Source organism: Coregonus lavaretus, assembly GCF_964263955.1.
Source record: "Coregonus lavaretus genome assembly, chromosome: 17".
In the NCBI taxonomy this organism is placed as follows: domain Eukaryota; kingdom Metazoa; phylum Chordata; class Actinopteri; order Salmoniformes; family Salmonidae; genus Coregonus; species Coregonus lavaretus.
The window spans coordinates 39,607,415-39,743,459 of record NC_140004.1 but is presented as its reverse complement, the minus strand read 5'-3'; the positions used below and the strand labels follow the sequence as shown (position 1 = coordinate 39,743,459).

The following is a 136,045-nucleotide window of genomic DNA, read 5'->3' as shown; positions in this document are numbered from 1 at the left end:
TCTCTATATGCTCTCCCCTCTCTCTCTCTGCTCTCTCCTCCCTCTCTCTCTGTCCTCCCTCTCCCCTCTCTCTCTGTCCGCCATCTCCCCTCTCTCTCTCCTTCCCCTCCCTCTCCCCCCTCTCTCTCTGCTCTCTCCTCCCTCTCCCCCCTTACAGATAGAGCGTGATAAGGGTTCCAACCTGGCCTTCATGTTCCGCCTGCCGTTCGCTGCAGGCAGAGTGTTCAGTATTAGTATGCTGGATACGCTGCTCTACCAGGTGGGTGTATCACCTTGTCTCAGCCAGCAGAGTGTACATGGACTGTTTGATCAGCTTAGTCTCTCCCTTAGACACACATCTATGATCAGCTTAGTCTCTCCCTTAGGTACACATCTATTGTCAGCTTAGTCTCTCCCTTAGGCACCGATCTATGATCAGCTTACCTTCTCTAAATCTGAACTATTAGGTGGAGAACCTCAAAACTGATCTTAGATCAGTGTCTCGAGGCAATACTCTATTCAGAGAGAGCGAGAGAGGGAGAGAGAGCGAGAGAGAACTACCGTATGTTTAAGAGCTATGTGATCATTCAGTAGTTTTTTACTACTACTCTATAATGTTTTCTCTGGGACTAGATTTGAGTGTATTTCTAGTCTATGGTTCCTCCTGTTTGTTAATACATTCTCTTGTTTTTACAGTCATTTGTGAAGGACTATATGATTCCCATAGCAAGACTTCTACTAGGCCTGGACACAACGCCTGGGTCGGGTTACCTGTGTGCAGTAAGTATGGATATAGTATGTTAGGATGTGTGTACTGCCTGTGTGTGTATGTGTGTGTGTGTGTGTGTGTGTGTGTGTGTGTGTGTGTGTGTGTGTGTGTCTGTGTGTCTGTATGTACTGAATGTGTCTACCTCCCTGCTCCTCCCCAGATGAAGGTGACAGAGGAGGACCTGTGGATCAGGACGTATGGCAGGTTGTTCCAGAAGCTGTGTTCCTCCAGCGCTGAGATTCCCATAGGCATCTACCGTACAGAGTCTCACATGTTCTCCTCCTCTGAGGTAAGACAGAATGGACACAGACCCTGTTCAAATACTTTAAAGATGTATCCTTCCTTCTCTCCCTTCTTCCTTCCTCTTTTTGCCTTAGAGCGATACTTCAGGATTTATTCTTACTTGACACAGAGACATAAAAATGGTATCCACAAGTTCATCTGACTCCTGGGAAGTAGATAAAGGGCCTCATTGCCAAAATCCCCAAGTATCCCTTATTGTTTTTCCTTCCTTGTTGAGGTAAGTGAAAGCAGTAGGGATAGTGACCTTGCTTTCGCTTGTAAATTGCATAGTGATCAGTGATTTGCTCATTGGTGGGAAAAAAAGGATGCATTCTAAAAAAAGTATTTGAACAAAGCCCGCCTCTGAGTCATCCATAGATGATGGTCTATATATTTGAGCTATGGTTGTGCTGCTATTCATTGTAATGATGCTTCAATATGCGTCATTGAGCTATTTGTTGCTGCAATTCACGCATGCAAACATTCATGGTCAAGTAAATTATATTTACTATTGTCAATGCTACTCTGTGCATTATTTTATTTTTTTCATCCATGGTGTGTTTTTCTTTGTTTGGTCTGTCAATGTGTCCTCCTCTCATTCCTAATTAAAGGATGGGTACCCACAGGTAAGATGGCGTTCTTGTCACATAACTGTCATTATCTGCTGAAATGTGCAGTGCAACAAAAAATAATAGCATACATGTAGCTATTCTGTTTTGTTCGACATCAAACACGTTGGTAACGTTGTCACCCAAGCGCTGATTCATAATGGATTATAAATGATTACAGTTTACAGAACTTCTATCGCTGATGGAAAGTGACAACAAAACTTCCTATTGGATCCGCATACTGTCCACACAGTTGATGTGGTATTAACCCTTCACCCTCCCCTAGTCTCATCACAGTTGATGTGGTATTAACCCTTCACCCTCCCCCTAGTCTCATCACAGTTGATGTGGTATTAACCCTTCACCCTCCCTCTAGTCTCATCACAGTTGATGTGGTATTAACCCTTCACCCTCCCCCTAGTCTCATCACAGTTGATGTGGTATTAACCCTTCACCCCCCCCCCCCTAGTCTCATTACAGTTGATGTGGTATTAACCCTTCACCCCCCCCTAGTCTCATCACAGTTGATGTGGTATTAACCCTTCACCCCCCCCCCCCCTAGTCTCATTACAGTTGATGTGGTATTAACCCTTCACCCTCCCCTAGTCTCATCACAGTTGATGTGGTATTAACCCTTCACCCTCCCCCTAGTCTCATCACAGTTGATGTGGTATTAACCCTTCACCCTCCCTTTAGTCTCATCATAGTTGATGTGGTATTAACCCTTCACCCTCCCTTTAGTCTCATCATAGTTGATGTGGTATTAACCCTTCACCCTCCCTTTAGTCTCATCATAGTTGATGTGGTATTAACCATTCACCCTCCCCCTAGTCTCATCACAGTTGGTATTAACCCTTCACCCTCCCCTAGTCTCATCACAGTTGATGTGGTATTAACCCTTCACCCTCCCCTAGTCTCATCACAGTTGGTATTAACCCTTCACCCTCCCCCCAGTCTCATCACAGTTGGTATCTACATTTACATTTACATTTACGTCATTTAGCAGACGCTCTTATCCAGAGCGACTTACAGTTAGTATTAACCCTTCACCCTCCCCCTAGTCTCATCACAGTTGGTATTAACCCTTCACCCTCCCCTAGTCTCATCACAGTTGATGTGGTATTAACCCTTCACCCTCCCTCTAGTCTCATCACAGTTGGTATTAACCCTTCACCCTCCCTCTAGTCTCATCACAGTTGATGTGGTATTAACCCTTCACCCCCCCCCCTAGTCTCATCACAGTTGATGTAGTATTAACCCTTCACCCTCCCCTAGTCTCATCACAGTTGATGTGGTATTAACCCTTCACCCTCCCCTAGTCTCATCACAGTTGATGTGGTATTAACCCTTCACCCTCCCTCTAGTCTCATCACAGTTGGTATTAACCCTTCACCCCCCCCTAGTCTCATTACAGTTGATGTGGTATTAACCCTTCACCCTCCCCTAGTCTCATCACAGTTGATGTGGTATTAACCCTTCACCCTCCCCTAGTCTCATCACAGTTGATGTGGTATTAACCCTTCACCCTCCCTTTAGTCTCATCATAGTTGATGTGGTATTAACCATTCACCCTCCCCTAGTCTCATCACAGTTGGTATTAACCCTTCACCCTCCCCTAGTCTCATCACAGTTGATGTGGTATTAACCCTTCACCCTCCCCTAGTCTCATCACAGTTGGTATTAACCCTTCACCCTCCCCCCAGTCTCATCACAGTTGGTATCTACATTTACATTTACATTTACGTCATTTAGCAGACGCTCTTATCCAGAGCGACTTACAGTTAGTATTAACCCTTCACCCTCCCCTAGTCTCATCACAGTTGATGTGGTATTAACCCTTCACCCTCCCCCTAGTCTCATCACAGTTGATGTGGTATTAACCCTTCACCCTCCCCCTAGTCTCATCACAGTTGGTATTAACCCTTCACCCTCCCCTAGTCTCATCACAGTTGATGTGGTATTAACCATTCACCCCCCCCCCCCCCCCCCCCCCTCTAGTCTCATTACAGTTGATGTGGTATTAACCCTTCACCCTCCCCTAGTCTCATCACAGTTGATGTGGTATTAACCCTTCACCCTCCCCTAGTCTCATCACAGTTGATGTGGTATTAACCCTTCACCCTCCCCTAGTCTCATCACAGTTGATGTGGTATTAACCCTTCACCCTCCCTCTAGTCTCATCACAGTTGGTATTAACCCTTCACCCCCCCCCTAGTCTCATTACAGTTGATGTGGTATTAACCCTTCACCCTCCCCTAGTCTCATCACAGTTGATGTGGTATTAACCCTTCACCCCCCCCTAGTCTCATCACAGTTGATGTGGTATTAACCCTTCACCCTCCCTCTAGTCTCATCACAGTTGGTATTAACCCTTCACCCTCCCCTAGTCTCATCACAGTTGATGTGGTATTAACCCTTCACCCTCCCTCTAGTCTCATCACAGTTGGTATTAACCCTCCCCTAGTCTCATCACAGTTGATATGGTATTAACCCTTCACCCTCCCCTAGTCTCATCACAGTTGATGTGGTATTAACCCTTCACCCTCCCTCTAGTCTCATCACAGTTGGTATTAACCCTCCCCTAGTCTCATCACAGTTGATATGGTATTAACCCTTCACCCTCCCCCTAGTCTCATCACAGTTGATGTGGTATTAACCCTTCACCCTCCCTCTAGTCTCATCACAGTTGGTATTAACCCTCCCCTAGTCTCATCACAGTTGATATGGTATTAACCCTTCACCCTCCCCTAGTCTCATCACAGTTGATGTGGTATTAACCCTTCACCCTCCCTCTAGTCTCATCACAGTTGGTATTAACCCTTCACCCTCCGTCTCATCACAGTTGGTATTAACCCTTCACTCTCCCCTAGTCTCAAGTCTCCATCAATGTAGAGGACACGGGCGGTGACGATCAGAGGGACAACAGATGCAAGTCATGGAAGGAGAAGACCGGAACCCACCGGATGTCCACCACCAGCGAATCAGAACACCCGTTACTGAGGAAGAAGAGCCTCCAGTGGGCGCGTCGTCTCAGCCGTAAAAACACCAAACCTCAGAGCCGCGCCGAGCGGATCTCACAGCAGCGCCTCAACCTGTACCGGCGCTCAGAGAGACAGGAGCTGTCTGAGCTGGTTAAGAACCGCATGAAGCACCTGGGACTGCCCACTGTCGGATACGGTGAGCAGAATGTAACAGGGCACCCTGGTAGTACTGAGGGGCAGTACAGGGTGCTGTGTCATATTTAGTAACTGAGAGGCAGTACAGGGTGCTGTGTCATATTTAGTAACTGAGAGGCAGTACAGGGTGCTGTGTCATATTTAGTAACTGAGAGGCAGTACAGGCTGCTGTGTCATTTAGTAACTGTGGGGCAGTACAGGGTGCTGTGTTATATTTAGTAACTGTGGGGCAGTACAGGGTGCTGTGTTATATTTAGTAACTGTGGGGCAGTACAGGGTGCTGTGTCATATTTAGTAACTGTGGGGCAGTACAGGGTGCTGTGTCATATTTAGTAACTGTGGGGCAGTACAGGGTGCTGTGTTATATTTAGTAACTGTGGGGCAGTACAGGGTGCTGTGTCATATTTAGTAACTGTGGGGCAGTACAGGGTGCTGTGTCATATTTAGTAACTGTGGGGCAGTACAGGGTGCTGTGTCATATTTAGTAACTGTGGGGCAGTACAGGGTGCTGTGTCATATTTAGTAACTGTGGGGCAGTACAGGGTGCTGTGTCATATTTAGTAACTGTGGGGCAGTACAGGGTGCTGTGTCATATTTAGTAACTGTGGGGCAGTACAGGGTGCTGTGTCATATTTAGTAACTGAGAGGCAGTACAGTATACAGTATGTCATCTGTCATAGTTTGGCTATTGGTGCAGTATGGAATGAGAATGATGAGGGATTAGTTGGAGAATTTAGGACAGACATTATTGTTGGAGATGTTTGGGGTATATTTTGCTGTATGTTAGATATGATTGTTTGTCAATTACTAATTACTAATCTAAGCAGATGAAAATACTATCGTAGTAATGTTATTGAGTTGTGTTGGTTTTGCATTGCTTCTGACTGTTGTGTTCACCATGCAATCTTCCCATCCATTCACCTAACTTCATTGAACACCATTTCAAGGGGTGTACAGAAGTGTCATAATGCCTCATAACATCTATAACCATATAAATGACTAAAATGTAAATAAACATCCCACAAAGCCTTACATTAACATTGAGGAGTATCCCACGCTCATTCCCCATTATTCAAAGTACTTTACATGACAGTATGACAATGAACCTGCATAACCTGTTATGGATGTGCTTACCCTCTCTATGAATGTGCATAACCCTTCATGTTACTTGTAGCCTATGGATGAAAGGACGACTGAGGCATATGAAGCATTTGATCTCGGACTGCATTTTGCCTGCATCTCCTCCCCTCTCAATTATTTTCCTCTCTCCTCAGCTTCCTTCACCCTCTTTTGCGAAAGAAAAAATAATTTCTCTATATAATTTTCCATATAATTCCTCATGCCAAAACATGATGATGAAAATGCTTAATACGTAATGCAGCCAGAAAGGCATAAAATAAAAGGGAAAAATGTAAAACTTAACAAATGATTATCGTTACTTTGAAATTGGATGCTCGAGCCAGAAATAGATATTTACATAATAAATAATCAAATAATTATACAGTTATTCAGAAATAAATACTTAAAAGCCTCCGTTTTAACATGGGAAGATTATTTTTTCTTTATTTGCATATTAGTTCGTTTTTACTTCCTCATTTGAAAACTGCAATTTGCATATTTACTTCTTGCCTTATCTTTTGTTTCTCCTCTCCTCTTTGTCTTTCCCGTCTGGCTTGTAGAGGATGTTGCTAATCTTACCGCCAGTGATGTCATGAACCGAGTAAACCTAGGATATTTACAAGGTAATCCCACATACAGTAGTGGTCACATACAGTGTGCAACACATTTAATGTAGTCATCACTCCCGTCTCTTAAACGTGTCAAGTTTCTGAAAGCATTTTAATTACATCCTATATGTTGGAGTGTAGTGCTATTCTGCAAACTATGCTCAGGTAAGAACGTTGTTAGGGGAATGTTTTCTTCTAATATCTCTAATAATTCTATTTTGTAAGAAAGATAAGTTGTGAATATAGGCCTACCACCATCCCTCTAAAAGGGGAGGCAGGTTGAGGATTGAACCAGTAGTAGTTTAGGATGTGTTTTTCACATCTATGTGGGTAAGAATGCTGTGGAATGCTGTGTTATTGAATGACAGTACTACAGTCACTGGCGTAACACAGTTTCTCTGGACCCCCGGAAGGTCGGAGTTGCTCCCCCCCCCCCCCCTAAAATAAAATAGAAGTATAGACTACCGATCACTGTTCATGGTGTTGAAATTGTGACACGTCTATGCGGATGCCTACCGAATCGATGATAGGCTTTCTGTGGTGCCAGGGTATGTAGCCTATAGCTTTGCTTTAGCTAATGGATAACTGTTTATTGGTAGGCCTATTTGGTCGTAATTTTCTCATGCTAAGCATTTACATTTTACATTTACGTCATTTAGCAGACGCTCTTATCCAGAGCGACTTACAAATTGGTGCATTCACCTTCTAAGCCTAACATTTCACGAAGCTATACATGGTGTCGCAGGGCGTTCATTTAGACTGCTGGCTGGCTGCAATAATGTAATTACTTGTTCAGTAACTAAAGTTGGAAATTCAAACATTGCAGATTGTAAAATAAATGTTTGATGCAACAGTATACTAATCAGCTACCAATAGATTATTTTTAAATATACAACTGTCCTGTATAGCCTACCTGAGCCTGCATGACATGAGCCGTCCTCACGCTCTCTCCCAGCTTGGATAGAAAGTCTATTAATGCCAAATAATACAGTCAGTCCACCATCAAAACACTAGCTTACTAGAGATTGTTCCATTATGCATTGTAGCCTAATACCTATAGCTATATACAGTATTTAGCTGCTATTTACTATAAACTTTTAATAAAAATGACACATCAAATATTCTAACAATGAGGGAAAAAGTAATCAGCTGGAAGATACATTTAGCCACTATTAATGGTTGAACTTTTTTTCTGGCTAATAGCCTACACAAATGGGCTGCAATATTCAAGGTGAATTAAATTCAAACCAATTTGAGAGACTCCCCTGGTCTCCTGAAGTCCTTTTTTGTGTGCAAATGTTTTCACCACGGCCTGTAGGTCCAGGTTGCGGGCCAGACTGTTTTCTATAGGCCTCTACTTCCAGCTTATACTTACTATCTACATTTTATGGACACAGTCAATTTTACAATAATTCTATTTTGTTAGTTTTTTCTCCTGAACTTCTTCTACTCTCAACCTCTCCGATCATTTTCATTTTCATGATGTCCATCCGGCCTGCCTCCACAATTTAAACGTAGTATTGAGTGATGCATGCCAAGATATACCAGAGATAAGGGACTGTTGATATTGCAACCACACAACTTAAACGCTGGATCACCGGTATGAACAATATCACAAACAGCTTTTTTGGTTTGAGCCCTCAAGAACTGTTGTCTGCTAAAGATGATAATATGTTTGCATCTGTCAAGTTATTGTCTGTCCAGTATCCAGACAACATGTCCCAGAGCTTTCTATACAGTTAATCTCTTTCCGTAATGTGTTGAGGCCGGCAATTAAGGAGAATGAGAGACTCAATTAAAGATGTTGCAGAACTGTTGTATTTGAAGCACCACTCCCTTCTGGCCAGTTTCCCTGATGTTGCTACGACAATCAAGCTGTTTTTAACCATCCCTGTAAGTGTTGCTTTTTTAAAAACCTAAACTCATAAAGAACTACCTAAGAAGCATTAGGCTCTCGGTCTGATATGCACTTTTGAACACCTGAGTAAGCTCCACTCATTGCACTGGTGCCGTCGTAGCCTTGACCACAACATTTGTTCACCAATATCCCCTTACTTTCAATCAGTTCAATCATTTATTTTTCAAGGCCTGAGGCACTTTGATCAGTCACATTCCTGAAGCCCAAGAAACAAACACTTAGCTTCCTTGTACATATGGAAATTAAAAAGGTTTATGAATGACGTTTTGGAGGGTTAATGTCAACAACAACTAAATATATATATAAATATATAAAGAGTGAGAGAGAGAGACCTCAATGACAGGTGCATGGGCCCCCAGAGCTCTTGGGCCCCCCTGCCTTGCGTGGGCTGTGGGGGTGTCTGGTACGCCAGTGACTACAGTAGCATGTCAGTAACAGAGTAAGAATGTTGTTTTATTGAACAAGACTACAGTACCCTTTGAGTTAACAGTGTTGCCCATCGTAGAGTTGCAGGGCATGTCAGAACATCCGTTAGGAGAGGAGACCAGAACAGGTTAGATGGAGAATCATAATCAAACATCACTATTGCATGACTCTGTGTGATGATGATGATGATGATGATGGCAGTGGCAGACACACAGTCTTTCTTTCTCTCTGTCCTCTGCATTGTGTGGACTGAAGTGGGAGAGGCCTAGTTCACACTTAGGTTGAACAACTGATGTACACAACTGTAGTCAAATATTGTTATAGGCTACATCAGTTTTACCTGTGTTAACTAAGCCTTGTTGAATGGCGATGGAAGGTGAGAGATGGCCAGACAGAGTACCAAGTTACTGCAGGGCAGGAGAGTGTGGTTAGATACATTACAGGGTGGTGGGATGGCACAAGACAGAGCGGAGCAGAAACCATTACTTGTAAGACTTGAAAGTCTTGTTCAGAATTCAACAGTTCCTAGCTATCAACACACCAAAGCACACTGGGAATCGTGTAGAAATATAGCCTTGGTTGTTAACAGAGAAACCCATTTAGCGTTTGATTAGCCTAAATACCAAATCATTTGTAACATCCATCACAGTTTAGTCCCTCTGAATGACATTACAAGATGATCCTAGATTGATGCTATATTTTGACCCCTTCTAATCCCACACTCCCAATGTATTTTGCTTCACTCTTCGATTGGTTGAGCCTCACTTCGATTGGCTGAGCCTCACTTCGATTGGTTGAGCCTGTCCCGCCGGATGCCAGAGCATGTCCTATTTGTGTTTGTGGGTCTGTCAACATTTCTATATGGGGGAGGGGGGGGGGGGGGCTGAGTGTCATTGGCATGGCAGCCATGGTGACGTGTTGCCGTGAGTGATCAGGCAGATTGTGCAGAAAGTGAATGGATGCAGTCGGACCCATGCTGTCTGCATGTCTTTCCTATACCGTGTATGGAGGGATGCGCTTGCCTTGTGGCAGCATGGGCCTACCCTGTACCAGCCATGCCCTGTCAGTAACGGTTAGACCTTCTCTCTCTCCTGCCCACCCCGCCTGGCATTATAAGGGGCAAACACAGGTGGGTTTGGAGAAGCAGAAGCACTTTACCCCCCAACCCCCAAGCTTGAGTCCCATTCTGTCCCAGGTACACAGCTTCTCACTCTTACACACAAACAGGTAAAACACACACAGCACTTCTCACTCACAGACACTCACTGTGGATAGACATGGTCCCCTATACAAAGGTCTGGGATAAGGGGAAAACTGACCTTAGATCAGTCACTAGGGGCAACTTGATCCTACATTAAGACAAGCACAGGACATCAGGGGATGCCATATCAAGGGGTACACAGTTACACAATATTGATTATATTTAAATAGACATTGAGAAAATGAACACGACTTATAACATACAAGATATATAAACTTCCTTTATATGCATATTAATTGTTATAACAGTCTACACCCTTACTAAAGATCAGGGAGTCAGGGAATCCTATACTTTCAGTTGCTAAACAGAGCATTAGTGGGCTGATGTTGACTAGTACAGCCAGACCAGCTGTGAAGACCTGTCCCTGTTCTGTTCCAGATGAGATGAACGACCACCAGAACACTCTGTCCTACGTTCTCATCAACCCCCCTCCAGACACCATGCTGGAGCTCAATGACATTGTGTAAGTACCGGCAGGAGAGGTGGGATCAGAGGCCTCTTTATCTCTTTTCAGTATCTGTAATGTACCAAGCTGTGTCGACTGTACACTAGCCTGGGTATGATATACAATATGGCTGCTGATTGGGCACAGCAGTCTATTTTGGACAGTATAGTTCTCTAGTAGTGTGTTCTAGAAAGATCTGGATGTGACCCAATAGAGTTGGTTTTGCCCTCGTCTCTCTCCAGGTACATCATCCGGTCCGACCCGCTGGCGGGCCCTAACGTGCCAGAGGATCCGGCTCAAGGGCAGAGCAGCGGCGGTGGCCGGATGAGGCAGGACTTTGGCACTGAGACCAGGGACGAGACCCACCTCTGAAACCCCCTCGCCTCACCGCACTCTGGTCGCCAACCCCCCCAGGCACGATACAGAGACCCCCCCCACCCCCAAGCCCTCGCCCACCATTCAACCTTACCTTACTACCCCTACCTTCTCAGACTTACAGAGAGACACGTTTCACTGAGCTGCTATGGAAGGATGCATGAAGAGTGCCTCATCATTAACTAACTACTTCACCCCTTAGAAAGCATCAGACAGACACCACCCTCTTTGCAAAAGATAAAACAGAAACAATGCACCAGTCACTGGAGGGAGAGAGAGACAGACTGGAAGCAAGACTCCTTCTGGACAAGTAACCAACCAGAAGAGAGGATGATGTCAGTGGTCCTGTGACACGCTTTATTTTGAGCTCGTCGGCACGCTTGGTGGGTGGAGCTCGCACTTTAGGACCAATGGAAGGGTGTCACAAGAGCAAACTCTGCCCATATGGTATGCTGGCGAGCTAGACCAAGCACACCTGGTGTGTGTGTGTGTGGACTGTGTGGTTATCAGTTACAATAGCAAGTCATGTACGGAGTTTGGGACAGAAATGGTTATTCCTTGTCAAGATGTTATGGCAGTATCCTTACACATCAATCATGAAAGTACATGAGCACTTGTTAAATTACATTGACTTTCGTTTTTGATTTTATTATTTTCCCTAGCAAAAATGTAGAAAACAACGCATCTTTTACTGCTACTTCTGGATGTTTCCCCATTTTGTTGTATATCATGCCGTTTCTTATATAAAAAGTCTAGAATCGTCAAATGGATTGAAGAACCGATATAAATTCTGCCATGCCCCTATGTCGCTCTATTTGTGCCATATCATATCTGGATATTTATTTTATACCTGTCAGTGTTCTACTTAAGTCAATGTTCAATCATTCCAGATTTCTGACAGTATTTAATCAGTTACAGTACATTACAGTAAAATGATCCTGAGTTTCAAAGCGGTTTACAGTGGAACACCTATGTTAATACTTGTTATGAGTACTTGTTTTGCACAATAAGAGACAGGCACAGTTAAAGTGATAGTTCACTACAAAATTAAAGTTTGTTATATGTTTTCAGATGTCAAAAGTAATCTAATGTAAAGATGAGTTGGAGTTAACTATCACTTGAAGTCTGTTATTATGGCCAGTACATGGGCTTGGAGTATAGTGTTGCAAGCTGGATTCCAAAATGTCCTTTCACTTATACAGGAATCACTTGTACAGTAAACGTAGTATTGTCTGTGCTTTAGATATTTAATCATTATTTAAGATGTATTTCCTTTTTTATACTATTGGACTAATATGTGTGGTTTTATCATTATAAATACTCAGACTTTTAATCTTCATTGTTTGGTTAAAAAAAAGAAAAGAATGTGGGCCGTTATTACAGAAATTAAAAAAAGAAGGACTTGAAATAGTTTTGCACTAAGCTCTGTGGTTGTTAAGAGCGTTATAGCATGACCCTTTATACCGAAACTTAAACTATACAATAAAACAGACTACAGTATTCACAGCACAGTATGAGGCAGTCTCCATACAGTCAGAGAGAGAGGTGTTATAAACACAATATCAACTTTGTTAAGTAAGTTTGCAGAGTTTAAGGATCATTGTCATTGTAAACGATACAATATACTTTGTCCATTTAGATGGGAAATAATTTGTGAAGCTAGCATACTGAAACAGCCTCTCCATAACAGTACGCCATAATACATTCAATATGGAAAACACTGAAAATATATTTTGATATGTGCCATTACCGTTCGTTTGTTATAAAAATGTAACAGGTAGTTCTAAAGGAACATGCATTTCCTGACTGCATGAATACGATTAGGTTGTTGGGAAAGTTAGTTAAGATGGAGGATAAAGTCAAGCTTTGACATTCTGGCCTGAGCAACATTGATACTTTGATATCAGGACTGAAGTTCTTTAAGGTGTATTTCTGGCTGTGTTTGAGATGTATAGTATTACAACATTTTCCATTGAATTACTGTAAGTGTAGATAGATTATGTCCGATTCTAGCCAGGCCCCCAGAAGGGCAGTTTACATATCTGGAGGACTAAAGAAGGGTACAGTTGATCACCATGGAAACAATGAGCATGTACAATCCCATCAGCACCATAGAATTAGAATCCATAGAAAATCTGTTTGTGGTTTTTGAAGTTAATACTGTAGTATAGAAAGGGGCATGCAAACACAAAAAGCATGTTTTGAAATAAAGCTTGCCAAACGAGATATTTTTTCCTACAGTTAGATTGCCGACCTGTGTTAAGTATCACAACTAGAAAATGTATCTGATGATAATATTCCCCGCTTGTTATTTGTAAGCATATCATTTGATATCTTTATATGGGACCATGCATGTCCTCCAGACTTATCAAAAACCTCTGTTTACTTTATCATGTTTTTAATTAATTGTGAAAAGGTTTGATCCATTTTGTACTATTTCCTATTATGAAGTCTGTGTACTTCTCTACCATGATGTAAAATATGAAACAATAAATGCTACATGCAGCTGGGAACATTGAAATGGATAAACACTCCTGTCGTTTGTTTAATCACACAGAGAAATGATCACTCAGAAATAGCATTGAGATAGCATTGCTGTTAATCATTATTTAGAGGATGGTGGGGTTGGTCACCCTCTGTCAGGGTAACACATGTACAGTGCTGTTTTTACTTCTCCTATTGGTTTATGTTTCATAACAGACAATACCCTGTGTACATTGTCAACATTAACTGAAAATTAAGAGTGAATCAAAGATCACAATCCTATCATATAAAAAATACAACATAGTGCTATAAAATCCTTAAATCCACGGCCTGTCCCTTCCTCTGTTTGCTGAGGTGTGTCTATTTCCACCTGTCTCTGGTCCATTGTCCCTGGTTCTGAACCACCTCCTGCAGCAAGTCAATAAAGGTGTATTCATTATCCAGCAGCAGGTTGTTGTCACTGGGAGAGCCACCACTAGGGGGAGAGCCACCACTAGGGGGAGAGCCACCACTAGGGGGAGAGCCACCACTAGGGGGAGAGCCACCACTAGGGGGAGAGCCACCACTAGGGGGAGAGCCACCACTAGGGGGAGAGCCACCACTAGGGGGAGAGCCACCACTAGGGGGAGAGCCACTACACTCTCTTCTCTCCCTGCTGCGACTCTTTGGCACCCCCTTTGGGTTGGATTTGCCTCTACTCTGTCTGGGAGCTCTGTCTCAAGTGGGGTTTCTTGAGGTTTGTTCTCCAATTCTTCAGGCTTTTCTGGAGCAGGACAGATCGGGGTCTGGGTAATGACCTCACTGGAAAGGGACTGGGTAACATTGACCAAGCTTGACAAGTTTGACAGGGACACAATTGGCTCAGTTGGGGGTTCAGCATTGTCCAGTTGGACTACGTTATGATCTGGAGAGGCTGTTTCAGAGCCCAGTCTACTCTTGATCTCCTCAACAGTGTTACCCCTTCCCTCTTCTGGGGGTGAAGATTCCAGAACAATGTGTGAAGATGAAGATTCTAGAACACTGACAGGCGTGTCGCCCCCCCAGAGAAACATCAGCTGAAATAGTATCCATTTCACCTTCGACCTCTCAGTCAGGATCAGGTGATTGGTTGTCTGCTTCGACTCCGATCTCTTGGTCAGGGTCGGGGTCGTCTGATTGGTTTTCTGTTTAACCTTCAACCTCTTGGACAGGGTCACGGTCAGGTGAGAGATTCCCTGTTTCATTTTCATCCTCTGATTGGTTCGCTCTTTCATCTTTGACCTCTTGGACAGGGTCAAGGTTAGGGTCAGGGAAGAGACTGAGCCCCCACTGTGTGATGTTGTGGGCCTGCCACTGAACCGAGGTGGGGAGCCATGTGGAGACCCTCACCATGGCCTTCTGTGACCTTTGACCTTTGTGGTGGTCTGGGTTACATTTGGCCGAGTCAGCGCCAATGGTCAGATAAGGTATGGTCTCTGTATCCTCAGAGGCTTGGGTTTTATTTATTCTGCCGTTTTGTAGATTCTCAGTCCTTTCAGCATCTCTCATGTTCCTGACTCGCTACGTCGGTAAGATAATATTTTCCTGTCAGGTTTCTATTCCCCACCTGGGACTCATTACATCCTGGCTCTTTGTTCCCTACCTCTGACGTCTTCATATCTTCATACAGGTTTTCTCCATCAGCCCCCACCCTGTGTAGTTCTCCACCCTGTGAAGATCTCCATCAGTCTCTACCACCATTGTGTAGTTCTCCATCAGTCTCCACCCTGTGTAGTTCTCCATCAGTCTCCACCACCACTCTGTGTAGTTCTCCATCAGTCTCCACCCTGTGTAGTTCTCCATCAGTCTCCACACTGTGTAGTTCTCCATCAGTCACCACTCTGTGAAGTTCTCCATCAGTCTCCACCCTGTGCAGTTCTCCATCAGTCTCCACTCTGTGTAGTCCTCCATCAGTCTCCACCACTACTCAGTGTAGTTCTCCATCCGTCTTCAACACCACTCTGTGTAGTTCTCCAGTCTCCACCCCCCTGTGTAATTCTCCATCAGTCACCACTGTGTAGTTCTCCATCAGTCACATCTCTGTGTAGTTCTCCGTCAGTCTCCACCCTGTGTAGTTCTTCATCAGTCTCCACCCTGTGTAGTTCTCCATCAGTCTCCACCCTGTGTAGTTCTCCGTCAGTCTCCACCCTGTGTAGTTCTCCATCAGTCTCCACCCTGTGTAGTTCTCCATCAGTCTCCACCCTGTGTAGTCCTCCATCAGTCTCCACCACTACTCTGTGTAGTCCTCCATCAGTCTCCACCACTACTCTGTGTAGTCCTCCATCAGTCTCCACCACTACTCTGTGTAGTCCTCCATCAGTCTCCACCACTACTCAGTGTAGTTCTCCATCAGTCTTCAACACCACTCTGTGTAGTTCTCCATTCTCCACCCCCCTGTGTAATTCTCCATCAGTCACATCTCTGTGTAGTTCTCCATCAGTCACCACTCTGTGTAGTTCTCCATCAGTCTCCACCCTGTGTAGTTCTCCATCAGTCTCCATCACCACTCTGTGTACTTCCCTCCCTGCTCTACAGAAGTGGGTAGTGGAGAGGACAGCATCAGCAGACTTGGCTCTGTTTCCAGATCAGTGAGTCTTCGTAGCAAGCTCCGGGTCCCAGTTAGACATGACAGAATCCACCTCTCTGTGGAGGGTGATGGTTGATCTGTCAGTCTGCTCTGTGGATCCCTGTCCCTCTTCTTCTACTCCCTCCCGACTGGCCTTCACCTGTTTGGCCTCCCGTTTCGTCCTCCAGACTACAGCCAGGGTACACACTACACACTAGAAGAGAAGCCAAGCCTCTAGAGTTAGTGTGGAGGATGATGTACTACATACTACAATTCTATTACAATAGTGTTGTGTGTATAGCCCTATAGTACAGACTGAGACACATCCTTTTTCTGATGGGATTCATATACCGTACCATAGAGATTTATATAATACTATTGTATTCTATTTTATGTACAACATTGCTCCAGAACTTTTTTTTTAATCTTATTTTTTTTGTAGGGGGTAGATCATCTTTAATATTGTAGATAGATTCTATCTTCCATCAATGTAATTGTCTGAATCACTTCCAATCCCCCATACGTTTTTTTGTGCAAATATATATATATATATATATATATATATATATATATATATATATATATATATATATATATATATACACACACACATATACATACATATACACATACATACGTACAAATCCATACATACACATCATAAAAATAAAAATAAATATTTTCCTTTATTACTTTCCAACCCCACCACCCCTCCCCTAATTGGAGTAAACTAGTGAACAACAACGCTTAGGCCTCTACTTCCAGCTTATACATACTATAAACATTTTACGGACACAGTCAAATTTACAATAATTCCATTTTTTTTGTTTTTACTCCTGAACTTCCTCTACCCTCAACCTCTCCGATCATTTTCCTGATGTCCATCCGGTTTGCTTCTATATGCCATATCCCCCAAACTGTGCTCTTTCACAAAAGTTCTCAACCTATATACTTATTATGGACACAGTATGTTTTACATTAGTTATTTTGTTGTTATTAGTTATTATTAGTCCCAACCTTCAGCTCCATTCAATCCCTCCCATCTATCTCTTAACACCATCCATATTGGATTTCTACTTGCCATATATTTCTCAACAGTACTGTGATGTTTCACAAAAGTTCTGAACCCTTCTATTCTCATTGTTTCTACAGATGGTAAATTGAAAATAAACATTTTTGCTAAAATTATTATTATATTATTGATTGACTATGACTTTTCAGATCACCCAGTAGAGCTATCTGCAGGGTTAGCTCCAGGTAAATATTGCAATCCTTCAGCCATTCCTGGACCTGTGACCAAAAACAAGCTACAAATGGACAGTACCAAAACAAATGATCTAATGATTCTGTCTCTTCGCAGCAAAATCTGCAGAGCTGGGAAGATTGTATCCCCCATATAAATAACATTCTATTGGTTGCAAGAATTTTGTATAATCATTTAAATTGAACAATTCTATGTTTTGAATCCGGCGTCATTTCGCGTATCAGTTCATTAATCATTTGCCAGGGAATCGGTCCGTCAAAAATCTCTTCCCAACTATTATGCAATCTATACGGGACAGCTGTCTATCTTTTGGTCCTTAAATGAAACTGGTATACTTTTTTATTTATCACAATTTTCTTTAACCAATTATGTTCTTTAATGCAGGGCCGACAGACATGTTCCTTACTTTTCCCCCCTTCCACTTTCCTCTTCCATTTTTGCGGTAATGCTGCAATTATTTGGTTGTAATTTTGGGTACATAACTCCACCAGTCCTACCGATGATATCATTTACCAAGATTATACCTTTTTTAAACATGTTTTCTAAAAATAATAATACCCATCACTGCTATGAGCGTGGGGACAGTGATGGACACTGCTGGGGACTGTGTGTGTGGTGGCTGTGGCATTGGGCTCACACACTCAGAAACGTTCCACACAGGCTCGGTCTCCAGCAGAGGAATTCTACAGACCTGAACACACACAATAGAGACATCTTGAACATCTGTGTGGGTAGTGAGGGGTAGTCATTTTGTGGGTGACTCAAGCCAGATTGGTTAGTTTCCCTGATTACAATTTACATAGCATCTGTTGAGATTGTTTTCTTAATTTTAAAGTAGAATTGAAAATGATATTAAACTGAATAAAAGCTCATTTTTGCAAAAGCAATACACTCAATATGATCACAGTACAACACTTACTCCCCACCCCAACCCTAACCCCAACCCACAAATGACTAGAAAAAACAACCTCTGACAGGAGCAGTCCCAGGGGTTCCCATCCATTCTGATCCGTGTGGAGGAGAGGGAGAGTGGGAGGAGGACCTGGGGGCAAACCCTGGTCAGCTTGTTACCAGAGAGGTCCAAGCAGGCCAAACGGGCCAGAGCTAAAACTATCAGGACAGATGGTCTGGTTCATATTACTGGCCAGGTTCAGTCTAGTTAGACCTGTAAATCTGCGAAACGTGCCCTCCTCCACAACCTCTATGGGGTTCTGAATGAGGGTGAGGTTTTGGAGGGTGGCTGGTTGGCTGAACCAGGCTGGGCTGAGCTGGGAGAGGGAGTTGAGGTCCAGTCTGAAGGTGTTGAGGTTGTGGAAGGAACGGAGAGCTCCGGATGGGATGCCAGTGATGCCAGCGTTGTTGATGGTGAGGTGGGTCACAGAGCCCAGGTTGTAGCTGTGGAACACAGTGGCGTTGATCTCTCCCACGTTACTCACAAAGAGCACCAGGGAGGACAGGCCAGCAGGGTAACCTGAGATAAGAGACAGTGTGTGGTGGTGTGACATATTTATAACTATATTCTATAGACTTAACATAAGTAGTGAATTAATCAAGTTTGAACAGACTAACAAAATATACATTACTATATACAGCAGTAAGAAAGACAGACAGCTTTGGATGTTCTGGTTTGTGTATGAAATCCATGCTTTTATAAAAAATAAAATAAAAACTCTTACTTTGTGGAATCTCTTGACAGATATAAATCTGTACATCGTGAGTACAGGTGTTGGAATGCACCAAGCCCAGGACCTCACACAGCTAGCCAGCAGCAGCAGACACTGGGGAGATACAGTGCATTCAGAAAGTATTCAGACCGTTTAAAATTTATACACATTGTTACGTTACAGCCTTATTCTAAAATTGAATAAATAATCCCCCCCCCCCCTCACCAATCTACACACAATACCCCATAATGACAAAGTAAAAACAGGTTTTTAGAAATATTACATTTATATAAGTATTCAGACCCTTTACTCAGTACTTTGTTGAAGGACCTTTGGCAGCGATTACAGCCTCGAGTCTTCTTGGGTATGACGCTACAAGCTTGGCACACCTGTATTTGTCTCTGCAGATCCTCTCAAGCTCTGTCAGGTTGGATGGGGAGTGTCGCTGCACAGCTATTTTCAGGTCTCTCCAGAGATTTCCGATTGGGTTCAAGCCAAGGCTCTAGCTGGGCCACTGAAGGACACTCAGAGACTTGTCCTAAAGCCACTCCTGCATTGTCTTGGCTGTGTGCTTAGGGTTGTTGTCCTGTTGGAAGGTGAACCTTCACCCCAGTCTGAGGTCCTGAGCGCTCTGGAGCAGGTTTTCAAGGATCTCTCTGTACTTTGCTCAGTTCATCTTTCCCTCGATCCTGACTAGTCTCCCAGTCCTTGCCGCTGAAAAACATCCCCACAGCATGATGCTGCCACCACCATGCATCTCCGTAGGGATGGTGCCAGGTTTCCTCCAGACGTGACGCTTCGCATTCAGGCCAAAGAGTTCAATCTTGGTTTTATCAGACCAGAGAATCTTGTTTCTGTATCTGGCCGATTGCGGCCAGCTCGAGGAAGAGTCTTGGTGGTTCCAAACATCTTCCATTTAAGAATGATGGAGGCCACTGTGTTCTTGGGGACCTTCAATGCTGCAGACACTTTTTGGTACCCTTCCCCAGATCTGTGCCTCTACACAATCCTGTCTCTGAATCTGCAGACAATTCCTTTGACCTCCTGGCTTGGTTCTTGCTCTGACATGCACTGTCAACTGTGGGACCTTATATAGACAGGTGTGTGCCTTTCCAAATCATGTCAAATCAATTGAATTTACCACAGGTGGACTCCAATCAAGTTGGAGAAACATCAAGGATGATCAACGGAAACAGGATGCATCTGAGCTCAATTTCGAGTCTCATAGCAAAGGGTCTGAATGCTTACGTAAATAAGGTATTTCTTTCCTTTTTTTGCAAAAAATTCTAAAAACCTGTTTCGCTTTGTCATTATGGGGTATTGTGTGTAGATTAAGAGGGAAAACAATAATTGCATCAATTTTAGAATAAGGCTATGACTTAACAAAATGTGGAAAAAGGGAAGGGGTCTGAATACTTTCCGAATGCACTGTTTGAAAGAGTAAGTTGGTGACATAGCACACTTTCAATTCAAATACATGGCTGACAACCATCCAAACATGGAACAGGTAGAATACTCACCATTCACGATGATCTACCTCAGAATGTAGCCTTGTATGCCAGACTCCTATGTCCTACTAAAATATGTAGTATTTAGACACAGAACTGATGAGTAATTCTACCACAGATGGGTCCAGAAAGCTGAGAATTTGACAGCATCTGCTGTTGTGTGAATACCTGACACTCAGAGAGCCAACTGAAGAGAATAAATTGCCTGTTGCCATGGTAGGTGTATGCATGTCTGCAGCAGTTTACCATGGTTATGAGTGCTGGGTGCACACCGCTGTTACAGTTGAGTGGTGGAAGGAGAGACAGTTAACACCAGGGAGGCCTGGAGGATAGCAGCACATCCACCAACTCCCTTGTAGTGACGTGATCTGGGTTGAACTTCAATTATATTCGGTATTTTTGGCCCAGCACCGGTGGAACAAGTTTGGAACACCTAAATGATTTAAGTGAAACATGCCTTCAATAATCCCTAGGTAACTGGTGTCGGGTGAAAACAAGGCATGCAAAACTATACTGTGAATATGCAAGTGTCTCTGAATAGTCGAGAACATACACATGTATGCTAAACTAACAAACAGTTGGTGATGTAGGCAGAAACACAGAAAGTAAAACGTGACCAGACAAATGAGAACAAAAAAGATTAAAATGTGTTTTAATAACTTGAAAAATTTATTCGGTTTCAGTGCTTCCATTTAAAAAATAAATAGATGGTATGATCTCAAAGAAATACTAAAATGAACAGGGATGGGAAGTACACACAGTAACATTAATAGTGATTAATGACAATATAATATTTTAGTAGACATAAAAACACACTAACATACAAAAGATCTATAAAAAAATAAATCAAATGCAGAAAATTATAATAAAGTACTCTATATATTTTTGGAGACTGCAGTATTAGTGAAGGAAGGACGTCATTTTAGTTGACTGGTCACACAGTCTTAAATCTTTGTGTTTGGTTTTAGTTCAGGAAAGGTAGCGTTTCTCAGTTTGGAGTGCACAGGAGTTCAGTTATGAAAAATATACCATCTTCCTTCTGCCATACATTTCGAATACCCTTTTAAAGTTGAATTCCACTTTTTGTAATCAGTGAGTAAAGTGCACGTGCAACACTTACAGTTGTTCTTGAGGCCAACATACGGTATCTAATAATAAGCACTTGGACAGAGAGAGAAAATAAAAATGGTGGCAGTGTTTGTCGACACCTTTCAGGAATGTTCTTTAATGTCGGTCGGTAGGTAAATAAATAGACCGCAGTCCCACAGAGTGACCCATTATGAATATATTAAATACTGTCATTCAAACCGGTTACAGCAGAACACACTCTTCAGAACAAGAGCATGCAGCTCTCTGGGGAGGGGAAAAGCTGGCTTAGCAGGGTTGGGGTCAATTCAGTCAATTCAGGAAGTAAAAGAAAATACAATTTCATTTTACTTCCTGAATTGACTGAATTGAAATGGAATTGACCCCACCCCTGGTGGGTAGCCGATCACTCATGGGGTAGGGAGGGGGGTACATTGCATGATAAAAGCCTTTGAAACGTGATCATGAGTGGAGTGCATCTTTATACAGGACATAATGCCCAGTGGAGAGAAACACGACTAGCTCTAACTAGCTCACGTACATCATACCGATTCATGTAATTTTATGATGAAAAACACATCAGCGCCGGTTACTGTATAACCAACCACACTGCTCCATTTAAAAAAGAACACAAAAACAAAACAAAAAAATAAGCATCATGACATTTTCGTAGAGTACCAAAGCCTATTATTCATTGTCCGTCTTCACCCCCCCGTTTTCAAAAGGGCTAAAGGAGCGTTGAAGAGTAGTTTAAAACGATCATCACTATTCTATACACCAGATAGACAGTGCTACGACGGGCTGCGCTGCGTAAGTTTAGAAGCGTTTGAATAAATAGACAGTTGATAGTAGCACTATGATGCATGAGGAAGGCCAGCGGATGGTCTGGGAGGAGCCCAGTAACAAACAGGAGACAGTTCAGAGCAGCACATTGGACAGAGAGAGAACTGGAGAGGCAAAGTTGGCGATGCTTGTCTATTAGCTAGTTATACTGGAGATTGTTTTGTTGCAGAACACCGGTCCTAGAAGTCCTAAAAGAATGTAAGCTGGTTACCTCAGGCCAGATTTTGAAGTGGAGAGATTGAGAACCACCCACCCCCTCCAACAACAGAGAAGAGGAGGAGGGGGGGGGGGGGGGGGGGGGGGGGGTCAATGGGTCATAGTATGAGAGAACCACCCACCCCCTTCAACAAGAGAGAGGCGGTGGGGATAAATGGATCATAGTGTGAGAGAACCACCCACCCCCTCCAACAAGAGAGAGGCGGTGGGGATCAATGGATCATAGTGTGAGAGAACCACCCACCCCCTCCAACAAGAGAGAGGCGGTGGGGATCAATGGATCATAGTGTGAGAGAACCACCCACCCCCTTCAACAAGAGAGAGGCGGTGGGGATCAATGGATCATAGTGTGAGAGAACCACCCACCCCCTCCAACAAGAGCGAGGCGGTGGGGATCAATGGGTCATAGTGTGAGAGAACCACCCACCCCCTCAAATGGACTCCAACAACAGAGGGAGGCCGTAGTGTATGTTGCTGCAGCAGAGCTCAACCATTTCAGTGCCAAACCAATAAATACTTCAAGTAAAAAGAAATCCATCACATGAAAAAAATGACACATGCTTCTCTTAAAAGTCTTTAGAAAAACAGAACCGAATGAATCCATCGATGAACACCCTGAACAGAACACATTGAGATCCCGACAGATGACAATGTCACTGGCAGGCCACCAGTACATGTCTCCATGCATACATGCCCCCACATTAGTGTGAACTGAAGGAGCCACGTGTCTGGCCATCCCTGATAGAGGGAGTTTATTGGCTGTGGACATCAATGCAGTCTATCCAGCAGAGCAGAGCAGAGCAGAGTGGAATGGAACCTAGGATGGGTCCCCCAGGGTGAGTTCCAGGTGCCTCCACTGATTATTTCCCGCTCTTCTTTGGCACAGTGGTTCTCTTGGCCTGCCACAGATGGTTGTGGATGGTGATGGCATCTATGCTGACAGACACAGTCTTGGCGGGGATGACAGTGAACTGCTTGCGGTCCGAGCTGTACTTGTAAAGCTTGTCGATCATCTTCTTGCTAATGCTCTTGGGGCCCGTGCCGGTCAGCTTGAGGATCTCCTCAGTGTCTGGGAAGTAGGAGTAGACCCCCCGGAACTGGCAGCCCCCATCCCTGAAAAGGATCATCAGGTGGTGGGCATCTACCCTCTCCAGCTCCTGGGATCAGATAGAGGGGGTTGGAGGGAGGGATCAGATAGAGGGGGTTGGAGGGAGGGATCAGATAGAGGGGGTTGGAGGGAGGGATCAGATAGAGGGGGAGGAGGAGGAGGGATCAGATAGAGGGGGAGGGAGGGATCAGATAGAGGGGGAGGAGGAGGAGGGATCAGATAGAGGGGGAGGGAGGGATCAGATAGAGGGGGTTGGAGGGAGGGATCAGATAGAGGGGGTTGGAGGGAGGAATCAGATAGAGGGGGTTGAAGGGCGGGATCAGATAGAGGGGGAGGAGGAGGAGGGATCAGATAGAGGGGGAGGAGGGATCAGATAGAGGGGGAGGGAGGAATCAGATAGAGGGGGGGGGGGGGGGATCAGATAGAGGGGGAGGGAGGGAGGGATCAGATAGAGGGGGTTGGCGGGAGGGATCAGATAGAGGGGGTTGGCGGGAGGGATCAGATAGAGGGGGAGGGAGGGAGGGATCAGATAGAGGGGGAGGGAGGAATCAGATAGAGGGGGGGGGGGGAGGGATCAGATAGAGGGGGAGGGAGGTAGGGATCAGATAGAGGGGGTTGGAGGGATCAGATAGAGGGGGGGGGGGAGGGATCAGATAGAGGGGGAGGGAGGGAGGGATCAGATAGAGGGGGAGGGAGGGATCAGATGGGGAGGGGGTTAGTATGGCTGACAAATATCTTGAGAAGCAGTCTCACGTTCTAGGCAATTTGATCATCACAGGTACAGTGATGTCCAGATGTCATGTGTAAGGCCTGGAGTTTTCCCTTCCTAGCCACCTGACTTGACCCGCTAAGACTCTAGACTTATAGCCTAAAACTAAGGTTTCAGTCAGGGAAAACTGTGTGTTTAGGACCAGAACTTGCTGTGCTACAGCTGGATACTATTGAGCTGAGCAGTTCATTCTGACCCACTAATGTGTCCTACATGTTACTGTGCTCATTTACACAGCACAGAGTTAAAAATGACTGAACTAGAACAAAAGGACTACGCTCTCTGGAGTTTGGACTTTAGGAGGTGTGTGGTGTTACCACTGGTTCTGGAGTGCTTGTTGATAGAATTTAACAGTACAACTTGTGGAATAGGCTGGAATGCGGTTTTAACCAATCAGCATTCAGGATTAGAACCACCCCGTTGCATAATTAAGCAATAAGGCCCGAGGGGGTGTGGTATATGGCCAATATACCACGGCTAAGGGCTGTTCTTATGCACGACGCAACACAGAGTGCCTGGATACAGCCCTTAGCCGTGGTATATTGGCCATATACCACAAACCTCCAAGGTGCCTTATTGCTATTATAAACTGGTTACAAATGTAATTAGAGCAGTAAAAATAAATGTTTTGTCATACCCATGGTATACAGTCTGATACACCACGGCTGTCAGCCAACCAGCATTCAGGGCTCGAACCACCCAGTTTATAATAGCATTTAACAGTAAGATGATACTTCACCTCTAGAAGGGTGTTCTTCTGGGGTTCGTTGACTTTGCCGGCGAGGCAGCAGTGAGAAATGGCGTTGAAGATGATTGGCTTGTTGGACTTGGAACTGGGCTCCTTGAACAGCTTGGGACCTGAGGACAGTGGAACGACAGGTCTTAACATTAGATGCTAACATACATGAGGAGGAAGTGAGCAGAGCAATGTTTAATGGGAACATTATAGGGGCGTGTAATAGCTTGATATGGTAAAGGTTGTGACTTGTACTGACCAGTGTATTCTGCCATGGAAGTGATGGAAGACGCAGTGGATCCGTTGTCCCAGTCTCTCTCAGTGTTCCGACTGGCGTTCCGACTCAGGCCTGGGAACGACTCCACAAACTCACCCCTGGCAACGGATAGCAGGGAAAACAAAAAGATGGTTTCAAAATGTCAGAGATAGAAAACACACACTGACATACATTACACACAAACCGAAACTCACAACCACCCACATATCCGGGTTACTTACCGTTGGGAGCATGGCCCTCCACAGTTGAAGCTGTCTGCCTCGGTTGTGGCAGCAGAGGCCAGGGACAGACTAGAGCCTGACTGGACACTGCTCAGGTTGTCAGCTACAGAGAACCAAAACAGAGACGCTATCTTAGTATAGGTAACTCTTCCCATTACCCTCCTATCGTCACACACAGAAATGCGTGACTGCAGTATCTGCAATATTGTCTCAATGAGAAGTGGGATGAATAAATCTGGCCTAGATCAAGGAGGAGGACCAGTGTCAGCAGGCTTTTTTTCCCTCCAGCCCAGCTGGATCAGATGTGTTAGTGCAGGAGTGGAGTAAAAGCCTGCAGAACCGCAGCCCTCTGAGACAGGAGTTAGAAACCCCTGGACTAGAAAGATAAGACAACATGCTGGTGTTTCTTACGGGTTGAAGATGAGCACTTGGAGGAGAAGGTGTCGCTGGAGATCTCCTCTCTGCTGAACACAGACTTGGGTCTGAGAGTCTGGTGACTGGGTTTCTTGGGCTTGGTCTTTGGGGTCTTGGGCTTGGCCGGGCTGCCGAGACCCTGCTCCTCCATCAGCTCCTGCTGTTTCCTCCTCAGGTACTGCTCCTTTATCAGCTCCCTACGGGCCTTCTCTTCCTCCTTCCTCATCCTGTCCTCCTCCGCCTTCCGCCTGTGGGGAGAGACAGACCACAGGCTCAACAACTGCTGCATTTGAATAGACAGAGTCACAATGTATTTAAAATGCATCTCAAGTCTCAACACACTTTACAGAGAAAATCGTAACACAGGACCTTATAACGCAGGACAGAAGAGGAATGCCGTTGCTCTTTTCTGCGTTTTTCGATTAGTCAATATTCAAGGCAAGTAGAACAAATACACAAACATTCTAAACTTGTGACTATTGTGGGAGGGGTTGTGGTGGTGTTGTTATGCTAGTGCTTGGACATGGTCTTATCCTACCTGAGCAGTATGTCTTGTCTAACAGACACAGTTTTGATTTGGTTGTAGAGACAATGTTCGTTACCTGGCCTCGTCCCGTTTCTGTTCCGTCTCAGCCTCCAGCTGCAGTTTGCGTAGCCGGGCCTCCTCAGCCTTCTTCTGCTGCCTTATTAGAAACGCTTCTCTCTTCTTAGCTAGTTCATCCTCTGCCTTCTGTTCATCCTGCAGCACAAAAAGTAACACTTGATCAATACTGGTATCAATTTCCTCAATTCAATTGAACACAACTTTATTTATACCAAACGATTGCCTGCTGTGTCTCCTCCCCCCCGTCTCTTGCCCCTTTTCTACATTAGTAGCTAGTAAGAGGTACTTTCAGTAATGGAGAATTTCATACTATTCCTTCCAAGACAGTTTTGTACAACTATAAAAATGTCATTTCTTCCCCTTTCCTGTTTGCTATGTCATTGAATTTTGTGCTTTTCATGTTATAATCAATAGACCTTCACCCACACATAAAATGACTGTCAAGTAGAACACATCTTGTCTATATATCCATAATGTAATAAGACTACATTTCAGATGTACCTTGAAGAAGAATCCCAGGCCAGACTTCTGTTCCCTGTCTTCCCCATCCATGGTGCTTTCCTGCCCCCTGTCTCCCTCCATCTCCTCTGGGTCTTTCAGGTCTGACAGGTCCACCTCGATCAGGGGGGCTTTGCTCCTCGACACTTCCTCCGAGGGGATGTTCTCCGTCCCCGAGCCGTCAGAGGAGTTCAGCTCCCCCTCCCTCAGAGTACTGGACAGGCACGGGTCAAAGGACATTTCTGGGGTGACGACCACTGGGTCGATACGGGCCGCCGTGCGCAGGTTAGCCTCGTCGTGGAGCCTGAAGGTGGCGCTATGTCCAGGCTTGTCCTGCCCACTGATTGTCTCTCCACCTGCAGAGGGGGTTCTGGGACTGGCGTCGGGGTGGTCCGTCCTGGGGGACCTGCCCCCAGGAAACTGCCTCAGGTGAGGCAGGGTCTCCAGACTGTGGGACGGGGTGATAGCCCTGTTTGAGGCCAGGACCGGCCTGCCTTGCTCCTTGGCCAGCTTCAGCTCTGAGGGCTTGGTCCTGGGGCCCCGGGCCGAACTCAGCTTGGGGGGTTTCCTGGATGGAGCGGTGCCGGTGGTTGGTGCGCAGCTGCCCAAATCCACAAAGTGGACGGCAGGTTGGGCCTTGGGTTCAGATGCGCTGGTCTTCTCGTTGGCTGAGCAGGGAGACAGGACCCTGGGAGGGGACTGTACATTCTGTTTCATCAGCAAGTCCTGCTGGAGGGACAGCTGCATCATCTGCTGCTGGATACTGCCGATAGCGTCATTCAGCATCTCGATGGATTGGTTACACTCGTTCAGGTCCAGCTCTTCATCCAGCAGCAGACCAGGACTACAGCTGCCCTTCCTGTCCACCATCTCTAAGGCACCTGGGACTGGCGAGGTGGCAGACTCAGGCTCTTTGGCCCCTCTCAGTGCATCCACGCAAGAGTCGTCTTTTGAACTTCCCCCTTTGTCCCCATTGAGCTCTTCTTTGCAGTAGTAGTCTGGTTTGAGCGGGTTGGGCAGGGTGTCGCTCTTGCCCTTCTTGACGATGTGCAGAAAGGCAGCTTTGCCCAGCTTCTGTCTCTGCCTGGCTGACAGCATCTCCATCTTCTTCTTCTGGTGCTCAATGGCTTTCCTCTTCTCCTCCAGCTGCATGTGGAGCTGAACCAGCTCAGAAGCCAGCACTATGGTACCTCCGTTTCCCCGTCCCCCCTGGGGCGAGGAGGGGCTCTGGTCCCTATTCAGCCTCCGGGAGGTGGGCAGGGACAGGGGCCCACTGCACTCCGAGCCGTCCGGGGTGGTCCTTTGGGAGCTGGAGGCGCTGGTTCGCAGGTCTTGGTTGCTGCCAAAGCGCTGCTGGGCCTTCCGCTCAGCGAAGCTGGTCATGCGTACGCTGCCGCTGGCTAGGCTGCTGGCCTGGGAGTGGGTGCTGAGACAGGGGCTGGAGCGACCACTACCACCATCATCCCCTTTCTTCTTGTTCCTATTTTCCTTCACCTTCAGGTCCTCCTGCAGCTTGGCTGACTCTTCCTCCTCGTCAAAGGTCTTCCTGGGCCTGGTTGGGTCCTTGGTGGTGAGGGCTTCATCCAGGTCCTCCTCATCAGCCTCGCCCAGGTCTGGCTCCTGGTCCTGCCAAGGCTTCTGGTCGTCGCTGTCAGAGTGGAGGTAGAAGCCACCTGCTGGCTCTCTGGAGGAGGGGTCCACACTGCTGGTAACCATGGGATTGATGGCCCCCTGTCCCTGGAGTGGCCCAGCCAGTGAGGTCTCAGTAGACAAGTCAAACTCCCCACTAGAGGCGGGAGTGTAGGTCCGGTTTAGGCTGGTGGGGGTTTTCCTCCTGGCCGACGCCACAAGTTCAGGTCCCCCCTCTACTCTCCGGATAGACCCCCCTCCCCGAGATCGACCAACCTCCCCGCTCTCCTCCTCCTTGTTCAGGCATACAGACTTCTCTTTCGCCGATTTTAACACAGCAGGCATCAGCGGTTCTAAATAAGAACTATCCTTGGGCTCGGCCCCAGCAGTTGGCTGCGTCACCTCTCCCTGACTGGGGAGAGAGGCTGACGCGTCAGTCCTCATCACTGCCACAAGCTCCTCCTCCATGTTGACGTTTCCCAGAAGGCCGTGGCCATTGACTCGGCGGGGGGCGGGGCTGACTGGGGCGCGGCCTACCTGGGCGTGTCCGATCAGGGTGTGGCCCTGGGGGGTGAGACCCTGGTGTTTGGGGGTGAGGTTGACTACGCTAGAGGCCAGACTGTCTTTACTGATGGAGCGGCCCAGACTCACACTGTCACCAGAGGCAATGTCAGCGTCGCTGTCAGTTGCTGAGATGCCAAATGTGTACGGGTTGAGCGTCGACGTCGGCCTAGAGAGAAAGAGAGAAGGAGAAATGAAGACATTAGGCATGCGAGATGCACAACATTGGAAATCAAGGAGAAAAAGGCTACGGTCTGTTTTAACACATCTCTGAAACATACATTGATTGTATAACAGTTCATAAAGTAAAAATGGAATACAGTGTTATTCTCATACTACACCTCTGTCTCCTATCAGACCAGGCCTGCACTGAGCCTCGTGGCGGTTTGTTCTCCAAGGAGTTGGAGCGGTTTCTGATACCTAGACACACAGACACAACAATGATCATACAGCTACCTACAATACACAACAGAGAAGCCATCTCTGATATTGAGATGTGAGCTGTAATAATATTCCCCTATAATAAAAACCACACAACCATCAGAAATGGCTAAATGTAACTTGTGTAAGCTATGGATAGTTTTGAGAAGTCTTCTATAGTAAATGGTAACTGTGGTGTACATTTGACATTTTAGTCATTTAGCAGACGCTCTTATCCAGAGCGACTTACAGTTAGTGAGTGCATACATACTGCTGTTGTTCTGAGATAGACAGTAATATAACAGTGTTCTATGTAATACTGCTGTTGTTCTGAGACAGACAGTAATATAACAGTGTTCTAGGTAATACTGCTGTTGTTCTGAGACAGACAGTAATATAACAGTGTTCTAGGTAATACTGCTGTTGTTCTGAGACAGACAGTAATATAACAGTGTTCTATGTAATACTGCTGTTGTTCTGAGACAGACAGTAATATAACAGTGTTCTAGGTAATACTGCTGTTGTTCTGAGACAGACAGTAATATAACAGTGTTCTAGGTAATACTGCTGTTGTTCTGAGACAGACAGTAATATAACAGTGTTCTAGGTAATACTGCTGTTGTTCTGAGACAGACAGTAATATAACAGTGTTCTAGGTAATACTGCTGTTGTTCTGAGACAGACAGTAATATAACAGTGTTCTAGGTAATACTGCTGTTGTTCTGAGACAGACAGTAATATAACAGTGTTCTAGGTAATACTGCTGTTGTTCTGAGACAGACAGTAATATAACAGTGTTCTAGGTAATACTGCTGTTGTTCTGAGACAGACAGTAATATAACAGTGTTCTAGGTAATACTGCTGTTGTTCTGAGACAGACAGTAATATAACAGTGTTCTAGGTAATACTGCTGTTGTTCTGAGACAGACAGTAATATAACCGTGTTCTAGGTAATACTGCTGTTGTTCTGAGACAGACAGTAATATAACAGTGTTCTAGGTAATACTGCTGTTGTTCTGAGACAGACAGTAATATAACAGTGTTCTAGGTAATACTGCTGTTGTTCTGAGATAGACAGTAATATAACAGTGTTCTAGGTAATACTGCTGTTGTTCTGAGATAGACAGTAATATAACAGTATTCTAGGTAATACTGCTGTTGTTCTGAGATAGACAGTAATATAACAGTGTTCTAGGTAATATTGCTGTTGTTCTGAGACAGACAGTAATATAACAGTGTTCTAGGTAATACTGCTGTTGTTCTGAGACAGACAGTAATATAACAGTGCTCTAGGTAATACTGCTGTTGTTCTGAGACAGACAGTAATATAACAGTGTTCTAGGTAATACTGCTGTTGTTCTGAGACAGACAGTAATATAACAGTGTTCTAGGTAATACTGCTGTTGTTCTGAGACAGACAGTAATATAACAGTGTTCTAGGTAATACTGCTGTTGTTCTGAGACAGACAGTAATATAACAGTGTTCTAGGTAATACTGCTGTTGTTCTGAGACAGACAGTAATATAACAGTGTTCTAGGTAATACTGCTGTTGTTCTGAGACAGACAGTAATATAACAGTGTTCTAGGTAATACTGCTGTTGTTCTGAGACAGACAGTAATATAACAGTGCTCTAGGTAATACTGCTGTTGTTCTGAGACAGACAGTAATATAACAGTGTTCTAGGTAATACTGCTGTTGTTCTGAGACAGACAGTAATATAACAGTGTTCTAGGTAATACTGCTGTTGTTCTGAGACAGACAGTAATATAACAGTGTTCTAGGTAATACTGCTGTTGTTCTGAGACAGACAGTAATATAACAGTGTTCTAGGTAATACTGCTGTTGTTCTGAGACAGACAGTAATATAACAGTGTTCTAGGTAATACTGCTGTTGTTCTGAGACAGACAGTAATATAACAGTGTTCTAGGTAATACTGTTGTTGTTCTGAGACAGACAGTAATATAACCGTGTTCTATGTAATAAAGCTGTTGTTGGTGTAGTGTGGTGCCCTCACCTGATCCATCATCTCCCTGCTGTTGTTCTGAGACAGACAGTAATATAACAGTGTTCTATGTAATAAAGCTGTTGTTGGTGTAGTGTGGTGCCCTCACCTGATCCATCATCTCCCTGCTGTTGTTCTGAGACAGACAGTAATATAACCGTGTTCTATGTAATAAAGCTGTTGGTGTAGTGTGGTGCCCTCACCTGATCCATCATCTCCCTGCTGTTGTTCTGAGACAGACAGTAATATAACCGTGTTCTATGTAATAAAGCTGTTGTTGGTGTAGTGTGGTGCCCTCACCTGATCCATCATCTCCCTGCTGTTGTTCTGAGACAGACAGTAATATAACAGTGTTCTATGTAATAAAGCTGTTGTTGGTGTAGTGTGGTGCCCTCACCTGATCCATCATCTCCCTGCTGTTGTTCTGAGACAGACAGTAATATAACCGTGTTCTATGTAATAAAGCTGTTGTTGGTGTAGTGTGGTTCCCTCACCTGATCCATCATCTCCCTGCTGTTGTTCTGAGACAGACAGTAATATAACAGTGTTCTAGGTAATACTGCTGTTGTTCTGAGACAGACAGTAATATAACAGTGTTCTAGGTAATACTGCTGTTGTTCTGAGACAGACAGTAATATAACCGTGTTCTATGTAATAAAGCTGTTGTTGGTGTAGTGTGGTGCCCTCACCTGATCCATCATCTCCCTGCTGTTGTTCTGAGACAGACAGTAATATAACCGTGTTCTATGTAATAAAGCTGTTGTTGGTGTAGTGTGGTGCCCTCACCTGATCCATCATCTCCCTGCTGTTGTTCTGAGACAGACAGTAATATAACAGTGTTCTATGTAATAAAGCTGTTGTTGGTGTAGTGTGGTGCCCTCACCTGATCCATCATCTCCCTGCTGTTGTTCTGAGACAGACAGTAATATAACAGTGTTCTATGTAATAAAGCTGTTGGTGTAGTGTGGTGCCCTCACCTGATCCATCATCTCCCTGCTGTTGTTCTGAGACAGACAGTAATATAACAGTGTTCTATGTAATAAAGCTGTTGTTGGTGTAGTGTGGTGCCCTCACCTGATCCATCATCTCCCTGCTGTTGTTCTGAGACAGACAGTAATATAACCGTGTTCTATGTAATAAAGCTGTTGTTGGTGTAGTGTGGTGCCCTCACCTGATCCATCATCTCCCTGCTGTTGTTCTGAGACAGACAGTAATATAACCGTGTTCTATGTAATAAAGCTGTTGTTGGTGTAGTGTGGTGCCCTCACCTGATCCATCATCTCCCTGCTGTTGTTCTGAGACAGACAGTAATATAACCGTGTTCTATGTAATAAAGCTGTTGTTGGTGTAGTGTGGTGCCCTCACCTGATCCATCATCTCCCTGCTGTTGTTCTGAGACAGACAGTAATATAACCGTGTTCTATGTAATAAAGCTGTTGTTGGTGTAGTGTGGTGCCCTCACCTGATCCATCATCTCCCTGCTGTTGTTCTGAGACAGACAGTAATATAACCGTGTTCTATGTAATAAAGCTGTTGTTGGTGTAGTGTGGTGCCCTCACCTGATCCATCATCTCCCTGCTGTTGTTCTGAGACAGACAGTAATATAACCGTGTTCTATGTAATAAAGCTGTTGTTGGTGTAGTGTGGTGCCCTCACCTGATCCATCATCTCCCTGCTGTTGCTTCTGCTGTCTCTGCCTTAGGGGGAGGAGTGGGTGGGAGGGGCTGAAGGCTTCCCCAGGACCTCCCTTATTACTGAAAATAACCAAAACGGCACAAACCACTTAGATTACCTACCAAGTCCACAACAATCTTCTAGCAGTACCGTAGCAGTCAACATTCACAATCCATCTTTGCAGGATATATCTAAGCAGCAGATCAAATTCCAATTCAATATATTTTATCCAGGCTGTGTGAATCCATTCAGTAGTTCTTAATATATAATTTCTTGGCAAATGTAAATTAATTCAGAAGGTCTTAAGTACCAACACAGTTTTAGGGATAAGCCCCTCTTACACCTTTAGTAAAGCAGATTGACCCACATTTTCTAGAACATTATCGGTCTAGTCTTCTCACATAGGGAATCATGATTTTAAGAATCATAAGAAGTGCGAACTAAGCCACAGACATCCAGTCTTTTCTCCATAACCACCGACCCTACAGGTAAACAACCAGTCAGTTGACATTATGGCCTTTGCCCATCTGACCTACTGTCCCTTTAATCCAATCAGCTAATCTTTGACTGTCCCGCTGACCAACCAGCACACGATAAGCAATGGTCACTGAAATGGTGGTGATATTACAAAGCTATGAATTTATACGTTTTCTTCAAGGCTTTATGTATTGTGAAACATCAATGAATTGATATAAACACAGTGTAGGACAAAACAAAGGTATAAAAGAGGTGGGCTGGAAGCCAAGTGGGGAGAGATAACGGAGTATCAACAAAACTAGTATTTTTTGACAGATCTCTTCATCCCTGTCAAGCTAACTAGGAGAGAAACAAACTGGTTGATGAAATGAGAAGGGTGGGTGGAGAAAGGAAGGAAGGAGAAACTTACAGAGGGTCAGAGTCTTCAGCAGGGTACAGGACGTACCTGCCATCAGGGCTGCTCTGGGCAGAAACAGACAGCGAGGCCTCTGGGACGCCAGGGGTAACCTGGAAGCTGCGCTTGGTGGCGTTGGAGATGGGCACTGAGGGGCGGGCACTCTTCGGCTGAGCCATGGCTCGGGCTGTTGTGAGAGAAGAGGAGAGGTGTCAATCAAAACAGAGGTGGGTGGGTGGAGAATCTGAGAATAATGTAACTAGTGTACTTGTAATTTCTAGTGAAGTTCAGACAAAATAAATGATAATCAGCTAAATCTAAACATCTCCATATATTAGCAATGTTTCCCAGCTCCAGTCCTCCAGTACCCCCTACAGAACACATTTTTGTAGCCCCAGACAAACTCCCCTGATTCAACTCATTGAGGGCTTGATGATTAGTTGACAAGTTGAATCAGGTGTGCTTGTCCGGGCTACAATAAAAATGTGTACTGTTGTGGGTACTTGAGGACCGGAGTTGGGAACCACTACAGTCGTGGTCAAATGTTTTGAGAATGTGAAGACCTTCAAAGTTGGCTGCTTCAGTGTTATGAGATATTTTTGTCAGATGTTACTATGGTATACTGAAGTATAATTACAAGCATTCCATGAGTGTCAAAGGCTTTATTGACAATTACATTACGTTTATGCAAAGAGTCAATATTTGCAGTGTTGACCCTTCTTTTTCAAGACCTCTGCAATCCGCCCTGGCATGCTGTCAATTTACTTCTGGGCCACATCCTGACTGATGGCAGCCCATTCTTGCATAATCAATGCTTGGAGTTTGTCAGAATTTGTGGGTTTTTGTTTGTCCACCCGCCTCTTGAGGATCGACCACAAGTTCTCAATGGGATTAAGGTCTGGGGAGTTTCCTGGCCATCGACTCAAAATGTCGATGTTTTATTCCCCGAGCCACTTAGTTATCACTTTTGCCTTACGGCAAGGTGCGCCATCATGCTGGAAAAGGCATTGGTCGTCACCAAACTGTTCTTGGATGGTTGGGAGAAGTTGCTCTCGGAGGATGTCTTGGTACCATTCTTTATTTATGGCTGTGTTCTTAGGCAAAATTGTGAGTGAGACCACTCCCTTGGCTGAGAAGCAACCCCACACATGAATGTCTCAGGATGCTTTACTGTTGGCATGACACAGGACTGATGGTAGCGCTCACCTTGTCTTCTCCGGACAAGGTGTTTTCCGGATACCCCAAACAATCGGAAAGGGGATTCAGAGAAAATTACTTTACCCCAGTCCTCAGCAGTCCAATCCCTGTACCTTTTGCAGAATATCAGTCTGTCCCTGATGTTTTTCCTGGAGAGAAGTGGCTTCTTTGCTGCCCTTCTTGACACCAGGCCATCCTCCAAAAGTGTTCGCCTCACTGTGCGTGCAAATGCACTCAAACCTGCCTGCTGCCATTCCTGAGCAAACTCTGCACTGGTGGTGCCCCGATCCCGCAGCTGATTCAACTTTAGGAGACGGTCCTGGCACTTGCTGGACTTTCTTGGGCGCCCTGACGCCTTCTTCACAACAATTGAACCTCTCTCCTTGAAGTTCTTGTTGATCCGATAAATGGTTGATTTAGGTGCAATATCCTTTCCTGTGAAGCCCTTTTTGTGCAAAGCAATGATGATGGTACGTGTTTCCTTGCAGGTAACCATGGTTAACAGAGGAAGAACAATGATTTCAAGCACCACCCTCCTTTTAAAGCTTCCAGTCTGTTATTCTAACTCAATCAGCATGACAGAGTGATCTCCAGCCTTGTCCTCGTCAACACTCTCACCTGTGTTAACAAGAGAATCACTGACATGATGGCAGCTGGTCATTTTGTGGCAGGGCTGAAATGCAGTGGAAATGTTTTTGGGGGATTAAGTTCATTTTAATGGCAAAGAGGGACTTTGCAATTAATTGCAATTCATCTGATCACTCTTCATGACATTCTTGAGTATATGCAAATTGCCATCATAAAAACTGAGGCAGCAGACTTTATGAAAATTAGTATTTGTGTCATTCTCAAAACTTTTGACCACAATTGTATATTAGAGTACTGTTGAAATTGCATGGGGATCATTTACAAATTTGCATTGAAATGTCTCTCGGCTCCAGCCCTAGGAGAACAGTCCTCTGAGAAGGAAGGAAAATAAAAAAGACAGTTGAACCTCTTCGTGTCCTATAAGGAAGAAGTCATAATGTACTCCTTTTCCCTGTCCTGCAGGTTCAACAGATTTGTTGATCCATCCAGAAGGCTGCAAACCTCTCTGCTCATCCAAAAAAAAAAAAAAAACATACTGAACATCCCATTCAGACCACAACACACCCATAGAGATGATCCTCACCATCTTTGAAGTCCTCCGTCCTGGGTTGGACAAACTCTGGCTTGACGGTCTCAAACCACCAGAAGAGCTCAGCGATGAACACCATCACATTGTGCTGAGTAGGGAAAACAAGAACCACATTAGAGAAACCCTGAACTACAACGACATACAACTATAGCATGCAACATGTTACCAAAACAATAAATTAAAATATCATCAATGAAGTGCTTCCGTAGAAACACAGAAAAATAACTATATCCTCAAAAGAACAATGACATGGAAAACCAGCTACAGTGACAGGGAAAACCAGCTACAGTGACAGGGAAAACCAGCTACAGTGACAGGGAAAACCAGCTACAGTGACAGGGAAAACCACCTACAGTGTAAAAACATACCAATAGGACTTATTTACCTTGAGCACCAGTGGAGAGTAGAGCATGTCTTCCATGGTTAGGTAGAAGCTCTTGTTGAGATATTCATTTGAGAACTGCTTGAGCAGCTGGATGTTGTACAGACTGTCAGCTATGGAGGTCACCTCCTTCAGACAGATATCTGATAGAGACACAGAGGTCAAAGGTCAGGATGGTGCTCAATGACCTGACATTTAGAAATGTCACATAGGAATGAGCACGTGAGAGTGCAACCCTCCTTGGCACTGTCAGGGCACAACGCACAGATATAATGTCCACAACATAGAACTTCTGGAGTAAGGCTAATGGGCCATTTCAATTACAAAACAGGTGAAATATATGATATTCCTGATGGTTTGAGGTCAGACAAATCTGGGATTCCTGACTAATCAGGGAGAAAAACAAAACAAATCTCTCTCAATAGGATAGATTCAATATCTAATGATTAACCCCCAGTTTGTTGATGACAGATGGTGTCCCATGTCGTACCGTGGAGCTTCATGAGGTCGGGGCAGTAATAGTGGACCACGATGAGGAGGGCGGCTCCGTCACACACGTCCCTCATCAGATCCTCCAGCAGGGGGAAGAAGGGCAGCTGGCGGCACAAGGCGTTCTCCCTGCGGTACCTCACCTGACCACCAGGGGGAGGGAGAGAGTCAGAGAGGAATACAAAGAGATAGGGCTGGTTTATTAGGCTCCATCCAGGGGGGAACGACTGCCCCCTCTCACTTAACCCACGAAGTTCAAGGCCGACCATGGTACTGTAGACACTGTTTGCAGAAAACATGATCCCCAATTATAAATGAAAGGGAAAACGGTAATCTTCGTGGACAATCTTCATGTAAATAAAAACAAATTTCAAAGACAATCATGGAACCAATAATGACTTCTATTACACCAGATGTATGTCCTTGAACCGATTATAAAAAACAGAAGAAGTTAAGGATAATTTAGTTGCTAATGACAGCCTGCAGTACCCCGGTCAGACTTCAACTTGAGATACTCAATGACAGGGGGAAGCACTGAGCTAGCCAGCAACGTCACTTCCTGGGGTAGCTCAAACTGCGCACGCATGTTATTTCTACATAAATCCTCCATATGATACGCCATCTTAACAGACTTCCTTGGCTCCGAATGCGCTATCAAGTCTTCAATTAGGAATTAAATGTGTCATGTGATCCATGGCTTTGTCCAGTCATATACAGTTGAAGTCGGAAGTTTACATACACTTAGGTTGGAGTCATTAAAACTAGTTTTTCAACCACTCCACAAATTTCTTGTTAACAAACTAGTTTTGGCAAGTCAGTTAGGACATCTACTTTGTGCATGACACAAGTAATTTTTCTAACAATTGTTTACAGACAGATTATTTCACTTATAATTCACTGTATCACAATTCCAGTGGGTCACTAAGTTGACTGTGCCTTTAAACAGCTTGGAAAATTCCAGAAAATGATGTCATGGCTTTAGAAGCTTCTGATAGGCTAATTGACATCATTTGAGTCAATTGGAGGTGTACCTGTGGATTTATTTCAAGGCCTACCTTCAAACTCAGTGCCTCTTTGCTTGACATCATGGGAAAATCAAAAGAAATCAACCAAGACCTCAGAAAAAGAATTGTAGACCTCCACAAGTCTGGTTCATCCTTGGGAGCAATTACCAAACACCTGAAGGTACCGCGTTCATCTGTACAAACAATAGTACGCAAGTGTGGACACCATGGGACCACGCAGCCGTCATACCGCTTTGGTGCGAAAAGTGCAAATCAATCCCAGAAAAACAACAAAGGACCTTGTGAAGATGCTGGAGGAAACAGGTACAAAAGTATCTATATCCACAGTAAAACGAGTCCTATATCGACATAACCTGAAAGGCCGCTCAGCAAGGAAGAAGCCACTGCTCCAAAACCGCCATAAAAAAGTCAGACTACGGTTTGCAACTGCACATGGGGACAAATATCGTACTTTTTGGAGAAATGTCCTCTGGTCTGATGAAACAAAAATAGAACTGTTTGGCCATAATGACCATCGTTATATTTGGAGGAAAAAGGGGAAAGCTTGCAAGCCGAAGAACACCATCCCAACCGTGAAGCACAGGGGGTGGCAGCATCATGCTGTGGGGGTGCTTTGCTGCAGGAGGGACTGGTGCACTTCACAAAATAGATGGCATCATGAGGAAGGAAAATTATGTGGATATATTGAAGCAACATCTCAAGACATCAGTCAGGAAGTTAAAGCTTGGTCGTAAATGGGTCTTCCAAATGGACAATGACCCCAAGCATACTTGTTGTGGCAAAATGGCTTAAGGACAACAAAGTCAAGGTATTGGAGTGGCCATCACAAAGCCCTGACCTCAATCCTATAGAAAATGTGTGGGAAGAACTGAAAAAGCATTTGCGAGCAAGGAGGCCTACAAACCTGACTCAGTTACACCAGCTCTGTCAGGAGGAATGGGCCAAAATTCACCCAACATATTGTGGGAAGCTTGTGGAAGGCTACCCTAAACGTTTGACCCAAGTTAAACAATTTAAAGGCAATGCTACCAAATACCAATTGAGTGTATGTAAACTTCTGACCCACTGGGAATGTGATGAAAGAAATAAAAGCTGAAAGAAATCATTCTCTCTACTATTATTCTGACATTTCACATTCTTAAAATAAAGTGGTGATCCTAACTGACCTAAGAGAGGGAATTTTTACTAGGATTAAATGTCAGGAATTGTGAAAAACTAAGTTTAAAATGTATTTTGCTAAGGGGTATGTAAACTTCCGACTTCAACTGTACACAGTCATTGCCTACATCGTACAGCCTAGTGTTTATACAGTGGAAGGCAACGTTTAGGATGAAAATGGCATGACTAGAGCAGACATGACGCCCTGGTGAACAACACAGAGAATCATTTCAGGTCTAGATAATGAATTTATATCTGAATTAATTCAGTGGCATTCCCTGAATAAGCCCCAGTCTGTGTTTGGGTGGATCGAGATGGGTGGAGTGGGGTGGGGTGGTCCTTTATAGCAGGGATTCCCAAACCTTTTGGGGGCCAGAGAACCCATTTGTGATAGCAAATTCATTAGGGACCCCCTCCTAATCAGAACACAACTGGAGTGAGATAAATATAGCATACAAGAGTCTACTATGTCTCGGCCCTGGGAAGGAACAATTTAAATCTCTTGGCATCAGAGAGAAAATGTTGCAGTTTTCAAGCCAATATCCTGTAAGTTTGCCATGAGGCAGTTTTAAAGCTTAAATTACAGTGCATTTGTTTTATAAAAATAATTTTTGGGGAATACAAGTATTGAGTTGAAAAATGTATAATTGGTGGAGTTCTGTGGATACCAATATCCCTGTGAGCCTCCCAGGACCATGTTGCCCAAGGTTAAGAACATAAATTGTATATGAATAATATTACAATTGTATTGTATAACACCTGCTAAACTTATTCCACAGATCACTTGAACAAAATGTGTTTAATCTGTTAGTAATATTAATAAACACATTTTGTTGTTGTTGTTGATCTGGCCACGGACCCCCTGCAGACCCCACTTTGAGAAACCCTGCTTTATAGAGCGGTGATATGGAGCCATGGTTGGCCTGACAGCCACCCACCCTCACACACCTCTCTGGGAATGCTGTGTCACTGTCAGCACAGTCAAACCAGGCCACTGGCACAGAGGGAGGGACACATGGGAATCACTGGCCCACTTCTGCTGGCTAACGGTGTTGTGGAAAACCCCCCGAGTCAGCCTATTGAGTTGACACTGCTGTAGTCTACTGGCCAGGCAAGTACAATTCTTATGGCTCTAGCTGAACCATACTGAACATTTACTGCAACAACTAACCATGGTACAACACACACTGTCTGCAATCTGACTACACATCTTTAGGGCATAATAAGGATAATTCTACAAGGGTAACTACCATAATACAACACACCTCGAATACTATTCTGACACCATTATGCTAATTCTACAAGGGTAACTACCGTCACAGGTGAAATAATCTGGAGAACAACTAGACAACCACAGGACTAAAGGTTTCACATCCATCCTACAGCAGCCCTAGAAGAAGGGAGAGGTACTGCTGGAACCGTACCACTATGGAGCGCTCCAGCTCCTCTGGCTCCAGCATGCATTGGGCTAAGGCGGGCATTAAATCAGACTGAGACACACACACACAGACAGCAGAGTGTAAGAAGGAAACCTTGGGCAAGTAGAGACACCGTGAGAGGCCAGGGAGAGAGCACATGGGCATAGCAGACAGAGACAGCATAGGAGGGGTGGGCATGGCAGAGTTTGTGGGCACAGGTGGCAATGGCGCCAACATCTCAGCACGAGCCAATAAGGAAAGCAGGGGCTGAGCAATGGATTCATGGCTCTCTCGCTCTCACCCAGACACCACTTCACACACTGTCACTCTCTCAGACACAAACACACCATCTATCATGATTGTACATAGTCTGCAGGGGCTTGAAATGAAAGGGCGAAAACGTAGTTCACCAAAATAAAGTTCACCATCCAATAAAAAAAGTTCACCAAATTACCAAAACCACCGGACAACAACAGTGTGACATTCTTAACTCAAAGAAAAACACAAAGATACCAGCCTTCTCCCACTGGCTGGCTGACTCACTAGCTACAAGCAGCACAGAATGGGCTTGGATGAGCCACGATGGTCACGTGTGGTGTGGTGTGGTGTGGTGTGGTGTGGTGTGCAAATCGACACATAACTATGCGTGCAAGAGGGAGGAGGGGGGATTACTAGCAGCCAACTTACAGGTACAAGTTTCCAATACCATTTGGAGGGAGACTATCCAAGTAGCAGGGAAGGGAGGGGGACAGACAGAAAGAAAGAATAGGAGCAAAAAGGTCAATAGGTCAGAGGTCACAGACAGGATTGGATCTGCTTCCGGGTTAAGGGTTAGGAGAAAAGGGTCAATCAGGGTTCAACCCCAAATGGCAGGAGATAAAGAACTCTTGACTTGGACCACGTCTCTCCTGAAAAACAGATGTAATCTCCATGAGACTAATCTAACTAATAAATACAAATCGGTTTTAAAACGGCAATTATTCTTGCAATGTGTCCTGGAGGCATGGACTGCAGTCCAGAGACTGTTGATGCATCGAGAGCAGCAATCGCCCGTAAGGATGCATCAAAATAGCTCCATGGGAGCCATTTTGGCTCTAGCGCTTCAGTTTCCTGGTTCTCTCTCTGTGGGAGTGCCATGAGAGACGTGCGGCTCCAGCCTTACCTTCTGATGACTGGGAGACTCCAGCGGGTGCTGCTTGGCTTTCAGCTCTCTCTCTGTGATCTCCCTCATCTTCAGGTTAACCTGCAACAAAAGCCAAAGCAACATTCATCCAGCTCTTTAGAGCTCTATTTTCTCAATGTCGCAGGCTCATTGCTGCTGATAGAAAGTCTCAAAGAAAGAGAGAATGTGTGTGTTCCCCACCATACCTTGTTGATCCAGAAGACCATGGCGTCCTCCAGGTCAAAGGGCAGCTCCTTGGAGGCGCTGAAGGTGGAGAAGCGTTTGACACTGGCCACAACTTTCTCTATGCTGATCATCTCCACAGTGTAGGCCATCATCAGGGCATCGATCATGGGCATGTGGGCACTCTGGAGGAGGGATGAGAGGGCCCAGATTAGGTCAGAAAACAAAGACACACAAACGCTGTAAAGGTAGGTCATCGTGGGGGCATACAGTAGGTCTAGTTCAGGGTAGAAAACACCATGGTATTGATCAATCATGGGATAGGTCTAGTTCAGAAAACACCAATTGATCAATCATGGGTATGTTGTTCCTGTGTGGTGGCAGGTCTAGCCAGAACAACAATCACGTTATGCCAAAATCAGGGCATCGACTATGGGCACAGGACACTGTGTGAGGGGAGAGAGCAGGTCACAAAACAATCCCAATCTACAGTTGAACATCAGGGCATCGATCATGGGCATGTGGGCATTCGGGATGGGTGGGTAGAGGGGGCAGAGGCACAGCTGGGGTATGTAGGCACGAGGACATGATGCCCACAGAACAGTCTAAGGGATGATTGGACTGGACAATCCTCAGGGTATTAAAACAATAACCTGCCATGTCGGCGTTGCCTCTTCGTCTCCTGATCCAGCCAGCACACTGACAAGTCACTCTGATGTACTACAGATTATCCTTATCCAATAGAAAGACAGAGGGAGGAATCCCCCTCACCATAACATTGGAGCTCTGTCCAAGCAATCAGCCTTAATACCTCACCCAGGGGGACAGAGATGACATACATTAGGGCCTACAACACAGAATGATCTCAATCACAGTTTGGAAAAAAGACTGAGGGTGTAGTGGTGTAGGATAGGCTAGAAGCTTATCAGATACGTTTCTTGGCCTTTTATAAACAAATTTCATGCAATTCTACTACACTTTATATGACTGGAGACATTAGCAGAATCTTTTTTAATACGACAAAAATGACAGGGTAGCCTACTCTGGTGACACTGACAAACAGAGCGTTAAAAACGACGTTGTCTGATCCATATAATAGGTCTACTAGAAGGGGAGACAGCTAGCCTACAATATGACATCCATCTAACCATGAGGAAGAAATTATTGTCCAAAAACTAACTTTCAAGTGGCACGGACCCAACAATGATAGAGTGAACACTCACCGGGGATATGGCCAATGCTCTCCGCTGATGCCAATAAGAACTTCATTGATTGAACAGTATAGCCTGAGAATTTTTATAACTATAAAAGACAGATTAGAGTCTTTTCATCGTCTTCTCTTTAAAGCAATAGCCATTTTGCTTTCCTAACTATTATGAAATATAACTCAATCATCGATGCTGTATTTGTCACGTGCGCTGTGCAAATTGCAGTCCCTTCCTACTATAGGCAATGTGATTTAAAACAATCCACTGGTATTTACTTATTTTATTACCCCTTTTTTCTCCCCAATTTCATGATATCCAATTGGTAGTTACAGTCTTGTCCCATCGCTGCAACTCCCGTACGGACTCGGGAGAGCTGAAGGTCGAGAGCCACGCGTCCTCTGAAACACGACCCGCCAAGCCGCACTGCTTATTGACACACTGCTCGCTTAACCCAGGAGCCAGCCGCACCAATGTCTTAACCCAGGAGCCAGCCGCACCAATGTCTTAACCCGGAAGCCAGCCGCACCAATGTCTTAACCCGGAAGCCAGCCGCACCAATGTCTCGGAGGAAACGCCGTACAGCTGGTGACCTGAAGTCAGCATGCATGCGCCAGGCTGCCACAAGGAGTCGCTAGAGAGCGATGGGGCAAGGACATACCAAACCCTCCCCTAACGCTGGGCCAAATTCCAACCCGGATCTGTAGTGACGCCTCTAGCACTGCGATGCAATGCCTTAGACCGCTGAGCCACTCGGGAGGCCCAGCTTCTTCTTTTTTTTAAGAAGCTAATGAACCTCTGTGGCCAAACCACGCTTTCTATTTTGAATGATTGTATTTACCGTATTTTCCGCACTATAAGGCGCACCGGAGTATAAGCCGCAGCAGCTAAATTGAATGATATTGAATGATGTGTACATATATAAGCCGCACTGGACTATAAGCCGCAGGTGTTTTAATGTTTAATTACCATATGTAAGGGTTCGTGCACAGAGGGGATTGTCGGGAAAGAGATGGCTGCTTGAGGAAGCTCCCATTTATTAACATTTCAACAAACAAGTTGCATATTTGCATAACGTATTCAAGTGTTACCATTTAGTGCAATAGTAGCTACAGAACCATGGTGTAGCATCCGCTACAAGACCATGGTGCTTGCCTATGGAGCAGTGAGGGGAACGGCACCTCTGTACCTTCAGGCTCTGATCAGTCCCTACACCCAAACGAGGGCATTGCGTTCATCCACCTCTGGCCTGCTGGCTCCCCTTCCTCTGCGGAAGCATAGCTCCCGCTCAGCCCAGTCAAAACTGTTCGCTGCTCTGGCACCCCAATGGTGGAACAAGCTCCCTCACGACGCCAGGACAGCGGAGTCACTCACCACCTTCCGGAGACATTTGAAACCCCACCTCTTTAAGGAATACCTGGGATAGGATAAAGTATTCCTTCTAACCCCCCCCCCCCCCCAAATTGTAAAGTGGTTATCCCACTGGCTATAGGGTGAACGCACCAATTTGTGAGTCGCTCTGGCTAAGAGCGTCTGCTAAATGACGTTAATGTGCCCTTGAGCAAGGCACTTAACCCTAATTGCTCCTGTAAGTCGCTCTGGATAAGAGCGTCTGCTAAATGACTAAAATGTAAATGTAAATGTAGAACATATACTGTGCTGTGTAAACTGTACTGTATCACATAGCGTTTCAGACACAAACTTTTCAACTTTCAAACTTAAACGGTGCGCTCCCAGCGCACATACCGGCAGTGATCTACAGCAGTGGTTTTCAACCTGTGGTCCTTGAGGGAGTGCTAGGGGTTCCCCAGCAAAATTAGTTAATAGCGTCACAATCATTTAACCACTTAACTTTGATTATTTTTGAAAAACCTTGAAAAAGTGTGCACATCTTTGAATATTTATCTACATTATAGCCTACAGTAGTACCATAACAAAAAACAAAGCTTACAGCGCTTGACGAGGCAATATCAATGGCTAAATTAAATGTGTTTTTTTTAAAGTGCAAAATAAAGTGCCTGTAACACGACAGTAAGCGCGTAAGCCTAAAGTTGCAGCAACACGGCTGCTTAAAATATACGGTAATCAGCCTACCAGAAAAGTCATTAATCCTCGTCTTCATCTTTTAGGCTAAGGTGCAGTACACGGCTGTAACCAGAAAAGTCAAGTCATTAATCCTCATCTCCGTCTTCTTCCTGCGTACTAAAACCACCAAAGTCCTCATCTTCAGTGTCGGAAACGAACAGGCTCAGGGTGGCTTCGTCAGCCACTCTCCTCTCTCCTTCGTTGTCGCTCTCAAAACCAACGAACTCCTCTTCGTCACTGTCGGAATCGAACAGCCTCTGAAGGGCCTCAGCTGTGGCGGCGTCCTCCTCTTCATCACGCAGCAGTCCAGCCTTTCGGAACCCGTTAATGATCGTGGATGTTTTGACAGCCAGATTGACTGCCTTTAACTTAAAAGCTGCATCATATGCATTTCTACGTTTGTTTTCCATAATGAGGGTTTGTGTATGAAAACTTCCTTTGCACAAACTGTCTCGCTCTCGTAATGTCTGTCTGTCTTGCTCTCGTACCACTCTCGGTTCCACTTTTACTTTTGCGCGCAACCTGTCTCACTCTTTTCCGGCCTCCAGCTTTTCTTGCTGGAGCCCGCCGCTTAAAGGTGGGGGGCGCGGACCGGTCATAGAGCCCATAGAGTTAAAGTTGGTGGACTGTATCCTGTAAAATCCATAGATTTAGGAGGTCTTCTAGTGGCCGTTAGCTGTAAAAATCCATAGATTAGCCGCACCGTTATATAAGCCGCAGGGTCGAAAAATTGGAAAAAAGGAGCGGCTTATAGTCCGAAAATTACGGTATTTCTGTATAGACAGGAGTAGGTTAATTAGGCTATATCATTTTGGCAATTTAATTAAATGTACTATGTCTGTAGCGCACTTGTGATGGAGTTTTCAAAACAAATGGCCACTGGATTGACTCAAATAATAATGATTTTGCCAGGTAGGCTTAGGGTACTTTCTACGTACCTTTTAATTGCCTTTCCATCTACCCAAAGAAGGTTATGCTATTATTAGACATACAGGCCCTAAGCGCACTGCAGACAGGACAGACCGGGGCATTCCCATGCCGTTGTTTCCTCTTCAGAATGGTTTATCTTTGGTTAATTACACATTACTGTTTGAATAAATCATGATATTTATTTTTTTAAAGCAAATTGTGAACCAAAAACAAACATGGACTAGGTAAAAAAAGAAAATCACTGGCACTCTTTTAGCAGTGAATACTGGTACTCAATAAGGCCCAGTTTTGAGGCCCAGTCATATCTATCGCTCTGTGTAGAGCTCAACTTAAAGCGTAATGCCTTGAAGCAGGAGCAGAGAGGAAGAGGTAAAGAGAGAGGCCTAACTCCAGAAGAAAATCTGTATCCCTAAAGCAGGTGGCGGTTTTTTTCACCCACCAAGCAAGGAGTTTTGTATGGAGGTCAATGAGTGTCAAATTTGGTCAACAGAAAAATGAAAAGCTTATTTGCTACGTGAGGTTTATTTGATCTAATAGAAGTTTTGTAATGCTTAGGTTATTAACTGAGAAAAAAACCTATATTGGAGTTGTCTGGAGATGGCTATGCGCATTTATGGCAAGGAGGCTAGTAGCATAGCATCTCTCCATTGAATACATGCGGTTGACGTCAACAATCCTCATAGAACATTCAAAAAGTATTAAAATAATGAGATATATTCACCAATCCAAAGAAAGGATAGGGGGAGGCTAGACAGCCTGCCATGCGGCTTTGTGGACAATGACTCCCATTATTAGGGTGGAGAGACAAGTAACTCGTCAGCATATCCATAATCTTTGGCAGGAGTGAGTATAATTCCCTGAAATGTGACCTATGCATCTAGGTGTGCCATGGAGTTAAAGCACAGTACACCCTAGCCTAGCCAGTTAGAGCATGCCTGACCCAAAACACACTTTGCTGCACACACACAGCTCTAATCCTACTGAGGGAAATGGAGGACAGATCCTGATTAGCTCACAATAGGAAAGGAGAACAGCTATTCAGAGCCCTCAGTGATCGGCCCCAACAATGTTACACAAGCATTGCTCAATGCTCAGCCTCAGATCCCTACTCTAATGAGGCATAAGCTAGACACGCCGCTGTACATGCACCCTTCCACCTACCCACTAGCAAAAACAGGACGCTGTACATGCACCCTTCCACCTACCCACTAGCAAAAACAGGACGCTGTACATGCACCCTTCCACCTACCCACTAGCAAAAACAGGACGCTGTACATGCACCCTTCCACCTACCCACTAGCTAGATGTAGACTATTTCAAAAACAGGACGCTGTATCTCTTAAGTCAAAGAAGAGCGAGTTAAAAAGATAAAAGAAAACAGCCTGACTGATGTGCTTGAGTTAGGACACAATGAATAGGCCAGAAACACACACAGACACACACCCTTTGCTTTCCCTTCACCAAACGTGTCAGAGAGAAACCCAGGAGAGTATGGGTGGACTCCTGTTATATTGCCCCAAGCCGTCTCTCAAGTGTCCTATGTCTAGTGCTGAGCGATTAACATACATTTAATTTTTTTCTCAGTTATTAAACAACTAATTGACTAAATTGAGTCAGGTTTTTCTTCTGAGCCCAACACACCATTTCTCTAGAGAGAAATTAAATCATTCACGAGAGAGTGGGACGCTTGGCTGAAGGGAGTTGTAGTTTTCACTAAGCAAATATTCAGTCTAGTTCAGTGCAGAAATGTGGTAATTAACTACAATGACCATAATCCATGTCGCCTGTTTTTTTCTGACTCGGACAGAGATGGATACACTTTTATGCCTGCTATGTTAGGTTAGATACACACAGACCGCATGAAAGAGGAAAGTACAAAACACAATGAGGTGAGGGATAGAGACAGTTGGTGAAAGTATGCCTTAACTACTTTGAAGAACTAGTAAAATGATTGGCAGACAGCTCTGCAGCATGCTTAGGCAGGCCAGCCTAGTGAAATATAATGACTTTTTATTTTACCTTTATTTAAAGCTACAATATGTAACTTTATGGGAAACCGACCAAATTCACGAAGAAATAGTTACAGTTACATCTGGCCCTTCATTGGACACTGTTAACAAACCTCCAAATGTGCTTCAATGCCATACAACACTCCTTCCGTAGCCTCCAACTGCTCTTAAACACTAGTAAAACTAAATGCATGCTCTTCAACCGAACGCTGCTTGCACCCGCCCACCCGACTAGAATCACTACTCTCGGCGGGTCTGACCTAGAGTATGTGGACAACTACAAATACCTAGGTGTCTGGTTAGACTGTAAACTCTCCTTCCAGACTCACATTAATCATCTCCAATCAAAAGTTAGATCTAGAATCGGCTTCCTATTTCACAACAAAGCCTCCTTCACTCATGCTGCCAAACATGCCCTCGTAAAACTGACTATCCTACCGATCCTTGACTTCGGCGATGTCATTTACAAAATAGCCTCCAACACTCTACTCAGCAAATTGGATGTAGTCTATCACAGTGCCATCCGTTTTGTCACCAAAGCCCCATATACTACCCACTATTGTGACCTGTATGCTCTTGTTGGCTGGTCCTCACTACATATTCGTCGCCAAACCCACTGGCTCCAGGTCATCTATAAATCACTGCTAGGCAAATCCCTGTCTTACCTTAGCTCACTGGTCACCATAGCAACACCCACCCATAGTATGCGCTCCAGCAGGTATATCTCACTGGTCATCCCCAAAGCCAACACCTCCTTTGGCCGCCATTCCTTCCAGTTCTCTGCTGCCAATGACTGGAACAAACTGCAAAAATCTCTGAAGCTGGAGACTCTTACCTCCCTCACTATCTTTAAGCATCAGTTGTCAGAGCACCTTACCGATCACTGCACCTGTACACAGCCCATCTGAAATCAGCCCACACAACTACCTCATCCCCATATTGTTATTTACTTTGCTTATTTGCACCCCAGTATCTCTATTTGCACATCATCTTTTGCACATCTATCACTCCAGTGTTAATACGAAATTGTAACTATTTTGCACTATGGCCTATTTATTGCCTTACCTCCATAACTTACTACATTCGCACACACTGTATATATATTTTCTGTTTGTATTTTTGCCTTTATGTTTTGTTTACCCCATATGTAACTCTGTGTTGTTGTTTTTATCGCACTGCTTTGCTTTATCTTGGCCAGGTCGCAGTTGTAAATGAGAACTTGTTCTCAACTGGCTTACCTGGTTAAATAAAGATGAAATAAAATAAAATAAAAAGTCTAAGAAGCGGTAGATCTGTTCTATGTGGGCTATTTCTATGCTTCCCGTTCTGAAATTTCGTTTTTGCGTCTTTTACTTTCAGATTAGTACACCTGAATATACAATATTTTTGGTTATGGAAAATATATTTCACAAACTGAAATTTGGCTAACTACTCAAATGTTTGTAACCAGGAAATGGCGGAGCGATTTCTGCATAGTGCATCTTTAAATAGGTAAATTAATAACAAATTCCTATTTACAATGATGGCCTACCAAGAGGCAAAAGGCTTCCTGCGGGGACGGGGGATGAATTAAAAAAGTTGGACAAAAAACACTCATCACGACAAGAGAGAGACCACTACATAAAGACCTAAGACGACAACACAGCATGGCAGCAAACATAGTACAGCCTGGGAAGAAGAGAGAACGTTGTCTGGCTGTTTGGTTGCTACAGCTTGAGCAGAGATGAGATAGTGACTTAAGGAATGAAAAATAAGAAAGTAATCAAATAAGAACTAAGTAATATACACAACTGAAATATTGTATTATTTCATAGTGATTTCCAATTTTTCTATTGATGTCTACCCAATGTGGACCTGACAGAGAATGGAATATTTTAATGTTTAGGCTTTGGAATTTCCATTAAAAGGTTCTAAAATAATTTAGTCATTATTTCATTAAAAAAATAAAAAAATAAATTGAAACCGAAATCATTCAGCACTAAACCGGTCTCTATAGTCTCCGTCCCTCTAGTTTCTCCCCCGTCCGTCCATCTCCCCCGTCCTGCTAGTCTCTCCCCCGTCCGTCCATCTCCCCCGTCCTGCTAGTCTCTCCCCCGTCCGTCCATCTCCCCCATCCTGCTAGTCTCTCCCCTGTCCATCCATCTAGTCTTCCCCTTCCTGCTAGTCTCTCCCCTGTCCATCCATCTAGTCTCCCCCGTCCTGCTAGTCTCTCCCCTGTCCATCCATCTAGTCTCCCCCATCCTGCTAGTCTCTCCCCTGTCCATCCATCTAGTCTCCCCCGTCCTGCTAGTCTCTCCCCTGTCCATCCATCTAGTCTCCCCCGTCCTGCTAGTCTCTCCCCTGTCCATCCATCTAGTCTCCCCCGTCCTGCTAGTCTCTCCCCTGTCCATCCATCTAGTCTCCCCCGTCCTGCTAGTCTCTCCCCTGTCAGTCCATCTAGTCTCCCCCGTCCTGCTAGTCTCTCCCCTGTCAGTCCATCTAGTCTCCCCGTCCTGCTAGTCTCTCCCCTGTCAGTCCATCTAGTCTCCCCCGTCCTGCTAGTCTCTCCCCTGTCAGTCCATCTAGTCTCCCCGTCCTGCTAGTCTCTCCCCTGTCAGTCCATCTAGTCTCCCCCGTCCTGCTAGTCTCTCCCCTGTCAGTCCATCTAGTCTCCCCGTCCTGCTAGTCTCTCCCCTGTCAGTCCATCTAGTCTCCCCGTCCTGCTAGTCTCTCCCCTGTCCATCCATCTAGTCTCCCCCGTCCTGCTAGTCTCTCCCCTGTCAGTCCATCTAGTCTCCCCCGTCCTGCTAGTCTCTCCCCCGTCCGTCCATCTCCCCCGTCCTGCTAGTCTCTCCCCTGTCCTGCTAGTCTCTCCCCTATCCATCCATCTAGTCTCCCCCGTCCTGCTAGTCTCTCCCCCGTCCGTCCATCTCCCCCGTCCTGCTAGTCTCTCCCCTGTCCTGCTAGTCTCTCCCCTATCCATCCATCTAGTCTCCCCCGTCCTGCTAGTCTCTCCCCTGTCCATCCATCTAGTCTCCCCAGTCCTGCTAGTCTCTCCCCTGTCCATCCATCTAGTCTCCCCCGTCCTGCTAGTCTCTCCCCCGTCCGTCCATCTCCCCCGTCCTGCTAGTCTCTCCCCCGTCCGTCCATCTCCCCCGTCCTGCTAGTCTCTCCCCTGTCAGTCCATCTAGTCTCCCCCGTCCTGCTAGTCTCTCCCCTATCCATCCATCTAGTCTCCCCGGTCCCTGCTGTTTTATTACCCCCAGCTGATCCCTCCCCTTCTGTGCCCTCTAGGCAGTACGAGTCAAACAGGAGGCAGAGAAGGGATCTCTTCCTCTCTTACACACACACACCACGGAGAGAGCCCACAGGCATTGCCATGGAAACGCCTCCTCGCAGACTCAGCAACCCGGGGGGGGGAGTTCTCAACCCTCACACAGGCCTAGTCTAGTCTGTCAAAGACAACCACTTCTCTCTACTCAGGATTTTAGACTAAGCATTTGTGTCTGTCTGGCTTCTTCCATAGAGCCTTGCCCGGATTATAAACCAGCCCCTGTCTGGGCTAGATGTAGGCTAGTCACTCACTCTCTTGGCTGCTCACCCGACAGAAGCAAGCCATTTTGGCAACAACGCGGTTCTCCATGGCAACGGCAGGGTAGCATGTATTCAAGCCACCAAGCAGTGATGCTCCTGTAAAGTGCTTTCACTTTGTGAGAGGTTATTGGATCTCTTACGAAAGGAAACGCTTGTGCAATGTATACAACTGAATGTGACATGTAGGGAGGGAGTGGTGTTGATTCCGTATACCGAGTGGAGATGTTGCTGTACTAGCATGTGGCCAAGTTCTGAAAACGACCCCGAGCGTATGGGTCAGTAGTCCAACCCTGTGTTTCCTGCCCTGATACACAGATATCACCAGTGTGACACAGGTCAAAACATTCACCTAACCCTGTGCTATCTCAGGAATTCATCTAGGCTGTGAGAGCCCAACCACGAATACCAGTCACAGATTTAAAGTCAATAGTCCTAAAAACTAGGCTGGGTGGCTGGAGGAGAACTAGGCTACATGAGAGATAGTTAAATCAACCATTATGCAACTGCTGCACCAGACTTTCCATATTTACCAGACAACATGGAAAATGTCACTGTTAGGGACAAGGGTACACTAATGACAAGGGTACAGTGACAAGTGGAAAAAGTAGTGGAGGAACCCCACTGGGTCATTCAGCACATTATAGGCCTAACTTAAGACTGCTCTCTCTGTCTGTACCCTTCTCTATCCAGCTGGTAGAAAATGATGGTCAAAGTAGTAACTGAATCAGTTTTCACATGTCCCACAGAAACCAGACTGTGCCAAAAGCCTACAGACGACACACTCTCTGGCCCAGTTCTATGCCTTTATATGGACATGAATCAGAGTCGAATTTGAATCGCCAAGGTAGCCAACGATAAGGAAACCGCCAAATGGTCTGGAACTAAATTTAATAGGTCGGAAAAGACGACCCACATGTAAATTGAGTTGGAACACTACGATGAGTCATCATGGCTTCAACAACAAAGACTAGAATGTTTTAGTTACCTAGGGTTTAAAGGCTGCTTGACAAAGTCCAATAGACGACAGGTAGGTATTCCAGTGGTGTGCAGAGTAGAGCGGTAGATGCCATAGTTTGATAGAGAGAACAGAACAATGGCTACTTTCACTGGTTAAATCAGCAGTGATAAGACTAGAGCAGGCAGAGAGGCGGATGCAGGCAGAGAGGCGGATGCAGGCAGAGATGCGGATGCAGGCAGAGATGCGGATGCAGGCAGAGAGGCGGATGCAGGCAGAGATGCGGATGCAGGCAGAGAGGCGGATGCAGGCAGAGAGTTCTCTCTCCCTATGTAGGCCTACACACAGAATAACCAAACAGAAGGCTGAGCTTCTTGACCCTCTCTCATCCGTGGCCAGCTAAAGGGCAACACAGCACCAGCAGAAAGGCAGTGTGTGCTTTTCAGACTTGATTCATGTCTGTTTTGCACTGGGACTAACTCATTTTAAAAGACAGCTCTCATCCACAAATCATGAGCAGCCTCTGGCAATGACTCCCATAAACACCACGTGCCTATCAAACTAGTTCCATCACCACAAATAGTGAGTCCCTCCCTACTTCCTAGTCCATGAAGAGGACATCGGGTGTATCTCATTGGTTTCCTTTCCATCATCTGTACTGGCTGGTAGACATCCATCCTACTGCTTTGGTCTCTCCAGTGTTTTCAGTGCAGATGAAGGAGAGGAGACAAGGAGAGCCACTTGAGCCACTTGAGATGCAGCTGCATTGCCCTCACTCTGCATAGCTTTTTAGCACTCCTACACACTCATCCACACACACACACACATACTCTTTCCCACTCACCATTTTGATGGGCACACAGGCGAGGTCGGCGTCTGTGACAGGGGCGTCATCACTCTCCATGACGTAGATGCCTTTACGGCTGAGGGCCTGGATGACTGACATGTGTGACTGCAGCGAGGCGGCCTGGTCTGTCTTCAGGATGAGGGAACACACCCGGCAGTAGAGCTCACAGGACAGCAGCAGGTGGAGGACGGGGGGCTTGATGTGCTCCTGCTCATACTGGTCTGTGTAGAACGGATCCCTCAGGTCCTCTGGGATGTGGTCTGGCGGAGGGAGGGGAGGGGAGGGGTTAGTGATGGATATGATGCATATAATGCATGGTGTTGGCCCTTACTTATATTTAGACAGGATGGGTTCCACTCCCTACATCTAGCTGTGTTGCCACCCGCATGAAAATATTTGGTTGCTATTGGTTTCAATGGAATATTTTGGTGCTTGTAGCCATGTGCCTACTTCAGGAAGAATCTAGGGGAAACGCTGCTGTGATGACTAACAGATGCATAAACAGGGCTACAATAGGAGTTTGTCGTTTTGTGGAATGTTTCGCCAAATGTGAAATACGGGTTTTACTTTAAAAAGGGAAGAGCTAGCCTAACATTTCAACAATGAAAGGGAATGTGGCAACAGCAAAATATGTGTCCTGCCAGCTTTCCGTTTACTCTGTAAATATAGGCTAGTGGTGGCTTGGAACCGACAGTAACACTGGTGAGAGAAGAGCTAGGTCCTCAGGTTACCAGTCTGCAACAATGCCTTTCCAGTTTCCACCACAAAGGAAAACAAACACTGACCTATGAAGGGTCTGTTTTGCATTTTGCGCTGACTCGTATCAAACCAGAAGACCATATTAGGCTAAATGACTCTGGTGATGGGAATCGGATCATGATAATTGATGTCTGTTGTGGTCATACTTCCCTAACAGGAAACACACAGCCTACATACAAATCCATACAATCTGGAAACAGTAAAGCAGAGGAATAGAATGGAGAATCCCCCAGCGGCGCATTGCACGTGACAAGCCCAGCCCACGCATAAGCGCACGCTCGCAGAAAGGTGTGATGATCTTTGGGACAGAAATAACCCAGCTAAACTCCATTATTCAGACATCTTTATTTCAACTGAGCTAACAGAACTAGGGCTGTCCCCGACTAAAAAACATCTTGGTCGACCAAGAGTCGTCTGTTCTTTCAACCAATCGATTGGTCAAAAATAAATTACTTGTATTTTTCCATATATTGACACATCCTATGTGTTTTAAATCAAATCAACTATATTCACTGAGCTTTTCTGATGCTTTAAGCACATGGTTTGATTAAATAATTAAGACACAAATTACTAGAGGGAGTCCAAACAGCAATTGATTTGATTGTGCCGGGCTCAGAATTGCAGCGAGTGACTGTGTGACTAGCACCCGTAGTCTCTCTCTCCTCCCTGCTGCAGCGACCACCACAGCACATCAAAGTGTTTATCGCTGTCCGTGTTGATGAAGCTGCAACATATTTACAACCATTTCTGACTGAAAAGTACTTACCGAAATCCCTCATTTGTTTTGGAAAAACATTCCCTATTCCCTCAACCCTGGCTCTCTTTACTTGACACATGTATGCATCGCATGCATGTGACCAAAGACCTATTCGCACGGGACTAGTATTACTAGAGAACGTTGGTTATGTAATTATTACTCTAGAATGTCCATTATTCCAGAGGACGATTCGGACGGGATTCGGTTTTTTCAGCAGTACGTCCTAAATGCCCCCCAGCCTTCAGATGTGTGCTAAACAGTGCAATTGAGATGCATTTTAAGTCTATGGATGAGAAAGTTAACTTTCCAAACGTCTATGATTGGTTCAGAGTTGGTCCGGACCAAAAATCTATGTGCGTGGACGTTGAAATCAAGGCCAGTCTGGACAGCACCAAATCTGAATCAAACATAGAAGAAGTCTATGATTGGTTCAAATTTGGTCCCGACCAAAAACCAATGTCTGTGGAAATCAAGGCCGGTCCAGAACTGCACCAAAAAAAGACGTCCAGAATGTGTTGGCGTCGGTCCCTGCTTACTGAGGTGTAGCCTACAGTGTTGCCTGAAATTGAATTTTATGAATTCCCATCTATGTGGTAAGCCTACCGTTTGTAAAACAGGCCATTGCATTGGCTTTATTAGTCCTGATTCCTGTGACTAATCAATTTTGCTATATAAGCTCTGAATATCAGCTACCTAACTTAATCAGGAGTTATCGCGAGCCTGTCTGCAATGTGTTTACACAGTGGGAAATGCATCAGTATTTTATTTTTTGCTACGATCAGCTAGTCAAAAAATTGACGGATACAAACTTGAAACCACTGATCATGACAATGGGGTGAAACTCCAGGACAACAGTTGTGATTGTCCATTCCATATTGTCCATATTCCTTTGACCTGTCCTGTTTGACCTAATCCCGCCTTATGAGCGGGCAGGCCGTGCCTATAGCATATCAAAATCACATCAATAAATTGTTTATAATAAACTCTGAATCCTGTAACACGTGACAGCGAAATGGATGCAGAGGACGTGACAAATAAACTCGAAATGGGGGAATGTTTACTGGTTGCTCAGGATGTAAAGGGAAAGTCAGACGTGTGGAATAAATTTGACTAGTTGTGGAAAATACTGGAGATCAAGAAAAAGAAGGTAAGGAGCAAGCGCTGCGTGCATATTATGTGTGCCAAACAGGTGCTGTTAGATTACAATATCATTTGACCGTTTGGAACAATGTAAAAAAAAAAAATTGTAAAGCCTTTAATACAGCAAAGACTAAAAACAGTCTCATTCATTCGCGAATGCAATTTCCAAAATGGAACGGTTTATTTATTGTTTAAGCTAATTATTCAAGGCTCGCTTTATTTTAAAACTAAAATGCTTGATTGCATTTCAAATCATGAATGACTCCGATGCTGTGTGATGACGTGAACGAATGAATGATCGAAACAGTAGAACGTTATTATTATTATAAATATTATTTTCCCAACAATTTGGAACAGTTGTAAACACTAAATAAATTAAACCAGAGGCTGTTCTAACGGAAAAAAAGTGTAAAGCCTTTATTACAGCAAAGCAAAGATTAAAAACTGCCGAATTTGTGAAATTGTTTACTTGACATGTCGTTGCTGAGGCTTGGTACTCACGGAATCAGTAGGCTATTAAACAAACACTCAAACAGGCAACAGAAGCACGAGCTGTCTTTTTTCTGTAGATACATTGATGATATATAAAGCCAGGCACATTGAACAGTTAGACTATTGATTATAGACCTATTTAAGTCCGGGTTTCCTCCCTCCTCACTTTTCTTAGACAATAAGGCAAGGGCTGTTTTCTCAACTCATTCTGCTGCTGCCTCCGCGGCATTGTTCTCAACACCAATATGCTGGTTAACTTTGCTATTATGCACAAAGCAACATGGTCTAGGAAAAAGCGCCAATTCAACAGCGCACTGATGGGTTTCAGAACCGTGGACAGCCACCGCTTCCTAAAGGAGGGAGAAAGCGCATTTGTTTTAAAATAATATGTTTTTTAGTGTTGCACCATTGTTCTTACGTAATAACCATATACAATTTCAGTCGCACATGTCTTAGACTGATGGACTATGCCATCCCCACGGCCTCCACAACGGATCAGTCCACTCAGCACGAATCATACAGGTGTCAAAAATGTTTTGCTACTGTTCGACTAAAATCTCGGTCGACCAACAGCCTATCGACCAAACAATCGACCAGTCGACTAAATGGGGTCAGCCCTAAACAGAACAGACATCTCCATAATTCCACCTCTGTGTGTTATGGAGCCCTCCCTCCCAGTCCTGACTGACTATGGCATAAAGGAAACGGATAGTCAGCATTCTCCAATCCAACCACACTAACAGGAAGACACACAGGTTGAGGAAGACAGAGCGGCAGATCTTTCCTTCAACCAGTCAGCAACACAGCAGTTACACTAGGCAGATTTGAATTCTACAGTCATCTGAATGTGGCTCAACGCTCATAATAACAACAGTGTTATTAGCCGTGGGCCTATGGAGGGATAATAAGCCTGGGTCATTCCTGTAGAGGAGCCGCTCTGTCTGTGCGTTACAACAGAATAGACTACTTAGGGATAGAAAGCATCCACATATACAATAAGCCTGAGATTGTATAACAGTATAAGAGTCAGTCATTCCTGGGTGGGGGAGAGCGACAGAGACAGAGAGGTGTGTGCATGTGTTGTACTGTGTATAATGTATTAAAAACAGAGGAGGTGGCTGTGTGAAAACAAAAGGCATCTGGCCTGGCTGGGACCAGGGTGGCTGGGACCAGGGTGGCTGGGACCAGGGTGGCTGGGACCAGGGTGGCTGGGACCAGGGTGGCTGGGACCAGGCTGGGTCTTCATGTATGAATTCCCCCTGGAGACGCTGTGTGGCAGCAGCTGCCCCCCTCTTGCCACAGCGGGCTAAAGCATCTTAACTACTGGGTCAGGGAGTGAGCCCGGCATGGTAAACACACCCCTTTCTCTCCATTGCCAGGACCGGCTGTAGTGCATCCACCAATTAACATCAGACCAGACAGGAGAGCACCAGCTTGCCCCAGCGGGTACCATTCTGACTGACTGGTAGGCACTGTGATGTGAGAAGCTGAGCCACCCAGGTTTGTGTATCTGCACTGGGGGCGGATACTAACACACAGGTGCCAGCACGCAGCGTGCACTCACACAGACACAAACACACGCTCAGAAACAGATACACAGGCATGCTCACACGTGACGCAGCCACCCGCATGCAGGCTCCCACTCGCATACACACACCTGCCCCTCACTGTCCCACAATCTCTGAGGGGAGAGGATATATTGTCTCAGCCAGCCTGCCCGCCCACCCCTAGCTCCTGCCAGTGAAGTCATTTTATAGAGCCAAACCAGCATCTGTGAAGCAGCATGACCAATACACTCCACTACTGCCATAGAAAAAAAGCTTTTTTTAATACATGCAACTCCCAATGGGGGACACCAATTACTGCTGCACCTGAGCACAGCAGTCCCCAAAATCCCCAAGGCTACTGTACAATCCACTCCCTCTATTATCAAACCGTGTTTCACCCCCAGTTCATCTTTGGTCAATGAGTTCTGTTCTAATGTCTTTAGCTAATAGAGATGTTGCTGTAATGAGTGCTACTGTGCTCGGTCTCTGCCTGCATGGCTGTTAGCCACAGCCCTTAGAGCTGCAGACTACAGACAGACAGTGGGGAGATTCCTCCGGAGGGGGAGAGAGGAGAGGCAGTGTTCGTTCGTCATCAGGACAAAAGCCAATGACTGTTTCTGTGCTCCCTGGGATCACAGCTCTCTGTTAGAGGAACACAGGGACTAGGCATGAGAAAAAACCAAGGAAAACAGAATGAAAACAGAATGAAAACAGTAGGAGAATGGCATTCCATCTGGGATCATTTGTTTGCTGTGTGCAGGCTTGTGTCTGAGTGACATCATGAAATCACTGTAATGACTGCCGAAACCAAAAGGCTAGGACGACAAAATGGAACCTAGGCCTTAAACAACAATGTAGATCAGCGTTTCCTATACTCGGTCCTCGGGACCCCAAGGGGTGCACGTTTTGTTTTTTGCGCCAACACTACACAACTAAAATCTAATTTTATTTGTCACATGCGCCAAATACAACCTTACCGTGAAATGCTTACTTACAACCCCTTAACAGCTGATTCAAATTATCAAAGCTTGATGATTAGTTGATTATTTGAATCAGCTGTGTATTGCTAGGGCAAAAAATAAAAGGTGCACCCCTTGGGGTCCCCTGGACCGAGTTTGGGAAATGCTGACGTAGACACACTGCACGGGTGCTTGTGTAACCAGTGGGAAATGGCTAGCTAATTAGCGGTGAAGTCACTCGCTCTGAGACCTTGAAGTAGTTGTTTCTCTTGCTCTGCAAGGGCCGAGGCTTTTGTGGGGCGATAGGTAACGATGCTTTGAGGGTGATTGTTGATGATGTGTGCAAAGGGTCCATGGTTCAAGCCCAGGTTGGGGCGATGAGAGGGACGGAAGAAACACGGTTACACTTGCAGTCCAATTAATATCATACGGGGAGGTGATAGTAAAGTTAGAACATTAGAAAACTAAAAACGCCCTTCTTGAAGCCAGAAATAACAATACGAAAGGCAATCCAAAGAAGCCATGATAGGAAAACAATGGATGGAGCACCATTATGTTCTTCCAATGACGACACACACAGACGACACTCCATTGACATGACTTTAGAAATTAAAGATTCATAGCCAGAGCAGGTGCTCTGAGTGAAATTAGGTCACACGTCTCACACATGACAGGTTTCCTCCACTAGTGACAGGCAACCCTAGCTGGAGGATATGTGGAATTAATTACACATCACACCTCACAGTGCCACAAGCATTGCCATCCTACCATGTCTTCTGCAAGGAACCAAAGCCACAGGCCTTCAATAGCAAAACTAGGCCAGGTAGCGACCCTTAGAACAGCAATTAGGCCTAGCTTTGCTATTGAAGGCCTGTGGCTTTGGTTCCATGCAGAAGACATGCTAAGATGTTGTGGAGGAGCCAGCTGGCAATGCTTGTGGCACTGTGAGGTGTGATGTGTAATTCATTCCACATATCCTCCAGTTAATTACGCAATTGCAGGTGATCTGCTACAGTATGACAGACGTGGGAATCTTGCAATACAAAAATCAAGAAACAAAGTACCTTGACAGTTTTGCTCTGTAGAACCTAGAACATTTTAGAAAATATAGTAACTTTTTACTAAGGTCCAGGTAATTGTTTTGTCTAATGATGTTGTTGACATCATTACAGCAAGCCAGCAACATTATGTCACTCTTCATAACAGTGACAAGGACTGATATCTTGCTCTGCATTTTCCATGACCTGATGACAGTCTGACAGAGTCAGTGGATTTATTCATCAGTTTTCCTATGAGGCCACTGCACAAAAACAGTCGGATCATTTGCCAAGTCATACAGGGATACAGTCAGTTCTGCACACAAACACACAAAGTATTTTGATGCATAATAATTGAGAAAATCTAGACAATACATTCCATGTATCTCATTAGGCCAAGCCCAACCGCAGACTGTTAGTCTGAGGTGTGGATGAACACACAGACACACGTTTCCTGTCTAACAACATCTGGGCCCTGCCAGCCAAGCAATTCACTTTCAATGGACACTATATGGGGCAACTGTGTCTTCCATCTGAAGTGTTGTGTATCTTTGCCATTAAAAGCCTACATATATCTCCATAATTATTTGGATCATAGCAGAGGGTAAAATCCTGAAGTATCTGCGTGAGAACAGTAAAGGGATAATACTTGCACCAAGGCATTGGAGTTGTGTAGCTATGTGACAGGTGACTATTTTTGACCTTTTTAATAACTATTTCGTTGTCCCAGGAGCTGTGAAGTATCTATCTGTGTGTGTGTGTGTGTGTGTGTGTGTGTGTGTGTGTGTGTGTGTGTGTGTATGTATGTATGTATGTATGTATGTATGTATGTATGTATGTATGTATGTATGTGTGTGTGTGTGTGTGTGTGTGACAACTTACCAATGCTGTATGCCTTGGCGAACAGCCATCGCAGGTTGGCGTCTATTTTTGCTCTGGCTGAGTCGTACATTTCCAAAGGTACAATCTCCATTGTCCCTTCACCAGCTGAATCCATGTTTCTTCTGGTGCCGTCCCCACCACCACACATATCCACATCCATCCTTACAAACGCAGTCACACAAATTCACAGTATGAAACATACAAGTAATGTCATTAGTGTATTACGTTAGTTACTAGCGAGCCACTGATGAATGGTTGTTAACTAACCAGCTACCTAACTAACCCACAGGTGAAGATTGAAGAACAATTTAGCTAGCTAGTCCGGTTCATGTTTGCTGGTTAGCATGTTAGGTGATTTAGCGTGATAAAAGTAGCTAATTTAGCATTGGGCGCCCATTCATTAGACAGCTGGCTAACTTTAGCTAGCTGACAATTGGCTGGATTGTTTCGTTTAATCTGGGTTGTACAACATTTACAAAATAGCCTTACTGGCTAAATTAGAAAGCACCTTGGCCAACACAGCTATCTGACGTTAGCTGACGAGCCAGCTATACTAGCTAACTGCAGCTTTATGCTTAATGTTAGGTTACAATAACTGGATGAATCAAACCGACATTCACTAATTTAATCAAACAATTTTGATAATTGAAAATACCTGAAAAAACACTATGTATCGTCAATCCACCCTTTAGATCGGTCAGTATAAAATATTTAACATAAGGACTTTATGCAATTGCCCGAGAAAAGCCCAAGCAGCATATCGTAGCAACAGCGAGATGAACGAACGGTCTCCTCCCCAGCAACAAAACCCAATTTGCGGCCTGTGTCTGCCAACCGCGCCACGGGAAACCCAGGATAAGCATATACTACCAATGCCAGACAGACAGAAATGTATAGAGTTTACGAAAGACAGTAAGGTACCTGATTATTCCCGGTTTCACGGTTTATCTTTCAATTTGGTGACTCATTTTAGGCCGAAGAATTTAACGGATTAGTGAGAAGCACCTTATGTACCTCCGTATCCGCGCTTTCCCATATAAATCGAATTATCTGTCTGTCCGTTAGCATAGGTAGCTAACCACTGCGCCTGCGTGGATGCTAATACTATCATGCAACCACATCATTGACCTCAACACACCACCCGATTAGACTACAATCACCCCACACACAACGCAGTGCAAGATTCAAAGTAACCATTCATTCATAAAGAAGGGCATAAGAAGGTATATGAAACAATGTTAGATGTTTGTTTGCAAAAATGTATCAGAAATGAACCAGCCCATACCATAACAACTTGCTCTCTTTTGAAAGGATTCTCTATAAATTTTATGAAACAGTTTAATTAAAAACGATGCATTTGTTAATAAGTTCTTCATATGAGTCAATCAATCGTAGTGTATACTGAATTAGGTGGCCTGTTGAAAAAAAAAACTGTGCTAAAGTAAAAGTGGATGTCTCAGTGGGGCAATATCTCCCTCTTGTGGTGGTGCTTTTTCTTTTAGGACTTTTAGATGAAAGCTAGAATCCTTAATTGAAGCAATAACAAAGCGTCTCCCTGCCTCTGTTTTGGTATAAAGCTGAGGGATGTGTCTGGATAAATGTAACCACTCTCAAATTCATAGATAGAGCTATGGATGCACGTATGGGGCTGCGCTGGAGTGGGTCGAGAGCTTCAAGTTCCATGGTGTCCACATCACAAATGAATTAACATAGTTGTGAAGAGGACACGACATCGCCTCTTCCCTCTCAGGAGGCTGAAAATATTTGGCATGTGCCCTCAGATCCTCATAGTTCTACAGCTGCACCATTGAGAGCATCTTGACTGGCTGCATCACCACTTTGTACGGTGCAAGGCACCCGACTGCAAGGCGTTACAAAGGGTAGTGAGTACGACCCAGTACATCACTGGGGCCGAGCTGCCTGCCATCCAGGACCTCTATACCAGGCGGTGTCAGAGGAAGGCCCCAAAAATTGTCAAAGCCATAGACTGTTCTCTCTGCTACCGCACGGCAAGCGGTACAGATGCACCAAGTCTGGAACCAACAGGATACTGAACAGCTTCTACTCCCAAGCCATAAGACTGCTAAACAAGGCTTCTAAATAGCTAACCAAATGGCTACCCGGACTACCTGCATTGACCCTTTTTTTAACTAACTCTCTTGTGCTGACTCTATGCACACACACTGGACTCTACCCACACACACACATGCAGTATACTACAGGATATATAGTGTTTGTTTACATTGACATAAAACATTAAAAAAATTGTAAAACAAGCTTATATTTTAAAATTCTAATAATCAAAGCAAATGTTTTTGTCAAATGACCCCAATACAACGGGTGTAGACTTCATCGTGAAATGCTTACTTAAGAGCCCTTTCCCAACATTGCAGAGTTAAAAAGTAAGACACATTTGCTAAATAGGAAATAGTAACACAATAAAAATAACAATAACAAGAATATATACAAGGGTACTGGTACTGAGTCAATGTGCTGGGGTATGAGGTAATTGAGGTAATATGTGCATGTAGGTCTAGGTCAAAGTGACTAGCCAATCAGGATAGATAATAAACAGATTAGCAGCAGCCTATATGAAAGCATGTCAATGTGTGAGTTTTGTGTGTGTGTGAGCGTATGTAGTGTGTGTGTGTGGGAGTGTCCGTGGAGTATGTGTGAGTACAGTCAAGTGAATGTGCATAGAGCCAGTGCAAGAGAGTCAGCGCAAATAAAAAGGGGGTCACTGCAAATTGACAGGGTTGCCATTGGATTTTTTGGATTCTCATTGCCGGGTACGACAGTTGAACTAAGCTCATGAGGCATTTATAAGTTATATTCTTCAAGAATCAATGGTTAGAAATGTACAAGTCCAAAAATGGAAATAGCAACCAAGGATTTTAGATTTAACGTAACTACAACTCCCACTATGCACAGGGCCAAAAATACGTTGCCTGGGTTCAGAGGTCAATCGTTACCAACAAAATATGGTCTTCGGCTAGCTGCTCGTCTCTTCAAGGAAAATAAACATAATTTTTGCGAAATAACGTCACTAGACTGCTATAGCACTGAATTACGATCAGACTGTCTGAAAATGGTCCGAAAATCATAAGTGTAGGCGTTTGCGCTGTTGTCGCTGGTTTTCGAAGACGCCAGCTAGCGCGCTAACGTTAACAAGCTAGCCGTACCAGCAAACCAACATCACTGAACTGGTAGCTATCTAGCTACACAACAAGGCTACAGCTATGTTTGTACAAGAAGAGAAGATATTCGCAGGAAAAATATTAAAAATCCACATTTGTACAATGGAGGGTACGGAGTGGTTGGAAGAAGTTACAGAGGATACCACTATTGAAAAACTCAAAGAAAAGTGCTTGAAACATGTATGTTTGTGTGTTTATTTTCCTGCTTGCTCATTGGTGTTTGCCCGGGGTGAAATTGTAGCTGTTTGCAGGCCCAGTTGAAATTGTCAGTGGTTCCGTATTTATAGTAACTGGGTAGACGCTGCTATTTATAATTTAGCAAGTTGGCTCGCAAGCCGTCTAGCCTCTAAACCTACAAGCTAGGCACAATGCTCCTAGTGTAATGCAGAAATCATTTTTACCTTTAGAAATGGGTCTGGCTATTGATGTAGGTCTAGCTAGCCTATACATTATCAATTACAAACTGCTTATGACACTAGCTAGTATTTTACCAGGGATAAAAGTACTGCTTCTTGTTCCTACCTGTGGGATAATGTTGGGGTTTGATTTGCTTTTCAGTATGTACATGGAAGTCTTGAAGACCCCAAAACACTCACACACCACAAACTTGTCCATGCTGCCACAGAGAGGATCCTCATGGAAACAAAAACCGTTTCAGATGAAAATCTAAAAGATAAAGGTACTCCTATGGATGTCACTAAGTTGTCTCAATGTTTACATTTTCAACAAAAAAGCATGAGCTGGCACACACCCAGAGAAAAGTATTTAGTGTAGAGGTGCTGACTAACAGTGAATAAACTGTAAGCTATAAAAACAAAGAGAGTATCACACTATAAACTCCCAGTCATTTATTGGGTGGTTTACCCAATACATTACTGGGAGTTTATACATAGAGTGTGCGACTCTCTTTGTTTTTATAGGTTACATTTTCACCACAAACATTTAGTGATGGTTATTTGTTTATTTGGATCCCCATTAGCTTTTGCAGAAGCAGCAGCTACTCTTCCTAGGGTCCACAAAAAAACAAAAAACATGACAAGTAACAAAACACTGATACACTGATAGACAAGGACATTCACACAAAGTTCAAATACAACGATATACAATCAATACAACAACAAAATAATGTGTGTGTTAGAGTGTGTCTGTGTGTGCATGTCTGTGTGTGTCCCCCCAGTCCCTGTCATGCTAGGAAGTGACAATGATTTATTCGGTTTTAGATGTTCTTCTACTGATAAAGAAGAGACCACCGCCACCCCCTCCGAAAATGGCGGACATATCTGCAGAGGAAAAGGTAGAACTCGTATATTTACTCTCGTTAATTGTATTGGTTTGTGGGTTATCTAACTCGGCGCTGAAACTCAATAGGCACTGATCATCAGACTGAAATGTTTAATGGATTGTAATTCAAGAAACTGCTTACGTCTAACTATTTGTACTGTCTGGGATTGTCGTCCATGTGTGATTCCTCCCTGTCTGTCAGAAGAAGCAGGATAACAAGGCTCCAGATAAGGAAGCCATCCTGAAGGCCACCGCTGGCCTGTCCACCCGCCACACTGACCGCACTGTCACCCAGCACAACATCAGAGACGTATGTACAGTACAGTAGGATTGTACCGTTTTTTAAATAACCTGTCCGAATGCAAAGTTCAAAGCACTGGAGGAGTGTTCCACTGACTATTGTACTGAAATGTAACTAGTCCTGAATTTCATGGTTCTGCACAATAATCAGAGGCAGATTAAAATGAGTGAAGTTAGTCACATTAAGCCTGTTCAAAATTCCTGATACTAAGATTTTATGTTTATGTAACCCTTTATTTAATTAGGAAATCCCATTGAGGTCAGAAGAGCTCATTCCCACGGGAGACCTGGCAAGTTGATAATGCTCTCAATGTTATGCCATGAACCTCAGTCCTAAAAAGAGAGTATTAACTATTGTTTATGTGTGCATGTGTGTGTACATTTTCCTTCAGTTTCAGACGGAGCTCAGGAAAATCCTTGTCTCTCTCATTGAAGTGGCCCAGAAGCTTCTCGCCTTGAATCCTGATGCTGTGGAGCTCTTCAAAAAGGCCAATGGTACAGCATGCAGACGCTATTACACTCTAAAAACATTTGCCTTTACACCTGCCTTGAGCTATCAAGGACTGGTTTAGTAATATATATATGTATATATATATATACACACTACCGTTCAAAAGTTTGGGGTCAGTTAGAAATGTCCTTGTTTTTGTCCATTAAAATAACATAAAATTGATCAGAAATACAGTGTAGATGTTGTAAATGGCTATTGTAGCTGGAAACGGCTGATTTTTAATGGAATATCTACATCGGCGCACAGAGGCCCATTATCAGCAACCATCAGTCCTGTGTTCCCATGGCACGTTGTGTTTGATAATCCAAGTTTATCATTTTAAAAGGCTAATTGATCATTATAAAACCCTTTTGCAATTATGTTAGCACAGCTGAAAACTGTTGTGCTGATTAAAGAAGCAATAAAACTGGCCTTCTTGAGACTAGTTGAGTATCTGGAACATCAGCAATTGGGGGTTCGATTACAGAATCAAAATGGCCAGAAACAAAAACTTTCTTCTGAAACTCGTCAGTCTATTCTTGTTCTGAGAAATGAAGGCTATTCCATGTGAGAAATTGCCAAGAAACTGAAGATCTCGTACAACGATGTGTACTACTCCCTTCACAGAACAGCGCAAACTGTCTCTAACCAGAATAGAAAGAGGAGTGGGAGGCCCCGGTGCACAACTGAGCAAGAGGACAAATACATGTCTAGTTTGAGAAACAGACGCCTCACAGGTCCTCAACTGGCAGCTTCATTAAATAGTAACCGCAAAACACCAGTCTCAACGTCAACAGTGAAGAGGCGACACCGGGATGCTAATCTTCTAGGCAGAGTTGCAAAGAAAAAGCCATATCTCAGACTGCCCATCTCAATCTTTTCTTTTTATTGGCCAGTCTGAAATATGGCTTTTTCTTTGCAACTCTGCCTAGAAGGTCAGCATCCCGGAGTCGCCTCTTCACTGTTGACATTGAGACTGAAGCTGCCAGACACTCTAATGTACAGTGGGGAAAACAAGTATTTAGTCAGCCACCAATTGTGCAAGTTCTCCCACTTAAAAAGATGAGAGGCCTGTAATTTCCATCATAGGTACACGTCAACTATGACAGACAAATTGAGATTTTTTTTCTCCAGAAAATCACATTGTAGGATTTTAAATGAATTTATTTGCAAATTATGGTGGAAAATAAGTATTTGGTCACCTACAAACAAGCAAGATTTCGGGCTCTCACAGACCTGTAACTTCTTCTTTAAGAGGCTCCTCTGTCCTCCACTCGTTACCTGTATTAATGGCACCTGTTTGAACTTGTTATCAGTATAAAAGACACCTGTCCACAACCTCAAACAGTCACACTCCAAACTCCACTATGGCCAAGACCAAAGAGCTGTCAAAGGACACCAGAAAGAAAATTGTAGACCTTCACCAGGCTGGGAAGACTGAATCTGCAATAGGTAAGCAGCTTGGTTTGAAGAAATCAACTGTGGGAGCAATTATTAGGAAATGGAAGACATACAAGACCACTGATAATCTCCCTCGATCTGGGGCTCCACGCAAGATCTCACCCTGTGGGGTCAAAATGATCACAAGAACGGTGAGCAAAAATCCCAGAACCACACGGGGGGACCTAGTGAATGACCTGCAGAGAGCTGGGACCAAAGTAACAAAGCCTACCATCAGTAACACACTACGCCGCCAGGGACTCAAATCCTGCAGTGCCAGACGTGTCCCCCTGCTTAAACCAGTACAATCCAGGCCCGTCTGAAGTTTGCTAGAGTGCATTTGGATGATCCAGAAGAGGATTGGGAGAATGTCATATGGTCAGATGAAACCAAAATAGAACTTTTTGGTAAAAACTCAACTCGTCGTGTTTGGAGGACAAAGAATGCTGAGTTGCATCCAAAGAACACCATACCCAGTGTGAAGCATGGGGGTGGAAACATCATGCTTTGGGGCTGTTTTTCTGCAAAGGGACCAGGACGACTGATCCGTGTAAAGGAAAGAATGAATGGGGCCATGTATCGTGAGATTTTGAGTGAAAACCTCCTTCCATCAGCAAGGGCATTGAAGATGAAACGTGGCTGGGTCTTTCAGCATGACAATGATCCCAAACACACCGCCCGGGCAACGAAGGAGTGGCTTCGTAAGAAGCATTTCAAGGTCCTGGAGTGGCCTAGCCAGTCTCCAGATCTCAACCCCATAGAAAACCTTTGGAGGGAGTTGAAAGTCCGTGTTGCCCAGTGACAGCCCCAAAACATCACTGCTCTAGAGGAGATCTGCATGGAGGAATGGGCCAAAATACCAGCAACAGTGTGTGAAAACCTTGTGAAGACTTACAGAAAACGTTTGACCTGTGTCACTGCCAACAAAGGGTATATAACAAAGTATTGAGAAACTTTTGTTATTGACCAAATACTTATTTTCCACCATCATTTGCAAATAAATTCATCAAAAATCCTACAATGTGATTTTCTGGATTTTTTTTCCTCATTTTGTCTGTCATAGTTGACGTGTACCTATGATGAAAATTACAGTTCTCTCTCATCTTTTTAAGTGGGAGAACTTGCACAATTGGTGGCTGACTAAATACTTTTTCCCCCCACTGTATTTGTCCTCTGGTTCAGTTGTGCACTGGGGCCTCCCACTCCTCTTTCTATTCTGGTTAGAGACATTTTGCGCTGTTCTGTGAAGGGAGTAGTACACAGCGTTGTATGAGATCTTCAGTTTCTTGGCTATTTCTCACATGGAATAGCCTTCATTTCTCAGAACAAGAATAGACTGACGAGTTTCAGAAGAAAGTTATTTGTTTCTGGCCATTTTGAGCATGTAATCGAACCCACAATTGCTGATGCTCCAGATACTCAACTAGTCTCAAGAAGGCCAGTTTTGTTGCTTCTTTAATCAGCACAACAGTTTTCAGCTGTGCTAACATAATTGCAAAAGGGTTTTCTAATGATCAATTAGCCTTTTAAAATGATAAATTTGAATTAGCAAACACAATGTGCCATTGGAACACAGGACTGATGGTTGCTGATAATGGGCCTATGTACGCCTATGTAGATATTCCATAAAAAATCAGCCGTTTCCAGCTACAATAGCCATTTACAACATTAACAATGTCTACACTGTATTTCTGATCAATTTGATGTTATTTTAATGGACAAAAAAATTGTTTTCTTTAGAAAACTAGGACATTTCTAAGTGACCCCAAACTTTTGAACGGTAGTGTGTGTGTATATATATATATATATATATATATCTACACTACATTACCAAAAGTATGTGGACACCTGCTCGTCAAACATCTCATTCCAAAATCATGGGCATTAATATGGAGTTGGTCCCCCCTTTGCTGCTATAAAAGCCTCCACTCTTCTGGCAAGGCTTTCCACTAGATGTTGGAACATTGCTGCGTGGACTTGCTTCCATTCAGCCACAAGAGCATTAGTGAGGTCGGGCACTGATGTTGGGAGTTAGGCCTGGCTCGCAGTCGGCGTTCCAATTCATCCCAAAGGTGTTCGATGGGGTTGAGGTCAGGGCTCTGTGCAGGCCAGTCAAGTTCTTCCACACAGATCTCGACAAACCATTGCTGTATGGACCTCGCTTTGTGCACAGGGGCATTGTCATGCTGAAACAGGAAAGGGCCTTCCCCAAACTGTTGTCACAAAGTTGGAAGCACAGAATAGTCTAGAATGTCATTGTATGCTGCAGCGTTAAGATTTCCCTTCAATGGAACTAAGGGGCCTAGCCCGAACCATGAAAAACAGCCCCAGACCATTATTCCTCATCCACCAAACTTTACAGTTGGCACTGTGCATTGGGTCAGGTAGCGTTCTCCTGGCATCCGCCAAACCCAGATTCGTCAGTTGAACTGCCAAATGGTGAAGCGTGATTAATCACTCCAGAGAACGCGTTTCCACTGCTCCAGAGTCTAATGGCGGCAAGCTTTACACCAATCCAGCTGACGGTTGACATTGCGCATGGTGATCTTAGGCTTGTGTGTGGGGCTGCTCGGCAATGGAAACCCATTTCATGAAGCTCTCAATGAACAGTTATTGTGCTGACGTTGCTTTCAGAGGCAGTTTGGAACTCAGTAGTGAGTATTGCAACCGACGACAGACATATTTTTACGCTCTTCAGCACTCAGCGGTCCTGTTCTGTAAGCTTGTGTGGCCTACCACTTTGCGGCTGAGCCGTTGTTACTCCTAGATGTTTCCACAATAACAGCACTTACAGTTGACCTGGGCAGCTCTAGCAGGGCAGAAATTTGAGGAACTGACTTGTTGGAAAGGTGGCATTCTATGACGGTGCCACGTTGAAAGTCACTGAGCAATTCAGTAAGGCAATCTACTGGTGGTCCTCTGTAGCTCAATTGGTAGAGCATGGTGCTTGTAACGCCAGGGTAGTAGGTTCGATCCCCGGGACCACCCATACGTAAAAATGTATGCACACATGACTGTAAGTCGCTTTGGATAAAAGCGTCTGCTAAATGGCATATTATTATTATTTACTGCCAATGTTTGTCTATGGAGATTGCATGGATGTGTGCTTGATGTTATACACCTGTCAGCAACAGGTGTGGCTGAAATAGCCAAATCCACGAATTTGAAGGTGTGTCCACATTAGGGCTGCACGATATATCGTTTCAGCATCGACATTGCGATGTATGCATCCGCAATAGTCACATCGCAGAACGTGCGATTTAGTAAGGTAAACATATATCAGTCTACAATATATATATATTTTTGAAAAGGTTAAACGGTTAAGCATTATATCTGTCTGATATAACGTAATTTACTCCGATTTATGGGTTATTGGATACACAGTTTATTATTATTATTATTTTTAACACGGAGTTTGTTGCTGCATGTGGTTGACATGCAGGCTCTGCTTGCGCATGACGAAATGATGAGCGAGGAACAGGCAAAAAAGACCGAAATTGAGAATTTGGTTGCAAAAAGAAATGCATCGTCAATTATATGGAAATATTTCGGCTACAGACAGGATGATGTTGACCAAAAACAGGTACTTTGTCGAAGTGCCTTGCAATTTTTCTCAAGTTGCCATCCCATAGTTGTACGAGAAATGCAAGGCACAAGTTGAAACAGAGCTGTCACAAGTGGAATATTATACAGCAACAACGGACTTGTGGTCCAGCCGGACAACGGAGCCCTACATAAGTCTGACCATACACTTTATTAATGAGGACTTCCACCTGAAAAGTCGCTGTTTGCGAACATGCATACAGTGCTATGAAAAGGTATTTGCCCCCTTTCTAATTTTCTCTACTTTTGCATATTTGTGATACTGAATGTTATCAGATCTTCAACCAAAACCTAATATTAGATAAAGGGAACATAAGTGAACAAATAACACAACAATTATATTTATTTCATAAACAAAGTTATGCAACACCCAATTCCCCTGTGTGAAAAAGTAATTGCCCCCTTACACTCAATAACTGGTTGCCACCTTTGGCTCCAACCAAATGCTTCCTGTAGTTGTTGATCAGTCTCTCGCGTCGCTGTGGAGGAATTTTGGCCCACTCTTCCATGCAGAACTGCTTTAACTCAGTGACGTGTGGGTTTTCAAACATGAACTGCTCGTTTCAAGTCCTGCCACAACATCTCAATTGGGATTAGGTCTGGACTTTGACTAGGCCATTCCAAAACTTCAAATTTGTTGCTTTTTAGCAATTTTCATGTAGACTTGATTGTGTGTTTTGGATCAGTCTTGCTGCATGACCTAGCTGCGCTTCAGCTTCAGCTCACAGACGGGTGGTCTGACATTCTCCTGTAGAATTCTCTTATACAGAGCAGAATTCATGGTTCCTTCTATTAAGGCAAGTCGTCCAGGTCCTGAGGCAGCAAAGCATCCCCAAACCATCACACCACCACCACCATGCTTGACCTTTGGTATGATGTTCTTACTGTGGAATGCAGTGTTTGGTTTTTGCCAGGCATAATGGGACCCATCTCGTCCAAAAAGTTGACTCAAGTTTGCCAAAATGCACCTGGATGATCATCAAGACTCTTGGAAGAACGTTCTACGGACAGATGATTCAAAAGTATAACTTTTTGGACGACATGGTTCCAGTAATGCCTAGCGTAAACCAAACTCTGCATTCCACAGTAAGAACATCATACCAAAGGTCAAGCATGGTGGTGGTGGTTTGGGTGCGGACCAGCTTCACACATTTGGAATACTGACAGAGGCTATTCATGAGTGACGAAACTGTATTATACGATTATTACAGTTCACTAACATTGTGTGTCTGTGTGTGATTGTCAGCCATGCTGGACGAGGACGACGAGGACCGGGTTGATGAGACGGCCCTTCAACAGCTGACTGAGATGGGTTTCCCTGAGAGCAGAGCCATCAAAGCTCTCAGACTCAATCAGTGAGTCACAATCAATAATACTTAGGAGCAGCAGGAGTCAGACTAGATGATCAGAATCACTCACACAACGAGTGTAGTCTTACGTCCATGATACTGGTCAGTGGTCATATCACTGAAGTGTATACAGAATCACCAGTTGTTTGAATCACAACAAGAGAGCCATATCTGAACGGAAGAGTCTGAAACAACAGGTTTAACCATGGCCCACCTTCACTGTTTCGATCCTGCAGCATGTCAGTGACCCAGGCCATGGAGTGGCTGATTGAGCATGTAGACGACCCCACGGTGGACACCCCCCTGCCTGGCCAGGACACCCCGGGAGCAGTAGGGGCCACAGCACCACCCCTGGTCCATTCTATCTCGGCCTCCGCCTTCCGTCCCAGCCTCCTCCGCACCCTCTCCCAGACCAGCACAGACGACGCTGCCACCGGAGCCAGGCAGGATGAGCTCACTGAGATCTTCAAGAGGATCCGAAGGAAAAGAGAGTTCAGGCCCGACTCACGGGTGAGTGTCACTGTGGGTCCCAATGGCCTGGCCTGGGATGTACCAAGCAAACACTGATACATGTAGCTAGCTTACACAAAATGTTTGTAATGTGATGACGCTCAGTTATGGACTCGGTTGCTGAATGCCACCTGTGTTGTGATTATTGGACTCATAGTGTGATAAACTCAATTGATCATATTATTACAAAAGCTTTATAGAATAATTACAAATGTCTTGTGGAATGAAAGTATTGACTATATAAACTGTTAACTCACTCAGACACAGATAAATGAATAGACTCTTTGCTGTCTAACTCTGCAGGCTGTCATTGCGTTAATGGAGATGGGTTTCGATGAGAAGGAGGTGGTCGATGCTCTGAGAGTCAATAACAACCAACAGGACGCTGCGGTAAGTTTTTAAAGGGATACTTCCCCGGAGTCAGATAAACTCGTGGATACCATTTTAGCGCAATGACTGGAAGTCTATAGGTGTCTGCTAGCATGCAGTATGACACTCAGGTCTTTCAGAAGCACTCTCTTTATCTTCTATCTATATAATGCACTTGTCTTGTATTCAATGAGACATTCTAGATGCATAAGAAATTAAATCATTCCTTCCTCTCTTGTATAAATTAACTGCTTTTCACGCCCTTTGGCCATGTTGTCATTGGGAAAGAGTCCTAGTTCTCTATTGACCATCCTAGTTTAAGAGAAGTTGACTAACTGATCTAAACATCTTGTTGTCCCTCTGTGTGATTAAGTGGCTGCTGATTGGTTAATGTGTTGTCATGCTGCAGTGTGAGTGGCTGCTGATTGGTTAACGTGTTGTCATCCTGCAGTGTGAGTGGCTGTTGATTGGTTAACGTGTTGTCATCCTGCAGTGTGAGTGGCTGCTGATTGGTTAATGTGTTGTCATCCTGCAGTGTGAGTGGCTGCTGATTGGTTAACGTGTTGTCATCCTGCAGTGTGAGTGGCTGCTGATTGGTTAACGTGTTGTCATCCTGCAGTGTGAGTGGCTGCTGATTGGTTAATGTGTTGTCATCCTGCAGTGTGAGTGGCTGCTGATTGGTTAACGTGTTGTCATCCTGCAGTGTGAGTGGCTGCTGATTGGTTAACTTGTTGTCATCCTGCAGTGTGAGTGGCTGTTGGGGGACAGGAAGCCGTCTCCAGAGGACCTGGATAAGGGCATCGACACCAACAGTCCTCTGTTCCAGGCCATCCTGGAGAACCCTGTGGTCCAGCTGGGCCTCACCAACCCCAAAACACTGCTGGGTAGGAGCTACAGCTGTTAGAAGCACAAGGGACTGTTTATGTTTGTTAGTGTCTGATTGTGTTTTCTGGGGTGTGTGTACTGTAGGGTCACACAGCAGGTTCTGAAAGTGGTGGTATTACTTCCATAGCCTCTAAAACCCTTGTTGTCTTTATGCAGCGTTCGAGGACATGTTGGAGAACCCTCTGAACAGCACCCAGTGGATGAACGACCCTGAGACTGGACCTGTCATGTTGCAGATCTCCAGAATCTTCCAGACACTCAACCGCACGTAGGCACTGCACGCACGGTGTGTGTGTGTGTGTGTGTGTGTGTGTGTGTGAGCGTGTGTGTAGGTGAGTGTGTGTGTAGTATGTAGGTGAGCGTGTGTGTGTGTGAGCACAGCTGTGACAAGTATTGTTTTTGCCTTGAAAAGTCAAAGCCGGAGAAGATGTGTAAATGTAGGAATTCAGAAGACGGAGATGTGACAGATATATCTATTTATACCACAGAAAATAGAACAATGTTAACATGAACATGATTATAAAAATGATTATAAAAATTGTTGTTTTTTACATTTTAATAAGAACAATTTATAGTTAAGACATACATGATTTATTTAAAATAATTTATCCATGTACAAAAAGACCATCAGGCATCAAAACAATGTTTACACTTTAAAAACAGTTTTTATAAGTTTTGCAATTATTTAAATATCAATTACAGTTTCATTTGTTTCCTTAAATTGCTACATTTCATCAAAGGTAAATGTTTCTAGCGTGAGGTGATTGACTTCAGGGCAGGCAAAGTCTGTATCATTTGGTTGAAGACTAAATGCATGTGAACATGCACCCTAACTTTTGTGTGTCGTGGGATCCAGGATTCAGTACTAGCCAGGGGTGTGTTCAAAAGGTTGAAAGTTGAGAATGTTGCAGAGGGTGGCTCAGTTGGTAGAGCATGGCGCTTGGGGTACCAATATGAAAATGTATGCACTCACTACTGTAAGTCGCTCTGGATAAGAGTCTAATAAATAACTTACATGTACATGTCGATAGAAATGTAATACATAGAACTGACACGATTGATTCTCTCTCTGTGACAAAGAAGAATGTCTGTTCTAAATGATGTAATTCTGTCAGAAAGTGTTGTTATGTTTCACCCATCTGAATGATTAAGCCCCAGGTGATGTTACAGAGAGGAGAACGGTTGTGCTTATCACCCTCAGTAGAGTGTAGAGGCACAGGGGTGGATTCACTAGGAACCAAACGGGAAAGGGCCTATCTGAATTTGTCCAATATAAATTCTCGTTTTCATTGTAAAATGTTTTTCCATTGCAAAACGTTTTACTACACTGGCACTAATGAATGCACCCCAGGTGGATGTGGGTGGTCAGACTCTGTTCAGCCTTGGGAGCCTACCGGTCTGCCTGCTGTGAGTCACACTACTCAAACACGTGGAAAAGTAAAGGAGGACATTTTCTTTGTGCATCTTCCAAATATTTATTTAACTGCAACATTTTTTTGTTGTTGTCTTTTTAGAAAAGGGTACTATTATAAGCTGTCTTTTTAGTGTCTGTGAAGTCAAGTCTGTGTAATAATGGTCTTTGGTCCTGATTAATCTAGAGACCTATGTAGAAATTCTCAATGTGCTCAGAATGTCATCATGTAGTCATATTGCTCTCATTCTGCGTCTGTTCTCAATGCTTTTACCACGACTCACTGCAGCAGGCCAAATATTACTCCCATAAGATCTGAGAAATTGTTAATTTTCTGACAATGGGTGGTGTGGTTGGCCTGAGTGCCAATCTGTTTGTGCTATCATGCCAACTCCTTGTCACTGATTGTGTCAAAACATATTTGGCTTGACAATGAGCAATGGAGTTGGCAAGAGCACAAACAGATCTGGGACCAGGATACAGTATGATAGGTTTCAGGGGAAGTTGAGGCTTCATCCGCGGACATCACATAAATGATTAAAAGGTAATCGTTTGAGTGATGTGAAGGTGTATCATTCCTTCCTGCAATGAAGCAAACTATCTAAGTATAAACATGTAAGCTAATGCATTGAATAATTTGACATGCAGTGGTATACTGAGCTAAGGAAAACTGCTAGTCTAGTGGTGGGCCGTTTTACTTCTGAGAGCAAAGTAGATGTGAGCTGTTTAACCAAAACATGAATTTATTGTTGACTGTGAGACGACTTGCCTTGTCACTAGACAGACCAGTACAAACTATAATACTATAGTAACTTTTTGTGCAATAGCTAGAATCTATGGATGGACTTGAGGAGTTATGTAGACCTGTTAGAATGGAGTGTTAGGAATGTGTGAAATGCAATGAGTTAGTGAGGCTGTATCTTTATTCTATATCTGACAGTCATTTATAATAACAATAAGTGACTACCCAGAGACACTAATACTGCTTTTGGTACATATGATTCAATATGACTGATTAAGGCGCTCTTAGCCTGCGTCCCAAATGGCACCCTGTTCCCTATGGGCCCTGGTCAAAAGTAGTGCACAATATAGGGAATAGGGTGGCATTTGGGATGCAGACCTTTGTTTCATTGTGAATTTCATCTAAAAGAAGAACATGAAGGATGCATGGTGTGTTTTGCCAAGCTTTGAGTGTTTTATTCAATATTTGAATTGTAGTGTTGATGTGACTTTGTGCTCAGGGAGGCTGACAGTTTTTCTTTCTTCTAGCTGTTTCACCATGAGGCAAATCTCTACTCCTGTTGTGCAAAAATGTGACTTAAGGCTTTAACTAATCCATGATAACCTGGCTTATTGAACAGAGCGTCACTAAGTATGGTTTGGTAAAATGCAATATTTGAAAATTATTTAAATGTTTTTTAAAAGAGAAGTATTTGCTTGAATTGTGTGTTATTTATATTTAAGCCAAAATGGTTACTTGCTCTTATTAATATTACATTTGAGGGAATCTGAAATTTGCACTTCAAGTTATTGAAATACAATTTCTTTACAAAATAGATCTATACACATTTTGAGAAAATACGTTTTTCACTAGCAGGTCACGGATCTGTCAAGAGCAATGTAGCATTTTTGAATGTTCAAAGCATTTGTATAGATAGAGGATGAGAAGACTACATTTGCAGCCTAGAATGCTGTGGCAAAAGGCACAATTGTCCTTATATAAGTAGTTTTCTATCATGGTTACTGTTATTTATTGTTATAACATCATGGACCGGAATCTATCCAATATCAAATCATGTATTTCCCAACTGCAGAGACTGAAAGGTTGAAGACTCTAGGTACAAACTTCAGCCATCAGGAGCTAAAAGGCTAAATTGACCTTTGATCAGTGCTCAGGGGTCTTTTTGGTGTGTGAGTGTCATCATGGCAGTTGGATTGTTTTTACTGGGTTTCCATACAGCACTGTCCGGTATTAACAACCTATGCAATATACTCTCTCATTCTGTTAAACCAACTAGCCTCGCCCTCGGGGCTACTGTCATTCAAATCACCATTACATTAAAAGCATTTCTGTTGCTGTATTCTTTTGAATCCTGTGCTTTGTATACCTGAATGGGGGGAACGTTTAATCTCCCTTAGACAGTGTTGACCTGTTAACGAGAGGGAGAGAGACTCATAGGTGCTCAATGCATTTCATACCGACAAGACTGTGTTTTTTTATAGATGTGAAACAAACTATAGCCTGGATGCCATTCTATTCTAGCATTAGCCAGCCCAGACTGCTGCAAGTTATCTAATGCTGAAACAGACCGACATTTTTACTATGGCACCACTTTTAGCATTTATTAAGCAAAGTATCTGACATCACTGGTCTGTGCTGCTTAATGTGTCCTCACTAAAGCAGTGTTCTCAGGTTGCATTTTGTGTGCAGCACTGACACCTGACAGTTCTGTTGTCTGTTGGTTTAAGTAAAAGCACTGAAACGCCACTGTTCTGTTGATTAGGTAACAGTACTGACACCTGACAGTTCTGTTGTCTGTTGATTAGGTAACAGCATTGACACCTGACAGTTCTGTTGTCTGTTGATTAGGTAACAGCACTGACACCTGACAGTTCTGTTGTCTGTTGATTAGGTAACAACACTGACACCTGACAGTTCTGTTGATTAGGTAACAGCACTGACACCTGACAGTTCTGTTGATTAGGTAACAACACTGACACCTGACAGTTCTGTTGATTAGGTAACAGCACTGACACCTGTCCGTTCTGTTGATTAGGTAACAACACTGACACCTGACAGTTCTGTTGCTTAGGTAACAGCACTGACACCTGACAGTTCTGTTTTCTGTTGATTAGGTAACAGCACTGACACCTGTCAGTTCTGTTGATTAGGTAACAACACTGACACCTGACAGTTCTGTTGATTAGGTAACAGCACTGACACCTGACAGGTCTGTTGATTAGGTAACAGCACTGACACCTGACAGTTCTGTTGATTAGGTAACAACACTGACACCTGTCAGTTCTGTTGATTAGGTAACAGCACATTGACTTGGTATATGGTATTTGTCTGGTCATTATCTGCTCATGCACTTACTCCTCTCTCAGTTGGCCCAACTCTTGTCTTGCAGCTGGTCACAATATGCTCCCTACTCAAACACCGTTGGTCCTAACCAGTACGTGGATCTGACCCATGGATGTTTGCAGATACGTAAGGAGTAGGCAATATGGTGGAAGCTCCACCACTACTACACTGCTTATGCCTATCCAGACCCTTTCAGATCCCCAAGCATCAAAGAGTTAGTCCGGGCCAAGGAGGAGGGCTATGGAGTACGTTGGGACTGGCTGTTGCTCTGGCGTTTGAGCTATATGTTGTTTCCAGTCTGACCACCTTGAGCAACTCCTCACTAACTCACTATCTGGGCCCAGTTTCCCAAAAGTATCTTAAAGGTGCAATCAGCAGTTGTTACATCCATTTTTGGACTTAGAAGTTAATGTACCCATTGATTCTTGAATAATGTAACTTATAAATGCCCGATGAGCTTAGTTCAACTGTCGTAGCCCATCAGAACCCAAAATATAAGCTTGTTTTACACCAGTGTTTGTAAACAAAGCTCTGTCTGAATTTGAGAGTGATTACATTTCTCCCATCCTTCAGCTTTTTAACGAACCGGGGGGAGGGGCTTTGTTATTGTGTCTACTGCTGATTGCCGTTTTAAGGCTATGTTCAATGACCTTAGCCTTAAGATGCTTTTGGGAAACTGGGCACTGATCTAGTTTCACACACCGGGTCATATTCATGTGCATTTGTTCACTTCTCACCTGTGGAAAATGTGAAAAGCCTTGTAACATCACTTCTTAAATTGATTACCAATAAAAGGGTTTTGAATTTACCTGATGTGAGAGAGGTCAAATTTTGTGTGTCTACCATTCACTGTCTTCTGAAATACAACAGCATCTTTACAGTTCCTTTCCATCCTGTCAAGGAAGTAGGCTAGTTGAGTCCATTTGGGATAGATGCTACAGTTCCATAAGGTGCTGTGGCCTTGCTTTGGTGGACTGGGTGGCTTGTGGCCTGAGCAGCCTGGCATATTAGGCTAGTTAGTGTCTCGAATCGGAGACTACTTACTTTACAATCCTACTTACTTTACAATCCTGCCCACCAGTTCACGTATGACTCACTTTCAGATAGCACCACTAGAGGACACTATTGGTCAATGGCTCAGCATTATACAACATAGGACTCATTGACAAAGAAAAAGTTACAACACATTTTTCCCCACCACGTTTCATGCATTTTGGTTTGAAGGCACCCGCAAGACCAATGCTGCAGCACGTCTGGTGTATATAGTCTTCTGTCTCTGTTTGTCTGTGCTGCTGGAGAGATTTTGCTGCTGAGGGTTGAGCTACATCGCTAAGAAAGGGGTGCTGTGCTGCTGTAGAGCCAATCAGCTGGGCCGTGGAGCCTAGCCTGATACAGATGAGAAACACATTCATGACATAACCTGTGTGTGAGAGAGAAGCAGTCATTCGGTGTCATCGTCCTGCCCCTGAAAACCTAGTTGTTCCACAGCGTCCCTCCCGTCCCTGCCACCGTCCCTCCTGTCCCTGCCACCGTCCCTCCTGTCCCTGCCACCGTCCCTCCTGTCTCTGCCACCGTCCCTCCCGTCCCTGCCACCGTCCCTCCTGTCCCTGCCACCGTCCCTCCTGTCCCTGCCACCGTCCCTCCCTGCCACCGTCCCTCCTGTCCCTGCCACCGTCCCTCCCCTCCCCTTCAGTCCCTCCAATCCCTCCCATCATTCCAGTCCCTCCCATACCTCCAGTACCTCCCTCCAGTCCCTCCCATCCCTCCAGTCCCTCCCGTCCCTCCCTCCCATCCCTCCAGTCTCTCCCATCCCTGAAGGAGTTTATCTGGTGAAGGTCTACAGCAGATCACTGAAGGACTTTATCTGGTGAAGGACTACAGCATATCACTGAAGGACTTTATCTGGTGAAGGTCTACAGCAGATCACTGAGACGTGTGGAAACAGATACCACGTCTTCAACGACGAGAACACTGTGAGCAAGCTGATGGAGAAGGTTTCTGAGATGGTGAGAGATAATGAAGGGGCATGCTACACCAAAGGAATGTACCAACAAGTGGAGAAAGCCAACCAGAGAAGAGAGGAAGAGCTACTCAAAGAGAAGGAAGACCTGGAGTCAGAATCCTTTAACCCTTTTTTTTTACTTGAATGGTTAATAAAACTACACGGTCTCTTAATTTAATACTATATATTTATATGATGGCATTGTACATATTTTTGTTATCTTGTTAAATATATATATATATTTAATTATATGTAGTCGACTTAAAGCCACAGTCTGTGATATTTACGGTCAATAGCTAAAAACATTTTTATTTTATCTACTTAAAATTAGTTACTGACGATGTTCTGTAGCCAAACATTTTGGAATGTTTGACACAAATAAAAGTAAAACGACCTAGGGTGACGACAAGCATGGGGACCAGGGAACCAGGGGAAGAGAGGGCGATGCACTCCACCAGTTGGGTCCTCACTGAATACTCTGAGAGCTGTGGGTCAAACACACCAGGAGTGTCGATGACTGCCACTCTCATCTCTATATCACTGCTCCTATCACATTGTTTAGTCACTGACTGCGGCAAAATCTACTTTGAACTCTTTTCTCCCCAGGATGGTGTTTCCTGATGCACTCTTCCCCACCAAAGCAATCCTCAGCTCAGAAACTAAAATTATAAGTAATAATAATAATTATTATAATAATATTTGTATTATTAAAATTATAAGTTCCAGTAATACGTACCTTTTAGCAGACATTTGTATCAAAAGCGATTTACAGTCATGCGTGCATATATTTGTTGATGTATTGGTGGCCCCGGGAATTGAACTCACTGTCTTGGCATTGCAAGAGCCTTGCTCTACCAACTGAGCTACAGAAGACCAGTAAAGACCAGGAAAAAGTTCAAACTGGCACAGAGTATCTCTCTGAAGATAAAATAACATTTGTTTGTTTGTGTGTGTGTGTGTGTGTGTGTGTGTGTGTGTGTGTGTGTGTGTGTGTGTGTGTGTGTGTGTGTGTGTGTGTGTGTGTGTGTGTGAATGAGTTATTCAGGTAACTTACATGACCTTGGAGCACTCATACTGGTTATTTTACTATTTTGCCCCCCTGAGCTCGCTGTAATAGATCAACAAAAAACATTGTAAAGTGGTTGTCCCACTGGCTATAAGGTGAATGCACCAATTTGTAAGTCGCTCTGGATAAGAGTGTCTGCTAAATGACGTAAATGTAAATGTAAACAACATGTCCCTTAAGAAATCCATGAGACAAATCACAATCCCATTTCGTATTCATTGAAAAGAAAGAGTCACAGTCTACTGAGTCAGTGTACTCTGCCCTTAAACGCCTAAGCAGTTGCGCAGTAAACTACATGAAGGGGTTCATAACGCAGATTAGATTTGAATCGTTGACATTTCCAACATGACCATACCATGCAATGGCAATTCAGTGGTTCAGATATGGCATGCAATATATTTTGTGACTGGGTCAATAAGTAAATATGAGTAAATTCATATTAACAACTGGTGAATAAACATCAAATATAGGACTTTGATAACTTTGAAACATGTAAAAAAAATCATGTTACAATTGTTTCAGATTAATTGCTATTCAAATGTCCTATGAATGAAATTAAAATGCCATGTGTCTCTATATCACCTTCGATACAGTCCGCAAAGGTGAACTGCCATTAAATCTGAGGAGATACACAGTGGGGATGTATTCCAAACTGCTTCAAGGAGCTACAAAGTTGCATGCTGAGAATGTTGTGGTAATAATATTAGGTTAGACTTAAATATAACATTTTCAAAATGTTATGAGTACCTCCAAGACAAGGTAAAAATGTATATTGGTTGAACATCAGTGACCACGTTTACATGCACACCAATGTCCCGTCATTATTCGGAATACTCAAGTATTCTGTTTTTGAGTTGACACAAACAAAACGTTTACAGTAACTCGAAAAAGCTTGTATCCCGGTTATGAGAAACCCGGATAAGATGCCTGGGATATGCTGATCTTAGTTGGGATACTGTGGCAAGTAAACATCTTATCCCGTTTACTGTTGTTTTTCGCAGTCTGCGCAGGCTCAGTTTCACATATCATGGGTGTTGTGATGGTTTTATCTGGATTGTCAAACAAATCACTTCCCAACGTAGGCTACAGTTTGATCCACTGTAATTCCATCATTTATTTAGCTGATACTCTGTACTGGACCGTATGCTGGCTACTTTCACCCCTAATTTAGACAACTTTCTGCTTATAATTTCTGACATTTGGTAGGCCATTTGTTTGTTCAACTATAGTCAGATACATGCAGCTTCTCTTCTGTCATACACTACATGACCAAAAGTATGTGGACACCTGCTCGACGAACATCTCATTCCAAAATCAAGGGCATTAATATGGAGTTGGTCCCTCCTTTACTGCTATAACAGCCTCCACTCTTCTGGGAAGGCGTTCCACTAGATGTTGGACATTGCTTAGGGGACTTGCTTCCATTCAGCCACAAGCATTAGTGAGGTCAGGCACTGATGTTGGGCGATTAGGCCTGGCTTGCAGTCGGCTTTCCAATTCATCCCAATGGTGTTCGATAGGGTTGAGGTCAGGGCTCTATGCAGGCCAGTCAAGTTCTTCCACACCAATCTCGACAAATAATTGCTGTATGGACCTCGTTTTGTGCACGGGGGCTTATCATGCTGAAACAGGAAAGGGGCTTCCCCAAACTGTTGCCACAAAGTTGGAAGCACAGAATTGTCTAGAATGTCATTGAATGCTGTAGCATTAAGATTTCCCTTCACTGGAACTAAGGGGCCTAGCCCGAACCATGAAAAACAGCCCCAGACCATTATTCCTCTCCACCAAAAATTTACAGTTGGCACTATGCATTGGGGCAGGTAGCGTTCTCCTGGCATCCGCCAAACCCAGATTTGTCTGTCGGGGAACGCGTTTCCACTGCTCCAGAGTCCAATGGCGGCGAGCTTTACACCACTCCAGCCAGCGCTTGGCATTGCGCATGGTAATCTTAGGCTAGTGTGCGGCTGCTCGGCCATGGAAACCAATTTCATGAAGCTCCCGGCGAACAGTTCTTGTGCAGACGTTGCTTCGAGAGGTAGTTTGGAACTCGGTAGTGAGTGTTGCAACCGAGGACAGACGATTTTTACGCACTTCAGCATTTGGTGGTCCCGTTCTGTGAGCTTGTGTGGCCTATCACTTCGCGGCTGAGCCGTTGTTGCTCCCAGACGTTTCCACTTCACAATAACAGCACTTACAGTTGCCCGGGTAAGCTCTAGAATGGCAGAAATTTGCAGAACTGACTTGTTGGAAAGGTGGCATCCTATGACGATGCCACGTTGAAAGTCACAGAGCTCTTCAGTAAGGCCATTCTACTGCCAATGTTTGTCTATGGAGATTGCATGGCTGTGTGCTCAATTTTATACACCTGTCAGCAATGGGTGTGTGGCTGAAATAGCTGAATCCACTAATTTGAAGGGGTGTTTATACTTTTGTATATATAGTGTAACTTGTTGCCCCAAAAGACTAAATATAGTAGTGCTCACCAGAATAATGGCTTACATTGATAGAATAAATGCATTAGTAATCTATTTAACACCGCTAAATGTGTATTTTTCTTTTAGGGACCAGAGAGAAACAGCAATAACTCCAAAACAGAGGAAAGATTTGGACATTTTGCACAGGACCAATGTCATCAGTTTGACCGGTTTTAAGGAAATTAAAAGCTGAGAAAACTATGAAACGCATTCAGTTGGTCTTGGGTGCATATTTTATGTGGTTGAAATACTGTCTGCTTGCATAACAGTGTCAAAGATAACACATTACACACACATTCACATTTTCTCAAGATTCTGTTTATTCATGGACAGGTATGAATGTCATAAACTGACTTATTTGGAAATTGTAGAACACTGTGAGAATGTTCTGTGCAACCTATGTGAATATCACAAGAATATTCTTGCAACATCGCAGACAACTCCCATAAATTAATTAAATGTTTTGGGATCCTTTAAAGAACTTAGACCTGGGCCCGTATCTCTAAAGAATTTTTGTGCAAAAAGTGGCTCCTAGCGGCCAAATTCTAAGAAAATTCTCAGAGGCATGACGTTTTCTTAGAATTTCCCCTAAAAGTGACACGAAAATCCCAGTTAATATAAAAGCTATTCCTCAAGAGTCCTAGCGCTTAAAAGGGCTCCTAAGGCGAGATCTGCTAAGAGCAGGGAAGAGGACTTTTAGTGGCTTAGGAGTTACCCTAAGCAGCTGCACAAAATGGCCAACAGAGGAGGCAGGAGAGATGTCCTGCAAACACTGGATGACAGGGAATTATTGAGACGCTACAGATTGGATCGTGCAGGAATCATGTTTGTGGTGGATCTCCTTAGAGATGCAATTACTTCACCAACTCGACGCCACAACGCTATTACACCGGAGAAGAAAGTAATCACAACCCTGAGGTATTTGGCAACAGGGAAAATGCAACAATGCAGCAGTGATGACTTGGGTCTGTCCCAATCCTCCGTCAGCAGAGTCATCACCCAAACACTGACAGCTTTGTCACAACCTAATATTGTGACACAATTTGTTTCATTCCCGCTGGATGCCCGCACTTTACACACACATAAAAGGGCATTTATGGACATTGCAGGATTCCCTGGCGTTGTGGGTGTAATTGATGGAACACATGTGAGAATAATTGCGCCATCAGAGGACGAGGCTGTCTTTGTTAACAGGAAGAATTTCCACAGCATCAATGTGCAAATAGTGTTCAATGCGGCCTGGAAGATTTTGGACATTGTGGCTAAATGGCCAGGCTCCACACATGATGCGAGAATGCTCTCCGAGAGTGGCATCAGACAGCTTTTTGAGAGACGCTATGTGCCAGCTAATTGCCACTTGTTAGGGGACAGTGGCTACCCATGCAAACCATGGCTCCTTACACCTTACCTCCAGCCACGCCAAGGGCCCCAACTAAACTATAACAGGTAAGCCAAACAATACAAAAATCATGGAAATGAAATGCAAGCAATATGTTAGAGCATCCAAGTAGTGCAATATTTCCATCAAATAATTAAAGGTCTGTATTCTATTGTAGGGCCCACAAGACAACAAGAGCGGTGGTGGAGCGTGGCATAGGCCAGCTTAAGAGGCACTTTCATGTTCTCCACGGAGAGGTGCGGCTGAGGCCTGAAAAAGTCAGCAAAGTCATCATAGCCTGTGCAATATTACACAATATTTGCAAGGTTAGACAGATTGCAGAACCTCTGGAGGATGGCGATGAGGATGAGGATGGAGACAACGATGAGGATGGTGGTGAAGAAGATATTGACATTCCACAGGGGAACCTAGCCCAGAGTGGACTGCCTTACAGGGCAAACTTCACAAATTTACATTTCAGGCAAGCTGTAGCCCCATGTCATTTGAGAACTTGTGATGGTATTAAGAACTACCACAGTTTTACTGCACATCACCTGCAACTGTTAAATGCAAGACACAGAACACAATCTCTAAATGGTTTATTTTTTAGGTGTTCAATTTTAAGGCGGTAGTACTCCTCCTGAAGGGAAAGGACTTTTTTTTGTTGTTCAAACACATCAATTGTGAGTTGCAATCTTCTCTCCTGCAGGGATGCTGACGGAGCAGGTGCTGCGGATGGGAATGGTGTTTGATCCGCCGGGCTATCCTGAGTAGCAGCTGCAGATGGTTCAGGCGGCAAACTTGATGGGCCCGGTTCTTGTGATGGCTCCATGCTACAGAAATACATAGGCCTAGTTTAATTATTGTTTTGATTAAATTAATTTAATACAATGAGCATGGATAACACATGAAATGGCTTCTGCAATGAATAAACACTGTTGATATGAATAACCCTGTGTCCTACCTTTGCTGCATTTCAAGGGCCTGCATCATTGACGTGTCAATGCCTGTTGGCAGCCCGGTGACACTGACCTCAGAGTGTCCCAGGACTTGAAAGACAGTGTCGGCCACCTGGGACAGCCGCTTTGCAGGTGGTCCACCCCCTAGAAAGAAACAGTCAATGAACACAGTACTTAGGCATGTAAATTAACTTTGCCAGCAGGAGCAAATTGCCAGATTATGTGGTAGGCCATAGTATTTTGCTCACCTGTGAGTGAGGATTCCCGCTTGTGTGCTGCAATCTCATCTTTTGCCTTGGACTGCAGCACATACCACCTTTTCTCACAATCGTCGCCTGTCCGCACCACCAGTGGAAAAGAGGCATTGATTGTTTGGGATATTGTGTCCCAGGCGCGCCTCTTGCCTTGGCTAGTGACAGTTGGGCCAAATTTTCCTCGTAACATACCTTTATGTTCGTTCACCAACTGGGCCAGCAACAAACCTTGCTCCTCAGTCCAGTTCGGCTTGCGATTCCTTTTTTTCTCCATTTTCTGTGTTTGTAGGATATTTGTTAACAAGCCTTCATAAATAGACCAGCCAGCAATCACAGACATTGTTAAAAGCTGAGCTGTGTTACCCTCGTTAAGTTCACACTGAGTTGTAACGTTGCAATTTCTACTTCATTAAGGACAGCCCCTTGAGATAGGCCATCTTGTTTTCAATGGGGTCCATATGGAAGTGAAAGTACAAAATATGCCAGCTAGGATATTAATATGAGCAAATGAGACACAAATCATTATTTGAACAGGGTGTAATGAGCTTAAGTTTTCACATATTTTAGATTCTAATGTTAGGCTATAACCCCTACAGCTTACTATTCATTTTCCAGATATTTTCTTGAATGTGAAATATTATTTACAATTATAGTCTGCATAAGATTAGAGTGTATAATTATGTTTATTGATTTGAGGGTACATCCTTTGCTCATTATCACCAAAAGTTCATTTTCATCAAACTTGTACGATCAACCAATCACGGCTTTTGAAATGATGACTCATACCTAGCAACGGGGTCAACCACACCTCCTCACTAAGATAGGATTTTTCATCCATTCCTGGCTCAGAGTTCACTGAAAATGTTCTGGAATCACTTCTAAGCTAAAACTCCTGGCAAGGAATTTTTAGGTTAAGTTAGGAGCTCTCTGAGAGGATTCTCAGAATCTTTAAGGATACGGGCCCAGGTGTTCTGTCAACATTCTAGGAATGCCTAACTTAAACATTGTATGAGAGCATATTTTGTGTATTGGCAACCCCTCTCATCATATCCCCACAATGTTCCCACAACCTAAAGAAACATTCTGGGAACCTTTAAAGAACAGACAGAATGTGTTCTGGGAACGTTCTTGCAACATCAGGTGAATGTTTTTTGCACCCTAAAATAAACATTGTAGAATGACCAGGAATCATTTAGTATCTGAATGTGGCTTGAAATATCCAGTTCCATGTGATTTTTGGCTGTTGACTGCAGGAAAAAGAACAGATTCGAATCGGATATGCAAAAAAATAGGATTTGAATCACTTCAAACTGCCAGTGTGAACAAGGCTCAAGACACACCCATCTGTCAGAACTTTTCCCGCAGCTGTTTCTCCCCACTCAATCACAACAAACATACCTCCTGCAGGTTGAGTTCAATCACTACAGGCAGATGTATGGTGAGTTGCCGAAGGAATCTTTGAATAGGTCAGTAGCCTACAGAGCAATATGAGAAGAATGCAATTGCTGAATTTATGTATCTATATTCTAAACTGAGTGTTTTGATAACTTTCATGTATAGTAACAAGTCCATGTAGAATAAACTTCCCTTTACATAAAACTATATAAGCTAATATAATGTGTCGTTTAATCTTTCATTCCCAGCCAATACAGATACTGTGCCTATCAGCATTTTGTGTGGTGGCAATGGGGCTACGTTTGCAAACATGTCAGAGTGGTCATACCTTCCTGTGTGGTGTCCCATATACAACAGGAGTTCCCTGATCCTGGTGCAGAATACACAGGGTTTCTCCCTCCCCATGTTGACTGATACCATTCAATTCAACAATAAAAAAAGACAATACAAGTAATAGTTTTGTCTAGTAAAAATGTTATGTTGAGTGCCTGGTCTCTCTCAATTCAGAGACATCAGTATCAAGCCCGTCTGTCAGTCTGGACTTCATCACATCATCTTCATCACATCATCTTGCAAGTCACCATGTGCTGGCTCTGTGAACACATACACACATAGTCACTGTTCTATTACCAATGGCAGTTAGGATAGGTCATATCTGACACACAAACAGGTACTATGTTGAAGTTTGAACAGGTCAGATAAAACGTACCCAATTATGGTCTCCCCATCAAACGACCGAGGCTGGCGTCTGGCGAAAGCCTTTACAGTCCTCTCCATCTGTAGAAATAGACAGAGTTTATCAGTGACATATGGAATGAAAAGGGTGTTCCAAATACTGGACATTTCTGCTGTACTGTATAATTAGTAATCGCCTGAGTGCCAGGTCTCTCTCCATTCAGAGACGTCAGTATCAAGCCTGTCTGTCAGTGCCAGGTCTCTCTCCATTCAGAGACATCAGTATCAAGCCTGTCTGTCAGTGCCAGGTCTCTCTCCATTCAGAGACGTCAGTATCAAGCCTGTCTGTCAGTGCCAGGTCTCTCTCCATTCGGAGACGTCAGTATCAAGCCTGTCTGTCAGTGCCAGGTCTCTCTCCATTCAGAGACGTCAGTATCAAGCCTGTCTGTCAGTGCCAGGTCTCTCTCCATTCAGAGACGTCAGTATCAAGCCTGTCTGTCAGTGCCAGGTCTCTCTCCATTCAGAGACATCAGTATCAAGCCTGTCTGTCAGTGCCAGGTCTCTCTCCATTCAGAGACGTCAGTATCAAGCCTGTCTGTCGGTGCCAGGTCTCTCTCCATTCAGAGACGTCAGTATCAAGCCTGTCTGTCGGTGCCAGGTCTCTCTCCATTCAGAGACGTCAGTATCAAGCCTGTCTGTCGGTGCCAGGTCTCTCTCCATTCAGAGACGTCAGTATCAAGCCTGTCTGTCGGTGCCAGGTCTCTCTCCATTCAGAGACGTCAGTATCAAGCCTGTCTGTCGGTGCCAGGTCTCTCTCCATTCAGAGACGTCAGTATCAAGCCTGTCTGTCGGTGCCAGGTCTCTCTCCATTCAGAGACGTCAGTATCAAGCCTGTCTGTCGGTGCCAGGTCTCTCTCCATTCAGAGACGTCAGTATCAAGCCTGTCTGTCGGTGCCAGGTCTCTCTCCATTCAGAGACGTCAGTATCAAGCCTGTCTGTCGGTGCCAGGTCTCTCTCCATTCAGAGACGTCAGTATCAAGCCTGTCTGTCGGTGCCAGGTCTCTCTCCATTCAGAGACGTCAGTATCAAGCCTGTCTGTCGGTGCCAGGTCTCTCTCCATTCAGAGACGTCAGAATCAAGCCTGTCTGTCGGTGCCAGGTCTCTCTCCATTCAGAGACATCAGTATCAAGCCTGTCTGTCAGTGCCAGGTCTCTCTCCATTCAGAGACGTCAGTATCAAGCCTGTCTGTCGGTGCCAGGTCTCTCTCCATTCAGAGACGTCAGTATCAAGCCTGTCTGTCGGTGCCAGGTCTCTCTCCATTCAGAGACGTCAGTATCAAGCTTGTCTGTCGGTGCCAGGTCTCTCTCCATTCAGAGACGTCAGTATCAAGCCTGTCTGTCGGTGCCAGGTCTCTCTCCATTCAGAGACGTCAGTATCAAGCCTGTCTGTCGGTGCCAGGTCTCTCTCCATTCAGAGACGTCAGTATCAAGCCTGTCTGTCGGTGCCAGGTCTCTCTCCATTCAGAGACGTCAGTATCAAGCCTGTCTGTCGGTGCCAGGTCTCTCTCCATTCAGAGACGTCAGTATCAAGCCTGTCTGTCGGTGACAGGTCTCTCTCCATTCAGAGACATCAGTATCAAGCCTGTCTGTCGGTGCCAGGTCTCTCTCCATTCAGAGACGTCAGTATCAAGCCTGTCTGTCAGTGCCAGGTCTCTCTCCATTCAGAGACATCAGTATCAATCCTGTCTGTCGGTCAGGACTCTGTCACATCATCTTGCAAGTCTCCAAGTGCTGGCTCTATACATCCATCTCTGAACACATACACACAGTCACTGTTCTATAACCAATGGCAGTTAGGATAGATGATATCTGACAAACAAACGTATACTATGTTGAAGTTTGAACAGGTCAGACAAACCTACCTAATTCTGGTCTCCCAAATCGACAACCATTGGTGAACCGGCAAGAGGTGAGGCTGGAGGTGAGTTCTTTGCCAGAGCCCCATTGATGGGCATAGCAGCGTAGATCAGCTCCTGGCACCTCATCAAAGATACTGATCGGTCACACACAAATACACACAAAAAGTATCATTGGTGGTTATTATTAACCTGGTGGAACCAACCTGATCACTGCATTCCCCTTTCTATTCCACTTCAGATATAATAAAATGTGAAGTGAAATAGAATGGTGAACACAGATTCAGGCTTGTTCCATGTAGAACCCTCTTTCGGATCCATGTAGAACCCTCTTTTCGGTTCCATGTAGAACCAAAAAGAGTTCTACCTGGAACCAAAAAGGGTTCTCCAATGGGAACAGCCGAAGAACCCTTTTGGAACTCTTTTATTCTAAGAGTGTACTGGTATACTCACCACCATTGGGGACCAACATACTCCAACCACCTATTCCACATGTTAGGGTATTAGAGTCCTTCGGCAGGGCATGCAAACCATAGTTGGCTGTGCATCCTGCTGGAAGCATGCATTGTCGAACTGTAGCCGGAGGCATGGTCAATCCGTTTAGGGCTTTTCAGTCTAAAACGGCCGTGATCCTTTGAACATATTGGGAGTGATGAAACAACGGAGCCCCATTCAATGAAGGGAAGCGAAGTGGGCGGAGGGGCAATTTGCATGTGGAGCTTGGCAAAAAGGGGTATGAATTGTTGACATAATTGTAATCCAAACCAAACCTTCATTTACTTGTTGTGACACACTCAGGTTCAAACTCCATTTTAGACGAGACTGACTTTATGAACAAAATTATCCTATTTCCACTTTGTAGTACATTTTTGACACTAGAATACATGTTTTTGACTCATATTGATGCTACATAGGCCGTTTCCAAAGGGATTCGTTGGTTTTAAGGGGCAGCCACTCTTTAAGTGAAGGCAATCGTTGTACAAACAGCACACGTGAGTGAAAGGCATCTGGTAAATAGGGGATGATAAGTATATAACAAGACATGTTGCTAATATAAATCTAAGGTGGAGGGGCAGGTGCTAGTTTAGTAAGAGTCAGTGTCATTTGTGACACGTGCAGGAGGGCCTGAGCATCTGTTCTTTTGCCCTCCTATAAGAAAAGTGCCCTTTCAGATTGGAAGTATTTTTTTATTAATACATTTTTTTTTTACTTTAGTCTGTTTTCTGATCTGTAAAGAATTGCCCATCAAATTAGATCATTTCTCATTTTTGAAGCTTGGAAAATGACTCTCCTCTGCCCCCACGCAAGCACGCACTGCACTCGTCTTCCTGCTGATGCACATTCAGATGCTACCGGTGCCTAGCAGTAGTATAAAGTATGGCTAGTTTTTAGTTGTATGTCGTCTCTCACGGTCAGGTACAGGTAAGGGTTCAATTGTACGTTTTTTAAGTAGGCGTACAACGCAGATGATAGCAGCAGAGAGAGAACAAAGAGAAGAGAGGTTGCTGAGAGAGAACAAAGAGAACAGAGGGTGCTGAGAGAGAACAAAGAGAAGAGAGTATGCTGAGAGAGAACAAAGAGAAGAGAGGATGCTGAGAGAGAACAAAGAGAAGAGAGGATGCTGAGAGAGAACAAATAGAAGAGAGGATGCTGAGAGAGAACAAATAGAAGAGAGGATGCTGAGAGAGAACAAAGAGAAGAGAGGATGCTGAGAGAGAACAAAGAGAACAGAGGATGCTGAGAGAGAACAAAGAGAACAGAGTATGCTGAGAGAGAACAAAGAGAACAGAGGATGCTGAGAGAGAACAAAGAGAACAGAGGATGCTGAGAGAGAACAAAGAGAAGAGAGGATGCTGAGAGAGAACAAAGAGAACAGAGGATGCTGAGAGAGAACAAAGAGAACAGAGGATGCTGAGAGAGAACAAAGAGAACAGAGGATGCTGAGAGAGAACAAAGAGAACAGAGGATGCTGAGAGAGAACAAAGAGAAGAGACGCAGAGAGATGGAAGAACTGAAGGCAATGTTTGAAGGAGAGCGTCTAGAGGAAGAAGAGGAAGAAGAAGAAGAAGAGAAACTGAGGGGAAAACATGAAATAGAGCCTAAGAAGAAACCGCTTTGTAAGTGCAGGTGTTGGAGCAGACATGGGTGCTGCATGCGGAGCTGCTATGGGAATAGTTGGAGGACCAGCTGGTGCGGCAGTAGGAGCTCTGAATGCGTCACGCATGAGCGAAGCTGTGAAAAATAAATGCTTGATGATACATTTAATCTGCTGCGCTATCTATCATCTTGTCTGCTACAGTTAATACTGTAATAATGGGTATCATCCAAGTATAAAGACATTGCATTCAGATTATATTATGGCATATTCCATGCATCTTCAACGTGGGGATTATGGCTATTGAATTTATTCAAGGGATGTGGGCTAATACATTATTATAAAAAATATATATATATGCCATAGGCATTTCTAAGCTTTTAGATAGCTACGGGGTTGATTGTTCTGTTTACATTGTCTGTTGTTCAGTAAAGCTTCATGAGATCAATGCAGATTCTGTTCTATGTTCATTATGTCAACACACAACCTCTTTTCAAAGTCTTTTGTTGCTCATTGTTATTTCAGTGGGCCTATCGTGAGTGGGCCTATCATGAGTGGGCCTATCGTGAGTGGGCCTATCATGAGTGGGCCTATCATGAGTGGGCCTATCATGAGTGGGCCTATAATGCAACAGGAGCCATGATTAGAGGAAAAGTTGCAGAGGTTTTTCACTTCTGGTGACAGTTTTCTGGTTGCAGTTCTCCATGGTATCCACTAGATGGAAACAAACTATGTGATAGAGGTCTACTTTTTGCTGTACACTGTGGGGTACAGTGTCATCCAGTGGAGGCTGGTGGGAAGAGCTATAGGAGGACAGGCTCAATGTAATGGCTGGAATGGAATAAATGGAACGGTATCAAACATATGGAAACCACATTTGACTTCGTTCCATATATTCCATTCCAGCCATTACAATGAGCCCGTCCTCCTATAGCTCTTCCCACCAGCCTCCTTTAGTGTCATCATAGCGCCTCTGGGTTAGAGGGGAAAGACTAAGGGAACTTTTCTGACCAGCATCCCATTGACAGCCCGACTAGCCAAAATATATAACTGACCCTTACCTTAACCTTAATCTAATCTTAACCAATTTGAAAATGAAATTTCAGAGAGCTGTCATCGTACTTCTATCCAGATGATGATTTCACACAGGTTCTTAATAAAAAATTTACAAACTTGAAGCAATATACAATGAAAACTGAGATGTGATGTCATATACTTCTTGTATGTGGCATGTAGTGTAAGCCAACTATCATTCAATTGGAAAGTTGATTGCTCAAAGATAGCAGAAATTGGAGACAGCCAGTTAGATCATCTTTCTTCCTTCTTCCTCCTTATAAACTTCCATTTAAATTCAAAGGGTCAACGTTCACTTTGAAATACCAGAATGTGAATGAATGCCTCCTAGTCATGAAATGTTTCATTGTGAGTTTGTTATAATCAGTGTGTGACTCAGCCATGAAGTTACTCAATCAACCTCAGTGGTAACCATGATCCTTCTAGTGATCTCACCCAATGGGAATCAGCACATCCTTGTTCATTTCATGTGAAAACCATTGTGTACGTGCTATTGTCACTGCCTCCTGGGGTTTCCCAATGGTACTCTATTACATATTTAGTGCACTCTACGGCTCTGGTCAAATGTAATGCGCTATATAGGCAGGGTTGGGTAGTAAAGGATTACATGTACAGTGAGGGAAAAAAGTATTTGATCCCCTGCTGATTTTGTACACTTGCCCACTGACAAAGACATGATCAGTCTATAATTTTAATGGTAGGTTGATTTGAACAGTGAGAGACAGAATAACAACAAAAAAATCCAGAAAAACGCATGTCAAAAATGTTATAAATTGATTTGTATTTTATTGAGGGAAATAAGTATTTGACCCCCTCTCAATCAGAAAGATTTCTGGCTCCCAGGTGTCTTTTATACAGGTAACGAGCTGAGATTAGGAGCACACTCTTAAAGGGAGTGCTCCTAATCTCAGCTTGTTACCTGTATAAAAGACACCTGTCCACAGAAGCAATCAATCTATCAGATTCCAAACTCTCCACCATGGCCAAGACCAAAGAGCTCTTCAAGGATGTTAGGGAAAAGATTGTAGACCTACCCAAGGCTGGAATGGGCTACATGACCATTGCCAAGCAGCTTGGTGAGAAGTTGGTGCGATTATTCGCAAATGGAAGAAACACAAAAGAACTGTCAATCTCCCTCGGCCTGGGGCTCCATGCAAAATCTCACCTCGTGGAGTTGCAATGATCATGAGAATGGTGAGGAATCAGCCCAGAACTACACGGGAGGATCTTGTCAATGATCTCAAGGCAGCTGGGACCATAGTCACCAAGAAAACAATTGGTAACACACTACGCCGTGAAGGACTGAAATCCTGCAGCGCCCGCAAGGTCCCCCTGCTCAAGAAAGCACATATACATGCCCGTCTGAAGTTTGCCAACGAACATCTGAATGATTCAGAGGAGAACTGGGTGAAAGTGTTGTGGTCAGATGAGACCAAAATCGAGCTCTTTGGCATCAACTCAACTCGCCGTGTTTGGAGGAGGAGGAATGCTGCCTATGACCCCAAGAACACCATCCCCACCGTCAAACATGGAGGTGGAAACATTATGCTTTGGGGCTGTTTTCCTGCTAAGGGGACAGGACAACTTCACCGCATCAAAGGGACGATGGATGGGGCCATGTACCGTCAAATCTTGGGTGAGAACCTCCTTCCCTCAGCCAGGGCATTAAAAATGGGTCGTGGATGGGTATTCCAGCATGACAATGACCCAAAACACACGGCCAAGGCAACAAAGGAGTGGCTCAAGAAGAAGCACATTAAGGTCCTGGAGTGGCCCAGCCAGTCTCCAGACCTTAATCCCATAGAAAATCTGTGGAGGTAGCTGAAGGTTCGAGTTGCCAAACATCAGCCTCCAAACCTTAATGACTTGGAGAAGATCTGCAAAGAGGAGTGGGACAAAATCCCTCCTGAGATGTGTGCAAACCTGGTGGCCAACTACAAGAAACGTCTGACCTCTGTGATTGCCAACAAGGGTTTTGCCACCAAGTACTAAGTCAAAATCCAGAAAAGAGCCGTTAAATTCTACAACCACCTAAAAGGAAGCAATTCCCAAACCTTCTATAACAAAGCCATCACCTACAGAGAAATGAACCTGGAGAAGAGCCCCCTAAGCAAGCTGGTCCTAGGGCTCTGTTCACAAACAGACCCCACAGAGCCCCAGGACAGCAACACAATTAGACCCAACCAAATCATGAGAAAACAAAAATATAATTACTTGACACATTGGAAAGATTTTACAAAAAAACTGAGCAAACTAGAATGCTATTTGTCCCTAAACAGAGAGTACACAGTGGCAGAATACCTGACCACTGTGACTGACCCAAAATTAAGGAAATCTTTGATTATGTACAGACTCAGTGAGCATAGCCTTGCTATTGAGTCCCGTGTAGCTCAGTTGGTAGAGCACGGCACTTGCAACACCAGGGTTGTGGGTTTGATTCCCACGGGGGGCCAGTATGAAAGAATGTATGCACTCACTAACTGTAAGTCGCTCTGGATAAGAGCGTCTGCTAAATGACTCAAATGTAAATGTAAATGTCATGTTTTGCAGAGGGGTCAAATACTTATTTGTCTCATTAAAATGCAAATAAATGTATAACATTTTTTACATGCGTTTTTCTGGATTTTTGTTTTGTTATTCTGTCTCTCACTGTTCAAATAAACCTACCATTACAATTATAGACTGATCATGTCTTTGTCAGTGGGAAAACGTACAAAATCAGCAGGGGATCAAATACTTTTTTCCCTCACTGTAACAGGGATTATGTAATACAATTACAAAAATGAAGTAACTGTAATCAACCCGGATCACGTAAAAAATAAATGTTATCGGATTACAGTTACATTCTTAAAAACAGCGGATTACATTATGGATTACTTAATCTAATATCAATATTACAATTTGATTCACTTCAGTGATGCTGCTGTTTAGTGCATAGACCTCCTGACATAGTCCCACCTCAGCAAGACTATTGTCTCTATCTGATGGGCCATCAGAGGCGTGGATGGGCTTTTTATTGTATTCAGTCTGTTTGAGTAGGATAGGCTTTCAGAACATTCACACCAAGGATGTAATCATTAGTCCAAACATTTGCAAACCCAATTAAAACATGAGTTTCTATTGGACAAATTCAAGAAAACATTTTGCAACAGAATTGGCATAATGAATACGACCCTGGCCTACCGGTCAAACCGCAGACAGTCGTCTGGACTACATAGAGCTCTCATAGGCCTACCTGTGCAGGTCCAGCCTGGTCTCATAGACTAGATGTAACATAGTAAATGTAATCCAAGACACACAAATTAGTATGATATATTATGGTTACAGAAGACAGAAGGTTACTTCAGGCAAAAAATGAAGGCATGTAAGAAAAACGTCTAGCAACCCAAAGGTTGCGTGTTCGAATCTCAACTCGGACAACTTCAGCATTTTAGCTAATTAGCAATTTTGCAACTACTTACTTATTTTTAGCTACTTTGCAACTATGTAGCATGTTAGTTAACCCTCCCCACAACAAATTGCAATTTGTAACATATCATACAAATTGTAATTCGTAACATACAGTATCATGCGAAATGGATGATGGACATCCACATATTAATACATAACAAACATAACATATACTAATTGGCATGGGTCAGATTTACATTTACTATGTTACGTCTACCCTTGAGTCCAGGCTGGCAGGTCGGTTCCTCTCAGTCTCCTTTAATCAGTGGCAAAATTAGCGCACAAGCTCCTAAACCCCTAACCTGCGCGCTGTGCATTTGCGTCTCTTCCTTTCGTGTAGAAAAAATACAACTGGTATCGATAGGCTGCAGACTTTCCATATTGGTGCCCGCCACTACTGATACTCATCCAATCGATGGAGAGCTTTAGTGTGCTGCTGACAAACAGCATGTTCCAAGGGATGGGCCAGAGCAAGCTGCTGTACAGAAAATCGAATAGTCTTGCATCCTATCACTCCTCATAATGTGCTGAAAATGAACAAATCTGCGCAGCTATTCTATAATCTGTAACATGGTGTTTGAGTCTACTTTTCAAGGAGACTAGGCCTAATTTTATTATATTGACAATTAAATTCTAAAACAAAATTCTGGAAAGAAAACAAACTATTAAAATAGGTTGAAAGAACTTGTAAAATATTCCGTTCCATCTTTCTTCTTTTGAATATTAGCTGCAAGTTATCCAAAGTAATGGGATTACATAACTCATTTAGAGTAATCCAAAGGATTACGTTACTGATTACTTTATTTGTCATGTAGCTGTAATCAGTACATATTACATTTTTCAAGCGATCCGCCCAACACTGTATGTATAGTACCCATAGGACTCAGGTCAAAAGTAGTGCACTATATAGGGTGTAGGGTGCCATTTGAGACACAGGCCTGGTGCATTACCTTCTTGTTTGCTTTCCTCCCCCATTCCAGGAAATGCAAGCAAGGATGACTTCCTTGTAGAGCAGGGTGTTGACTCACTCACTGCTGATCCCACAGCCTTCCCTTACCTTCACTTCACTGTTGTCATACTGAGTGAGACTCAAGGCGCTCAGCTGGAATACCTTACCACAAACCTTTCACCATAGGATTTACCTGACTCTCAGACATCAAACTTCTCTCCTTTTGCTTATGTTTTAAGTGTGGGAGCACCTGTAAGTAGAGATGTTTATTTTTCAAATCATTAATATTTGTTTGATGTATGAAAGATACTATTATATTATAATTACATTATTAAAGACTTGGATACTCTTTAAGAGTCACTCAGTCTAAATCTCCATGCTGTGTTTGCTGAGTATGAGCACAGAACAGTTTTTTCTTGTTGGTTTAATGATGAAGAGCAACTAAATGTTTTCTTTGTTGTGGTTTCATTCATAAAGTTTCATTCATTCATTCATAAATTAATGAATTCAGAATTCATTCTTAAAGTTTCATTCATTCGTATTTCATAAAATCCACCCCAGTTATTACATTGTAGGACTACTGTATGTGAAATCTTGAAAAGAAAACTTACATTTTCTCATAGTAATCTAGTTATTTTCTTCAGTGCACTCAGACATGACAAGGTAATTGGTTAAAGGGGCTATCTGGGATTTGAAAAGCAACAAATCAGCTATATAAACTACAATGGCTATATATAATGTATTTACAAGTCTAAAATAGTATCTACCAATTCCAGATGGCCTCTTAAAAAGTGCTGTGTGTATACAGTTATTTTGATCCCTACTTGTCGTAACCTTTTTGGGGTACAAAATGTTTTATAAAGAAAAGTTCCTATCACAGGAGGATGTTGTACACAGAGCTGCTGCGGTTGTGGGATGAAGCGGTGAAGGCAGTGGATGCCAGAGACTGGCAGGGAGCCCTGTCTAAACTGAACCAGATCACTGAACCTACCTCCCGTACTCTATTTCTGACTGCCTCTGCTCACCTTGCCCTGGGGCAGCTGGAGGCTGCCATCCAGGTAAGTCTGGAGGACTGCTGTCAAGAGTGATTGATCGATCTCTGAAAGGATTTCTTTGTGTGTGAGTGCGTCTAATATTTATCTGTCGCCCTGTGATGCCGTCACCCTGTGAAGGCTTTAGACCAGACCATAGCCAAGGATGCACGACTTGCAGTTGGCTTTTTCCAAAGAGCTGGAACACTCATAATGGCTAGCAGGTAAAGAGATCACTGTACAACATTTAGGTTCCTCTTCTGTCAACTGATGTTGTTCTCTCTTTTATTAAAGTAAACAACAGGATGTACAGGTCAATGTGTATGTCCCGTGTAGCTCAGTTGGTAGAGCATGGAGTTGTGGGTTCGATTCCCACGGGGGGCCAGTATGAAAATGTATGCACTCATTAACTGTAGGTCGCTCTGGATAAGAGTGTCTGCAAAATGTAAATGTATGTACAGCGTTTAGATGTCAATTAACCTATGAAGGCAAACGGCTGTCTATTCATGCTATAGATTACAAAAGACAGACATCATATCTTCCATCCCACTCTCTTTGTCCGTGTGTCCGTGTGTCCGTGTGTCCGTGTGTCCGTGTGTCCGTGTGTCCGTGTAGGCTGGAGGAGGCTCTGAATGACTGTATCTCAGCTCAGAAACACATGAGAGGGAACACGGTCATTGACTACAAACAGCTGGGGCTACGCTACAAGCTCTACAGCTGGCAGGTACAACAGACTTACACCACAGTGTTATAGATGTAGACTTACACCACGGTGTTATAGATGTAGACTTACACCACAGTGTTATAGATGTAGACTTACACCACGGTGTTATAGATGTAGACTTACACCACGGTGTTATAGATGTAGACTTACACCACGGTGTTATAGATGTAGACTTACACCACGGTGTTATAGATGTAGACTTACACCACAGTGTTATAGATGTAGACTTACACCACGGTGTTATAGATGTAGACTTACACCACTGTGTTATAGATGTAGACTTACACCACAGTGTTATAGATGTAGACTTACACCACGGTGTTATAGATGTAGACTTACACCACTGTGTTATAGATGTAGACTTACACCACGGTGTTATAGATGTAGACTTACACCACGGTGTTATAGATGTAGACTTACACCACGGTGTTATAGATGTAGACTTACACCACGGTGTTGTAGATGTAGACTTACACCACGGTGTTATAGATGTAGACTTACACCACGGTGTTATAGATGTAGACTTACATCACAGTGTTATAGATGTAGACTTACACCACGGTGTTATAGATGTAGACTTACACCACGGTGTTATAGATGTAGACTTACACCACAGTGTTATAGATGTAGACTTACACCACAGTGTTATAGATGTAGATTTACACCACAGTGTTATAGATGTAGACTTACACCACTGTGTTATAGATGTAGACTTACACCACAGTGTTATAGATGTAGACTTACACCATAGTGTTATAGATGTAGACTTACACCACAGTGTTATAGATGTAGACTTACACCATAGTGTTATAGATGTAGACTTACACCACGGTGTTATAGATGTAGACTTACACCACAGTGTTATAGATGTAGACTTACACCACGGTGTTATAGATGTAGACTTACACCACAGTGTTATAGATGTAGACTTACACCATAGTGTTATTGATGTAGACTTACACCACGGTGTTATAGATGTAGACTTACACCACGGTGTTATAGATGTAGACTTACACCACGGTGTTATAGATGTAGACTTACACCACAGTGTTATAGATGTAGACTTACACCACAGTGTTATAGATGTAGACTTACACCATGGTGTTATAGATGTAGACTTACACCACAGTGTTATAGATGTAGACTTACACCATAGTGTTATAGATGTAGACTTACACCACGGTGTTATAGATGTAGACTTACACCACGGTGTTATAGATGTAGACTTACACCACAGTGTTATAGATGTAGACTTACACCACTGTGTTATAGATGTAGACTTACACCACGGTGTTATAGATGTAGACTTACACCACGGTGTTATAGATGTAGACTTACACCACAGTGTTATAGATGTAGACTTACACCACGGTGTTATAGATGTAGACTTACACCACAGTGTTATAGATGTAGACTTACACCACGGTGTTATAGATGTAGACTTACACCACGGTGTTATAGATGTAGACTTACACCACAGTGTTATAGATGTAGACTTACACCACGGTGTTATAGATGTAGACTTACACCACGGTGTTATAGATGTAGACTTACACCACGGTGTTATAGATGTAGACTTACACCACGGTGTTATAGATGTAGACTTACACCACTGTGTTATAGATGTAGACTTACACCACGGTGTTATAGATGTAGACTTACACCACGGTGTTATAGATGTAGACTTACACCACGGTGTTATAGATGTAGACTTACACCACGGTGTTATAGATGTAGACTTACACCACAGTGTTATAGATGTAGACTTACACCACGGTGTTATAGATGTAGACTTACACCACAGTGTTATAGATGTAGACTTACACCACGGTGTTATAGATGTAGACTTACACCACAGTGTTATAGATGTAGACTTACACCACAGTGTTATAGATGTAGACTTACACCACAGTGTTATAGATGTAGACTTACACCACAGTGTTATAGATGTAGACTTACACCACAGTGTTATAGATGTAGACTTACACCACGGTGTTATAGATGTAGACTTACACCATAGTGTTGTAGATGTACTTGTACCTTACAGGTGTTATAGATGAACTTGTACCTTACAGGTGTTATAGATGTACTTGTACCTTACAGGTGTACACCATGTACCAGTAGTGGAGTACAGTACGATCAAACAAGATTCAAAATGTATGTGACAATCCAAATATACGGTCTATAGCCCAGTGCTCCAAATGGTGAAAGATATCTGAATTAAAGATGCACTCCAGCTATTTTTTAAAAACTTTTCCTAAACAATATCCCAAGTATAAATACAGTAATGTTCACACCCTTAAGGGTAAAACAAGTAATTTGAGCAAAATAGTGTTTTTAGACCCAACTGCAATCTTCAAGGAGTTGGTCTGATGGTCAGATGTCGTCGGCCTCCCCCCATGCTTGCGGGAACAATAGAGGAGCAATAGAGGAGAGGCCACCCCCTCTGCTATGTCATGAAATACCTCGACCACCTATTGAGATTAACCTTTTGTTAGATAAATCAGGTGAGAAAGGAGACTGGAGTGCATCTTTAAGGATGCATCACAAATGGCACCATATTCTCTTTAAAGGGCACTCATTTTGGCTATGGGACCTGGTATAACAGAGCTCTGGTCAAAAGAAATGCACTATATAGGGAATAGGGTGCCATTTGGGATGCACTTGAGAAATTAAAGACTGAGAATATCCCCAGGTATTTCAACACTTCCATTGTGCGGGCCAAAAGCCAGATACCCCACCTTTTAGGGACCTTTGACAAAGCCTCATTGAATGAAGGGAAACAAGTTTAGGAGATTTACTTCGTAGTGAAGATAAGACATATTCCACATTTATAGCCCAGGTCATATACACCTGTGGCTGTGTTTGCCTCAAACTGGGCTAACCACTATGTGTCTGTCTGTCTGGACATTACAATTTTTTCCTAAATCTATCAGCTAGAACAAATATGGTTGTTGCATTTGTTTTATTAATCATATTTGTGAGACCTTTATAGATTAAAGTTCAATGACTTCTTTTATTGGCTGTATTTCTGTTCAGAGATGAAAACGCCAATGTTTTCAATTGCAGCAACATTAAGCTAGGCTCTGTCATGGGCAGTTGTTGAGTATTACTTTTCTTTGTGATCATATCTGGCCTTAATATGTGGCCCATATCTGGCCTCTTATAATCTCCACCCGGCACAGCCAGAAAAGGACTGGCCACCCCTCAGAGCCTGGTTCCTCTCTAGGTTTCTTCCTAGGTTCCTGCCTTTCTAGGGAGTTTTTCCTAGCCACCGTGCTTCTACATCTGCAGTGCTTGCTCTTTGGGGTTTTAGGCTGGGTTTCTGTAAAGTACTTTGTGACATCTGCTGATGTAAAAAAGGGCTTTCTAAATAAATGTGATTTGATCTGGAGAGTGTTATTAGTAGACCGTCCCATCGGGCTCTGGTCAAAAGTAGTGCACTACATAGGGAATGGGGTGCACTATATAAGGAATAGGGTGCCATTTGTGACAGACACTATGTTTCTCTGTGGTTGTCCAGGTCTTGTATAACGCAGCAGCTGTCCACTCCAGATTGAACCAGTTGGATAAAGCCAGAGATATCCTACTCTCAGCCTCCCAGGAGAAAGGAGGAGGGAACGTGGAAGTGGCTTTAGACAGTATCTCTGTAAGTACACTACCGGAAAACATTGTTCACTAGAATAACAGACATTGGATTCTCCCCTCTCCACATAGGGCCTGAGTTTTTTTCTTACTGATCAAGTCACATGGTATGAAAAAAACTCCTGTCTTGGCTGCAGTTCTCTCTTTCCTGAATTACCCTCTCTTTCTCTCTCTTTCTCTCTGTGTGTGTGCCTTCACCCCCAGAGGGGAGAGGTGCTGCCTGTCCTCCTGGTGCCAGAGGGAGAGGTGTTCCGGCCCAGGAAACAGGACGTAGAACAGCTGGAACAGAGAGACTTCCTGGGCAAACCAAAGGTAAAGTAGCACCACACCACACTGATGTACACAGGCACAGTAACATAGAGTACATCCCAAATGGCACCCGATTCCTTATATAGTGTACTACTTTTGATCAGGGCCTATTGGGATCTGGTCAAAAGTAGTGCACTATATAGGGAATAGGGTGCCATTTGGGACACATTTATAGTGACTTATCTCTGTGTGTGTGTGTGTGTGTGTGTGTGTGTGTGTGTGTGTGTGTGTGTGTGTGTGTGTGTGTGTGTGTGTGTGTGTGTGTCAATCGAATCAGATTGAATCACAGATTGGTATTTTCCTGTGCTTTCAGGTCATCTCCTCTATGATTCCCAATGATGACTTTGGTGGATTTGAACCTCTCAGGATCCAGGTAAGACCACTGTTAACATAGCATTGGAAGTACACCTTGTATGAGTCCCAAATAACACCCTATTCCCTATATAGTGCACTGCTTTTGACCAGAGTCCTTATGCCATTCTGCCATCTGGGACACAGCCTATGCCCTCTGCCTCTCTCTCTGACTGTGACTCTGTCCTCCGAACAGAAACCTGGATACTACGAGCCCAAGGTGGATAGAGTGGAGTAAGTAATATTATTCACACTGACATTCAATTATGTTCCAAAAACCCTGTAATTATTCTGTCATGGTCATGGACACCAGAAGAAAATAAGCTCAGAACTGATATTTGAATCCAAAAAAAGATGTTCATTGTTAATATGGTGGTATGAGTAACATATTTTTAAGACAAAGGGCTCTGACCGAAACGTTGATAATAAATGTACAGGTGTCAAATTATGTGTGTTTATCTTTCTACAGTGTTGATTGGGAGATAAGCATGCTAGTGTGCATGTTAACCCTTCACTTCTAATGCTGTCTTTGCCTCCCCATAGGGATTCTCGCTACATGCGTCTGCGTACCCCCTACATGTCCAAAGCTCCTGGGCAGCTGACAGTGCCTGGGGGAGCCATGGTGTTTCTCTTCAGTGATGTGGACAGAGATGGACTGGCCACAGTCATACATGATGGACAGGTGAGAGACACCTGTAAAGAGTGGGTTAACTCCCTGCACCTGTAAAGAGTGGGTGAACTCCCTGCACCTGTAAAGAGTGGGTTACTCCCTGCACCTGTAAAGAGTGGGTTAACTCCCTGCACCTGTAAAGAGTGGGTTAACTCCCTACACCTGTAAAGAGTGTGTTAACTCCCTACACCTGTAAAGAGTGGGTTAACTCCCTACACCTGTAAAGAGTGGGTTAACTCCCTGCACCTGTAAAGAGTGTGTTAACTCCCTGCACCTGTAAAGAGTGGGTTAACTCCCTACACCTGTAAATAATGTGTGTTGTCTGGGAGGGTTGAGAATTGAGCAGAAGACACATTTATGTTGTTCGCTGTAATGTATGAACAATAAAGTTGTATTGTACAATAGTAACTGGCTAGGATGTTCTATTATGAATTACAAAGCACATAAGACTAATGCAATACTTCCACATTCCACAAGAGGCGCTGCTGTCCCATAGCTGTCTCCCGTTTCCTAACACAACAACACCTCCTTTTATTGTGGCCTGCCTTCTTTCTGTATGATTGTATATCTATTCAATTTATGATTATCACTCATCTTTCCTTTTGTTTCTCTTTCGTCGTTTAGAAAGGACTTGTCCCCATGACCCTGCTGGACCCAGTGGATGTCAAGAAGTCCAAAGGCAGAAAAATGAATAAAGTAAGGCTTTCTATCTTCATCTTAGAGTTTCTTATTTCATCGCATTTGATGGTTGACTAAGACGATGTAGCTATTTCCATAATGGTGAACAGAATGTGACAATCCTGTTTTAGAGCAGCTTCAAGTTTTGAATCTCAACTGGGTTGTTCTCTCAACGTTCAGTTATAGAGTAATGCTGAACAGAGCTGTATGCTGACTCTCCTCCTCTACCCACAGTGGAAAAAGTGGTGTCAGGAAAAAAAGTTGTAGGTCTATTAATGTGTACCAAAGTCACACCTGCTTAACACTTGTAGATGTGCAGGACAGACAGGGTTGTTGAAAACCCTTGGATTTGAACGAAAAGGGAATGAGGTGTCACAAGAGGAATAGCAATTATGAGCCCAGCCTGTCTGGATGTTTCACTGCTTTAATGGTAGGCACAGAGAGCGGTGTGTTACCTTGACTACTCTGGCTGTGTCCTCCACAGAGTATTCCCAGTGGGATCCCCCTCCCACCGGGCCTCAAGCCGCCCACTCGCCCACAGAGCCAGCTCAGCCACGAAGAACGTCCGCAGGGTAGGCTCACCTTGTTTAACCCCACTGGCAGAGCACAAGACCAATGGGATGGAGCCAGGCCATGCCAGCATCCATCTTAACCTTTAAAGCACCTTTATGTTGTTAATTTAACAATAATAATAATAATTATTATTTATTTAACTATTATAGTATTTTTAATTACACAAAGAATCTCAAAGTGCTTTAAATCATATTGTAACAGTCGTCATTCTGCCAGCCCCATTAACTATTAATGTGTACATTTTACAGTCATGAAAACCTCTTCACTGATTATTGTCTGTGTTCAGCCTTTTTAATCGTGTGCTGTATCTCATCTGCAGAGAGCCCAGATAGAGAGGCATCTCCATCCTTCTATGCCTCTGCCACCCACCTACCAACCACCTCCACCCCGCCACCCAGTTACCCATCCACAGTGGACAGGCCCACTGAGCTGGTGAGTAAAGGGTCTGACTTAATCAGTGTTTTTATCTGAGTGTGTAACTCTTGATCTCTGTCGGAAATAACACATGTAAAGGTCAAATTAATATTATGATAATGCTATTTATTTCTCTGAAGTTATTAGGTTCAAACAATTAGTAAATCTGTCCTCCAGTTGGTTGAAGAAGAATGTGTGTCAGCCACAGGAGGTTGGTAGCACCTTAATTGGGGAGGACAGGCTAGTGGTAATGGCTGGAGCAGAATAGGTGGAATGGTATCAAATACATCAAACACATGGTTTCTATGTGTTTGATGCCATTCCAATCGCTCCGTTCCAGCCATTATTATGAACCGTCCTCCCCTCAGCAGCCTCCACTGGTGTCAGCCTGACTCGAAGAAGGATCATTTGACATAATCCACTAAATACAGTATGTTGTGCTGTACTTCTAGCTGCATGGGTTTACATACTGTACACTATGCAGATAGGGTTGTGGATAACTTCTAATTCATTTTATGACTCATCATTTTCAAGTGTCTGGTGTAATGGAATACTGATGATTTGGCCTGATTAAGTCAATGCAAAGCCCAGGGGAGGGAGAGGTAGTCAGTTGTCAGGTAAAAATATGTTCTGGACTATTTAAGACTAGCTTTTGCGCCTCAGCATGTCAGAGTGACCTGAATGATTTTCATAAGAAGAAATGACCTCTTAGAATACTCTGATGGCCGTGCCAAAACGTATTGGACAGGAGGTTACGTACTTTCTACTTTTACATACAATTCCTGACAGACTGGCTGGCTGGGGAAAAGCGAGAGGTTTCAGTGAGAGTGGTGTAGAGAGTTTTCTCTATTTCCATTGAGTCAACACTGCCAATACCAGTTATACAACTGATGTTAGGAGACCTGAGTGCATCCATTCTTCAGAACATTCCAGTGTATATTATGCAATCATGAAAGTATTTGAAAGATTCCTCCATAGTTAACACAATGGAAAGGCGCCCCGTGTAGCTCTGTTGGTAGAGCATGGCGCTTGCAACGCCAGGGTTATGGGTTCGATTCCCACGGGGGGCCAGTATGAAATTTTTTAAAAATAATAATGTATGCACTCAATAACTGTATGTTGCTCTGGATAAGAGCGTCTACTAAAATGAAAGGACAGATACTTTATTATCTATTCCCTATTAAGTGCACTACTTTATGGGCTACGCTATGTGCTCTGGTCAAAAGTAGTGCACTATAGAGGGAATAGGGTGCCATTTAGGACAAAGACCTTTGGTACAATGTATGTAGCACAGACCCATTTTGAACTGAAATTCCTCAATGGAATGTGTGGCTAATTGCTGAGTGAAAGCTAACCTGTTCCTCTGCTCTCTCTGTGTCAGACTGAGGACCCCCTGGCCAACCGTACCATTCTCTACCAGATGGTGGCACTGTATGACTATGCAGCTGAGGGCCCAGAGGACTTGGAGTTCAGTGAAGGAGACACTATTGACATTCTCAGTGAAGGTAATGGAACAGGAAAAATTATGGAACAGGAAAAATTATGAAGTCTTGTGTGTTTTAAGTGCACAGTCATAACCTTATTTTAAGTGAACAGTAAGTACGTAACCTCCTGTCCTGAATAATGCCCCCCCCCCCCTCCCCTCTCTCCCCCCTTTCTGTCTGCCAGTCAATAAAGAGTGGCTGGAGGGTCACTGTGCTGGAAGCATTGGCATCTTCCCCAGCCTGTTTGCCTACCGGGAAGGAGAGACCCCCTCAACCATCAATCGGATGACCTTGTTGCAATCAAACAAATCACAAGAGCATTTATAAGGAATAGGCTCAACTCTTGCTCACAGCTAACAACTTCACACTTTATTTATCTAATTTGAGTTAAAATGATGATGGCCTTCATCAGAATCAGTACTGAGACTGGAGCATGTCATGTATTGGTGTGTTTCTGTGGTTCTCTGATGGAGGACTACATATTGGGTTTGCTGCATGCCTGTCCAAGCCATTGACATTTTCCATCAACTCAGAGGGAATAGAGTGGGCGTGCTGGGTAGCATTTGACCAACAGGTCAAACTTAAAGTGGTTAAACTTTTCTACTTACTGTCAAATGCTGTGAATGGATGTGGACCACTGTTATGCTGTTATATGGTTGTTAGTTCCTCTATGATCATGTGAACCTGTTAAACTAAAGAACATCTGGTGGTAAGAATGTTGTTGTTCCCTTTTGTTGAAGAAAACCCTATAGGCCTATCAATGAGTCTTTTTTTGTAAAATTATTATTCATGAAATAGGACATTCAATGTAATAATACCGTTCCCTAATTCCATTAAAACTACTTTACTGAAATGCCCACATTAAACAAACGTAATAACATTTATGGACTTCCAGTCTAATTTAACAGGGCTGTGGACTGACTGGTAGAAATATAGAAACCTGAGTCTGTGTGAATGAAGTGTATAAGGGTAGAGGACCTTGTCTCTGTCCCAAATAGCACCCTTTTCCCTATGTAGTGCACTACTTTTGATCAGGGCCTACAGGGCTCTGGTCAAAATTCCCAGCTAACAAGGAACGTAACTGAGACATTTGTAACATTCCCCTTAAGTCTTCCAGAGGTACTGAATGTCATAATCCGTTTGGGACATTATAGGCACATTCATAACGTTTCTAATAAGTATTATAGAGGTTATAAATATCAGGTCGCTATACAGACATCATGGAAACATTAAAAACGTTCCTTGGTAGTCCATGAAAGGTTCTGAATATCATGTTATTTTGGAGATATCCTAGGAACATTTCATAATGTTACATTTAGAGCTATGGTTTGTCTTCATATAACGTTACAATCGGAATGATAGAAATACATTTTTGAACATCGTCTGTAAGTTTCACAATAACGTTATTATGACTTATGTGGGGACTAAAATAACTTTGTGGTCACGTCCTGGAACGTAATTTTGTTAGCTGGGATAGTGCGCTATGTAGGGAGTAGGGTGCCATTTGGCACTCACCCCTTTGTTGGCTGTGCAGTAGAAGTGCTGTGGTCCAGGCTTCAGTTAGTCACCACACAGGAAAATGTCAGGTACTTTTAGCTGTCGTCACAAATTATAGTTATGAAAAAAGAAGGGGCGCAATGAAGCATCAAATAACTCCATTCAGATGGCTTATGAAACCAAGTATTTTCATAATTAGGCTCAGTCTGTTCCCATGTGGAGCATTTACATCCACCCACCGTCTGGTAGAACTCAGCGACTTGTATTGTTGTACACCAGGGAGAATGGATGCATTATGTGGTGCATACATTATCTATTTGAGAGTGTGAATAATGTAGTCAACAACAGAGTAACTCCTACATATTTACATCATTGATGAGAAGACGCTTACAAAATGAATACAAATTGTATGTTCAAAACTATCCTACATACCCAATCCAAAACATACCTGGTCTGATTCTATACTGAACAAAAATATAAACGCAATATGTAAAGTGTTGGTCCCATGTTTCACGAGCTGAAATAAAAGATCCCAGAAATGTTCCATACACACAAAAATATTATTTATCTCATATTTTGTGCACAAATTTGTTTAGGTCCCTGTTAGTGAGCATTTCTAAGATAATCCATCCACCTGACAGGTGTGGCATATCAAGAAGCTGATTAAACAGCATGATCATTACACAGGTTCACCTTGTGCTGGGGACAATAAAAGCCACTCTAAAATGTGCAGTTTTGTCACACAACACAATGCCACAGATGTCTCAAGTTTTGAGGGAGCGTGCAGTTGGCATGCTGACTGCAGGAATGTCCACCAGAGCTGTTGCCAGAGAACTGAATGTTTGTTTCTCTACAATGTCCAATCGGCCTCACAACCACAGATCACGTGTAACCATGGCAGCCCAAGACCTCCACATCCGGCTTCTTCACCTGCGGGATCGTCTGAGACTAGCCACCTGGACAGCTGATGAAAACTATGGGTTTGCGCAACCAAATGATTTCTACACAACTGTCAGAAACCGTCTGGAGAACTGGGCTCTTCACGGATGAATCCTGATTTCAACATTACCGGGCAGATGACAGACAACGTGTATGGTGTAGTGTGGGCGAGTGATTTGCTGATGTCAACGTTGTGAACAGAGTCCCCCATGGTGGCGGTGGGGTTCTGGTATGGACAAGCATAAGCTATGGACAACGAACACAATTGCATTTTATCGATGGGAATTTGAATGCACAGAGATACCTTGACGAGATCCTGAAGTCCATTGTTGTGCCATTCATCCACCAACATCACCTCATGTTTCAGCATGATTGTGCACGGCCTAATGTCGCAAGGATCTGTACACAATTCCTGGAAGCTGAAAATGTCCTAATTCTTCCATGGCCTGCATACTCACCAGACATGTCACCCATTGAGCATGTTTGGGATGCTCTGGATCGACGTGTACGACAGCGTGTTCCAGTTCCTACCAATATCAAGCAACTTCACACAGCCATTGAAGAGGAGTGGGACAACATTCCACACCACAATCAACAGCCTGATCAACTCTATGCGAAGGAGATGTGTTGCGCTGCATGAGGCAAATGACGGTCACACCACATACTGACTGTGACCAACAGATGCATATCTGTATTCCCAGTCATGTGAAATCCATAGATTAGGGCCAAATGAATTTATTTCAATTTACTGATTTTCTTATATGAACTGTAACTCAGTAAAATCTTTGAAATTGATGCGTTTATATTTTTGTTCAGTGTATATACATCTGTAATCTCATCTCATCTCACTCTTTCAACATATATTAGTATTTTCTGAATCTGTAGATACATTGCAATGCATCCACATTAAGCCGTAAAAACATTGTAATATGTTGACATCATGGTTTTCATTTCCAACTTTCTAGATGGCATGGACTGCATCTCAAATTGCCCCCCAGTACACTACTTTTGACCACGGCCAGAACCCATGGTCTGTTATTTTAGTACAAGTTTTAATAGCGTGGAGGTTTAAGAAGGTACATTGATCCGGTTATATTACTGTAATTACTCTTTGGCAGGGTGAAGAAGCATGAGTCCCTTTCCTTGTATTAAATGTTAAGTCATTCATCAAAAGAACCAGCCTCCTCCACACTCTTTTCACCAAGTTCTTCCCTTTTACAGGCCTTTGTTTACGTCCCAAATGGCACACTATTCCTTATATAGTGCACTACTTTTGACCAGAGCCCTATGGGGAATAGGGTGCCATTTGGGACGCACACTTTGTCTCTCATAAGGATTAAGTGAGGGACCATGTAGAAAGAGAATAATTGATTCTGTCATGTACTGTATGTAGCCTATGTAGAACAGTAATGCAATGTGTTTCACTTACACACATTCTTAGCCTGAGTGCCAGTCTGTTTGTGCTAGCATGCCAACTCCTTGTCACTCACTTTCATGCCAAATGTTTGGCTTGACAATGACAACAATGGTGTTGCCATGACAACACAAACAGATCTGGGACCAGGCTAACACAATGTATTTTTTACATTTCACCAAGTGTCTCCCATCCATACAGTATGTACTGAGCAGTATAACAAAGCCTTTAGGTGGTATTAAATGCACTGATGAGGAGAGGAGAGGAGAGGAGAGGAGAGGGGGACTGTCTGTATTTCTATGCTGCTTGGCTTTGAAGATAGCTAGTGGAGTGAGGAGTAATCTTGTCATAAGAGACAGGGCCTACCTCACCCACTTCCCCTTAATTCAGACACAAACGAATTGCCCATTTTCTAAGACAGATGTGCTGTGTCTCGTTGTAAATTTTGTATTGTCTTTTAACAGCCTGTTAATAAGACTGAGAGTTGGACAGGGTTGGACAAGATGAGGCAATGGGAAGGCGGCCTGCTTGTCTGTTCCCTCCCTGGTAGGGAGCCACTGTGGTTCAATCCCAAATCGTATTCCCTATATAGTGCACTACTTTTGAGCCCTGTGAAAAAATAGGGAATAGGGTGCAATTTGAGATGCATCCACACCGTTTCTCATCTCTCAAAGAGATGTATGAACTTTTCCTGTTCTGCTCTCACTAATGACCCGTTTATTGGACAACAGAGAGCTGATTGATTCTGTTGTTGTTTTACAGCTCAGGAGAGGAATAACATTATCTCATGAGATCTTTAATTACACAGTGCTTGGCATATACACTGAGTGTACAAAACATTAAGAACACCTTCCTAGTATTGAGTTTTACCCACTTTTGCCCTCAAAACAGCCTCAATTCGTCAGGGCATGGATTCTACAAGGTGTCGAAAGCGTTCCACAGGGTTGCTGGCCCATGTTGACTCCAATGCTTCCCGCAGTTGTGACAAGTTGGCTGGTAGTGGATCTCTACTCCGAATAGACTCGTCCCACAGATTCTCAATTGGATTGAGATCTGGTGACTGGACAGGCCACTGCAGTAAGCTGAATTCACTGTCATGTTCGTGGAACCATTCCTGGACAATCCTAGCCTTGTGGCATGGGGCATTATCCTGATGAAAAAAATCAATTCGCAGATGGATACACTGCTGTCATGAAGGGATGCACCTGATTGGCAATGATGTTCAGATGTCCTGTGGCATTCAAATGTTGCTCCACTTTTATCAAGGGGCCTAATGTGTGCCATGAAAACACACCCCACACCATCACTACCAGCCTGCAATGTTGACACGTGGCATGGTGGATGCATGTACCCGTGGTTTTCTCCATACCCTGGTCCTCCCATCAGCGTGATACCGCAGGAACCGGGATTCATCAGACCAGACAATGTTTTGCCAATTCTCCAGTGTCCAGTGTTTTCGTTCCTTAGCCCACTGAAACCGCAGTTTCTTGTTTTTTGATGAAAGAAGTGGAACTCTGTAAGGTCGTTGCTGCCATACCCCATTCGTGTCAAGGTACGATGAGTTGTGCATTCTGTTATTGATCGTTGGGCACCAATGTTGTACTGGACTGTCAGTTGACTAACTGTAGCCTGTCTGTTGCTCTGCACAATTTGTGTCAGCCTCCTTTGTCCTCTTTCATCAATGACCCGTTTTCTACCACTGGCCTGCCATTGGCTGGATGTCCTTTGGGTGGTGGACCATTCTTGATACACACGGAAAACTGTTGAGCATGAAAAACCCAGCAGCGTTGCAGTTCTTGACACAAACCGGTACTCCTGGCACCTCCTACCATACCCCATTCAAAGGCACTTAAATCTTTTGTCTTGCCCATTCACCCTCTGAATTGCACACACACACAATCCATGTCTCAATTGTCTCAAGGCTTAAAAATCCTTCTTTAACCTGTCTCCTCCCCTTCATCTACACTGATTGAGTGACATCAATAAGGGATCATAGCTTTCAACTGGATTCACCTGGTCAGTCTATTTCATGGAAAGAGCATGTGTTCCTAATGTTTTGTACACTCAGTTTGTAATGTAGTAGTGACATAATCAGTCTATTTGGAGCTTGTTTTGCATTTGTGGGGGTGTTTTACATCATGTGTGCGTGTGTGTGTGTGTGTGCGCGCATGTGTGTGCGTGTGTGTGAGAGAGAAAGAGGGAGTAAACTTGCTCAACAGGTATTACACAAGAATGAAGAACAATAGGATGCCATTTTTTCATGAACATTCTCTGTTGTCTAATTTAGTTTCAATATGACTGCTTGCCCATTGTTGTTATTATTACAAATGAACTGTGCATCCCTGCTCACTTATCTTAATAACCCTATCCATAGCAAAGAACCTGGAGTCCATCTGGAAGAGGAAATATGCAGGTAGGATAGAGAAGGCTTATTGCTGTGTTATTGCTGGTGAAGAAAATTACCTAAAAATAGCAATGTTTATAATTAGCCCATGGTAAGGTGTACAGCTATGAGTAGATGAGGTCTGTGTAGAGACATGGCTAATGCAGCTTTATGAGTTTAACAGCTGTTGAATGCCTACTGTAATCTAGCTCCCTACAAATAGAGAACCATCAGCTACAGTAACTCGAATACAGAAGAGCTCCAAATACTGACCTAAATAATGAATAGACTTGTCAGAGATGTAATATAGTAGACTGAATGGGGACATGTAGCCCTGTACTGGTCCATACACGTGATTGAAAGGAAGTAGAACACTCTTTGCCACTCTCCCTAGCCTGGGTAAATATCATGGACATCATGGAACTATCTTCTGTAAGCTAAATGAACTGGACCGTGATGATACTGTAGCTGGAAACTTCCACTATATCTGTGCGTTTCTTCAATGAGACCAAATCATGTATTGCCAAGCGTCTGCGTGTAACGCCTCGCGAACCGATGTCAGTTTCTAAGCAACACACTCACATAGGCCTACTCCACATAATGCGTCATTCCTATTCAGAAAAAGTCTGAGCGAGCAAAGCAAGTCAGAGGAGCTTACAAGTGAACAACATGATCTTATCCGACAGAGGAAGGGGGTACACTGAGACGAACGAGAAACAACCATCTTTTTCACTTTGGTTTCTATAATTATCGAAGACATAGATACAGAGAGGACCACTTGCGAACAGTTTTGATTCAGCAAACCTTGAGGAATACATTCCTGTGACTTTTTGATTGCTTGTGATTGTCGCGTAAAATGCGCGCGCGTCTGGTGCATCTTCTTGGATATCCACGATCATATTCCGTTGAATAAAACGTGTGACCAGTCAATAAATATTCCACAGCTGCACGAGTATTTCTACCAACTTTTTGAATCAATTATTTTCTCTCCATCATCTACCACGCACCTTCACCCAAAACCGGACTCTACTTAAATAGGTGAAGATAGAAGATGCGACGACAATGTAAGCAGTTATAATTTGACCCTAACCACAGGCATCGCAACAATGACCATTTTTAAAGGTGACTTCCTCCAAGAATCGCCGTGCGGTCATATATGTTTTCGGACCCGAGTGACTTCTACAGCAGTATTATAAATGCCTGAATATCTGACCATCCCTGTCTACCGTGCATTGCTTACGGAAAAGTTGTAGGATGATGAGCAGTGATTTGGAGCGCGTTTCACTCAATTCAATGACCACCAGCAACTCGGGGACCGGGTCCGGCGGCCGTGGGCTGTCAGCCAACGTTCGGAAGCTACACAACGCGCTCAACTTGCTGCTCACTGACTTCGAGAGAGAACAGTTCATCCACTGTCTCAATGTTTACCACGCTAAGCGCAACGTCTTCGACTTGGTTCAAACGCTCAAAATAATCCTCAACACGCCGAATAAACGAGAACTCCTCCCCATGTTGCGTTTGGTCATTCCCCGCTCAGATCAGCTGTTGTTCGACCAGTATACTTCCGAGGGCCTGTACCTTAAAACGGATTATCTACCACTAAACAGTGGCAACAACCCTGAAAGCTTTGGAGGAGAAGTAGGCAATGCTGCAAACAACAATGTCCCAATTCCCACTACACACTTTATGAACCCACATGAGCCTCAGCTGCCTCATGATTTTTCTTGTTTCACATCACCAGAAGCATGCTCTTGCCCCGATGGTTTCAGCACCACCGCTAATGGGACAGCTCCCCAGGCTTTCATGCAGGGGGAGCCTATCGGAGAGATCCGCCAAGTGACACTGAGACGCAGCAAGAGCAATGAGGGTTTAGGGTTCAGCATCCGGGGAGGCTCCGAGCACGGTGTGGGAATCTATGTGTCGCTTGTAGAACCCGGATCTTTTGCCGAGAATGAAGGACTGAGGGTCGGGGATCAGATAGTGACTGTTAACAACATGCTGTTTGACAGAGTCTCACACACGGAGGCAGTCAAGGTACGTAGGCTGTGTGTGTGTTTGTGCAGAAAAATGCCTATTAGTGCATAGACCTATTCTGAGAAGAAACCAACACACAGGGTATTGCTAGCTATGACGCCAATTATAATACAACAGAATGTGACATGAATAAACACAAAAAGCTCTGTTTATGTCCCAAATCATACCCTTATACCTTTATAGTGTACTACTTTTGACCAGGTTCCCAAAGGCACTGGTAGTGCACTATATAGGGAATATAACCACGCCAACTCTGTCTGTTGTGAAAAAAGGTCAGTCACAGTGGCAGAATACTAACTACTGAAACAGAGAGTGTCATGTGGGGTACGTCATAGTGGCAGAATACTAACTACTGAAACAGAGAGTGTCATGTGGGGTACGTCATAGTGGCAGAATACTAACTACTGAAACAGAGAGTGTCATGTGGGATACGTCATAGTGGCAGAATACTAACTACTGAAACAGAACGACAGAGAGTGTCATGTGGGGTACGTCACAGTGGCAGAATACTAACTACTGAAACAGAACGACAGAGAGTGTCATGTGGGGTACGTCATTGTGGCAGAATACTAACTACTGAAACAGAGAGTGTCATGTGGGGTACGTCATAGTGGCAGAATACTAACTACTGAAACACAGAGTGTCATGTGGGGTACGTCACAGTGGCAGAATACTAACTACTGAAACAGAGAGTGTCATGTGGGGTACGTCATAGTGGCAGAATACTAACTACTGAAACAGAGAGTGTCATGTGGGGTACGTCATAGTGGCAGAATACTAACTACTAAAACAGAGAGTGTCATGTGGGGTACGTCATAGTGGCAGAATACTAACTACTGAAACAGAACGACAGAGAGTGTCATGTGGGGTACGTCATAGTGGCAGAATACTAACTACTGAAACAGAGAGTGTCATGTGGGGTACGTCATAGTGGCAGAATACTAACTACTGAAACAGAGAGTGTCATGTGGGGTACGTCATAGTGGCAGAATACTAACTACTGAAACAGAGAGTGTCATGTGGGGTACGTCATAGTGGCAGAATACTAACTACTGAAACAGAGAGTGTCATGTGGGGTACGTCATAGTGGCAGAATACTAACTACTGAAACAGAGAGTGTAATGTGGTGTACGTCATAGTGGCAGAATACTAACTACTGAAACAGAGAGTGTCATGTGGGGTACGTCATAGTGGCAGAATACTAACTACTGAAACAGAGAGTGTCATGTGGGGTACGTCATAGTGACAGAATACTAACTACTGAAACAGAGAGTGTCATGTGGGGTACGTCATAGTGGCAGAATACTAACTACTGAAACAGAGAGTGTCATGTGGGGTACGTCATAGTGGCAGAATACTAACTACTGAAACAGAGAGTGTCATGTGGGGTACGTCATAGTGGCAGAATACTAACTACTGAAACAGAGAGTGTCATGTGGGGTACGTCATAGTGGCAGAATACTAACTACTGAAACAGAGAGTGTCATGTGGGGTACGTCATAGTGGCAGAATACTAACTACTGAAACAGAACGACAGAGAGTGTCATGTGGGGTACGTCATAGTGGCAGAATACTAACTACTGAAACAGAGAGTGTCATGTGAGGTACGTCATAGTGGCAGAATACTAACTACTGAAACAGAACAACAGAGAGTGTCATGTGGGGTACGTCATAGTGGCAGAATACTAACTACTGAAACAGAGAGTGTCATGTGGGGTACATCATAGTGGCAGAATACTAACTACTGAAACAGAGAGTGTCATGTGGGATACGTCATAGTGGCAGAATACTAACTACTGAAACAGAGAGTGTCATGTGGGGTACGTCATAGTGGCAGAATACTAACTACTGAAACAGAGAGTGTCATGTGGGATACGTCATAGTGGCAGAATACTAACTACTGAAACAGAACAACAGAGAGTGTCATGTGGGGTACGTCATAGTGGCAGAATACTAACTACTGAAACAGAACAACAGAGAGTGTCATGTGGGGTACGTCATAGTGGCAGAATACTAACTACTGAAACAGAGAGTGTCATGTGGGGTACATCATAGTGGCAGAATACTAACTACTGAAACAGAACAACAGAGAGTGTCATGTGGGGTACGTCATAGTGGCAGAATACTAACTACTGAAACAGAGAGTGTCATGTGGGATACGTCATAGTGGCAGAATACTAACTACTGAAACAGAGAGTGTCATATGGGGTACGTCATAGTGGCAGAATCCTAACTACTGAAACAGAGAGTGTCATGTGGGATACGTCATAGTGGCAGAATACTAACTACTGAAACAGAGAGTGTCATGTGGGGTACGTCATAGTGGCAGAATACTAACTACTGAAACAGAGAGTGTCATGTGGGATACGTCATAGTGGCAGAATACTAACTACTGAAACAGAACAACAGAGAGTGTCATGTGGGGTACGTCATAGTGGCAGAATACTAACTACTGAAACAGAGAGTGTCATGTGGGGTACGTCATAGTGGCAGAATACTAACTACTGAAACAGAACAACAGAGAGTGTCATGTGGGGTACGTCATAGTGGCAGAATACTAACTACTGAAACAGAGAGTGTCATATGGGGTACGTCATAGTGGCAGAATACTAACTACTGAAACAGAGAGTGTCATGTGGGATACGTCATAGTGGCAGAATACTAACTACTGAAACAGAGAGTGTCATGTGGGGTACGTCATAGTGGCAGAATACTAACTACTGAAACAGAGAGTGTCATGTGGGGTACGTCATAGTGGCAGAATACTAACTACTGAAACAGAGAGTGTCATGTGGGGTACGTCATAGTGGCAGAATACTAACTACTGAAACAGAACGACAGAGAGTGTCATGTGGGGTACGTCATAGTGGCAGAATACTAACTACTGAAACAGAGAGTGTCATGTGAGGTACGTCATAGTGGCAGAATACTAACTACTGAAACAGAACAACAGAGAGTGTCATGTGGGGTACGTCATAGTGGCAGAATACTAACTACTGAAACAGAACGACAGAGAGTGTCATGTGGGGTACGTCATAGTGGCAGAATACTAACTACTGAAACAGAGAGTGTCATGTGAGGTACGTCATAGTGGCAGAATACTAACTACTGAAACAGAACAACAGAGAGTGTCATGTGGGGTACGTCATAGTGGCAGAATACTAACTACTGAAACAGAGAGTGTCATGTGGGGTACATCATAGTGGCAGAATACTAACTACTGAAACAGAAGGACAGAGAGTGTCATGTGGGGTACGTCATAGTGGCAGAATACTAACTACTGAAACAGAGAGTGTCATGTGGGGTACATCATAGTGGCAGAATACTAACTACTGAAACAGAGAGTGTCATGTGGGGTACGTCATAGTGGCAGAATACTAACTACTGAAACAGAGAGTGTCATATGGGGTACGTCATAGTGGCAGAATACTAACTACTGAAACAGAGAGTGTCATGTGGGATACGTCATAGTGGCAGAATACTAACTACTGAAACAGAGAGTGTCATGTGGGGTACGTCATAGTGGCAGAATACTAACTACTGAAACAGAGAGTGTCATGTGGGGTACGTCATAGTGGCAGAATACTAACTACTGAAACAGAACGACAGAGAGTGTCATGTGGGGTACGTCATAGTGGCAGAATACTAACTACTGAAACAGAGCGACAGAGAGTGTCATGTGGGATACGGCATCAGTGGATTGAGGTACAGTTTGAGGCACTAGTTTTAATCCCATCAGAATATATGTATTTTATTCTACATTACTGATCACAGATTCATGCTCCCTACCACGGCCTGTGGCTCCACGACCTTAGCTGAACTTCGCTAGTCTGAGGAGAGAAACTAGTGCGGATGATCTTTGCTTCCCAAATGGCACCCTATTCCAATGTTAGGGTCCCTATTCCATGGGCCCTGGTCTAAAGTAATGCACTATAAAGGGAATAGGGTGCTATTTGGGACACATTCACTGTCTCACTCAGATTAGAGTGCACTTTGATCTATTTCAAATCAATGTTGCCAAGGTGTGCTCTTTCATGAATATGTGTGAAGCTAGCTGTTCCAGCAATTCTGCTACTTTAATTTCAAGGTTTATTTTGGAGTTTGGTATGTTATGTAATAGTAATTGAATTTAAAGTGGAGGGGGCATTGTGAGTGGAGAGAGATTATGAATGCAGGCTACAGCAGCGAGAGACTGTGGGTCTCAAATGGCACCCTATTCTCCATGTAATGCACTACTTTTGGCCAGCGCCCATAGTAGTGCACTATAAGGAATAGGGTGCCATTTGAGACTCAGTGAGACAGTGTAAGGCCTGATTCTTAGTTGTTGTCAGGAAAATTAATTTGTGTTCACATAGTGTCGCATTATTTGAGGGTTTGCTGTCAGTAGTGTGTTTTCATGTTACAGCAGTAGGTTGTGTTTTGTTATCAATGCTGCTGGCTGTGTTTGTCAGGCTGTCTGCCACTACACATTGTGTGGCAAATGTCATCTGCTTTCACCCAGTCAGACTTGAATACATAACTTGCAGCTATTAAAAAACAAAACAAGGTTTATTCAGAGGATCCCAGAATAGCTCAGACCTTGATTAATGTCTAATTTAAGACTTTCTCAACACAGTCGAAGACAAGGCTATTTAGGATTTTTTTTTTTTTTACCCCAAAAAACATCTGTTATTACTTCTCTGACACTGTTCCAAGGTTAACATGTCCAGTCATTTATTGAGTCAAATACTGAGTCAATATAGGAATTTATTTTGTATTAAATAAATGCCCTCTTTTTCATCTCTTTTAAGTGTATTCTTCTGTTTGCCAACCCCAAAATGAGGGAGAACAGTTTGGCCTTGGCAGAGCCATATATTTAGACTGAAATATAAATAAATAATATCTAAATATATGGCTCTGGGTCTTTGTGGTTATTGCTCAGCAGACTGCTAATTGTACCTGAATAGAGAAGTCTCTGAAGGGCAGACAGACAGGATTGTGGTGTCTTGCTTGTCTGTCTCATTACGTTTTGAATGGGATCATCTTGTTAGGTGAGGGACCTGTTTATTATGAGGCAACTGATGTTTGTTGTTGGTCACAGCACAGTCTTTACACAATTGAACTATTACAAAGAACTCTATATATCACCTTGTGTGAAGAGCCTAGAAAGAATTCAAATGTGGTAATATTTAGAATTAGAAAATAATAAAATTTTAATTCGATAGGAAACATATTTTTTGGAGTGGTTACTAATATTAGCATGATGGCCATCACACAAGACATGTACCCTCAGGTTGTGGTCATGATTGATTTAATTTCTTTCTGTAGTCCCCTGACATCCTCAGGCTAGGAGACCGTGGCTGGTTGATTTCATTTGTTTCTATAGGCACCTGACATCCTCAGGCTAGGAGACCTTTGCTGCATGTTATATGACTCCCATCTGACCTGGTGGCATGGATGTCTCTGCATGCTCTATACATAAGAGGAGATGAGTGATGCTTGTTGTCATCCCTTCTCAAATCACTCGAAAGTATATCCTCATGAGATGACCATTGCAAAATGTGGATCAATTAACTATTTCTTTGTGGATTTTGATGTGTGCTTGGGATTATTGTCTTACTGGAAGATCCACTTGCGACCAAGTTTCAGCCTCTTGGCAGAGGAAACCAAGTTTGTTATTTTCATGTCTTCCAACAAATGTTAACAATTGGAGATTTCTAAGCAGCATTGGCACTTTGATTGGAACTTGTCAGGGTCGGCTCTAGCCTTTTGGGGGCCCTAAGCGAGATTTGCCCCCACCTCGCCGGCAAAACATTTTAGTGACCCCCCCTCTTGATGGAAGAGAGAAAAAATTACGTTTCACAGTTAATTCCCTGCAATTCTACACATTTTGCCATGACTTATGCCATGTTAAGGATATCTGAGTGAGAGGTACTAACAAAATCTGCCCTGCGTGGCCGGTCTGTATTCAGCCATGATTATTACAAGTTTAGATAGCTGGCTAGACTAATTTACCAATCTAAGAATTGTTAGCTGACATGGCTAATTGAGTGACTGTCAGTAACTGACATAACAAGATACAAATTGCTGATGCACAACTAGGGCTGTGGCGGTCATTACATTTAGTCAGCCGGTGATTGTCAAGCAAATAACTGCCGGTCTCACGGTAATTGACCGTTAATTAACATAAACACATTTAACATCTCCTGGCTTCCACACATAGCCTACAAGCCACTGATGCGGACCTTTGGAACATCTACATTTAAAAAAGTCTAATAAATCCATTTTTTATTTCAGAAGAACAGAATAGCATACTCTGAGTTGTCCTTATGTTAGGCCCTGATCTGGCTATGCCATATGGCTGTGGGCTACACTAGTTCATTTAGCAGACAAGATTTGCTTAGAATTCCGTGGCATTATTTTATATTATTTTATAGTATGAAGAATACAATTGAACATAGCTGAATAAAATAGAAAGGATATTTTCTCCAAACGATTTGAGGGAGTGCGCACCAGCAGCTATTCTGTGTTGAGCAGTTAACAAAGAAACAGGTTCTCCTATATGCTTAATTTAGAGTTATTAATGTAACTTTAGTTGTGATACAAATGTTGGGCTATATGTTTTGATTTTTAATACATTCTAAGCCTGCATGATGTGACTCTAATGATGATTTGAAAAAAGTGCATGAAAGGCAAGAGTTCTGCTTTGTGTTTTGCGCAGGCTGTGCACACTTCATCAGTTTCTCATTCACAATTTTAAAAGCACTTGATAATGTCTTGAATTTCACGGCTGCATCTCCTTTGGTTGGCCGTTGTGCCCTTGGGCTGAGTATAATAATTATAATTCCTTTCTCCCGGCTGCGTGCCGAAGCACCTCTCACTCACATGGCTCTCTGTCATGTGATTGGATCTTTCTCACAGGCTACAAGTGAAGACAGACACATCGGGAACACAACTGCACGCGTCCTTATCCAATTCCGAGGCGCATATTGAAGATATTGGAAGAACTGTTCACATTTACTTTTCGTCAGCCAACATGAGTAGGCCTATCAAACAGCAAAAAAAAACACTAGCCTATGTCAATCTACTGTCCCTCATAGTACAAAAATTGGCCTATTCTGTGCGAGAAATAAATATTCCAAACATAGTCTGGGACAGTTGTGGGATGTGATAGATTCCAAATTAATACAACCACTAGCATAAAGAAACCTGTTTTAAGCAATGAGCCTGACGCAACAGATGAGAACGTTTAGCTTAAAATGTTGATAAACTATTAGGCTATTTATTCTAATTATAAGCACAGCAATGCGCACATGGCAGTAGGCTATAAGCGGGAATGTTCCATTAGCAGGAAAACACCATTCTCAAAAGTGACCAAACATTTTATTATGCATGTAATGCTTTTATTATAAAGGTGTGGCGGGTGATTTGGACGGAGTCAGGCGCATGAGGGTAAATCACAGAATGAATGGTTTATTCGGCAATACAGCGGTACGCAACAATGCGTAAAACACTCCAGTGCAGTATTACGGCGCACTGGAGACAAAAAGGCACATGGGTGAATCTCCCGGCAATACAAAATACAATATTGCTCCACCGAGCTATAGTAACCTCCACAATAAACAATCACCTACCAACCAGTAAGAATTCCGGCTCTCACAGACCTGTTAGTTTTTCTTTAAGGGGCCCTCCTGTTCTCCACTCATTACCTGTATTAACTGCACCTGTTTGAACTCGTTACCTGTATAAAAGACACCTGTCCACACACTCAATCAAACAGACTCCAACCTCTCCACAATGGCCAAGACCAGAGAGCTGTGTAAGGACATCAGGGATAAAATTGTAGACCTGCACAAGGCTGGGATGGGCTACAGGACAATAGGCAAGCAGCTTGGTGAGAAGGCAACAACTGTTGGCGCAATTATTAGAAAATGGAAGAAGTTCAAGATGACGGTCAATCACCCTCGTTCTGGGGCTCCATGCAAGATCTCACCTCGTGGGGCATCAATGATCATGAGGAAGGTGAGGGATCAGCCCAGAACTACACAGAAGGACCTGGTCAATGACCTGAAGAGAGCTGGGACTACAGTCTCAAAGAAAACCATTAGTAACACACTACGCCGTCATGGATTAAAATCCTGCAGCGCACGCAAGGTCCCCCTGCTCAAGCCAGCGCATGTCCAGGCCCGTCTGAAGTTTGCCAATGACCATCTGGATGATCCAGAGGAGGAATGGGAGAAGGTCATGTGGTCTGATGAGACAAAAATATAGCTTTTTGGTCTAAATTCCACTTGCCGTGTTTGGAGGAAGAAGAAGGATGAGTACAACCCCAAGAACACCATCCCAACCGTGAAGCATGGAGGTGGAAACATCATTCTTTGGGGATGCTTTTCTGCAAAGGGGACAGGATGACTGCACCGTATTGAGGGGAGGATGGATGGGGCCATGTATCGCGAGGTCTTGGCCAACAACCTCCTTCCCTCAGTAAGAGCATTGAAGATGGGTCGTGGTTGGGTCTTCCAGCATGACAATGCCCCGAAACACACAGCCAGGGCAACTAAGGAGTGGCTCCGTAAGAAGCATCTCAAGGTCCTGGAGTGGCCTAGCCAGTCTCCAGACCTGAACCCAATAGAAAATCTTTGGAGGGAGCTGAAAGTCCGTATTGCCCAGCGACAGACCCGAAACCTGAAGGATGTGGAGAAGGTCTGTGTGGAGGAGTGAGCCAAAATCCCTGCTGCAGTGTGTGCAAACCTGGTCAAGACCTACAGGAAACGTATGTTCTCTGTAATTGCAAACACAGGTTTCTGTTCCAAATATTAAGTTCTGCTTTTCTGATGTACCAAATACTTATGTCATGCAATGAAATGCAAATTAATTACTTAAAAATCATACAATGTGATTTTCTGGATTTTTGTTTTAGTTTCCGTCTCTCACAGTTGAAGTGTACCTATGATAAAAATTACAGACCTCTACATGCTTTGTAAGTAGGAAAACCTGCAAAATCGGCAGTGTATCAAATACTTGTTCTCCCCACTGTATATATATATATATATATATATATATATATATATATATATATATACATACATACATACATACATACATACATACATACACATACATAAATACATACATACACATGCATACATGCATACAGTGGGAAAAAAAGTATTTAGTCAGCCACCAATTGTGCAAGTTCGCCCACTTAAAAAGATGAGAGAGGTCTGTAGTTTTCATCATAGGTACACGTCAACTATGACAGACAAATTGAGAAAAAAAAATCCAGAAAATCACATTGTAGGATTTTTAATGAATTTATTTGCAAATTATGGTGGAAAATAAGTATTTGGTCAATAACAAAAGTTTCTCAATACTTTGTTGTATACCCTTTGTTGGCAATGACACAGGTCAAACGTTTTCTGTAAGTCTTCACAAGGTTTTCACACACTGTTGCTGGTATTTTGGCCCATTCCTCCATGCAGATCTCCTCTAGAGCAGTGATGTTTTGGGCTGTCGCTGGGCAACACGGACTTTCAACTCCCTCCAAAGATTTTCTATGGGGTTGAGATCTGGAGACTGGCTAGGCCACTCCAGGACCTTGAAATGCTTCTTACGAAGCCACTCTTTCGTTGCCCGGGCGGTGTGTTTGGGATCATTGTCATGCTGAAAGACCCAGCCACGTTTCATCTTCAATGCCCTTGCTGATGGAAGGAGGTTTTCACTCAAAATCTCACGATACACGGCCCCATTCATTCTTTCCTTTACACAGATCAGTCGTCCTGGTCCCTTTGCAGAAAAACAGCCCCAAAGCATGATGTTTCCACCCCCATGCTTCACAGTAGGTATGGTGTTCTTTGGATGCAACTCAGCATTCTTTGTCCTCCAAACACGACAAGTTGAGTTTTTACCAAAAAGTTATATTTTGGTTTCGTCTGACCATATGACATTCTCCCAATCCTCTTCTGGATCATCCAAATGCACTCTAGCAAACTTCAGACGGGCCTGGACATGTACTGGCTTAAGCAGGGGGACACGTCTGGCACTGCAGGATTTGAGTCCCTGGCGGCGTAGTGTGTTACTGATGGTAGGCTTTGTTACTTTGGTCCCAGCTCTCTGCAGGTCATTCACTAGGTCCCCCCGTGTGGTTCTGGGATTTTTGCTCACCGTTCTTGTGATCATTTTGACCCCACGGGGTGAGATCTTGTGTGGAGCCCCAGATCGAGGGAGATTATCAGTGATCTTGTATGTCTTCCATTTCCTAATAATTGCTCCCACAGTTCAAACCAAGCTGCTTACCTATTGCAGATTCAGTCTTCCCAGCCTGGTGCAGTTCTACAATTTTGTTTCTGGTGTCCTTTGACAGCTCTTTGGTCTTGGCCATAGTGGAGTTTGGAGTGTGACTGTTTGAGGTTGTGGACAGGTGTCTTTTATACTGATAACAAGTTCAAACAGGTGCCATTAATACAGGTAACGAGTGGAGGACAGAGGAGCCTCTTAAAGAAGAAGTTACAGGTCTGTGAGAGCCAGAAATCTTGCTTGTTTGTAGGTGACCAAATACTTATTTTCCACCATAATTTGCAAATAAATTCATAAATAATCCTACAATGTTATTTTCTGGATTTTTTTCCCTCAATTTGTCTGTCACAGTTGACGTGTACCTATGATGAAAAAAATGTCAGGTCTCTCTCATCTTTTTAAGTGGGAGAACTTGCACAATTGGTGGCTGACTAAATACTTTTTTTCCCCACTGTACATTTTATGGATTATTTACAATAATTCTATTTTGTTTGTTTTTACTCCTGAACCTACTCTACCCTCAACCTCTCCGATCATTTTCTTGATGTCTATCCGGTTTGCTTCTATGTGCCATATCTTTCTAACTGTGCTCTTTCACAAAAGCTCTCAACCTATAACCTATATACTTATTATGGACACAGTATGCCTACATTATTAGTTATCTTGTTTTTATTAGTTGTTGTTAGTTGTTATTAGTCCCATCCTTCAACTCCATTCAACACCACCCATCTATCTCTTAACACCATCCATATTGGATTTCTATTTGCCATATATTTTTAACTGTACTGTGATGTTTTACAAAAGTTCGGAACCTTTCTATTCTCATTGTTTCTACAGGTTGTAAATTGAAAATAGTTATTTGCGTGATATTTATTTGATTTAGAATGGACCATTATCATGCACCTGTCTCGAAACGGGGGCAGCTGAACAAAATACATGTAATCTATGCACTTAAATAGCGAATGAAGGACGCTTTTCCCGTGGTTTATTTTTATGCCAGCCAGGTAGGCTATACTCCTGTATTAAAGAGAAGCAATGTGCTTAATATTAGGAAAGATGAGAAATAAATATAGTAGGCCCAGCCTATAGAAAGCTGATGGGATCCTCCTCTTTTTAATAGAGGCCATCACTCTGTTTTCTCACTCAATTGCATAGCCTATAGAAATGTTGCGCAACGTGGGCTCATACGGTCCTATGCACATCCACAACGTGGGCTCATACAGTCACTGGAACAGCCCTATGCACATCCACAATGTGGGCTCATACGGTCACTGTAACAGCCCTATGCACATCCACATTTCCAACTTGCACCAGACCCCTAGCGGCCTGGGGCCCTAAGCAACCGCTTATGCTTGGAGCCAGCCCTGGAACCTGTGCTATGGTCAGATGACATGAAAATAAAAAATAAAGATGCATATGAAGAAAATAACCCCATACCGACTGTAAAATATTGTGGTGGATCTTTAATGTTATGTGGCTATTTTGCTTCCACTGGTCTTAGAAAAAAAAGTGCTATCTAGAACCTTAAAGGGTTCTTCGGCTGCCCCATATGAGAACCCTTTTTGGTTCCATGTAGAACCCTTTTGGGTTCAATGTAGAACCCTTTCCACAGAGAGTTCTACATGTAACACAAAAGTGTTCTACCTGGAACCAAAAAGGGTTATCCTATGGGGACAGCCAAATAACCCTTTTGGAACCCTGTTTTCTAAGAGTGCAGTACCAGGACATTTTAGCCAAAAACCTGGTTGCCTCTACCAGGAGCCTGAAACTTGGCCTCAAGTGGATCTTCCAGCAAGACAATAACCCCAAGCACACATCAAAATCCACAAATAAATTGTTAATTGACCACAAAATCAACATTTTGCAATGGTCATCTCAGTCTCCGGACTTGAACCCCATTGAAAACCTGTGGTTTGAATTGAAGAGGGCAGTCCATAAGTGCAGAATAAGGATATCAAGGTTCTGGAAAGATTCTGTATTGAGGAATGGTCTAAGATCCCTCCCAATGTGTTCTCCAATCTCATAAAACATTTGAGAAAAAGGCTAAGTGCCGTTATCCTCGCAAGGTGAGGTCATTTTTGATTACTTGTTAATTAAACACAATCTCTTTCTCTGAGCAATTGTATTAAAATAATATAATTTCACATTTATTTTTGGCATACAATATAGTTCAGTATTTCAAATTTTTTCATACTGTTTTTTTGCACATCTTTATCAAGGTGTCACGCAATGACTCTGAGGACTTGTATTTGTTGAGTCAGGGTGTGTATCTTCTGTGTTGGGTTTGCTAGTTTGTTTTCTATGTGTAGATCTATGTTGGCCGGTGTGGTTCCCAATCAGAGGCAGCTGTTGCTCGTTGTCTCTGATTGGGGTCCATACTTAGGCAGCCGTTTGGCACCTGTTAGTTGTGGGATCTTGTTCCGTGTAAGGTATGTTGTTTGTATGCTACCTTGGACTTCACGTTTCGTTTGTTGTTTTGTCGTGTGTTTAGCCGTAAATAAATATGAATGCATATCACGCTGCGCCTTGGTCCTTCTCGTCCGTAAACGATCGTGACACAAGGGTATCAATAATTTTGGACCTGACTCTACATCCACACAAGGCTCAGTCTTTTAACTGAGCTGTATCAGCGTTTGTGAATTTAATTGAAACAGATGTGCAGTATGTAGCTGTTATTGATCTAGATTTCTGAAACGATTCAGCCAGGCCATGAAAGTGTTTCATTTTATAATTGTTACATCACTATTCAGTTGTTAGGATAAGATAGATCAGAGTCCCTTTTTGTCTCCTGTGAGTTGCTAAGGCCTGTACCGGCCTGCTGCGTTGCTATGATTTCCCTGCAGAGAGAGACAGTGGCTCCCTCTCAGTTATTCATTGGTCCCGATCCCTGTTTCATCAAGAACTAAATCATTAATTCAAGCGTTTAATTAAGCAGGCAACATTTAAGGCAGGGAGACATTTAAGGCAGGGAGCAAGGAGGCTAATTCTTCCTCTCTTGTGCTACTTCAAAGGATGGGTCCCAAATGGCACCCTATTCTCTATATAGTGTACTACTTTTGACCAGAGCCATGTGGGCCCTCGTCCAAAGTAGTGCACTATGTAGAAAATAGGTGCCATTAGAGACACAGCCAAAGTGCCACTGTATGTTTGCCAGACAGGAAGCAGCTAGCAGAGGATGGAGGGAGTGAGCAGTAATATACTCTTTATTGTTTGTCCAGTGCTGATGTAATGGACAAAATACAGTGTCATATATTCAGATCTCCTATTACTTTAAGGCTGTACGTTTCTCTGTTAAACAGCTGAGGGGAGTGTAGCTGAAGTGAAATGGAAAAAGGTTGAAAGTAAACAAAATTGTGGTCTATAGGGTTTTATTAACATGGTTCTCTCCTGCAATCCTGCAGTGTAATGAGTCATTCTTCAGTAAACCAGAGAGGAGCTTAGATTGGTCACTCTGTGATCTGTCTCTGTCTGTCTGTGTGTGTCTCTCTCTCTCTCTCTCTCTCTCTCTCTCTCTCTCTCTCTCTCTCTCTCTCTCTCTCTCTCTCTCTCTCATGTCCATTCATTCAGGATGATTCAGGAGAAGATTAGTTAGAAACATACTGTGCTGAATTCCCACCACTCTGGAACAAGCAGACCTCTAACCACTGCCGCTACCGCTGCTGCTATTTTTGTAACGTGATACACAGGGGCGATTTAGTTTTTCATGTAACCTAACAAAAAGCAAATGCCATGACAAAAGCCTCTCAGAGAAAGGGTACTGTTATATAACGGCTGGAGTGTGAATAATGACGTGCGCGTAATAAATAGATATGAAGCATTTGTGCTCAGCTGCCATGGCGTGGTCAGTATTATCAAAGTGGATCACGGCCAGGCTTGTTCTGCGTCCCAAATGGCACCCTATTCCCTATATATAGTGCACTCCTTTTGACCAGGGCTCTGGTCAAAAGTAGTGCACTATGTATGGAATAGGGTGCCATTTGGGATGCAGCCTTGGAATGAGTTCAAAGATCTGTTATTTTGCTTTGAGGGGGCAGCAGTGGTTTGTTGAAATGTGGCATCATTTATCTGCTCTTTCACGGAAGTAGAATTCAGTCCATGCTGATATAAAATGAAGAGGAAGGACAAACTAGCTATAGCTTAATCAATGGGTGAGTTCTCATCCCATGCACAACATGTGTGCTATCTATCTCATCTTCCTTTACTGAAGCTCAATGGAGGGCCCTGCAGGGCCTACCATTCTCCAGCACAGCTCTCTCCTGGAGATGGCACCCTATTCCTTTGACCAGGGCCCATAAGTGGCCATTTGGGACACACATTGTCTTTCACTCTGCACCCTATTCCCTGAGAGTGACTATGGAGACGCTTTCCAGGGTTAGGTCGGTGAAGATGCTAGCTAATGCACTTTACATGAGTTCCAGTTATTGGTCGTGTGACAGCTCATTCGCTCTCCCATTAGTTTAGTGTATGGCTCAGCTCTGCCCTGGCTCGTACATTTGACTGGTCTGTCTTCATTACTGAACTGTCAGTCCTATTGTACGCCCTGCTTCCTGTTTCTCTTTATTAAAAGCCTCCTCTTGCCTGCCGTCTTCTACCATCTTTATTTCTTTCTTCTTTCTTTTTCTCCTGTCACCCCTGAAACTTATTTTCACCCATCGTTCACCTGTCTCTCTCTCTGTCTGTCTGTCTGTCTGTCTGTCTGTCTGTCTGTCTGTCTGTCTGTCTGTCTTTCTCCCCTCTCTCCTCCCTGTCTTCCATTGACAATACTGTGTATCTCACTCTGCACTCACTCAGAATACCAACCTAGCAGCCCTCTACAGAGAGAAACTTATTAACAGATCTGCTGGTTAAACAGTAGTAAATGATGTGTTTTATGGAGCTGGTAGAGCATTTAGCTGTTCGGTTTAATTACTGTCTGAAATGAAGATGCTGGCTGTCTAGACTCAAGCTCAGTCTCTCAGGAGAGCAGTGACAGGTATGACATGATAAACTGGATCTTGAGAGTAGTCTATACCACAATTAGTTGTATATATTGGCTTGGGGCCATTGGATGATTATATGTATTGCTTTTATATAAACAATAAGGTAATTTGGTGTGCCTAGAGAGATTATAGCCTAAATATAAATGTCATACATCACATCTGCTTAGATGAGTAATATGATGTTACTGGGCCAGAGATACTTCACTCTTTCGCCTCCTCTTCTGACCTGACAGAAATAACTTAACTCTGGATAACAATATAATCTTACAGAGGGCTCTCTCTTCAATGCCTTGATGGTTTCGCAGTCAATTACAAGAGGGATGGTCTTGTAAAGCTGTTACTTAACACTGTTGTATTGCTGTAGTGCTGTTGTATCAGGTTGTTTCTTTGGCAGACACAGTGTGAATGTTGATACAGCACTGTGGGGGTTTCACTGTGCTTGTCGTACCACATCCTCCCTAACCAGCATTTACTGAGACTAGAACTCAGGACCTCTGCTTTGCAAACGTACGTTGTCACCCTTCTTGACAACGTCCTAGTCATTTACGCAGTAACTCCACTTACCGAAAAGCTAGCAACACGGCGGCACCGGTGGAGACATTTTAGGCTGAGGAGTAACTTATTGATTCCTACAGTATCTATTACACTATTCAGTTATTCAACTAGTGAGGTGAACTACAATAGTGTAACTCTCCAGAAACTTTGATTTCACCATTTGTGGGCACAAAGGGCTTCCTTGCTGGCTTTCTATTTTCTCACAGCTTTCAGTATTCCTCCACAGAGGTCAAGGGTAAGTGTCTACGTTCATAGGTGGTGTATTTTCTGACAGTTAGGTATAGGTCAGGTTAGTGAGTCATTATGATGGTTTATGACTCATCTGTTATTAGATCTGATGACGTTGTCATTCTTCTGGGCTTGGGAGCTTCTCTATTCAATGCACAGCACAACCCTTTCAAACAATGCCAGTTGTTCCAATAAGACTCCATTTGTAAGTGTCTGTTGTGGAGTGTCCTTGAATAGCTCTTTGTTCTCCCACATAACATATTCTAAGTAACAGACCAACGTCACTGTGTAGGAGGACCGAAGGTGAATCAGATCCTGTGGTGTCTAAAAACACCCTAACTGGCCATGTTAGGTAAAACAAAGTATTCACACCCCTTGACTTTTTTCCATTAAAATTGTGTTACAGCCTGAATTTAAAATGTATTAAATTGATATTTGTTGTCACTGGCCTACACACAATACCCCATAGTGTCAAAGTGGAATAATGTTTTTATTTATTTTACAAATTAATAAAAAATTAAAAGCCTAAATGTCTTGAGTCAATAAGTATTGAACCCTTTTTTTATGGCAAGCCTAAATAAGTTCAGGAGTAAAAATGTGCTTAACAAGTCACGTAATAAGTTGCATACACTCACTCGGTATGCATTAATAGTGTTTAACATTATTTTTGAATGACTACCTCATCTCTGTACCCCACACATACAATTATCTGTAAGTTCCCTCAGTTGAGCAATGAATTTCAACCACAGATTGAACCACAAAGACCAGGGAGGTTTTCCAGTGCCTCGCAAAGAAGGGCACCTATTCGTAGAATGTTAAAAATTAAAAAAGCAGACATTGAATATCCCATTGAGTATCAATACACCCAGTCACTACAAAGATACAGGCGTCCTTCCTAACTCTGAGAAGGGAATCCTCTCAGGGATTTCACCATGAGGCCAATGGTGACATTAAAACAGTTCCAGAGTTTAATGACTGTGATAGGAGAAAACTGAGGATGGATCAATAACATTGTAGTTACTCCACAATACTAACCTAAATGACAGAGTGAAAAGAAGGAAGCCTGTACAGAATAAAAAATATCTCAAAACATGCATCCTGTTTGCAACAAGGCACTAAAGTAGTACTGCAAACAATGTGGCGAAATAATTCACTTTTTGTCCTGAATACAAAGTGTTATGTTTGGGGCAAATCCAATACAACACATCACTGAGTACCACTCATGTAATGGGTATGCTTGTAATCGTTAAGGGGTGGGGAGTTTTCAGGATAAAACAAAAATGGAGCTAAGCACAGGCAAAGTCCTAGATGAAAACCTGGTTCAGTCTGATTTCCACCAGACACTGGGAGATGAATTCACCTTTCAGCAGGACAATAACCTCAAACGCAAGGCCAAATCTACAATGGAGTTGCTTACCAAGAAGGCAGTGAATGTTCCTGAGTGGCCGGGTTACAGTTTTGTCTTAAATTTGCTTGAAAACCTATGGCAAGACCGGAAAATGGTTGTCTAGCAATGATCAACAACCAATTTGACAGAGCGTGAAGAATATTGAAAAGAATAATGGGCATATTTTGCACAATCCAGGTGTGAAAAGCTCTTAGAGAATTATCTAGAAAGATGCACAGCTGTAATTACTGCCAAAGGTGATTCTAACATGTTTTGACTCAGGGGGTTGAATACTTATCTAATAAATATATATATTCGTTTTTTATATATATATTAGTGTCTTTGACATTACAGAGTATTTTGTGTATATCATTGACAAAAATATATAAATCCATTTTAATCTCACTTTGTAACACAACAAAATGGGGAAAAGTCAAGGGGTGTGAATACTTTCTGAAGGCACTGTAAAGCAGAAGAGAGAGAGAGAGAGAGAGAGAGAGAGAGAGAGAGAGAGAGAGAGAGAGAGAGAGAGAGAGAGAGAGAGAGAGAGGGACGGACGGACGGACGGACGGACGGACGGACGGACGGACGGACGGACGGACGGACGGACGGACGGACGGACGGACGGACGGACGGACGGACGGACGGACGGACGGACGGACGGACGGACGGACGGACGGACGGACGGACGGACGGACGGACGGACGGACGGACGGACGGACGGACGGACGGACGGACGGACGGACGGACGGACGGACGGACGGACGGACGGACGGACGGACGGACGGACGGACGGACGGACGGACGGACGGACGGACGGACGGACGGACGGACGGACGGACGGACGGACGGACGGACGGACGGACGGACGGACGGACGGACGGACGGACGGACGGACGGACGGACGGACGGACGGACGGACGGACGGACGGACGGACGGACGGACGGACGGACGGACGGACGGACGGACGGACGGACGGACGGACGGACGGACGGACGGACGGACGGACGGACGGACGGACGGACGGACGGACGGACGGACGGACGGACGGACGGACGGACGGACGGACGGACGGACGGACGGACGGACGGACGGACG

At 43.7% G+C, this 136,045-nt stretch overlaps 4 protein-coding genes and 1 long non-coding RNA gene across 7 annotated transcripts in view; 3 read left to right on the top strand and 2 right to left on the bottom strand.

Moving 5' to 3' along the window:
• The window catches only part of LOC311144394 (potassium channel subfamily T member 1-like), a gene marked incomplete at both ends in the record, with an annotated part of 142,492 nt that extends 131,529 nt beyond the window's left edge, over window positions 1-10,963 (top strand). The window contains 7 exons of the mRNA XM_084180407.1: window positions 158-259; window positions 676-759; window positions 909-1,037; window positions 4,509-4,815; window positions 6,494-6,556; window positions 10,525-10,609; window positions 10,834-10,963. Coding sequence (XP_084036533.1) covers window positions 158-259; window positions 676-759; window positions 909-1,037; window positions 4,509-4,815; window positions 6,494-6,556; window positions 10,525-10,609; window positions 10,834-10,963 — 900 coding nt within the window. The remainder of the gene's footprint in view (window positions 1-157; window positions 260-675; window positions 760-908; window positions 1,038-4,508; window positions 4,816-6,493; window positions 6,557-10,524; window positions 10,610-10,833) is intronic.
• An 11,734-nt stretch (window positions 10,964-22,697) lies between these two features.
• On the bottom strand, window positions 22,698-62,789 carry LOC311144840 (calmodulin-regulated spectrin-associated protein 1-B-like). Its single transcript, XM_084180997.1, has 18 exons — window positions 62,692-62,789; window positions 61,771-61,931; window positions 54,195-54,457; window positions 42,617-42,778; window positions 42,411-42,491; window positions 37,649-37,790; window positions 37,162-37,301; window positions 36,771-36,864; window positions 34,418-34,589; window positions 33,514-33,611; window positions 29,774-29,852; window positions 27,246-29,601; window positions 26,743-26,879; window positions 26,138-26,388; window positions 25,727-25,829; window positions 25,488-25,603; window positions 25,232-25,350; window positions 22,698-23,772 (listed from the first exon to the last, which is right to left on the bottom strand). The coding sequence occupies exons 2-18, from the start codon at window positions 61,928-61,930 to the stop codon at window positions 23,476-23,478; spliced, it is 4,770 nt and encodes a 1,589-aa protein (XP_084037123.1). The 5' UTR covers window position 61,931; window positions 62,692-62,789; the 3' UTR covers window positions 22,698-23,475.
• Window positions 62,790-64,711: 1,922 nt separating this feature from the next.
• LOC311144839 (ubiquitin-associated domain-containing protein 1-like) lies at window positions 64,712-76,243 on the top strand. 2 transcript variants are annotated; one of them, XM_084180996.1, is made up of 11 exons: window positions 64,712-65,147; window positions 65,526-65,646; window positions 66,188-66,261; window positions 66,451-66,558; window positions 66,794-66,838; window positions 66,941-67,043; window positions 73,328-73,436; window positions 73,667-73,940; window positions 74,244-74,330; window positions 75,055-75,193; window positions 75,351-76,243. In XM_084180996.1, exons 1-11 carry the CDS (start codon window positions 65,010-65,012, stop codon window positions 75,464-75,466), a joined length of 1,314 nt encoding a protein of 437 aa, XP_084037122.1. In that variant the 5' UTR covers window positions 64,712-65,009; the 3' UTR covers window positions 75,467-76,243. The 2 variants fall into 2 exon arrangements, with proteins under 2 accessions (XP_084037122.1, XP_084037121.1); XM_084180995.1 differs by having other exon boundaries at window positions 64,920-65,147; window positions 66,454-66,558; window positions 75,351-76,220.
• Window positions 76,244-87,192: 10,949 nt separating this feature from the next.
• Window positions 87,193-88,243, bottom strand: LOC311144858. Of its 2 annotated transcripts, none has more exons than XR_014614538.1 (2): window positions 87,575-88,243; window positions 87,193-87,461 (listed from the first exon to the last, which is right to left on the bottom strand). It is a non-coding gene; the product is annotated as an uncharacterized lncRNA (long non-coding RNA). The 2 variants fall into 2 exon arrangements; XR_014614539.1 differs by having other exon boundaries at window positions 87,193-87,443.
• An 11,334-nt stretch (window positions 88,244-99,577) lies between these two features.
• LOC311144393 (neutrophil cytosol factor 2-like) lies at window positions 99,578-107,828 on the top strand (the record flags this gene model as incomplete). The annotated part of the gene is made up of 12 exons (XM_084180406.1): window positions 99,578-99,628; window positions 100,257-100,434; window positions 100,549-100,631; window positions 101,023-101,131; window positions 104,655-104,780; window positions 104,981-105,088; window positions 105,399-105,458; window positions 105,633-105,670; window positions 105,980-106,118; window positions 106,731-106,802; window positions 107,269-107,356; window positions 107,677-107,828. Exons 2-12 carry the CDS (start codon window positions 100,261-100,263, stop codon window positions 107,826-107,828), a joined length of 1,149 nt encoding a protein of 382 aa, XP_084036532.1. The 5' UTR covers window positions 99,578-99,628; window positions 100,257-100,260.
• Between the last annotated feature and the right edge of the window lie 28,217 nt (window positions 107,829-136,045).

Coding starts and splice junctions, on each gene's coding strand:
- LOC311144840 (XM_084180997.1), bottom strand. CDS start 61,930: ATGGATGTGGATATGTGTGGTGGTGGGGACGGCACCAGAAGAAACATG. Junction 36,865..37,161: donor ACTCTCCACTGGTGCTCAAG/GTAAATAAGTCC, acceptor TTCCCTACTCAG/CACAATGTGATGGTGTTCAT. Junction 34,590..36,770: donor GACGGAGGACTTCAAAGATG/GTGAGGATCATC, acceptor CTCTCACAACAG/CCCGAGCCATGGCTCAGCCG.
- LOC311144839 (XM_084180996.1), top strand. CDS start 65,010: ATGTTTGTACAAGAAGAGAAGATATTCGCAGGAAAAATATTAAAAATC. Junction 73,941..74,243: donor AGTTCAGGCCCGACTCACGG/GTGAGTGTCACT, acceptor CTAACTCTGCAG/GCTGTCATTGCGTTAATGGA. Junction 75,194..75,350: donor CAACCCCAAAACACTGCTGG/GTAGGAGCTACA, acceptor GTCTTTATGCAG/CGTTCGAGGACATGTTGGAG.